The sequence below is a fragment of the Malus domestica genome, chromosome 07 (genome assembly GCF_042453785.1).
Source record: "Malus domestica chromosome 07, GDT2T_hap1".
Taxonomy (NCBI): Eukaryota; Viridiplantae; Streptophyta; class Magnoliopsida; order Rosales; family Rosaceae; genus Malus; species Malus domestica.
The window spans coordinates 7,086,685-7,222,670 of NC_091667.1; the positions used below are offsets into that span (position 1 = coordinate 7,086,685).

General features: G+C 37.3%; 12 protein-coding genes and 1 pseudogene across 17 annotated transcripts; 6 read left to right on the top strand and 7 right to left on the bottom strand.

Moving 5' to 3' along the window:
* Nucleotides 1-15,426: 15,426 nt before the first annotated feature.
* On the bottom strand, nucleotides 15,427-27,963 carry LOC103438880 (uncharacterized). The gene is made up of 5 exons (XM_029105412.2): nucleotides 27,835-27,963; nucleotides 26,567-26,717; nucleotides 16,290-17,352; nucleotides 15,748-15,914; nucleotides 15,427-15,642 (listed from the first exon to the last, which is right to left on the bottom strand). Exons 2-5 carry the CDS (start codon nucleotides 26,698-26,700, stop codon nucleotides 15,534-15,536), a joined length of 1,473 nt encoding a protein of 490 aa, XP_028961245.1. The 5' UTR covers nucleotides 26,701-26,717; nucleotides 27,835-27,963; the 3' UTR covers nucleotides 15,427-15,533.
* Nucleotides 27,964-31,694: 3,731 nt separating this feature from the next.
* Nucleotides 31,695-36,886, bottom strand: LOC114825825 (uncharacterized). Its single transcript, XM_070825595.1, is given in 15 exon segments — nucleotides 31,695-32,105; nucleotides 32,184-32,271; nucleotides 32,369-32,549; nucleotides 33,060-33,228; nucleotides 33,989-34,118; nucleotides 34,120-34,175; nucleotides 34,309-34,518; nucleotides 34,649-34,927; nucleotides 34,929-35,098; nucleotides 35,101-35,158; nucleotides 35,246-35,262; nucleotides 35,265-35,449; nucleotides 35,760-36,073; nucleotides 36,186-36,281; nucleotides 36,743-36,886. Coding segments are annotated over 15 exon segments (2,508 nt in total).
* A 5,054-nt stretch (nucleotides 36,887-41,940) lies between these two features.
* On the top strand, nucleotides 41,941-42,501 carry LOC114825826 (uncharacterized). Its single transcript, XM_029104839.2, has 2 exons — nucleotides 41,941-42,143; nucleotides 42,303-42,501. Exons 1-2 carry the CDS (start codon nucleotides 41,941-41,943, stop codon nucleotides 42,499-42,501), a joined length of 402 nt encoding a protein of 133 aa, XP_028960672.2.
* A 4,474-nt stretch (nucleotides 42,502-46,975) lies between these two features.
* LOC103438882 (SWR1 complex subunit 2) lies at nucleotides 46,976-49,993 on the top strand. 4 transcript variants are annotated; one of them, XR_011582636.1, is made up of 12 exons: nucleotides 46,976-47,382; nucleotides 47,472-47,541; nucleotides 47,657-47,728; nucleotides 47,823-47,869; nucleotides 47,948-48,197; nucleotides 48,329-48,404; nucleotides 48,533-48,652; nucleotides 48,788-48,856; nucleotides 48,947-48,989; nucleotides 49,105-49,170; nucleotides 49,315-49,734; nucleotides 49,827-49,993. XR_011582636.1 is itself a non-coding variant. In XM_070824552.1 (11 exons), exons 1-11 carry the CDS (start codon nucleotides 47,312-47,314, stop codon nucleotides 49,502-49,504), a joined length of 1,074 nt encoding a protein of 357 aa, XP_070680653.1. In that variant the 5' UTR covers nucleotides 46,976-47,311; the 3' UTR covers nucleotides 49,505-49,993. The 4 variants fall into 4 exon arrangements, 2 of the variants coding, with proteins under 2 accessions (XP_070680653.1, XP_070680652.1); XR_011582635.1 differs by having other exon boundaries at nucleotides 48,533-48,630; XM_070824552.1 differs by having other exon boundaries at nucleotides 49,315-49,993.
* Nucleotides 49,994-50,154: 161 nt separating this feature from the next.
* Nucleotides 50,155-52,885, bottom strand: LOC103410068 (uncharacterized). Of its 2 annotated transcripts, XR_003774735.2 has the most exons (3): nucleotides 52,418-52,873; nucleotides 50,285-50,364; nucleotides 50,155-50,186 (listed from the first exon to the last, which is right to left on the bottom strand). XR_003774735.2 is itself a non-coding variant. In XM_029105417.2 (2 exons), the coding sequence occupies exons 1-2, from the start codon at nucleotides 52,772-52,774 to the stop codon at nucleotides 50,335-50,337; spliced, it is 387 nt and encodes a 128-aa protein (XP_028961250.2). In that variant the 5' UTR covers nucleotides 52,775-52,885; the 3' UTR covers nucleotides 50,155-50,334. The 2 variants fall into 2 exon arrangements, 1 of the variants encoding a protein (XP_028961250.2); XM_029105417.2 differs by having other exon boundaries at nucleotides 50,155-50,364; nucleotides 52,418-52,885.
* A 2,419-nt stretch (nucleotides 52,886-55,304) lies between these two features.
* On the bottom strand, nucleotides 55,305-70,602 carry LOC103438881 (exocyst complex component SEC5A-like). Its single transcript, XM_029105418.2, has 21 exons — nucleotides 69,957-70,602; nucleotides 69,708-69,865; nucleotides 69,532-69,620; nucleotides 69,204-69,398; nucleotides 68,740-68,867; nucleotides 68,485-68,643; nucleotides 68,020-68,124; nucleotides 66,235-66,309; nucleotides 64,204-64,341; nucleotides 63,926-64,111; nucleotides 59,891-60,034; nucleotides 59,250-59,376; nucleotides 58,962-59,172; nucleotides 58,697-58,812; nucleotides 58,394-58,619; nucleotides 57,559-57,652; nucleotides 57,085-57,162; nucleotides 56,926-56,982; nucleotides 56,478-56,627; nucleotides 55,944-56,156; nucleotides 55,305-55,677 (listed from the first exon to the last, which is right to left on the bottom strand). Exons 1-21 carry the CDS (start codon nucleotides 70,392-70,394, stop codon nucleotides 55,462-55,464), a joined length of 3,303 nt encoding a protein of 1,100 aa, XP_028961251.2. The 5' UTR covers nucleotides 70,395-70,602; the 3' UTR covers nucleotides 55,305-55,461.
* A 463-nt stretch (nucleotides 70,603-71,065) lies between these two features.
* LOC103420592 (SEC12-like protein 1) lies at nucleotides 71,066-75,230 on the bottom strand. Its single transcript, XM_008358652.4, has 10 exons — nucleotides 74,961-75,230; nucleotides 74,708-74,808; nucleotides 73,627-73,759; nucleotides 73,429-73,520; nucleotides 72,931-73,030; nucleotides 72,738-72,810; nucleotides 72,530-72,650; nucleotides 71,963-72,082; nucleotides 71,645-71,715; nucleotides 71,066-71,562 (listed from the first exon to the last, which is right to left on the bottom strand). Exons 1-10 carry the CDS (start codon nucleotides 75,144-75,146, stop codon nucleotides 71,366-71,368), a joined length of 1,194 nt encoding a protein of 397 aa, XP_008356874.3. The 5' UTR covers nucleotides 75,147-75,230; the 3' UTR covers nucleotides 71,066-71,365.
* A 244-nt stretch (nucleotides 75,231-75,474) lies between these two features.
* LOC103420591 (probable U3 small nucleolar RNA-associated protein 7) lies at nucleotides 75,475-81,669 on the top strand. 2 transcript variants are annotated; one of them, XM_008358650.4, is made up of 9 exons: nucleotides 75,475-75,625; nucleotides 76,060-76,154; nucleotides 76,477-76,545; nucleotides 76,628-76,717; nucleotides 76,992-77,124; nucleotides 77,973-78,091; nucleotides 78,758-78,825; nucleotides 79,642-79,690; nucleotides 80,412-81,669. In XM_008358650.4, exons 2-9 carry the CDS (start codon nucleotides 76,101-76,103, stop codon nucleotides 81,447-81,449), a joined length of 1,620 nt encoding a protein of 539 aa, XP_008356872.3. In that variant the 5' UTR covers nucleotides 75,475-75,625; nucleotides 76,060-76,100; the 3' UTR covers nucleotides 81,450-81,669. The 2 variants fall into 2 exon arrangements, with proteins under 2 accessions (XP_008356872.3, XP_008356873.3); XM_008358651.4 differs by having other exon boundaries at nucleotides 75,489-75,625; nucleotides 76,054-76,154.
* Nucleotides 81,670-83,059: 1,390 nt separating this feature from the next.
* LOC103438872 (probable phytol kinase 1, chloroplastic) lies at nucleotides 83,060-86,867 on the top strand. The gene is made up of 5 exons (XM_008377415.4): nucleotides 83,060-83,554; nucleotides 85,398-85,465; nucleotides 85,600-85,731; nucleotides 85,834-85,949; nucleotides 86,244-86,867. The coding sequence occupies exons 1-5, from the start codon at nucleotides 83,153-83,155 to the stop codon at nucleotides 86,543-86,545; spliced, it is 1,020 nt and encodes a 339-aa protein (XP_008375637.2). The 5' UTR covers nucleotides 83,060-83,152; the 3' UTR covers nucleotides 86,546-86,867.
* Nucleotides 84,580-84,698, bottom strand: LOC114826197 (5S ribosomal RNA; annotated as a pseudogene).
* A 33,277-nt stretch (nucleotides 86,868-120,144) lies between the features above and the next one.
* On the top strand, nucleotides 120,145-125,299 carry LOC103437397 (glucosamine inositolphosphorylceramide transferase 1). Its single transcript, XM_029105420.2, has 4 exons — nucleotides 120,145-120,736; nucleotides 121,093-121,215; nucleotides 122,836-123,003; nucleotides 123,233-125,299. The coding sequence occupies exons 1-4, from the start codon at nucleotides 120,386-120,388 to the stop codon at nucleotides 124,913-124,915; spliced, it is 2,325 nt and encodes a 774-aa protein (XP_028961253.2). The 5' UTR covers nucleotides 120,145-120,385; the 3' UTR covers nucleotides 124,916-125,299.
* Nucleotides 125,300-126,037: 738 nt separating this feature from the next.
* LOC114825978 (pentatricopeptide repeat-containing protein At1g08070, chloroplastic-like) lies at nucleotides 126,038-128,209 on the top strand. The gene has a single exon (XM_029105421.2). The coding sequence runs from the start codon at nucleotides 126,130-126,132 to the stop codon at nucleotides 127,951-127,953; it is 1,824 nt and encodes a 607-aa protein (XP_028961254.2). The 5' UTR covers nucleotides 126,038-126,129; the 3' UTR covers nucleotides 127,954-128,209.
* Nucleotides 128,210-132,876: 4,667 nt separating this feature from the next.
* On the bottom strand, nucleotides 132,877-135,212 carry LOC103410049 (transcription factor bHLH91-like). The gene is made up of 3 exons (XM_008348822.4): nucleotides 134,097-135,212; nucleotides 133,441-133,869; nucleotides 132,877-133,239 (listed from the first exon to the last, which is right to left on the bottom strand). Exons 1-3 carry the CDS (start codon nucleotides 135,099-135,101, stop codon nucleotides 133,135-133,137), a joined length of 1,539 nt encoding a protein of 512 aa, XP_008347044.3. The 5' UTR covers nucleotides 135,102-135,212; the 3' UTR covers nucleotides 132,877-133,134.
* Between the last annotated feature and the right edge of the window lie 774 nt (nucleotides 135,213-135,986).

The following is a 135,986-nucleotide window of genomic DNA, read 5'->3' on the forward strand; positions in this document are numbered from 1 at the left end:
AAATAATAGGTTATGTTCCCAACTCTGTCTGTAACACATCATCCATATCATCTCTTCGAATCTGCACTTCACTCCCCATCTCCCCTTGAAGTGGAGAGTCGGAAGAGGGCTTCACAAAATACGAAACTTCCTCATGGAAGGTGACATCCATGGTAATATAAGTTTTTTGAGTCGGGGGATGATAACACTTATAGCCTTTTTTATTGTTAGCATACCCAATAAAGACACACCGGAGAGCACATGCATCAAGTTTACTCTGCTGATGAGAGTAGACATGCACATACGCAATACACCCAAACACTTTCGGAGGAAGCTTTGAGACAGAAACAAGAGAAACATGTTTTTGTAGCACATCAAACGGTGTCTGAAAATCAAGAACCCGACTTGGAACACGATTGATCAAATACACAGCAGCCAAAACAGCATGACCCCACAAATGATTAGGAACACATTTATCTAACATCAAGGAGCGAGCAACCTCCATTATTTGACGATTCTTCCTTTCGGACACACCATTTTGTTGGGGTGTAAACGGAGTAGTCGTCTGGTGAATAATACCATGATCACGGAAAAAACATGCCAAAGTGTGATTCACATATTCTCCTCCGTTATCAGACCTTAAGACCTTAACTGTGGTATGAAACTGAGTAGATACCATTGTACAAAATTCTTGAAGAAGTAACGGAACATCACTCTTATTTTTCATCAAGAACACCCAAGTTACCTGAGTACAATCATCAATAAAAGTAACAAACCAACGGAATCCATTAGAAGTAACTTTTGCAGGACCCCACACATCAGAATGTATCAAATCAAATGGTAAAGTAGCTTTAGAATCACTTACAGGAAATGAAGCACGATGACTCTTAGCCATGACACATGTTTCACACTTGAACTCTGAATCACTACAAGTGCGAAACAAAGAAGGAAATAGATGCTTCATATAACTGAATGATGGATGTCCTAATCGTCGATGCCACAACCAAATATGATGTCTGTTATCCACTTTAGCACTTAAAACTTGATGATTATTTGAACCGGAAACAACAGTATCCTCCATAGTCAAGATGTACAAACCCCCTATCCTTTTACCATAACCAATTATCTTCTGAGTTTGAATATCTTGAAAATAACAATACATAGGATAGAAGTGAGCAGAACAATATAAAGTATCAAGAAGTTTTCCTACCGACAAAAGATTGCACTTAACATCAGGAACAAGTAAAGCACGGACCAGTGATAAGGTTGGAGTCAAAGAGATAGTGCCTTCACCCTTCACAGGGGAAAGTGCTCCATTTGCACTAGTAATATACGGATCACGAACATAATCACATAACTCATCAAACACTCTAGGGTCACTCGTCACATGATCAGTGGCCCCAGTATCAATTATCCATTTATTTGTTCCACCAAGATGCATAACAACACTATGATTATATTGAGCCATTGAACAAAATCACGAACAATAAAGGCACAAAAGATACGCAGCGGAATGAAAACAATTTACCAGAGTACTGTAGCAATCACTGTTCACGCGCTGTAGAAGACCACTGTTCACGGTACTGTAGCACAGCACTTTTTTTTTTTTTTTTTTTTCACACAGAGGAAATCACGAAAAATGTGGGCACAAAATTTAAAGCACACAGGTCACCAAGAGCGAACTGCTCTGATGTCATATTGAACTAAACATGATAAATACCAATATTAAACTAAACATGGTAAATACCAAAAATATATGATAATATTTGAGAATTTCTTATATATTCATTAATCTCCAAAGTGGAGTATATATATGAGTTACAATTGGTATTACATATGTACTTCACTAATATGGGACAATAAACTACTATTTATATTTTAACTAATGTATAACTCGCAACATTTATTGCTAGCTCATTGTGAGACTAAGCTCACCTCCTTTCCTTAGTGTAGTTAATATCAATTGTTAAAAAAAAATTGTAATTAATTTGCAGAGATAAAGAAATAAGGAACACGAGTGCTTGGTAGGTTTGTTAGCCAAGTCATTTTTGTTATCGAAACATACTGTCCAGTCAACTGCTCCACTGCAGACGTCATGGGTTATGTCACAAACTTGCTTGGCCAGTTTCAGCAGCGTTAAAGACAAATGTCAACAAATTAAATATTATTTTTAATATATGATTATTTTAACACTACATAAAAATTTGGAATAAGATTACTTTAAGCTTATTGTTACCCTCTTTTTGGCTAACATTTCACCGATTAATTTATAAAATATTTTCATTAAAAAATATACAATAACCAACGGATAAGTCCCATTATAGCATGTTAAAGAAGGCATGAGTTGAGAGTATACCTTAGAGATTTTTAATTTATTTCCCTTTCTGTTTAACATTTTTCGTTGTCATTACGAATTACTTTAGTACTGTGGCAAAAGCTAAAATAAAAACTTTCTAGGGTGTGCAGAAAATATGGGCTTGTATGAAAGTGTGTTTAAAATAATTGAAAGTGTTTTTAAATAACTAAAAACACTTATGATCATGTTTGGTAGAAAAATTAGACGTGATTATGAGTTTCAAAAAAGCATTTGAAGTGTTTTCTAGGATAAATAACTATTGATGAGGTGAAAATCATAGGCCAGATTTTTTTATGTGTGTGTCAACTTTGCACATGTAAATAAATATAAATAAATATAAATAAAAATGAAATGGTTACCAACCAAACAACTAAAGATATATATAATTTTATAATAAAACGAGAGGTCTTTTAAATTACTTTTTTTTAATTGTCTTTTAAATTACTTTGAAAAACATTGATAACTTCCAAACGTAAAAGTATAAATATTGGGAAGTAGATTGAAGTGAGACATGATTTAACTGTAATTTTGTGCTAATATATTGTTTTATGCAACTTTCTAGGTAGGCAATTCCAAATCCCAGGAAATTCTTTTCCTTATTTGCCAGAATAACACGATGATGTAGTATAAAGTGTACTATACTGCCTCAATTCCCAAGAAGCAAGATTCCTTCTTAACCTTTCAATTATAAAAACACCTGTCTTATTCTACTTACTTACCCTATGAATATTGAAAAAGAAGAAACACTAGAAGTACAAAATGGTTGGTCTTAAGTTACGAGGAGCCCTTTTCTTTCACTTTTCCACGAGTTTCTTTTCCAACTTGTCATTTCTGTTTGATTTTCTTTTCCTTTGGTCTCCCTTTTGCCCGAGATTTTGATTCCTTTCGGCATAAGAGAAAGCAATACGTATTGCAGACGATGGATATTGGATACTCTCTCTGTTTAGGGAAACTGAAACTAAATAAAGCAGAGTTCTTGGTGTGATGGCTTTAACAACACGTTTTTTGGACGGTAGACTCATCTCTCTTTTCCTCTTCCTTAAAGCTTTAATATTCTCAAGTTCTCAAGCTACTTTAGGACTTAAGAATGAAGCACCAAGACAATATCCCACACTTTCTTTGCTAAAAATAAATAACAAGACAACTGAAATGAATTGGTAAGGAATATTGTATATCTTCAGAAAAAAATATGAAGTAAATATGAATAACTACCGATTGATTTTTTAAAACATTTCAATTAATAACTTAATGTCTTAAAAAATGGATATTTGTTAGGTCGCCAGTTTTAATTTTCTAAGTAGCCCTTTAAATTCCGCAATACTATTTGATAAATTGTTTATTTTCTAGGTCATCCTTTAAATTCAATCATGCAAAAAATCAACCTAATAAAAATTCATTTAACCATGTAATTATTGTTTCATAATTTAAGTATTTAATTGAAATCATAATCTTTCTATACCCAATGACAGTTTGATGACTGAGTGATATCAGATTTCGTTGATTTTGATTGAGGGACCTAAAAAATAGACCGTTTATATCATCATTCAACTATGTAGCTGCAATCTTAGTTATGTTCAATACAAGTTTTGATGTCAACAATTCTTATTAGTATGCATGTGAAAGCGATAAAAGAACTTTCCACCATTGAAAATTGGTGTGTGAGTTCCGGGATAAGAAGGATAAAAGGAGAATGTCCAAAAGTGAAAGTTGCTAGCATTCCTCTCGATATTTTGTTGAAATTATAGAATATCACATCATGATTAATGCAAAACAACAAAGAGATAGAGGATAAATTTTGAAAACACAAAGCCTAACAGAAAAATGATAGAAGAACAACGCTCAATTCTTCATTACCATGAAATTATAATTTCAAATTGTCTGATCGCAACTTCTCAACCCTCCTTGATATACTACGTTGCCACAACTCATTCATCAATGCTCTTACAATTTCCTATGCCACTAAAGCACATTTAACAACAATTAACAAGTCCCCACACAACACCTAATTAAAATTAAATCATAGTAAAGCATGAATATGCCATAACTTGACTTAATGGTTCAGCACCAAAACTCGAAGAGACTAAATTAATTCACCCTCTTTATGCACTGCATCAATGATCAATTTAGATCCTTGTAACATATAGAAGACTTCAGGTCTCTCCAGTCATTGTAAATTTGTTTTTCATTGGTAATTATCCCTTAGAATGAGTGGCCATCTCTTGCAAAATATTGAATATTTCGTAAATTTTGTTGTCATGATTATTCCATTAGATTAAGAGTTTAGAATGAAAACATGTACATTTTTTTTTTGTCAAAATTTTAATTAGTCTAGTATAAAGCACACTGCTTTGATATACTTAACTATTTGCAAAACTGCAACATCTAGTTTCCTCTTAAACAGAATTTCTTTTATTTTTTTGGTAATTGAAGCCTTAAGAATATTAATACTGATGACTGCTGAACTTGTGGAATGAGGATCCTCTCGGGATCTTTAAATTGTGTTCGTTTATCGTATATCATGAGGTTAGAAATTATTTTAAATATTTTTATTTAAAATTAAACATGAATAATAGATGATGAAAACTGAACGCACGATATACGATGAACGGACACAATTTGATGATATTCAGAATCCTCACAAAGAGGACCCTCATTCGAACTTGTGTATGCCTGCTCAATTCCCGATGGTGATCTCCTCCTATTTTTGTCTTTGACAGTGACACCGCCAAACTTACGTACTAGTGATTGGACAGTCTTTATTTCTTAACAGTTTGAGGAACTAGCTAGCTAGGCATCTTTCAGACGAGGAAAAAAGGAACCAGACATTGTAAAGTTTATGCTCATCTTTCTAATTAACCAACAACCCTTCTTACCGTCGTTAAAGTAGGATTATATATTTGCCCTCTAATTTGTTCTGTCAAAATTAAGAAACTGCGAAAGAAAGAGTAGCTTATAATCTAAGCTCTCCTCTTGCGATCATATGATTCCTTTCTTGTCAATTTTATAATATGGTCTACGTACCCTACCATTTATGACAACTTTAGAACACGTAAAACTCAAGCCAGCCCCTAATTTTAGGATTAAAATAATAGGCATGAGATCGATCTAGATATTGTGCATATGGCCCCTGTTGTCAATATGTGCAGAGACTGATGTGTCCCGGCCGGACCAGAGGTCTTTCTGCATGTTATTGCATGCATAATTTAGGTAATTAACTAGTTCCCCTGATATTATTGGCACATGGGGTATCTTTCTTAATGAATAAATGTATTGCTCGCAAGTTATATTAACCAGTAATTAAGCTTCATTATCAATAATCCATAGCTTCTTTCAGAGATTGAATTTCTCTACCTTCGATTGTATTGAGAAAAACTACTTAATATATAAATCCCTTGCACTAATTATTGTTTTTTTGTTTAATTAGAATCATCATTCTTTTTCATTATTTTTGTTTTTGTTTTTCAAATTCCTGATAGCCAAATTTGGTAGCATAGTCGATATTTGTATGAATATCGCTTCAATTCACATATAATACACAGACATAATAATCTATATGTTATAGATATAGTGAATATTTGTAATGTTATTCATGTTCCAGACAAACAAAAAAAGATATTGACTTGTGCACTGCTTACAATGATAAGACAGTTAATACTGGCCTTTTCTGAAACCCGAAGGGTTTTTCAACTTTTATTATATATGTAGATAAGATACATGATGAGATACAATGTTAGGTTTGAGGGTTCCCCAAAATAGAATCCAATGAAAAAACTATGAGCATTGATAGTCAACGAAAACCAAAAACTACTTGCAGCAATTTAAAAAAAAAAAAAAAAAAAAAAAAACTACTTGCGGCAATTTAAAAAAAAAATAAATAAATTGCATATGGTGCTTTACTGGCAGAAAGTAATAATATTTATACAATTTGGTGAAAGTTCAATCCCTATTGATTTTTATTTTCGTTAACATTTAATACCTTAATTCATTAACGAAATCGTTTGTTTAAAGATATTAAAATCGATGTTCCGAAGCACCATAATTTTTTTAGTTAAGAAGATGAAAACTAAGAAAGATCATGTATGATCATATGTCCCGTTTCTTGTCGAGAAAAATTTGTATATTATATGTATATTTCTACAGTTGTCAAAACAGACAAGACACGAACGAACATACATTGAATACTAGCTAGTATGGTTTATGACATCCCATAATATGGATCATTCTTGGGATTGTTAAACAGTACAAATCTCTCATTGTCCCAAAGAAAAAGAGAGTGGATTAAGAAGGACCTAAATTTCTTTCTCTTTCTTGTTTCACATACACACACACGATCTCACAGAAAACTTAAGAAGGACAAGATTAATCTAGTTAATCAGAGTTGATGGATCCCAAAGCTGTGTCAATCACTCAACTTGAAATGTCAAACGCTGGACAGATCAATGATCTTAACCAACAGCCATCAAATTACGCCACAAATAAACCCACCTAAAGCTACCTTAATCCTAACTTATCCTCTTCCTTCCAAATAACATGAACAAAGCAATATTCACACCAACCCCTCATCTACCATCTCTCTCTCTCTCTCTCTCTCTCTTCTCGTTCATCATGCCTGTCAATCCCTCATCTACCATCCCTCTCTCTCTCTCCTCGTTCATCATGCCTGTCAATATATATATATATATATAAAGTGAAATAATTTTTTCTTCATCCACACACTTACATTGAATTATTCAATCTAACTAACTATAAAAAATAAATAGCAATGCGCAAGATGAAAAAGAGAGTAAAAAATCACATTTGTGTATTAACCTCTATTTTCATTACTCATAATAAAAAATAAAGAGAAGAAAATTCAATCCAAATGAATAAGAAAAGTCAAATTATATCAATGAAGAACCTAAATAATAAGAATTCAAAGAATACCAATTAGCTAGCTAGTTGTGGAGGAAAGGTAATTCATATGATTGATTGAACATAATTAAACAAAAGATGTACATCCAGAATTTACCAATTGGTTAGTTGTGAAGGAATTGAAGTAATTCACACTCACAGATGATGAAGGAATACAAATATAAATCCAAATCCAACTGTTTGAAAAACTCATCCAAGTACCCCTCCTATATATAACCTGGAAATTCAATCTTGCCCAGCAGGCTTGAATCTATCCATGAACTTGTAATACAAATTATACGGACGTGATTGTCACGTTTTGGACCGTACATATCCCACATATATAAAACCCAGAAACCAAAAATCGTGAAAAATAAATAAGAAAAAAGGTGTAATAATAGTAGTCCGTTGAATTGAATTGGCACCGATCCATGAAGCAGCTTTGATTTATGTACATGGGCAGCTCCTTTTGGCACGAGAACTGATCATAAAGCTCGATCTGAACATATCTTCAACCTCTTCGCGGTTCGTGGTCTCGAAGAACTGCAGTTTCCTCTTGCATGAAGAACCCACCCTTCTGGCCGGCTTTCTCGGCGCAGGCGGACATGTAAGAATCGTGGGGATTTTGTTCTCTTTGGATGTTGGTGTGCGGCACTCGGAGACAACGCTGTCGTCGATATGAGATGGCGATGGTTGCGGTCGTGGATGCGGGGCTGAAATTTTGATGGTGGGGAGTCTTGGATTTGGGAGGTCTTGGCAGAAGTCCAGACCAGTGGCCATGGTGGTTTTTGTAGTGGAGAAACGGAGGAGGTGGGAGATGGTGTGACAAATATTTATAAAGAGGTGTTTTTGTTGGGAGCGATATGTATGTTTTGTGGGGCTATTATATATTTATGGATTGGGGAGATGGGAGGAGGGAGGGATAAAGAGGTCTCATCACAACGTGTTAAAGAGTGGGAAGGCGTGCGTTAGAAGGTAATACAGCTGAGAGAGACAAAGAAAGAAAGGTCATTGATGCTTCTTTATTCTATCTTTTAGCTACAAACCTTGTCTTTGGAAAATGACCCTCCCTCTTCTATCTCCTACCTCCTATATCAAATTTACCCTCATTTTTAACCTCCACCACTATGTTACCAATACATATTACCAATCTCTCTCTCTCTCCCAATTAATAAATTCACACATAAAACTCTTTGAGTTTGAGACCTTGAATGAGCTGGAAAAAAAACTGTTTTTTAGTGTTGTCTGATACTGTGAACCGTTTAATGAATTATATTAGGAAGTAAAATAGTTATATGGGTCGAATAAGCTATTACCAAATTCCTCTCTCTTTCTCTAGCTTTGGGAAGGATTTCCGACCACTTTTTTTTCGCATGCATTCTTGTTGGTTGATTGTATATGGATTGGATAAATCAAAGAAAAATTAAGGAACATAAGTAAATAGGGGTATGTAAAAGGAGGACAAGGGTTGCGAAAATCATTTTCTTATTACCAATCTTTCTCAAGTAATTAACTTTACATTTACAAAATTATAAAATCTTAACTTTAAAAACATACTCACCCTTGGAGTGTCAAGGAGAGAATGTGTCTCAACAAAACAAAAATTGAATTTTCATAAAACTTTCCGAGCATGCGACCTTGTGTGAGCGGGAAATTGATACTGGGTTTAATGTTGTATGATATTGTGAAAAAAGTTTCATGAAATTTTATTAGGAAGTATCTATATATCTATATCATCAAAAGAAAATAATTGTGTATTTACGCATAACATTTTTGTTTAATTTTGGGCCTAGTTTCTATTTTTGAGTGGTTGAGCTGTGAGGGTTATTATATGGAATGTTCTTTTAGGTCATCGAAATGAATGAATAACCAACAAGTAGCTAGGCAGCTTAGAGATTTAATTAGCTGATCTTGATCAGCATCTGGTGTCATGTCAATATCGATCCTTAATTTCCTTTTGGGGTTAGATATTTGGCATTAAAGTTACATTCATTATTATCGTTTTCCATCTATAAATTGTCAAACTTATGGTATTGTGTTAATATTTTAAAGAGTATTTTAAGTTACATAAGTGAGCCAGTCATGTTATTAATTAATTTGTTTCTTAAACGATAATGGCCAATTAGATATGTTTACTGAAAAAGAAGTATTGATGGAAAATATTAATTCAAAAGTAACCGAAGACATCTCATTCGTGACATTCTTTTAGAAGATTATGTTGTTTAACTGTGAATAGAATGCTACCGTTTCGATTCGAAAAAGAAGAAATGGAGAGAAAGCAACTGAGGTAAAAGATTTTGCTACCCAAGAAATATCAAACATATAGTTAGAAATTTAGTCGATAGATAGCTGTACAATAGAAGCATCGAGTTTCTGGGGCCAAAGCCCTTTGCATAGTTGCATGAATGATGAATCAGATCTTATTCTTCTTGCTTCTTTTTTTTCTTTTTTTTTTTTTTTTTTGGGCTTTTTTTAACTTTTGTTTTGGATCGACATGTTAACGTAAATCCTACGTTAGGGGCAAAAGGTAGTAATCAAAAGCTTTAGGTTATAACGATGCGCCCTGGAAGATGGTGTATCCCACTCTCTGCCACAGCTGGGGCTTTGACATGATACTCATGTTTTCTTTTTCTTTCTTTTTGGCAACCGGCACGATATTCATGCTCAGCGCATGCAGACCGTTTAACGGATCCACAATTTCTTTTATTTCATAAATAAAATACTTATGATTTTGATGAACTTTGTAAAATTTACAGGTATATTTTTCTCGTTTTTTATTATTGCATAGTTCGTGTTAATATATATTTAGACATTTAAGGGTAGAGAGCTTCTTGGTCTATGATCAAGAGTTACTTATATGGTACTGTATCATGTTACTGTAATGTCTTGTGCCAATAGTATAACTATACGTGCAAGTTTCTCTATGTATGACGTGTATTAGCATGGTACACTACATTGATGATATACGCGTGCTATGTAAGTGGATCTCTTATGGACAGACCAAATTTGTTTCAAAAGAAAAATAAACTTAAATAAGGATAGCCAAACCAACTTGGTCCAACTTTTTTCACTGCATATAATTTTAGGGTTTTGACATTTTAGAAGTATACATTTCAGAATTTTTTACATTTTAGACCATTCCTCGTACACAAAAATCATATGCATCTAGTTCAAATTATGTTAATTGCATCTTTGGAATCTAACAATTTAGGATCTATTTGGGATTGTTTCCAAGAAAATGTTTTCTAACAATTAAAAGTGCTAATAATTGTGCTTGCCAGGTTACTTCACCCATTAGTGTTTTCAAGAGAAGCTCCTGCTATGTGTTTTTTTTCAAGAATCAGTTAAGTTTTTAAGTGTAATTCGACGTGCTTATGGTGCCACTTCTAGCAGAAATGTTATGAGCAGAAATATTCTTTTAGAAGCAATTACAAACGAAACCAGTAACTTAGTTTAATTTGTTTTTGTTAACAAACATTAGCCGACCCCTTAGAAAATTGTAGTTCCACCCCTATGATTAGAACCTAAAATTTTGTCCGACCCATATAAATTTACACTACTTTGTATACTAATTTTTTACAAATAAAATTCAAATGCTATGGTAGTATCTATGTAAACTTTGGAAGTGCATGGATTCAAATTTATAAAGAATAAAATACTTGTGTTAATTCCTCATATAGGGGAACCTACTTGTCTCCACACTTATAATTAACGTATCTTTACTGTGAAAACATTGTAATCAGAACTGTTCATTATCTTTATTATCATTAAAGATCTAATGTGCAAAAGATCATTTGGTATGGAGATATTTTAGTCATTCACATGCATTAAAACAAATGGACAGTTCATTATGAGAATGATGCTTGTTACCCAAACCATTGATTGGTTTGACATGTGGCTAAAGAATCTCCAAAATGGAATAATTTTTTACAGATATGATATTTGGATGATGATAAAGAGAATGAACAATTTTGATTATGATGTTTGTACAATAGTGAACAATTTTGATTATGATGTTTGTACGATAAAAATATATTAATTATAAACAGGAAGACATGGGTATCACTATTCACCTCATTAAATATGTGAGTATAATGTCACGTCGTGTATAAAAAAAACCATAGCACTTTCACCCACCAACTGGTATATACTCTTGGAGCATTTTATCCTTTACGGTAGATGATACCTACCAATATAATTAATTAGCCTAGCCTTAATAGGTGATCTTTTCTTTTGGACGTTTGCACAATAATTGATTGAAATGTTTTTAGATTTATATGTTTTGGCCTCATCGATTGTGTTCAGTCCCACCATGTGCGCGTAGAGATGTATATATATATATATATATTAGCCAAGTCTAATAAAACAGAGCAATCGTATAAGACGATCGATCGAAACGGTGCGTCCAGCAGAGCAGCAGCAGCATAGGATTCCATGCAAAGAGCCTTGAATACGCTTATCTACCAGCCACCAAACATGCATGATCTCTCTCTCTCTCTCTCTCTCTCATACTATTAAAATCTAAAAAAAAAAAGTACAAAATATAAAGTATGGATTAGGATTACCAAATACCTCTCTCATACTATTAAAATCTAAAAAAAAAAAGTACAAAATATAAAGTATGGATTAGGATTACCAAATACCAACCCGTCGTGATATTGAATTTTTCCACGTGAAGTGTCCCCTTCCTAGCTTGGTTTTCACCGTCAATCGATATACGAAAGTGATATATATTGACATAGGAGAAGAATAATGTTTGGCTACTCAAAGACAAGTAGTCTTATTTTAAAAAATTTCGTGTTTTATTTACATAATTTTGTGTTTATAATATGAACCATTTATATTATGAATCACTTTATAAAGGTCATTCTATCAAAAATAAATTAAAACTAAGGTCGTTAAGTCAATCAACTATAGCAAATAAATAGATGGTTCGTAATGCTTTTACCATTTTCGCCCATTTGTTCGTAGACAATTTGATGTCTAAACGATCTTAATTTCAACTGATTTTTTGCTGACATGATCTTGATAAAGTGATTCATAATATGAACGGTTCATATCATAAACACGAACGTCCATGAATTAGAAACGAACAATTTTGAGTATGAGCTTCTACTCATTCTTTGAGTAGCCAAGTATTATTCATATGAGAAATGCTAAGGAGACAATCTCAAAGTGAGACTCTTTATAGACTTTCTGCTGACTACCTCACAATTTAACGTTAATTCTCGTGCCAATATTATAAATAATTGTACTAAAAGTACAAGGTGACAAAGAATCCATAGAAAATCCTACTTTCGAGAGTCTCTTTTAACATGAGAAACTTCTCATGAACATGCAAATAATATTCCCTTCACTACGTACCATACATTTTCCTAAATTTTCATGATTTATATAACATGGTTCCAATTTTGCCGAATGTCCCCGAAGGTAATATTATATTATTTGTATGATATGATATGGTGCATGCATGTATCTTAATAGTTTAGATTCAAATCAGTTCAGAGCTACCTACAAATGAAACATGCACTACGTCTTAAGCACTGTCATAATTTGAGATCCAATTCATGAGATTCGAATCTTTAGAATTGTCTTGTTTGGTGTTTTTACCATTAGTCATTGTGTACGTTAACACTAATTCAACTTTTTTGGACTTTTGATGGTTATTATTATAATTGGTAGCCAAAGAAAAAAAGGGTGTTGTCAAGTTAAAATTGTTGTTTTGAGAGCATTGGTAATATATAATTAATGAGATTGTGTGTCTACAATTATTTAGATTAGCCATATTCAATCTTTAAATTTGTTAGAATATTTCAAGTTCAGATCTTATGAACGATGAATTTGAACAATAATAATAATGAGATTGTATGTAGGCATGTGAGTTTGGTTGGGTATCGTTCTCAAGGCAAAAAATACGTACAGGTGTGGCTTCAATGTTACGTAGTACTTAATGATAGTGCTTTAGGCATTAGATTTGATTTCCACAATTATTAGGTCTTTTATTTTTAATCTTAGTCAATTATTTTCTATATCACTTAATATTGAAGAAAAATCGAAAAATACATGTAATGCCTACAATTATATAAATCGAATCCAAAGAAGTGTTCACATGGCTTACTTTATATATGCTAGCTAGAAAAGTAATACATATTTGATCCTCTAAAATTGGTTGTCCTAATGGCCATACATATAAAGTATAAACGTATGCATATATTTACAGCACAATGGCTGTGTAGAGAGGTTAATCATGATTTTATCCTATGCAAAGTTTTATCATATGAGGTAATTAAACTAAGACAACAACATTCCGAATCTTGCCTCGTTCTTTTTTTTTTAAAAGAGACCAGTTGGTGGTCTTCATCAATAGTCCATTCTTCTAGGGGTTGGAAGACTCAGAGAGACATTTCAGCATTTTGGTTACCGTCGTGTAATTTACAAGTGTCAAGAATGGCATGTGAAACATGACCTGGACTTCTCATTAACTACTGGGTCACTCCATGGCGGTCCCAATCTTACGTCGTTTAGTTTTTCTTTTCTATATTATATTATTTAAATATTCAGTACGTATGACTTTTTACGTACACACATACATATATATAAGGGATGTGATATCCACACACTCTATTTTACTTCTCACATACCTTTTTAATTTTCAGCCGTCGGATCAAATGAATTAAAGAAGATCAACATACATAAATTATCAATGGGTGTATGAGAAGTAAAATGGGGTGTGTGGATAACACACCCCATATATAATAATAAGAAACCCATATGTTGCAATTTGCATGATACATCTCCATTTAGCAGACAAAATATAGTCACGAGAAAGCTCTGGAGCAAAGGTTCTTTCTTCAATCTAATTCTGTTTAGCCTTATTTAATTAATCAACTTTGTTAAGGAAAACTAAGTCAATTAGCAAAGGGGGAGGGAGGGACTAGTTTATTGTCTGCTTTGACTCGAATACAAAAGTCAGGTAACTTGTACCACATAAATTCACTGAGATTAATTCATTTGCATAAATTCACTGAGATTAATTCATTTGTTCATGTAAGTAAAAGTATCCATATTGTACGTAAAAAAGTTAATTTGAGTTAATAAATGGATACAGGAACCAATGGTGTAACATTAAGGGATTTTTTTTTCAAATTTTTTAAAGACGCATACTTAACTAAAACTATAGCGATATAAACTCTGCAGTTTGATAACCATTTTATTTTCAATTTTTGTTCACTTTCTTCGAAAACTGAAAAATAAAATAAAATTTATGGAACAATAGATTTTGTTAGATTAGATGTTAAATTAGCCGCTAGATTTTGTTAGATTAGATATTAAATTAGCCGCCGACAGGATTGAACTCACACAGTCATGCAAAAGCTCAACTCATTTCCACCACTATAGTAAATGGTCACTTGCTTCGAAAACTGAAAATTGGATACTACTTTTTGTGTGTGTGTATAAAATCGCATAATTGCATGAAGATTTAAATCAGAGGCTTGCTTTCACCTGCAATCTCTTCATGAAGAAGCACATGTACTTTTGTTTACCTATGCCAAACACTAACCACTACTTTAAACCAACAGTTTTGCTCATCCACTTCACCCAAACACATCAAAAGGAGTTTGTTTCGGTTTTCCAGGCCATTACGATCTCGTAGCCATACTTTTATAGTGCTGACCATAAAATGCTTGAACAAGGTCCAACTGCTGCTAAACTAAAACATCCATCCATAAACTCGGCAAATGGTGGTAGATGAAGGAAGTTTGGGTTCTACTATCAAACCAACTGACAATATGGAGAGTAACCCCAACCCATGCAAGGTTTAATCCATTTGCGATGTGAGACTTTGTCCTTCACATTCTCACTAAAAACACCTGATTCTGGAAGGATGGCGAATCGGATCACAAATAATTACAAGAGAATGTGAATCCCTAAAATGTCACCAGAACAACCCTCTATCACAAGAGTGCAACTGTGCGAAAGACCATCCCGCAATTTTACGAATGTAAGCATGCAGAGTACTCGCAATGATAGCACAACCCATCAACCTAATAATCTTAACTCAGCAATGTCTCTCTAAAACAACATGGATGCCGCCGTTTGATGAGTAATGTACAAGAGATAATTAGAAATTTAGATTGTCGAGGAAAAGATGAAGCAACACATGAACCATGTCAAGTATGGAACAAGATAAAGCGATAATCTAGAGAAAGACCACACAATTAAGTAAGGATGAAATAACAAATGACTGGCATGTACATAACTCGTTGCTCACTCAGCACTAGCAAAATTTGAAACTATACTCTTAAGTTCATTCAGACCAGAATTTCACAAAGGCGTCTAAAAAAGCTTTAAATACATCCCAAAGTGGGTTACCTTCTGGTCTTTTGGACTTTTTAGATGCACCTTCCCATGATTCACTGCCCAAAGAAACAATTGACAAGAAAAATTAATCATCCTGAACAATCTTGTCAAATTTCCTAGTTTTGTGAAGTAACTGAACTGGGTTTACAACATATACTTACAGATTAATTCTGTCTAAAGTTGGTTTGCTTCCCTTAGTCAAACTGCTGCTGGTCTGGACATCAACTTCATCTTCAACCACAAGCACCTCTTTGGTTTTCAACAGCTCGCTGCTACCACTGGTACCGTTGATATTCTTTGCATGTAAACTATCTGGAGCTTTATCAGCCTGTTAATATGCACCAACAATTTAACGTTTATTGGTCAATGAATCTGAAATTTCCACTCCAACAAGTTTTGAACAATAATAGGTATACCATTCTTCATATCATTGTTAAGGAAAACAGAGTTCTTCACTCAACATGGTATGGACAATCAAGTTTTTGCTATCGCTATTAATCTAAGAGACAATGGTACAACAGTAATAACATCATGGTTAGAACTAGATAATACGTATCACAATATGGATACTGAACACATCTAATCCACAATTGTGAAAATTCAAAAACATGACAATATTGACAGTTCAGTTGTGAAGTTTGGTTGGTAATTATGACAAAAATGATGAAAATCTACACAAGAAGACATTCCAATTTAAAACTACCTTAGATCCCTCAGTCAGCTGGCTTTGTTCAAAGATCTCAGAGGTTGGAACATCTTTATGAGGTGATTTGACACTAAGGTCTGTGCTTCCTTTTTCATGCACAATACCTTCATTAAAGGTTGAGGAATTTGAGCTTTCAAGTGATGGATCTATGGCATGTCCTAGTGCTTCATCCACCGGGTTGGATTTGCTTTCAACCAATGGACTTGAAAGATTTATTGCTACATTATCATCCATGTTCTTCATGGAACTTAATCTATCCACTGGCGAACTATCAACACAAGCTGACTCCATCGCTCTAGTTCCTTTGTCCTCAGTAGACTTAGTCAAATCTGTTACTACTTGTAAACTTCTATCCAAGCTCTCAGGTTTCCTAGTTACTGGCTTTAATGGGAATGTCTCCACTATTACATCTGCTGCCACCTTAGGCCTAGATGTTGCCAGAACTTCTTCACCATTCTTCTTTGCTTCCATAGGTTCAACTGGTTGCGGCTCTGTACATGTTTGTACCTGCCTTTCTTTCACTTTCATATCTACCTCGCTGCCATTGATTTGTCCACTTCCAAAACTCTGATATTCAGGCTCAGTACAATGCTCATTAGAAACTATAGATTCAACAGCAACATGCTTCTCTATTTCCACTGGTCCATTTACTTCTAAATCTGTACTTTTCAGTTCATTAAATTCTCTGTCATTCACTTCTACTTGAGTACCGTTGATGATTCGCCCATTCTCAAACATCTGACGTTCAGGTCTAACTAAATGCCCATCAGAAGCGAAAACCAGTTCTTCAATTGCACCCTGATTTTGATTGGTGATGAACTGTGATTCATTTGATGACATTGACAAAGAATTTTGTGGTTCTGCAGCAATGGTTCCCAATGGATTGAGTTCCCAGAACTGATCAACAGTCTGCTCCTCTACAGTAAACTTAGCAGGACCAAGCACTCTATTCTCCTGGATTATATCTCGGACAATTTCTCGTACTGTGTAGAAAGATCCACCAACTTCTTTGTGGGTCAGATTAAGTGATGGGAAACTCCCATTGTTTAGTTTCTGGTACCTGTAAGCAAGACCATTAGACAGGCTGCACATTCTTTTCAGAAATCAGAAATTCAAAAATATTAAGATGGATGTGGAAGTCAGTGTTAAATGAGCAAGGGTCGCTGTATCTCCATCGGCACCCGGATGCAGTGTTAAATGAGCAAGGGGGCCATAGAAACTTCTTTTCGAACGACTCCACTCAAAGTTGTTTGGGAGCATATGCTCCTATCAACTTTACCCGGGACACACAAAAGAAGTACTTTGATCCTATTAGACGGGGGAGGGTGAAGAAGCTAGGACAGAAGGGTAGAGTTCAAGAGAGCAAAATGCGTTTAGGAACGTGGAATATAGGAACCTTAACGGGAAAATCTATGGAAGTAGTGGAAGTTATGGTGAGGAGAAGGATAAATATTATGTGCCTACAAGAAACTAAGTGGGTTGGTAGTAAGGCAAAGGATCTAGAAAACTCAGGGTTTAAACTTTGGTATTCGGGCACAAATAGAACGAGAAACGGTGTTGGCATCATCGTGGACAAGACCTTGGTACAAGATGTTGTAGATGTCAAGAGGGTAGGAGATAGAATCATGGCAATCAAGATTGTAATAGGACAAGAACTTATCAATGTGATTAGTGCGTACGCACCTCAAGTAGGGTTGGATACGAGTTCGAAGGAGAAATTTTGGGAAGATCTTGGAGACTTGGTGCAAGGAATTGCTCAGACGGAGAAGTTATTTATAGGAGGAGATTTAAATGGACACGTGGGCAGGGAGACAGGCAACTATGGAGGTTTTCATGGTGGCCATGGTTTTGGAGAGAGAAACGAGGATGGGGAAGCTATCTTGGATTTTGCAATGGCATATGATCTCTTCTTAGCCAACACCTTCTTTAAGAAGAGAGAAGAACATGTGATCACCTACAAGAGTGGGTCGTCAAAAACACAAATAGATTTTCTTCTAATGAGGAAAGGGGATCGTATAACTTGTAAGGATTGCAAAGTTATACCAGGAGAGAGCGTGGCTAATCAACATCGCTTGTTGGTGATGGATGTACATATCAAAAGAGTAAGACAAAAGAACAAGACTTGGAAGTGCCCAAGGACTAGATGGTGGAATCTAAAAGAAGAAAAACAAGTCATTTTCAAAGAGAAGGTAATCACCCAATGTGTGTGGGATAGAGAGGGGGAAGCTAGCCAAATGTGGGATTCCATGGCTAGTTGTATCCGAAAAGTAGCAAAAGAGGTATTAGGAGAGTCCAAGGGCTTTGCCCCACACCAAAAGGAATCTTGGTGGTGGAATGAGGAGGTACAAACAAAGGTGAAGGCTAAGAAGGAATGTTGTAAAGCCTTATACAAGGAGAGGACCGATGAAAATGGTGAAAGGTATAGAAAAGCGAAGCAAGAGGCGAAGAAAGCTGTCAGAGAAGCTAAGTTAGCGGCTTACGACGATATGTATAAACGACTAGATACCAAAGAAGGAGAGTTGGATATCTATAAATTATCTAGAGCAAGGGAAAAGAAGACAAGGGACCTAAACCAAGTGAGGTGCATCAAGGATGAGGATGGAAAGGTTCTTGCTACAGAGAACGCGGTTAAAGACAGATGGAGAGGTTATTTTCATAATCTTTTCAATGAAGGACATGAAATGAGTGCTTCTTTAGGGGAGTTGAGTAACTCAGAAGAGTGTAGAAACTACTCTTTTTATCGTCGAATCCGGAAGGAAGAAGTGGTTGTAGCTTTGAAGAAGATGAAGCATAAAAAAGCAATAGGCCCAGACGATATACCAATCGAAGTGTGGAAACTTTTGGGAGAGACAGGTATAACATGGCTCACTGACCTTTTCAATAGGATTTTGAAAACGAAGAAGATGCCAAATGAGTGGCGAACGAGCACTTTGGTGCCTATCTACAAGAATAAGGGCGACGTACAAAATTGCATGAACTATAGGGGTATTAAGCTAATGAGTCATACAATGAAGCTCTGGGAGAGAGTCATTGAGCATAGATTGAGGCAAGAGACACGGGTTTCGGACAACCAATTCGGGTTCATGCCAGGGCGCTCAACCATGGAGGCAATCTATCTCTTACGAAGATTGATGGAAAGGTATAGAGATGGGAAAAAGGATTTACACATGGTCTTTATAGATTTGGAAAAAGCGTATGATAGGGTCCCAAGAGACATTCTTTGGAGGATTTTAGAGAAGAAAGGAGTACGAGTAGCATATATCCAAGCTATAAAGGATATGTATGAAGGAGCAAAGACTGCCGTAAGAACTCATGAAGGACAAACCGAAAGCTTTCCCATAACTGTAGGATTACATCAAGGCTCATCCTTAAGTCCTTACCTTTTTGCGTTGGTAATGGATGAGTTAACAAGACATATTCAAGATGATATTCCTTGGTGTATGCTTTTCGCAGACGATATAGTGTTGATAGATGAAACTCAGGAAGGGGTAAATGCAAAGCTTAACCTTTGGAGAGAAGTGTTGGAATCTAAAGGTCTTCGCCTAAGCCGATCAAAGACAGAATATATGGAGTGCAAGTTCAGTGCAAATGGAGGCCAAAACGAGTTAGGGGTGAGGATCGGAGATCAAGAAATACCAAAGAGCGACCGTTTTCGTTACCTAGGATCTATCTTGCAAAAGAACGGAGAATTAGATGGAGATCTCAACCATAGAATACAAGCTGGATGGATGAAGTGGAAGAGTGCATCCGGCGTGTTATGTGACTGCCGTATGCCACTGAAGCTCAAGGGAAAATTTTATAGGACGGCAATAAGGCCGGCGATGCTGTATGGCACAGAATGTTGGGCGGTGAAACATCAACACGTACACAAAATGGGTGTAGCGGAGATGAGGATGCTTCGTTGGATGTATGGGCACACAAGAAAGGATAAGATTAGGAATGAGGATATCCGGGGTAAAGTAGGAGTAGCCGAAATTGAAGGAAAGATGAGAGAAAATCGGTTATGGTGGTTTGGACATGTGCAAAGAAGGCCTACTGACGCTCCGATTAGAAGATGCGACGATGGGACAGAGGTTCAGGGCCGAAGGGGTAGAGGAAGACCTAGGAAAACTTTGGAAGAGACTCTAAGAAAAGACTTAGAGTACTTGGATCTAACGAAGGACATGACACAGGATCGAGCACAATGGCGTTCTAAGATTCATATAGCCGATCCCACTCAGTGACTTGGATTTTCCAAGTCTCCAACCGAGAAGTTTTCCTCACTCGGAAAATTAAGGGAACACTACCCCAACCTACATGCTCCACTCAGAAAGCTTCAACATACAAGCTTCAACAAAAGAAAATTCAAAGAACTTAGCGAAGAAGGCTTTGGTGTATTTAACACAATACGTTGAAATGAAGGAAAGCTTATTTATTGATATCCCCGATAAGCTACAAATATGTACATATACAAGAGTCAAAATAAACACACAAGAGGGAGCCTTCACAAAGGTTGCTTAGGAGAAGTCTTAGCAGTCGGTAGAGCCCCAGAAAGAGAAGGCACCGGAGGGGGATCATTTGGAGCCTCAGTACTGGACAGAACCCTAGAAGGAGGAGGCATCAGAGGTTGATCATTTGGAGCTTCATTACGCGGTACAGCCCCAGAAGACGAAGGCAATAAATGCCTTTGGAACAAACCTACAAATCTCTGATGATCAAGTAAAACCTGACCATCAGTTTCCTTCATCTGGTCAAGCTTCCTCTTCATGTTTGTAGCATAGTCATGTGCGAGCCGGTGCAACTGTTTATTCTCATGCTTGAGCCCTCTAATCTCCTGTTTGAGACTCATCACTTCAGCCGCCAATGATTCAACTTGGCGGGTTCGAGCAAATAGGCGTTGGGCCATATTAGACACAGAACCTGCACACTGAACACTGAGAGCCAGCGAATCCTTAACAGCTAACTCATCAGACCGTTTGGAAAGTAGTCTGTTATCTTTGGGAGTGAGAAGGTTCCTGGCCACCACCGCAGCGGTCATATCATTCTTCATCACGGAATCCCCAACGGTAAGAGGACCAGTAGGGGAGACGAAGGATGGGCGCCATATGTTGTCTGGAGAAGGCGGGGCTGCCTCTTCAACAAGGTTCAAGTCAAAACGACGGTCGGAGGGGCCAGACATTTTCAAAGGTGTTGAAGAGAGAAGAGGTCGGACAAATCAAGATCTTAGAAGTGCAAGAATGAAGCTTCTACTGGTGGAGATTCAAGTGTGCTTTGGAACTTAATGCCAGCCCTTATAAAAATCTGCACTCGACGGAGCTTCAGAAATCGAAGAGGCGCCTGCTCAGAAATCGAAGAGGCGTTTGCTTTCTCAAAAGCTGGGCTGCTTAGAGATCACGAGGGTTGATCTCAGAAATCTAAGAGGCGTTTGCTTTCTCAAAAGTTGGGCTGCTCAAAGACCACGAAGGCTGGTCTCAGAAATTGAAGAGGCGCTCGCTTTCTCAAAAGCTGGGCTCCCCAGAGACCACGAGGGCCGATCTCAGAAATCGAAGAGGCACCTACTTTTCCAGCCTTGTCAGCACCTGTCACACGCACACTCAGCTTTGCGGAAATTATGGGCATTCTGTCGAAGACTTCTGGGGAAGTAGAAAACACATGAATCTTACTGTTCAATCACCCACTTCCCACACGCAACAATAGCTCATGGGTACCACAGAAAACTTTGCCAAAGTTCTCTGCCAAAGTTGAGCACGTGAAGCTTGCAGCTCCCACTACATCGCTCTGACCAAGAAGGGTAAAAGAATAGCAAAGAAACAGCACTAACAAAGTTTAGACCCATAAATTTTGAAGGTCTAGCTACCATATTATTACCCACAAGGGTAAAGGAACAGTACCACTGCTGGATAATTGGACAGTCCCTGTGTGTCAACCTCTGTGCTTCGTGGCAAGGTAGACTAGCAAACATGCCCAACCTTTACTCACATTCGAGAAAACACTCCCAATAAGATTGCTTGCTCCAAAATCGAAGAGGCACCGTCCTCCGAATCTCGAGAGCCAGACTCCCAACATGACTACTTTCTTAAAAATCGAAGAGAGGGTAAAGGAACAGTACCATTGCTGGATAATTGGAAAGTCCTTGTGTGTCAACCTCTGTGCTTCGTGGCAAGGTAGACTAGCAAACATGCCCAACCTTTACTCACATTCGAGAAAACACTCCCAACAAGATTGCTTGCTCCAAAATCGAAGAGGCACCGCCCTCCGAATCTCGAGAGCCAGACTCCCAACATGATTACTTTCTCAAAAATCGAAGAGACACTGCTCCCCGAATCTTAGAGAGCCAGACCCCCAGCGTGACTGCTTTCTCAAAAATCGATGAGGCATCGTTCTTCGAATCAATCGAAGAGGCGCTCGCTTTCTCAAAAGCTGGGCTGCTCAGAGACCACGAGGGCCGATCTCAGAAATCGAAGAGGCACCTACTTTTCTAGCCTTGTCAGCACCTGTCACACGCACACTCAGCTTTGCAGAAATTATGGGCATTCTGTCGAAGACTTCTGGTGAAGTAGAAAGCACATGAATCTTACTGTTCAATCACCCACTTCCCACACGCAACAATAGCTCATGGGTACCACAGATAACTTTGCCAAAGTTCTCTGCCAAAGTTGAGCACGTGAAGCTTGCAGCTCCCACTACATCGCTCTGACCAAGAAAGGTAAAAGAATAGCAAAGAAACAACACTAACAAAGTTTAGACACATAAATTTTGAAGGTCTAGCTACCATATTATTACCCACAAGGGTAAAGGAACAGTACCACTGCTGGATAATTGGAAACTCCCTGTGTGTCAACCTCTGTGCTTCGTGGCAAGGTAGACTAGCAAACATGCCCAACCTTTACTCACATTCGAGAAAACACTCCCAACAAGATTGCTTGCTCCAAAATCGAAGAGGCACCGTCCTCCGAATCTCGAGAGCCAGACTCCCAACATGACTACTTTCTCAAAATCGAAGAGAGGGTAAAGGAACAGTACCATTGCTGGATAATTGGAAAGTCCCTGTGTATCAACCTTTGTGCTTCGTGGCAAGGTAGACTAGCAAACATGCCCAACCTTTACTCACATTCGAGACAACACTCCCAACAAGATTGCTTGCTCCAAAATCGAAGAGGCACCGCCCTCCGAATCTCGAGAGCCAGACTCCCAACATGATTACTTCCTCAAAAATCGAAGAGACACTGCTCTCCGAATCTCGAGAGCCAGACCCCCAGCATGATTGCTTTCTCAAAAATCGAAGAGGCATCGTTCTCCGAATCTCGAGAGCCAGATACCACAGACCACTTTTTCAAAGTGCTCTGACAGAGTTAAAACATGTGAAACTGACAGCTCCCACTACCGTGCTATGACCAAGCAGGGTAAAGGAATAGCATTACTACTTGTTAGGGAGACTCCTATATATGTCAACCTCCATCCCCAACGGACAGGCAGACCTGCAAAAATGCTCAACCCTTCATCATATCTGAGAGGGCACTCCCAACGAAGCCTTTCGAAATATTCAGCTTTCTTTCCCCCCGATAATACCTCTGCAAACAAGCTATACTAGAGCAAGAATATCTCATATCATCAGGGTTAAAAGCAAGAGTATCCCATATCATGCTTTTTCCCTGTCTTTTCCTTTGGCCTTGTTTTTACCTGCAAGACAAGGAGAAAGAGAGCAATCAGTCAGCACTTGGAATCAAGCTTCCAGCCAAGAACTGACTGCCTGGAACCCCTTACCTGATTACTTACCTGGCATTGCTCTCGAGTACTCATCTTCAACATCTTATGTTTCCAGGGAAGATTCCGCATCTGCTTGAGGAACAGATAGGGCAAGTGCGAAGGATACAAGGAAGCATGTGGAGACAAGTGTAACAGCACACGTGCCGATACATCCATTACTCTGTCAAAAGCAAAAGTATCCCATATCAGCAGGGTGGAACGTACTCTAGATTTGATGGACTTGTTTTGACCCTCAAATTCTTCAGTCGGCCTTATACTCTGGAGGAAACCAGAAAACCCTCCAGCTCAGTTCAAGAATAAGCCTGTGGAAAGTTACTTCTTCAAAAGCAAAAGTATCTCATATCATCTCTTCTCATTTTTCTTCTCTTTATCCTTCATGCTGCTGCAAGATGGGGAGAAGGTGAACAATCAGTCGGAGCTCTGATTGCTTACCTTGTCTGTCACCTCTTTTAACAGACCCCCTAGCTCGGCGACTTGGGGGACTCCTACTACATGGTTTGTATCGCGCTTGACCAAGCCTGAAACTACAAGTAAGCTTCAAGTGAAATTGATACATTACCTTGTGCATCTCCACCAGTTAAAGATACCACCCCTGGATGGAGGAAGAGTACTTCCAGAGAAGATGCCACATCTACCTATGAGACAGATAAGGCAAGTCAAGACGACTCCACACTCCGATACTTAGAAGTTTCGTGATTACGAGATCATTCTCCCACAATATTTCTTAATGTCATTTGTACTAAATCATTCACTTGTACTCACTAAAGGAGAGCTTGAACCTATGTACTTGTGTAAACCCTTCACAATTAATGAGAACTCTTCTATTCCGTGGACGTAGCCAATATGGGTGAACCACGTACATCTTGTGTTTGCTTTCCTATCTCTATCCATTTATATACTTATCCACACTAATGACCGGAGCAATCTAGCGAAGATCACAAAAAGCGACCGTTTTCGCTACCTAGGATCTATCTTGTAAGAGAACGGAGAATTAGATGGAGATCTCAACCATAGAATACGAGCTGGATGGATGAAGTGTTAGAATGCATCCGGCGTGTTGTGTGACCGTCGTAGGCCACTGAAGCTCAAGGGAAAATTTTATAGGACGGCAATAAGGCCAGCGATGTTGTATGGCACAGAATGTTGGGCGGTGAAGCATCAACACGTACACAAAATGGGTGTAGCGGAGATGAGGATGCTTCGTGGGATGTGTGGGCACACGAGAAAGGATAAGATTGGGAATGAGGATATCCGAGGTAAAGTAGGAGTAGCCGAAATTGTAGGAAAGATGAGAGAAAATCGGCTCCGATGATTTGGACATGTGCAAAGAAGGCCGAATGACGCTCCGGTTCGAAGATGTGACTACGGGACAGAGGTTCAGGGCCGAAGGGGTAGAGGAAGACCTAGGAAAACTTTGGAAGAGACTCTAAGAAAAGACTTAGAGTACTTGGATCTAACGGAGGACATGACACAAAACCGAGCGCAATGGCGTTCTAGGATTCATATAGCCGACCCCACTTAGTGGGAAAAGGCTTTGTTGTTGTTGTTGTGGATGTGGAAGTCAGTGGCAAGAAAATACACAATAACACTACAATATACCGATCAAAATACTCCCATCAACTTCTAACAGGAACAGTTCTCCTACTGCATATACCAATCAAAAGTTGGTCCTACTAAACACTACACAACCATATGTTTTATTAGTTTCCTTACTATTATTTTCTTCGGTTAAATGGACTGTAAAGAACACAAACATAAAATTTTCTTAAAAGAGTGCTTCGCCCATGAGCGGTAGGTCTCGGGTTCGAGACTTGGGAGCAGCCTCTCCATAAATGGGGGTAAGGCTAGCCGACATTCACCTCTCCCAGACCCTGCGTAAAGCGGGAGCCTTGTGCACTGGGTACGACCTTTTTAGTGCTTCAACAAAATAAATTTTCTAAATCATTCTGGTGAACAAATATATATATATATATATATATATATCAAAGCATCATACGTCAATCAATTTGGCAGGCACTAAATCGCAAGAAAGCATTAAATTTCAAAAGTTGGTCAAAATCTCAAAGTGAATATAATGGCTATATATATTGTATATCCACTTCTGTATTCACAATAGTTACATAAACTCAACAGATAAATGACTAAAATCATAGCTTAAATAAGATTTTGACAAGCTTATCCGGAAGCTAGAAACAGGGATCCAGAAACTGTCCATACCTTAAAACTTAAAAGCATACAGATGTACTAGGATCCTACTCAACTACAATATCAAGAGTACAAGGAAACAATCATGATGGACGAGAAGTAATGCTGGATCAACAAATTTCAAAATAAGATATTTCATACAAGCATATAGAATTCATTTATATAAAATTATCCTGAGTAAAGGGTAGGAGAAGATTAGTGCCCGTAATCCTAGTAGATTTCATCAGAACTATATTGGTTACAGGATTAGTGACTTCTCTTTTCTTTTTCACATAAGTTACGATGGTAGAAAATTTGAAACAAAGAAACTATGATGTGATTACTTCTTTATAAAGGATTCAACCATTGCCTTCCTCTCTTCCTTTGAACGCCGAATTCTGGACCTCCTTCCTTCAGATTCATTGTTTTTAGCAAGGGCAAATGTCTGCCCAACCCAACTACCCTTTACAGAATGCATTACACTGAAATTCAAACCTGCACATGTGCAATCTTTGTGAGATAAAGAAAAGTTGCATGTAAAAAATCCTCATGAGAAAACAGACACAAACAATCTAAGACTTGACGTTGAAAAAATTGATATGCAAAAATCATATTTATCTTTTTGGATATTTGGATGATGTCTAAGTAATTAGTATTAGCGAGTAATAACTGAAACAAAAGAAAATGTGAAAAGAAAAGAAACAATGTGATATAAAACAAAACAGATCAAGTAATAAGGAAAGGCCAGTGAAGCCAATTCTGAACATTAACACAGAAACCGTCATGAGTCACATTAGTGAAGAATGGAAGCTCAACTGAGTCATGAGATGAAAGAAAAAAATACATAAAAATTTATACCACCTTTATCTTATTTGATACAGCTTATAGGGAGAAAAAGAGAAAAAGCGATGGCAAAATTTCATTTGCACATGAACCAAAAAAAAAAAAGTGAGCACAATGACACCAGAAACTGACCCAACACTCCTGGGAATCATGATTCGTTTGCAATTTTCAAATGGTATGAAAATATTGGTATTCAAAACAAGATCTTAACTACAGAAGTGTAAGTTCATCTCCTCAAGGGTTATAAACTCTGTTTATCATAATTTTGAATTATCTTTCTGGGTTTCAAAAATTGAATATTTACAAATTTCTGTCATTTCATCTGAAATTCAGCAAAATAGACAGTCACCAAAGCGAAAATTAAAAAGAATCCAAACGAATCTTTTCTTCGATCAACCGAAAGATTATACGGTCAGCTTTGAGTAACTAAGTGAAGAAATTGAGTGGAAAAACATACACTATAACGGGTGTTGTGGGTGTTTGTATATATGTGTACAAAAGAGTCACGATTTGAGGAGGAAAAATCAACAGACAGTGACAGAAACAAAATCCAAGAGCAACCCACATGGGAAAACTTCTATATCAACAAAACCCAACAAATCAAAACATGGATTTTACGCAACTCAAGAATTTGCGGCTGCCATGCCACTAATTATGCATAAATTCCAACAAATAGATTACAAAAAAGAAAAAAAATCTGGAAATTACAGTCACAGTAAAGCATAAATAATGGGGAGAATGAAGAGCAGAGAGAGAGAAAGAGAATCACCTGAAGCGATGGGGAAGGATTAGGTTTTGGGGTTTTTCCAAAACCCTACTACTACTTACAGAGTGAGAGATGACAGAGAGCGAGAGAGATAAAAGAAGAAGCCAAAAGTCAAAATATATACACACACATATATTTTTCTTATGTAATCTTATATATAAAGCCAATGAAAAAGGTAAATAGTGATTTTAGTGTCACAAAACTACAATAAAAATATTTAGACAAAAATATTCTCAAAACAAAAAAACTTCAAAGACATCCCAAAATAATGCATCAAATATTTCTCAAAAAATAATAATAATAATAATGCATCAAATAAAGTAGGGGCATTTTCATCATTTTAACAATATTTTTTTAATAATTAATTTTTTTTGTGGTTTGTTTGTTTGTTTTTTTTTTTTTTAATAAGTACCGCACAATAGGTTAGCAATAATGTGATTCAACTTCTCTATTTTTAAGCATGTTCAAAACATTTTAAGAGGCGTGTAAAGCCAGTTATAAAAAAAGGTATTTCGCACGCTGATAACAATGTGATTAAATTACATTAAATTAGTTGCCAAATGATTTTTTTTTAAACAAACGATATTATCTACACTAAGGGGAATGTGGTAGGCTTAGCCTCACAATTGTTTATTAAATATTATTTTCTCTATTTTTAAACACGTTCAAAACATCTTAAGAGGCGTGTAATGCCAATTATAAAAAAAAAATTTCACACGCGGATAATAATGTGATTAAATTAGTTGTCAAATGATCGTTTTAGCCCTCTGGCCCTCCAAGAAATTAATATTTTAATGAATAGTGCAAGGCCATATTTCTTACCATCTCCAATCGAGGGCCAAAGGTCATAAGGTCAAACATAGCCCTGTCACAAAAAAAATCATCTCCAACCAAGGGCCAAACATAATTTATTTTTTAAATTTAAAAACTATAACAACTTAAATTTAAAAATTACAGCTTAAATTTAAAAACTACAAATAAAAAATTTTTAATATTTTTTTTTAATTTGGCCGAAAAGAAAAATTCAAATCCAACGATAACTGACGTCAGCTGGCCGTTGGATTTGAATTTTATTGGGCTATAAATAGGGTGGATATTGGGCTATAATTCACACACCTTTGAATTCAATCTCTTTCAATTCAAGTTTGCAATGAATTCCAACTTTGGATCCTCTTCGGATTTCAACTAGGGGTCCTCATCCAATTCCAAATTGGAAGAAAAATAGGCGCAGATGAGACGAGAAGATGAGGAGTTTGATGAAGAAGATGAAGCATGGCGCAACACACAATATGTGGCAGCTATGGCTGTGTCCGTGGTGTGTCAGCCAACTAAGGAACAACCTCAATGGGGTGGCTTTGTTGCTAGTCACTTTTACAAACCACGAAACAGAGCGATGGCGCATGCCAATCTGATGAACAACTACTTCAACCCTAACTTGGTTTACACAGAAGAGGATTTCAAACGTCGTTTCCGGATGAGGCGTCATGTGTTCAAGCGTTTACTTCATGATGTCCAGCAAATCAATCCATACTTTCAACAGAAGCTGGACAAAGCAGGCCACCCTGGTTTCTCACCTCATCAAAAGGTTACTATTGCACTTTGAATGATGGCCTATGCCTCCTAGTTGATGCGATGGATGATCTATACGGTATGTCTGAGTTTAATTACATGCCTTGATACTCTTGCTGAATTCTGTGACACAATTGTTCATTTTTACAAAGAGAAGTACCTCCGTGAGCCAAATCAAGAAGATCTGGATTAGCTCATTCGCAAAGCTGAAGATCGTGGCTTTCCAGGCATGATAGGGTCATTAGACTGCATGCATTGGAATTGGAAGAACTGTCCCACCGGATGGCAATGTGGCTTTAGCGGAAGGTCGAGAAAGCCAACTATTATGTTAGATGCGGTTGCCTTATCTGACACATGGATCTGGCATGCTTTCTTTGGAGTCCTTGGATCCCAAAATGACATTACAGTTCTTGGGCGTTCACATCTCTTCAATAACCTGACGGAAGGTAAATCATCTCAACTTGACTACTACATCAACGGTCGTCAATATAATATGAGGTATTACTTGGCAGATATCATCTACCCAAAGTGGGCGACACTTGTCCAAGCAATTCCAAACCCTGCAAATGAAGCCAAAAAGTGTTTTACCTTACACCAAGAGGCATACCGGAAAGATGTTGAGAGAGCTCTCGATATTCTACAAGCACGGTGGAAAATTATCAAGGAACCGACAAGAGGGTGGAGTCAAGAAAATTTGGACTCTATCATTGCATCATATTACACAACATGATTGTGTAGGATGAGCAAGATGGGTATATTGATGGATAGTCGATTACAACCAAGAGGATCCAAATAGTCATGAAGGGCTCGTGCAAAAATAAATGATGGGCCTAATTTGCCTTTCAATCCAAGAACTGACAATATCTTTTTAAATGAGTACATGAGGCGTTATAGGATGATACGCTCATGTGCCACAAACAAGTACCCACAACTAGATCTTGTTGCACATTTTTGGGCCAAAAGAAGATTGGAGTAGGCGTTCAAGTTTTATGTTGTTGAATGTTTTTAAAATTGTTGTTTAAGTTTCATGTTGTTAAATGTTTTTTTTTATGTTGTATAATTTTTATGTTGTTTAATGTTATTTAATGTTGTTTAATATTGTTTAATGTTGTTTGATGTTACTTAATGTTATTTAATGTTGTTTAATATAGGAAGCTATAGGAAAAAAAAACATAGAATTTAAAAAAAAAAATTTGTAAAAAATATTTCAAAAATTTTTTAAAAAAATTCAAAAATAACGACTAACTGACGTTAGCTAGTTACCTTTGCATTCAAATTATAGCCCAGCCGGTTGGCCCTTTGGCCCTTTTTGGTCTAGTGGGGCCCACGAGCCCTTTGGCCGGTTGGAGATGGCCTCAGGCTTTGAGAGGCCGGGCGGCGCAGGTGTGTAATTATTTAAGTTGGAACTTGGAAGGGGTGGTAATTGGAAAATTCATAAATACTCAATCCGGGTCACATCAGACTGTCTTTCTATAAAGGGCAATTGGAACCTATGATTGTAAATTTGATTTAGGTTAATTGAGACGCAACAAAACGTAAAAGGTAAAGTGAAATTTTGTGTAAAATACAATGAGTATACTTAAAATTAAGCGTTAGAAGAACATAAAAGTATATTAATGGAGTGCCTACAAAACCTTAGTTGCAGTTTATCAACCCCCATTGGGATGAGAGATCTCCTTTCAACCGATGGATGAATACATGAAAAATGACGATCATCTATATCATCAATAATGTCACTGAGACAATATATTGATTGTAAAAGAGTTTCTCTAGAACCAAAGGACTTTTCAATGCAAACATGATACGATTATTACACTTGTAACCAAGATAACATGCATATACATAGCACTCTCCTAATTGAACAATAAAATCGATGGTTGATTCAATGTCTAAAAATTCAAAACAAGAAACTGCCAACAACTGCTTCATTCTGATCAAAACTTCCTATCAACATTACCAAAAGAATACATGATGTTGTCAACTGTGAAAAAGAATTTCAACGAATGTCGTGTGTACTGCTAAGAAACTTAATATCCTTGTGCGACTTGAAATGCGAAGGTTAACGCCTCACATACTAAGTGACCTGCGATCGCTGAAAAAGCTACCATCTTCCATCCACCTTGAGTATCTATATTCCGTCAGAGGAAAAATACCTACAAAATTCATCTTTACAGACCACGCTGTCGATGTTAGAAAGAACAAAGCTCGTCCTCAATCTTTGAGAGTTTTTTTTCCCACTCCACAGTTGAGAAATAGCTGTATCGCAATTCAAGTGTGACGAAAACTAGACAATTTCAACTAAAACTATAACCTTTATATCCTCCAAGTGTCTTTTGTTTGTATCCATGCCTCATTCTTTCGAGTAATTTTTCTTTTATTTTCCTTTTCTTGTCCATCTTTAGCCTATATCTCTCTTCCATCTCCTCTTCATAAATTCATTCCCAATGCACTTCCCCGGTGAGTGGCCACAGCCACATCTCCCTTGGATGATCACCGTCATCTGCAGCTTCTGCTAAATCCTCATCCATACTCTTTAGCAATGTACTATCAAAATACTTGGCCCACATAAATCCTTTCCGTAGCTCAACTGGGTGCTGCTCTTCCAGTGAACCAGACACTGGATCTATTAAAACCATCTTTCGTCCACTATGATAAGCCCAGACATTAACAAAGACTTCTAATACCCGATAGTAACAATGCTTTCTCTGTTGACATTGTTAAAAATGTAAGTGATGAATGTTAAACTCCAAATGAGACCAGAAAACGTGATCCAAATAACGTACCTCAAGTTCTGAGGAACCCAACAGACACATATTTATATTGCCAGAATTGGTGTGCAATGCATCCAAAGAATCAACAAATATCATGTAGCTCAAATACAAAATTTCAGTTATAATAACCATCCACAAGTTCATTTTCTATCAGAAGCTGTAACAGAATAAAACAGAAATCGTAGTGATTAGATTACCTAGAAAACATGATAAACTCAAGGAATGAGCGAGTTGGCATCACCCAACTATGCAAGGCAGATCAGTGACCACCATCTTATGGCACGGGAAGGAGAGCTTCTGTATTAGATGGCAAGGTATACATCCAGTGAAATGCATCTTCAAAAACATTTCTGCATTCGAGTGGACAAAAATTATACTCTTATCTTGATGTATTAATGAACTCATAACTATAAGACAAACACAGACCCAATGGCATTTGTATTACGGATATAAGAAACCTTAAGTGCCTTATAAATCTGTGTGAAGATCTATATGAATCCACGTTTTGCGGATGTAGCCATGTAAGTGTGTGGTTGTGTTCAGTATACCAAAATTTTATTGCATATAGTAACGCAACTGGAATCGTTCTTCTGTGGATTTGGTTCTAAGTGTACCATTGGCATTGGATGACAACAAGGAACCTCATGTTCTCATAATACCAGCCATAACAATATCCATTGTTTAAAAGGACAAATTCTTCTATTGGACAGCCCTATGCACCCACTGTCCCACCCATTGTGAGAGACTGGCTGCATACGACTGCCTCACCAAAAAAATCCTCTTTATGTGGAGCATGGCATCACATATTAGATTTCCAAACCTTTGACAACAATCACAGCTATAACTTAATAACCAAATTTTCAACTAATATTTCGTACAAGTATCAACAATGTCCCTTATTCAAGATGTCACATACGGACCAAAATGTGAGTGCATCTTCATTTCCTGTCACCCCACCATTAATGTTCAAGCATCCCCAAAAGTATATTACTTTACCTTTTGTGTTGTCTTGTATTGCTTCTTCCAAAACTCCTTCAGCTTTCTTGGACAAAGTCACCTGCTTGAAAAACAATGATGAATATGATGGCAAACTAAAGAACAGTACATGCCTGCATGCATTTATGAAGTGTTTGATTGATTGAACTAGGACTGGATTGGGTTATTTAACACCAATCTCAGTCTAGACCAAACATGGGGTTAATTAACAACTGCATAAGCGGGACCTCTCTGCGGGGCTTATTTTGGGCCATTTAAAATGAAGGCCTAAATATAACCAACCAAACCCGAGCCAAACCAATCCAAGCCAATCCAATCCAAGCCAATCCCTACAATTAGTCCAAGCCAAGCCAAGCCAATGCTATGTATCAAAACGTGCTCTAAAGACTATATTTATATACACACACGTGTACGAAAATACATACATCAATCATTATATACAAGTTTAAATACTTGTAGCATATATGTTTCCATGTAACTATACTTTTGTTCTATTTTCTATGACACCAAAACCATTCCAAGGAATCCAGAGTTTTGTGTATCTATATAGGTTATGTATGTCTATAGGCAATTACAAACGTCATCCTTACAAAATATTAGACAAGTTACGAAGCTATTTATAATCCTGATTATTCTTTGTTTCTTCAGAATCTTGTGTTCATCTGTTTGCTTGGATAACAAGTCTGGCAATTAGATGACTAAATAGTTTTACACTTTTGTTGATTTTTTTACAGTTTAGACCACTGGCCACATTGCATTGTGGAACTTAATGACATTAGACAAATGCTTCTGAATAATTTCCAACCAAAAATAAGAAATACCTTCCTACCAGTTGCACGCCAAGTTTGAAACCCAATCCAAGGTCGCTGATGAACTCTGTCAACCTTGTTTGCAATAGCAAACATTCCACCAATCTCACCAAGAATGTTGCGATAGTAAGTTTCATTCAACGGGAAACCGGTCAACAGAATCGACATCATTTGATGTTAACCTCCGTGCTCCTTTTGACTATCACATACATTGTAGGATAAGTTAAAAAACATAAGAAAGAACTGGAGATTTTGAAAAGAAAAAAAAAACAAAAAACAAAATTTCTAGCTTTTAATGAAATGAAAGCATACAGTAAAGGCAAGAAACTCACGAGGCTCAATCCACGGTACAGAGTGCCGTGGTGCAAGAATGGCCAGGTTCTAAACCCACTGTATATCTCATAAATGCATATTGTCTAGCCTATCCTCTCAAATTCACCCTCATCCCTATCATTTGCCTCAAATCTAAGCTTTTCAGCTTTTCGGGCCTTACGATATATGTCATCCCAAAAACCAGGATCTTTCTCCATTCTTTCTGATAGCTACAAGCAAGAAGAATGTCCTGTTTCAGCTGTCTTTTGAGAACTACCTCACTAAGATAAAAAGGGGGGAAAGAAGAGGCAGGACTGAACTAGAGACACACAAGTTCTGTAATTTCAGGAAATGACATACCTCCTCCATTTCTAACGTCTCATATACTTCAGAGCTTTCAAATTCCTTCAAGATATCCCAATCTAATTGAGTTGGAATATCTAATGATGAATCCCAAGTTATATTATCAGAGATTTTTGGTGAGTAACCAAAACCCAACAAGTCTTCTTCTAGGGCATTAACGATACAAGTGTTATTCCAGGATGACTGCTCGTCAATGTTCAGAATATTTCCTCTTCTATAATCTATTTCATTCCCAAACAAATTTCATTCCCATGTACCCTGTTGAAGCTGAGAGATTGGCCCCTAGCAGCAGAGCATCTGATGGAAAATTTAACACATTCTCCATAAGCCTTGCATAACCAGTGATACATTCTGATGCCAACAAGTTCATAACAAGCAGTCTTCCAGAAGAAGCAACCGTTCAAGCAAATTTTGAAAGTTTCTCATTTGAAATCATAAGCGAGAAGCGTTCATTAAAGCATCAGGATTATGCTTTCGGAACAATATCATGTGAACTCCATCAACCACCTGTAATATCACAAATGTAAAAGACAATAAAAGACAACTTGACATGATAAGAAAATTACTAAAAACAAAGAATTTGAATGAACTCACATATTCCTTCAAGATACAAAATCAGGCACAATAACTGGGATCCCAAAGGTCATGGCACGAATAAGCAATGGCGGAAAAACATCTTGTGTAGAACCGTAAAGAACAATGTCAGCCATTAATAACACACTGTTGACATCACCATTCAAGCCATAATGTCGCACAGATCCTTGAAGAAGTCCCAGATGTGAAGCAGCTTCCTAAACAACAGATCAATGGATCAAAATGGATCATACATAGTCTTATGAATAAATGCCAGTGAATGAGTAAAACAAGTCAAAAGAATAACCAGATATCACAACGAAATACAAAAATGACGTCAGTTTCAGTCATTGTTGTCATTCTGTCAACAATCAGATTCATATCACAATTTTTTTTTTCAGTTGCCACTGGCCACAAAAATCACTTTTTGGAAAAATTAAGGCATTTGAATACATTTAGATAAGATGCAAGAAGCTCAAATATGTCATAAGTACTGGGACAACATCATAATTGATTAAGGATAATAAACTAGAAAGCATTAGCATATCCATCAGAGGAATTACCACATAAGAAAACAAATTTGAACAACCTTCCTGCATCATCCCTCCTTGAATATTTTATTAGCAGTGGTCCTATAGAATGCATCGCCACATCATAGTCCCATGAAAGCTCATCGTAGAAAAAAGAACTTCCAACAACTACAACCAGCATATCACCTTCACTAAACTCATTGCTCTTCATCAACTGATTCTTGGAGTAGATTTTTCTGTAACTTTCCATAACCCAAACTTCTATTGGTGATCCAGGAATGACAAAGAAGTTTCCAGTGTCAAGTACACTATACAACATCTGACACATGATGGAAAGAAAAAATAAGACAATTTAAGAAACCACATAATGATTATTTTGCAAGATAACTAGAAATACGGTGTAACCAAATATTTCAAGAACAAAAGAAGGCAAGATCTATCGGCATACTAAAATCTGGAAACACGATAATGTTAACTCTGCTAAAAGCACTTTTCCAATGAGAAATAAGATGTTTCAGGTGTATTTTCTTGAATTATCCATATCAGTGGTACTGAACAAAAAGGCTCATGCATAAGGCTGCATGAATCTAAATCTCACTAATCATAGCAAGTCCAACTGAATCTAAATCTCACTAATCTAAATCTCACTAAGTAAAAGTACTAGTGAGTACGCTTTTACCTTTCATATGCTTAACTAGGGTAAGCTGCTGTTATAAAAGGAAAAAGAATGAGAAAAGAGACGGCGGAAAATTCTATACGAGAAAATTTATATTGTCTCCGAAAAAAAAAAACTAAAAGATAGACAAAAAGTGAATATTAGTTAGTGGAGTAAACCATAGCTTAAGTTTATAAAAATAAATAAACAATAGGTGACTTAATTTTACTGCCCAAGGTGTACAAGGTGGCCCAGCCACAAAGTAAAAAATCAAAACAGATGAACGCAAAGGCCTATGCAGTTAACAAAACACGCACATGTTGATGAACGAACCCAGTTGGCTGCAACAGCCACCATGAAAGCAGGCCAACTACCTTCAAAGTCACCAAAACCACCACCAGAATCACAAATAAGTTGAAAATTTAAACCACGTAGAGAAAAGCATATCATCAAGCCACCACAACCAACAACATACATTCCTCTCAAGTCCCTAACCTTTATAATAAACAGTACTTCAAATCTGATCCAAGATTCGCCTCCGAAGACTACCAGAACGAAGCTTTGATTCTGAAAATTCCACCACCAACAAAACGATTGTGGTGGAAGGAGGCAGTACAATGACCCAAATTGAGATTGTTAAGGCATGATCCTCTTCGACCTTTGAAACAATATGGACCTGAGAATAGACAACTAGGGCAAGAGGCCAATAAATCAGCCCAATAAAACTAAAGGAAGCAATTTCGAGGGCTATAAGTGATCGCTTAATGGTCTAGCTCTAGGTCGAAAATCTTATCATAAAGTACTTTCCGACCATTTGAGCCAAGTCGATAAACTAAATGCGGTGTATTCAATTGAGACCTAGAAATAGGCCTACTTGGAACTCTAAGTAATGTGTTGACGATTTGCAAGAGCAGAAGCCTATGAAGTGATAAAGGTTGTTAGACCAAGCTCGGGTATAGGTTTCCTTAAACCCCAAGCCCGAGCAAGAGGCTCAATACGTATTGGCCCAGGAAAACTGTTACACCCACCCCTAATTTAAATTGTATTTTCACTAAGTTTGAGATTATCTTGCTTTTAAAATTGTTTTGGTCTTAAATGGTGTGCCCAAGGGGCCCACCCTTGAAATTTTGTCCCCGGTCCCCTCTCCTTAGATGCCACGTGGCATTCTTCTCACTCTCTCTGCTCTCATTCTCCCCGAGTTCCCTCTCAGTTTCATTTCTATCTCTCTCCCTCTCGGTGCTATTCTCTTCGACAAGAGCACACACACACACACCCATACATATATACACACAGCCATCACGAGGACTTCACCATCATCTTCATCCTCTAAGCTTCATCTTTTTCTCCCTCACTTTCTCTCTTTCTTCTTCTCCTTCACTGTGCCACACCTATAACCCATATCCTAAAATCATCATCAAATCACAATTTCGAAATCACCATCATCTTTATCTCGTCACTACAAACTCAACCATAGTCTTGTCATCTTAGAAGTCGAACCATGAAGCCCCGTACACGAGCTCCGACGCAGACCGCTGCTTTCGAGGTAATTTCAGGCTAAAACATGGCAAGTTGGCTGGTGTCAAGGTATCCATCTCTTCATCTCACTGAGTACTACAACTTTCCTTTTTGTTTCACCAAATTTCGTTGAGTATTGAAGAAGTTATACTCATTTGAATCTAACCCAGTTTCTGGCGACCTCCGAGGGTTTCGAGGCATTTTCCGGTCAAACCATAGTGAGTTAAATGTGGTGTGAGGTACCATTCTTTTCGTCTCTTCGAGAACTATGATTTTTGTTTTTAAATCACTCGATTTCATTGGGTATTGACAAAGTTATGGCCGTTTAAAGTTGGTGTAGCTTTCCGGCCAAAATCCGGCCTTCTCCTTCCTTTGAATCCAGCAACCAAGAAATCCCAAGGCCTTTGGGCCTTTCCTGCCAAGCCCAACCCAAAACCCATTTCAGTTTTTATTATTTATTTTATTTATTGTTTTAATGTAAAAGGCCCTTGGGCCATTTTAAATCAGGGCCTTCGGCCCGTCCTTTTTAAAACCTCAACCCATTTATTTTAAAGCTTAACCCATTTTCCCTTAAACCCATTTCTTTTTAAAAACCCAAAGGGCCTTAGGCCTGTGCATCCTAAGCCAACCCTTTAAACCCCATTACCCTTAACCCTAACCTGTTGAAACCCTTTATAGGGAATATTCCGTCAGGGAATATTCTAGGAATATTCTATTGACATTTATGTGCTTAGGAGCAATATTTGTGACGTTCATTTTCCCAAATTCAATTGTTATAATAGAGTTTTATTAATTGGACCATTTATGTGCTTAGGAGCAATATTTGTGACGTTTCCGTGGTTGCTAGTTTGCGTGGCTCTTCGGCGGCTAAGTATCTGTGAATGGACCCCTCCTAAAAATGCATGTTTTGATAGTAGAAATGCATACATGAAAAGCATGATTTAATGATTATGTTCTATGAAACGCTTTGAGATAACATGCTTACTGAGGCTAGTTTGAATTATTACTATTTTTCCTATAACCCGTGTTCTTATAGAATATCCGGGATGACGATATGATATTTAGAACATGTTTCGAACACCTCTTTATAGTATAAATGATAGATGACTTTATACTATGAAGTTGCTTTTCAAAATATATATGTTCAATGGTTTTGTACTTACCTAGTGGTCCTTTCCGCTACAGGACATATGGATAGATTCCGGTTCGTCCCAGGCAACGGTTTGGTGTTGGCATAGGGCCTGAAGTGTGTTTCCTCTGGCTATTTAGCACAGGGACGGGGAACCGGCATGGGGCCTGAAGTGTATTTTCCTCTGACTGTCTGCTCAGGGACGGGGAGCCGGCATGGGGCCTAGGGGTTATTGGACATTCAATAGTGATTATTATATATACAAGTTATGATTTGAGACATTGCACGGCATGCTAGGTTTTGGAAAACCTATGTTTATCATGATATATATGTGTTTTCATAAAACCTAGGGGTTAGTATGTGGATAACTGTTTTATTATATCTATATCAACTTGGTCACTCATGTTTGTTTTGCGCCCCCTTCAGGACTTAGAATCGAGGCAAACAATCCTGACGTCCAGGCACTTCCGCATCGACATCTTCGAATCATCTCGGTGTAGGATCCATTACTTTATTCATTCAATTTTTATATTATTTATTTTAGTGTTCTAGTTAGTTGAATGCTTTGAACACGTTCCTTAAATGCACATTCTTTATTCTTTTATATTTATAAGTATTAGTTATCCCTTGTTTTCAGCATTTGCACTCAATAAATGGCTTTCGTCACCCTCAAGTGTCGGTCAGCGCGTGTTTATCCTGGTATTTAGGGAATATCGGGATCGAGTTGTGTCAAAAACATCAATCAACTCTAAACAAATGTCACTTCATCTCCACATGTCGAACGAATAACGAAGCGTTAATAGAGATGATGATCTCGATTCTGCACACCTTTCCGTACATAAGTGAAAAGTTGATTTTGAAATGGACGTCATTTACATGAACCAAATTTGATATCCAAAATGAAGGAGAGATTATTGAGTGTTGTAGGATAAGTTGTGGGCAAGAACGAAAGAGGGAAAGGGAAGGAGATGAGAGGGTGAGTAAAAAATTAGGGCTCTGATTTTGGGTAAACTATAGAAAATTAGAAGAACAAAAAGAAAAGCAAGTAGAAAAGAAGACAATATTTGCAATATATTGAAAAACAAGTTGAAATCGCCACTGGTTCGATTGCCACTAGTTAGACCTACCAATCGGGTTGGAATCGAGTCTAATCTAGAGACTAGCATCTGGGTCGTTGGACCAATTATGGGTTCGGTTAGCTAGAGTAGGTTTGGCGCATGGGCGTAGATTTAAGTTGGTCATCTAGGACTACAAGTTAACCTGAGAAGAAAGATCGTTGGACCAGAGGTTGTGAGAAGAGAAAGACAACAATCGTAGTCGATCAAGCATGTAATGCTGCTGAAAGAATGAAGCTTATTCTCTCATTCAGAGACTCGTAAGGAGTTTGAGCACATAAATTCAGGTAAGTTTATAAATGTTTGTGTTTTGGTTGTACTATCCACTTTGAACACATAATTCTTCCTCGTTGCAATTATAGGCTTTGTAGCTAATTGTTTTTGCAACTCATTCTTAGTCGAGTACCCAACCAGTCACATTTAATTTTTTCTAGTAGTAAATAACGGATTACGAGACTTTCTTAAAACTAAAAACTAGAGGTTTAGGGTTCGAAACTCGATGTTGGTTTGAAAGCCAGACTTATGGCCAAGAGAGGCTGAAATACCTCTGTGAGTTTTTTCATCCCCCAAAAAGGGTGGATCACGACTTACTACCAGTTGTCATTTTTTTTTTAAAAGAAGGAAGCCATATTTTAAGGTAATTTAAAGATTGTGCTTAAAGGGTATATTAATATTTTTATATCAAATTTTGGTTATAATTATCATAAAATTAAAATAGTGGCTTTAATTGGATCCAAAACTGATTACTTTTTTAAATTTCCCGAGTTGTGGAGGGTAATTAGGGTGTTTTAGAACTTTTGTATAAATTTTTGGTTAAATTTGTAAGAATAGCAAAAGGTTGTTGTAAATAGTGGGATTGTATGCCCATATGCGAATAGTAATGAATAAGGCATAATTTGTTGTGCTATGTCACGGGAAGTTGTTTTCATTCATTGTAAACCTTCTATAAATAGTTCACCACATAGGTGATCGAGACACTACAAGAGAAAAACAACTAATAATAATATTCCTCACTTCCTCTGCAATCATTTTGTGTTGGTATAATATTTTGCAATTGCTTCGCTCCTGTCCCTAACAAATGTTATCTCTCTAACTTTTGCTTATTTATAACACGTTATCAGCAAGACTCTCTAACAATTTCTCATTTCCCTTCACCGAAAGAAAAAAAAAAGTTTCCTCTAAGGATTTTACTGTTCTTCTTCTTCCTCTGCCTCAACTGCTGGATATACCCTAGCAAAGAACTGTTTACACCATGCCTGCTTTTAGTTCTTAACATAACAATTACTTATATCTTTGATTTCTTGTTTGGTGTAGCTCTTGACTACTAACCCAGTGTTTATTTATGCAATCCAAGATGGTGCGGTATCATCGCCTATCTTGAATTGCATGTCTAATTTTACTGCAAATTTTAGGTGGAGCAGTATAATTGCTCACCCTACCCTGCTTATTTAAATTTGCCTGCTATTTAATTTTATTACAATTTTTGGTGGTGTGAAATAATCACCCACCCTACTCTGTATATTTAATTTTTCTGATGCTTGAGTGCTGCGGAATAATCGCTCATCCTATGTTATTTCAATGAGAATGGTGCGGTACAATTACCTTTCTCATTTATCATGTAAATCTCGAGCCTGAAGTTTCGAGAGCTTATCATTTTAGCCTGAAGATCAAAATGAAAAATTTGTAAGGACCAGAAGTTCTAACAATATATTCCTTCAGAATACATATTATTGCAAGTTCTTACACGCCTCATTTTTCTTTCAGAAATGAAAATGGCGAACTTGGCAAAGCTTGATTTTTTTGCCCTGGATATTACTGGAAAGAACTACCTTACCTGGGTAATGGATACCAAAATTCATCTGGAGGCAGGAAATCTTAGGGAAACCATTAATGAGGATAACAGTGCATCCTCTCAAGATTGGGTGAAGGCCATGATCTTTATTCATCGCCACCTGGATGAGGGATTGAAGAGCGAGTACCTCACAATTGAAGATCCATTAACCCTCTGGAAGGCACTAAAAAATAGATATAATCACTAGAAAATAGCGATTCTTCCAAGAGCTCGTTATGAGTGGGCTCACCTAAGAATCCAAGATTTCAAGACGGTGGCTAAATACAATTCTGCAATGTTCAGAATTAGTTCCCAGTTGAAGCTATGTGGAGAAACAATAACTGAGGAAGATATGCTGGAAAAGACTTTCAGCACATTTCATGCATCCAACGTGCTCCTGCAGCAGCAGTATAGAGAAAGAGGCTTTACTGAGTACAACCAGCTGATATCTGTACTTCTTGTAGCCGAGCAAAACAATGAGCTTCTGATGAAGAATCATTAGTCCCGACATACTAGATCAGCACCATTTCTAGAAGTGAATGCTACTTCCCTTGAAGGAAATACCACATCCTCCTTTGTAATTATTACAAATGAGGAAATGGCCACAAGCGAGGCCGGTGGAATGGGAAATGCAAGAACCATGGCGTTCAATTTCACAACCAGGTTCCAATTTATAATCCATACCTGAGCTTTAAGAATGCAAATCACCAGAAAGGCAAAGCTCATATGAACATTCCTAGAAATCCTGAATGAGTTTGCCATAGGTGTAGTGACAATGGGCACCGGATGCGTACCTGTCGTACCCCAAAACATCTGGTGGATTTGTATCAAGCCTTCCTCAAGGAGAAGGGTGTCGAGACCAATTTCCTCGACCAGGCTCAACCAATGGAAATATCTGATCCAGTGTCCAATTTATCAGGACAGTTGAACACAACCCACTTGGATGTTTCAGACTTTATTATTGAAAGAGGGAATGAAGTTTATGGGTCCGATTGGATCATTTATGTTTAATGTACTCTTGTTATTTGTACTTGTGGTTTAATGCTTGTATTTTCAATTCAATAAAAGTAGTATTCCGGTATGAATAAACTGCTTTTTAAGAACATGGATAAAAATTATGGTTATTCTCAAAACAAGAGCAATGGCGAGGACTTTTGTCTTGTAGACAGCGCAACCACGCATTCAATACTTCGAGATCGAAAGTATTTCTCGAACTTGGTACTTGCAAAAGTAAAGGTAACAACAATATCAGAACAATCAGATGTAATTAATGGCTCAGGAAAAGCCCAGATTATGTTACCAAATGGAACAATATTGTCCATACAAAATGCGTTGTACGCCACTAGGTCTACTCGAAATTTGTTGAGCTTTAAAGACATACGTCTAAATGGATACCACATTGAAATGAAAAGTGCAGAAAATGTGGAATATTTATGCATTACCTCCAATGATACCCAGAAGCGTATATTGGAGAAGTTACGTAGTTTATCGAGTGTATTGTATTATACATACATAAAGACAATTGAGGCATATACTATCATGAACCAGAAGTTCATTGATTCAAAAGTTTACATGCTTTGGCATGACCGTTTGGGTCATCCAGGATCTACCATGATGCGTAGAATCATTACCAACTATAATGGACATCCATTATTGAGCAGACACATTGATGTCTCAAATGATAACCCTTGCAAGGCTTGTTCCTAAGAGAAGTTGGTAATTAGACCATCACAACAAAAGGTTGATGCTAAATCCCCATCATTTTTGCAAAGAATTCAAGGGGACATATGTGGGCCTATTCAACCACCTTGTGGACCATTTCGATATTTTATGGTTTTGGTTGATGCATTTACCCGATGGTCACATGTTTGCCTATTGTCTACTCGAAATGTAGCTTTTGCGAGGCTTCTTGCTCAAATAATTAAGTTGCGAGCACAATTCCCAGATCACCCTCATTAAGTCAATCCGACTTGATAACGCTGGTGAATTTACGTCTCAAACCTTTGATGTTTACTGCATGACACTGGGCATTGATGTTGAACATCATGTTCCTCATGTCCATACTCAAAATGGTTTAGCGAAGGCATTTATCAAGCGACTTTAATTAATAGCTCGCACTCTACTCATGAAAACAAAATTGCCAGACTCTGCATAAGGACATGTCATCTTACATGCTGCATCATTAGTTCGACTAAGACTCATAACCAACCACCAATACTCATCAATACAACTCGTGTTTGGGCATCAGCCAAACATTTCACACTTACGAGTTTTTGGTTGTGTGGTTTATATGCTTATTGCACTGCCACAACGCACTAAAATGGGACCTCAGCGCAGATTGGGAATTTATGTGGGTTTTAATTCACCATCTATCATTAGATATTTAGAACCCTTGACGGGTGATATATTTACAGCTCGTTTTGCAGATTGTCATTTTGATGAGACAGTATTCCCGTCGTTAAGGGGTAGATAAGGCCGTTCCAGAAGAACGGAAAAAGCTAAAATAGATTGTTCCCATCTTATCTCATTTTGATATACGAATCACTCAATGTGAAAATGAAGTGAAAAGGATCGTTCATCTTCAAGATATTGCTAATCAAATGCCAGGTGCATTTAATGATGCTTCGAAAGTGACAAAGTCACATATACCAGCTGCAAATGCACCTACACGAATTGATGTCCTTGTTGGACAAAATAAAGTGGCAGCGAATGATTCATCTAGTGTACGCCTGAAGCGTGGTAAACCCCCAGGTTCAAAAGATTTAGCTTCTCGAAAGAAAAAGATGAGGGCACAGTTAAACCCAAATGAAATCATTTAGGAAAAGAAAATGAATTATAAATTCACAATTCATGATTCTGTACTTCCAGCAAAAGAAAATGTCTTTGATGAGACACATGTCCCTGAAGAGACAGAAGTACATGAAAGCAAAGAAATATTAATAAATTATGCATGTACTAATGAATTGTGGAATCGAAATGAAATAATCATCGACGACATGTTTGCATTTGCAATAGCCACTGAAATTATATTAAGCGATAACATTGAGCCCCGCTCTGTTGATGAATGCAAACAGAGACATGATTGGCCTAAGTGGAAAGATGCAATCCAGGCAGAATTAAATTCCTTGGAAAGGCGTAGTGTTTTTGGACCAATATTCCAAACCCCGCCTGGTGTGAACCCCGTAGGTTACAAATGGGTATTCATAAGGAAACGCAAAAAACAAGATTGCAAGATATAAAGCACAACTCGTTGCACAAGGTTTTTCACAAAGGCCTGGAATTTATTATGAAGAGACATACGCTCCTGTAATGGACGCAATTACATTCTGTTACTTAATAAGTTTAGTGGTTTCAGAAAACTTGACATGCGACTTATGGATGTCATCACCGCGTATCTATATGGAGAATTATATACTGACATATATATGACAGTCCCAGAAGGAGCAACTTAACAAACCACGAGGTATGTTCTCAATCAAATTAAAGCGATTACTATATGGGCTAAAACAATGTGGACGAATGTGGTATAATCATCTTAGTGAGTATTTGATTAAAGAATGATATATTAACAATGTCATATGTCATTGTGTGTTCATTAAGAAATCAAATACTGGATTTGCTATAGTGGTAGTATATGTCGATGATATGAACCTAGTTGGAACTCCTGAAGAGCTCAATAAAACTACTGAATATTTGAAAAGCGAATTTGAAATGAAAGACCTGGGGAAAACAAAATATTGTCTCGGCCTGCTAATCAAGCATTGTGCTAATGAAATTTTGGTCCATCAATCAGCTTACATTGAAAACATACTGTAACAATTTGGCATGGACAAGGCTTATCCACTTAGCACCTCAATGGTCGTTCGTTCTTTGGACGTTAAGAAAGATCCATTCCATCCAAAAGAAGATGGTGAACTGGTCCTTAATCCAAAAGTACCATATTTGAGGGCAATAGGTGCTTTATTGTATTTAGCACAATGTACTAGATCAGATATAGCTTTTTCAGTTAACTTGTTAGCCAGGTATAACTCTGCTCCAACAATTCGTCATTGGAAGGGAGTCAAAGATGTTCTACGATACCTTCGTGGGACAACAGACATGGGTCTCTTCTACTCAGACAAGTCCACAAATGACCAGATCCTTGTTGGATATGCAGATGCTGGTTTCCTCTCTGATCCGCACAAAGCCCACTCACAAACTAGATATGTGTTCACTAATAGAGATACTGTAATTTCATGGCGCTCAACAAAGCAAACATTAGTTGGTACATCTTCCAATCACTCGGAAATAATTGCTTTGCATGAAGCAAGTCGTGAAAGTTCTTGGTGAAGATCAATGATCCATCACATTCGGAATTCATGTGGTCTATCTTCAAAGACAAATACTTCAACTGTCATCCATGAAGATAATGCAGCATGTATTGCCCAAATGAAGGAATGATTCATCAAGGGTGATAAGACTAAACACATATTTCCAAGGTTTTTCAGTGCACATAAGCTTTAGAAGGCTAAAGTTATTGAAAACAGACAAATCCGTTCCAATGAAAATCTGGCAAACTTGTTCACCAAATCTCTACCAAAGTGCACATTTCAAAAGTTAGTGCAGCGAATCGGATTACGTCTATTTACCAATCTGAAGAATGCGAAATCAAAGGGAGATACAATTCAGGGGGAGCATCTATGACACATGCATGTTGTACTATTTTTCCTTCGATTAGGATTTTTTCCTAATGGGTTTTTTCTATCAAGGTTTTAACGAGGCAACGTAAGCATGCTTAACACCATATCAACAACCCGGGTAAAGTTGTACTCTTTTTCTTTCGCTATGGTTTTTTCCCATTGGGTTTTTCCAAGCAAGGTTTTAACGAGGCAACTGGTGTTGATATGTGGGTATCCAAGGGCAAGTGTTGTAAATAGTGGGATTGTATGCCCACATGTGAATAGTAATGAATAAGGCATAATTTGTTGTGTTATGTCACGAGAAGTTATTTTCATTCATTGTAAATCTTCTATAAATAGATCACCACATAGGTGATCAAGACAGTACGAGAGAAAAACAACTAATAATAATAATATTCTTCACTTCATCTACAATCATTTTATGTTGATATAATATTTTACAATTAATTCGGTCCTGTCCCTTTTAACTTTTGTCTATTTATAACAAAGGTAGGCTAAAACTGGTTAGTTATCAAAATTTCCCTTACTCAAAACTTTGGCGGGGGATAGCTAGGGCACATCACAGTCCGTCTAGCTGATTCAAAATCGAATCGATTTTTGCAGTTTCGTCCTCGAAATCTCTCTTGATTTGCCATGGAAGTCCCCAAGGATGAGCCGCTGGCTGTTTTTCTGGATCGGACCTCACGCGCCACGAGAGGGAAGAGGTAATTAAATTAACCGATTCATTCGAGAAGTATCGAGATTTTGGACTCAATTTTTGAGAATTTATTTATTTATTTTTATGAATTTTCAGGATGACTAAGTTACTGGATGAGGAAATCGAAGAGGATGAGATGTTCTGGAATCAGGAGGCTCTCAAAGAGGTGAAAAAATAAATAATAAATTTATATTTGGACTAATTTTATATATTTTTCAGTGAGTTTTTTTTTTATTTGTAGTTTATGTTATGAATGAAAATTAAACTAAAAATTGTGGTAGGATGAAGATGATGGAAACTATGAAGCAGAGCCTGAGGTTGCTGACGAATTTGATAGCGATTTTGATGAAGATGTGAGGTTTTTTTTTTTTTTTTGGGGTTGTTTACTTTAAAATGTTAGTATTTTACTTGTTGGATCTTTTTTAGAGTTGCTTAATTTGTTTGTAGGAGCCAGACCCTGACGAAGGAGCGGAAAACAACGACGCAGATGAGAGGTGAGTTGAGTTTTTGCTTGAACAAATGACATTTAGATTTCTTTTACTCAGAATTGATGGTGTTTGGTGATTTTACAGAGTGAGGACGAAGAAGCGGCTGATATATCCGGGAAAGCAATCGAGCAAGAAGAAGAAGAAGAAGAAGAAAGTGATATCGGAATTAGAATCCAAGGATGGAAATGAGAAGTCTTCTCATCCCGAACAACATCAGGATGCTCCTGAGGAAGCAGAAGTAGAGAGAACTGTGAGAAAATCTACTAGAACTTCAGTGGTTGTCCGTCAAGCTGAGAGGGATGCAATACGTGCGGCCTTGCAAGCAACCATGAAGGTCAGTTTTCAATAGGTCTTGAATGAACTTCAAATTTAGATTGAAAATCTAGTGTCTATTGTTTATGAGATCGATGTGTTGATGAATTCATCATTCCGTTTGTAATGGATATCAATTTTGGTTTTCATCAGCCAATTAAGAGAAAAAAGGAAGGCGAGGAGAAGAGGATGACTCAAGAAGAGATGCTCTTAGAAGCAGCTCAAACAGGTTTGGATTTCATGTCTCAGCATTAGTAATTACTAATTAGTATGTGACGTGAATTGCATGGTACTTGTTAATGTTTGTTTGGAAGTGAGGCTGTAACTAAGCTTGAATTGTTGCCTGTAAATCTGCAGAAATTATGAACTTGAGAAATTTGGAGCGTGTTCTAGCGAGGGAGGAAGAAGTTAAGAAAAGAGCCATTGTACATAAGGCTGTCTATACTGGTCCACAAGTACGTTATTTTTCAAAAGATGGTAAGGTTTCAGCATTACTTTTTTCTAATCAAACTTGTTTGTTCGGAAAACAAGAGTCACCATTTGCGTATGCAGATTTTGTTATCGTGGCAATATCAGTTTCCTCAATAGAAATCTAAATTACGTTTCCTTTAGGCTGCTCATATCTGGAATTTAGCAAAGGATTGTCATTTCAGTCAGAAATCTCTACCTCACCTGTTCCCTGTAAGTAGTAGTTTTATGAATGTAACGTTCAGGGTTTCTTAAAGTTACGTATCATAACTGTGGTTTTGATGCTTCTATTTTTATTTCCAGACCCTGAGAAAGCTGTCTGTGCTGTTACTGGTTTACCTGCCAAGTAAGTGTATAGGTTTCTGAGTAGTTGTTTAGACAAGCGGCTAAGAATGCCTATAGAGAATGTGAGCGATGTTTAAGGTGCCTATCTGACCATCCCGTTTCATTTGATGCTTTAGGTACCGTGATCCAAAGACAGGGCTACCTTATGCAACAAAAGAAGCTTTTAACATCATTCGGCAACGGTATGGTCAAAATTCATTGTTTTACATTAGTAGGCATTCACTTTCAATGAGCATATATTTCGATCCTGTGGTTTTAATATCCCCTTGTTTAGTTATATTTGTACTTGTAGATTCCCTGATATGTTTTTGGTTGTAAATTTTCAGTTTTCTACAGGAAAGTGGTAGGGTCAGGAAAGAGATGGACATGGGTGACTTGTACGGTTCACTTTCTGGTAAGGGGTTTTCTGCAAGGGGGAAGAGATCAGTGGCGTCAAATAACATCGATGCGTCGTACTCTCGATATTTTGCACGTTTCCGCAGAATTCCAGCTCTTGAAAGCGAATCATCTGATTAGGTTCCATGGTAATCCGAAGAGTATATGTTGAATCTGATAGTATTCTCATAGGAAGCCCTTGCTCAATGTCTCATGGTACTCTCGGAAGGATTTGTTTACCCTGTGCAATTTATAAAGGTAAGAAATGTTATACATTTTTGCGCGGAGGCCTAATTGGCATGGTACCAGAGAACAAAATAGGATATAAATTGCACAAGGAAAGACGATAAAAGCTCTGGGGGAGAAGTTGCGTAAGTATTTCAATTGTGTGCAGTTGTAAATTGAAATAAATCAATATGCTTATCTAAGATTGAGATATATGATTGAATTTCTCTGTAATTAGTTTGGCAGTAGGGTTGTATGGTGCAAAACTTGATCGTACTCGCGGGATGGCTATGTCCAACTACTGTTTTAGAATGAAGAGCCGGCGGGTTGTAACAGATGTAAGCAGTGTATCATATGATATATTTTGCGTTGCATTTTATGTCACGTTGGTCATTGAAAGCTCCATTTTGTTGTTAATACTGAGCGTGATAGCGAGTTGATTATGCGAACCCATGCGTGTGCTTCTGCAAGCTGCAAACAATGTCATTACGACGATAAGAACCAACCAAAGTGTCAAAAAAAGAAAAGAATGGTCCATAGCACCCCCAATTCATGCTCCAAGGAAGGATTCAAAGTCAGCTCAATATATCAAATGCCTCTGCAGTGCAGCAAAAACACACACAGAATTGTCTAAATTAAAACTCCGATACACTTCTCTGCGTTGCAAATGACACATTGAATGGAAATCTAGCAGACCTGACGATTTTAAGCGTCGTTCCCCAGTAATACGTTTGATCAAACACATGTTACTGCTTTTTCTCTTCAGCTTTCTTCGGCTGAAAGAAACAACCAACGGAACCATGAGGAAAATAATATAGTTTAACAAAATAAATCCTTCTAGGCAGGAAGGTGAAAGATCATTTAAGATAAAAAACAGAGAGGTCTATAATCCTTCTATATAAAAGCAAAGGCCAAATTGGATTATTCATCCCGTGGTCATAGGAAACCTGCATGATGACCCCCGTGGTGAAAAAACTAGGAATTAAACTCTTGTGGTCAAGAATGTTAGTAAATTTAGTCCAAAAGTAAGATTTCTGTTAAATGACTGTTAAAAGTATATTTAAAACTGTATTTTCAGTTCCAATTGACATTTAAAATAAATAATTTTTTTATAACAATTAACAAAAAAAATAATGCTTAATTTTTTAAATAAAAAAAAAGCCCCAATTCAATGTCAATTGGAACTGAAAATACAGTTTTACCCCAACTTTTAACATCCTTTAACAGAAATCTTACTTTTGGACTAAATTTGCTAACATTTTAGATCACAGGGGTTTAATTCCTAGTTTTTTCACCACGGGGGTCATCATGCAAGTGTCCTATGACCACAGGGGATGAACAATCCAATTTAGCCAAAAGCAAAAGGTAGGATGCACATGCAAAAGCTACGGAATTGTCTTTCAAAAACCTGCAAAGGCACACACAAACATGTAGAAAGTGCAAGAAACATAAATTTTAAGTCCCCTTGGCACTACAAGGAAATGCCGCCCAAGCATCCGATGGCCTTCAAGATGAATATTGAATAATCCAAAAAATGTTGACCAATTTTGACAGACAAATAAGGATTTGGACGTGAACAGGTGATGCAACAACTATGATTTTAGATAACAAATCCCAACATCCCGGTTTCCAAATTCTTGCTTCATCTTGATGCATTTTCTATATTCAGGTAATCGTGGACACTAATGGTATTTAATGCATAAGAAACAAATAACACACCAATCATAAACTATGAAAACTGTGATCAAAATTGATGGTAAAGCAGATCAAACAGCAAGGAAAGGCCAGTGAAGCCAATCCTAAACTTTTAACACAACCAAAATGAAGGCATATATAAACATCGGCAACTGTGTGGGTAAAGACAGTGGTAAAGAGATACCATCATGATTCATCACCATCACCACGGTCCATGGCTCATGTCACGAGTCATGAGTCTTGCTTCCCATTTCAGAACAAAACGACCCTGACTGTACTATCATTATCGAAATCCACAAGCATCAGTCACAAACCGAAGCTTGAACAAGTCATGAGATGAAAGAAAAAATATGTAAAAACTTACCACCTTTATCTTATTGAATATGGCTTACAGGGAGAAAAAGGGTGAAAAAGGGATAAGTTGATCGCTAAATCTCTTTTGTACATGAACATAAAAAAAAACGCAGCACAATGACACCAAAAGCTGACCCTACACTTCCGCAAAACATGAATTGTTTGCAAGTTTTAAAACAAATCTTAAAGAAAATGCTATATAAGTGTAAATATCAGTGTAGTTTGTTTATCATAATTTTGAATTATCTTTCTGGGGTTTAGGGTTTAGGGTTTAAAATTGAATATTTTCAAGTTTTAGATACAATTTTCTTTCATTTCATCTGAAATTCAGCAAAAGAGACGGTCACCCAAAGCGAAAACGGGGAAATTAAAAGAAGCCCAACGAATCTTTCGTCGATCAACCGAATGGTTATCAATGCAGCTGGGGGTCAGTTTTGAGTAACTAAGTGAAGAAATTGAATGTGAAAGACATACACTGTAACATGTGATGTGTGCGCGCGCATACATGCGTGTAAAAGGGTCGGATTTTGAAAAGGAAATATAGACAGACGCACAGGGTCATTGTGCACTGCACCGAGCAAGAATGGCAATCAACAATGGTGACTACATTTACAGCAATCAAAACAATAGCATAATTACAAGTTCCAAGCGATGCACGTTACATGTTCGACGAAATGTATGCCACAGACAGAGAGAGGATTCAATCACTAACAAAAAAAAAAGCCCTTGGCCCTCAGCCTTTAGCTCTTAGATAGAGAAGCAAAATGTAAATTCTATTACCTTGGTGCCGGGGGCCGGTTGGTGGAGCTCGCCGCTGGGGATAATAACGGGCCAGGACTCGCCGGCGTCGTGGAACATCTGCTCGGTCTCGAGGCTCTGACCCTTTTCGAGAATCATGTTGCGGATGTCCTGGGCGGGAGTGGCGGTGGCGTCGTAGACCTGCTCGACGCCGTTGACGAAGGTGACGGTGATCTTGGGGGGCTGGTCGTCGGTGCGGCGCTTGACTTGGACGGCGCAGGAGGGGTTGGACTCCTTGGCCTTGCGGGCGTTACACTGCGCCAGGAACTCCAGACAGGATGCCGTTCGAGGGTCCAAGGCATTGAACTCGATCCTCACTCTCGATAGGAACTTCAACATGATATCTAACTGACTCTCAGTTTGTTTGTTTTGATTGTTTTGAGTTTTGGTTACTCGAGCGAGGGCTCAACAAAACAATTGTTTGAGAATTGCTATACAAGAGTATATTCCACACCATGGTCTTAAATGCCGATCGCCGATATTATTGGTTTCCGCGTTATTGATATTTTAATAGTTATCTAATTAGTTTTTGTCAAAATATCGCGATATTATCGATAATATCGCGATATTAACAATAATATTGCGAAATTTTGGATTTGTGCACATCAGAGAAGAACGCCAGAGCTTCTACAGCTCCGGCCGACTGTAAAAGAGCATCCTAGACTCCGATCTAGGTATCAAAATGAAATAGAAGACGAGAGGAATGTTTTTATAACTTCCGTTTGCTGTGAAACGGTCGGAGGTGTTCGGAAAGTTCGTCGACACCCGCAGCCTCGCCGGAGATGGGTGTGCCTATTCCCGAGCCGATTTCGTCCCAAAAACCTTGCAAAAACACGAGATAAAACTTAAATTTCACATCTAAGCTTCAATCTAGAACAGAAAGAGGTAAACCCGAAGCTTACCTAACCGGAGAAATTCAAGAAACTTGCTAGAGGGTTCCTGCGTTCGCCGAGTTGCAGAGACGAGAAGGAGAGGGAGAAAGACGAGGGTTCCTGCGTTCGCCTGATCTGACGAATGATCAATCTCGAGTGGTACGATGAGGAGGAGATAGAGGAGGGGGAAGAAGAAGAAGAAGGGGAAGGCGACGTCGTAAAGACGGAGTCGTCGTCTTCGACTAGCTTCTCCGATTTGACGAAATCGCTTCTAGGGCTTCCCAGTTAATTGGTGTCGAGTCCATTTTTTGGAATTTTCCGGGAAAATTTTGGACTGTTTGGTTGGAAGGAAAATGACTAGAGAGAGAGGGAGGTGGAGGCTCGGAGGGGAAAATATTATGTGAAACGAAGGGAAGACACGAGGTCTTTCGTAAATTAGAGGGCAGAGAGGTGCGAGTAATGTTAGTGTCACTGTGTGGCTGATTTAGGTTTTTTACTGACTTGTACGTGGACGTCTTGGGGTGTGCAAAATATCTGATCTGATCTGATTTGATCTACGCACATTTGACGTTTACGAATCTAGAAAATATATATAACAAAATGTAATTTTCTTATTGTTATTTTGTTTTTATTTTTTTTATATAAAGAATGAGTACATTATAAATAAGTTGTGATTACATATGTGTTTGTGATTACATATTCAGCCTGTAATATTTATATGGTCATTAAGATGTCTGCAAGGCTTGCAAGCTAATATTTATTATCTAGGATAAATTTCTATATTTAAAAAAACACCAAGGGGATTCGAACCCCTCCCATTTTACTCCTTCAACATAGTGAAAATTTTGAACCTCATAGGAATTCTATGTGGTACTAAGTCACTCATGTATCTTACCATGCAATGTATAAAGTGTAAAATATTGTACTAATTCATTATATATAAATGATTATGGTGTGTTTAAACTTCTTTCATTAATTACTACATATTTTCTACACTCACAATGTTTGCTAGCTCGCTATATAATCAACTTAAATCAGTTAAATCCATCATGCAATGCATTTCCTTCCAATTTTTTGTGATAAACTAATAGATAATTGACTAAATAAACATCCTGCAAAGTTTCAATAAAAATTTTCAAGTTTTTCTTACAATTTCCGTGGTTTCCATATTATTTTTATCGATATCGATAATATCCCGATATTTCCATCGATATTTCTGTATTTTTGAACTACCGATATTTCCGATATCATCGATATTTTATACCCTGTTCCACACTAATGTTAACTTGTTGGGAAGCACTTTTAAAATAATAGAAATCTCTTTTAAAGAAAATGTTTTAGGTTACCAATGCTTGGTGGTTCAATAGGTGGAGTTTGTTCCTCTTAAGCAAGGTCTCGAGTTCGAGCCTTGTGAATAGAGAAGCCAGCATTGGGAAAGCTTGCCCCCGAATGAGGTCCAATTTGGCTCGAGGGATTAATCCTCACCTACGTGCGATGAATACCCTGGATTCATCCAGAAAATGTTTTAGGTTCTAAAAGCACCCTAAATGCTTTCTGCAATAAACACCAATTATATGCTTTTTTCACAAAGCATTTTAACTGTTCTTTTAGGATTCACTTGCATTTTTACTAAGAATTGATTCCAAAAACATTTTTTTTTTTCCAAAAGCAAATCATATTAAAAACATTTCCAGACAAGCTCAAGGGTTGTATTTAAAGAGTTGAAACTGAAACTAATTTGGCTCGTGTACGGAGTTTCCGTACATACATGTTGAGTTGTTCTCTTTTCCAAAATTCAACTCTCTACAAGTTTGCCATTTGTGTCTAAAAATGCTTTTAAAATAGCGAAAAACACTTTTTTTTGCATCTGAAGGTGCTTTAATATGATTATTTCTAATTTGTAAATTGTGTAAGCTATACAATAAATTCTTGATTTATATTAAGTAACCAAAACCGCTTCACTGTAAAAAAAAAAAAAAAAAAGCACATGAAATTGCTTTTCGAAAGAATATGCACTTCTCATAGAAGCTCACAGAGGGCTTAAGCAATAAAAAGAATATGGGTTTCAGCTGATTAATTACAGCACAACACTAGCACATAAAAGGTAAAAACTTAATAGAGTAAAAAACCCTTGGGTCATTTACAAATTCAAATTCATCGACGCCTATTCCGAGTGTAGCTTGGGGATCCTGTGTTGCCTCTGTAGTTCCTGCTGGGAGAATCTAGTGATCCCCTAAACGAAGCATAAGCACGTTTGGCTGATTCGGGTACTGAGTCTAACGGAATTGACTCTACAAAACATGCCGTGTTGATGTGAGTCCTCTCAAGCTCTGCTTGAAGTAATTCAGAGCTATACTGCTGAGCAAGTGCCTGAGGCATTCAACAAATTACTTGTGAGTTATTTGCATGTACGAAAAGAACCAGAAGCATAGAACTTCACTAAAAGGATAAAATGAGAACCAATTGATGCGGTAAAAGATTTCTTTCATCCTATTTACAATTCAATATACTATTCTGGTCGACTATGAATATGCGTATGCACACAATAACTGTCACGATACCCAACTAGTCAACTTGGGGATTTGTATTTTAAACAATGTACAAGAAGAAATCACAAGAGAACTGAGGTTTCTTACAATGAGGTCATCTGGTGACACACTCATCCCATCCTGTCTATCATCAGCAGCCTCTTCACTTCCACGTGTTGCTCGTCGATTATGCCCTGGATTCTCCGCATTTTCTGATACACTCTCAGTGGCTTTATCGAGAAGTACCCCTTGTAAGGACTTCAAAGACTCCCTTGCATCCGCAGTGAAATATGGATTTAATATAGTCTCAAAGTATTCAAGCTGCATAATATACACAGACGGCAAATGTCTTAGAACCACATTTTACCCTACATGATTAATGATGGTAATGACTTGTTCACTCCCAACAAGATCACATGAAACGAATACTCTGTAATTTTCTATTTTGCATATGCATAACGTGTTGGATACATTAAGATCTTAGCAAAATCAGGTGCATTTAGACATAACGTTTTTATCTCAGAACATTCATCGAGCACCCATGGAATATGGTGCAACTACCATTTATTATTGCTCATCACCAAAGCTATATGCAAATTCAAAACCATCAAACTTCATAGATCTACTGCAAAAATCTGTTACCTCTAGCATTAGCTGACAGAAACCATTTGCATCAAGTGACCTAAGCTCTTTTGTTTTATTTTCATGGAACAGACTGATAAAAGTGTCAATTAGACCTTCCACAAGAATGCCAAGTGTCTTGTCCAATAAGGGCTTAGCACCAGAGAATACCTGGAAAGAGGAAATTGATTTCTTTTAAGTGTATTGAGAAGATGAATCAAAAGTTAGAGCTAGGAATATGAAACTGCTTATATGCATTACCACTTGAAAAATAAAAATAGAAAGAAAAAATATGATATTTACACGATCACCTAAGCTGCTTAGCAAACAATGTATCACTTCATACTATGGCATAAAGAAGAAAGTCATCATGAAATAAAAACTAGAAAACAGAAGTTAAAAACTGCAATACTAAAATCCTTCTACAAGACATTAAAATTTAATATAACACATGGCTTTCCCTAAGTACCTCTGCATGCACAGCTACCAAAGTGTGCAGTAACTCCACAGCAGCATCACGCACACCCTGCAAGACACCACCATTGTATTAACTCTTCCAGTTCATTCATTGAAAAGAAATTGTTAAATATAAAGACAGCTACAAATGCTAAATTCTTTAGTTTCTTACTTTTACAGCAGGTGCTGCTCCCCATTGAACACCAGAATCCAATAAATAGTTCCAGGCAGCAGTTCTGATCAAATTTGCCTGAGAGGAAAAGTGAACTGCTGTTATGTTTCACATATGGACTACAGAAAACTGCATCATAACTCCAATCCATGTACGCTTGAATTTTGTGAACATTGCAAACACACCCCTTCCCCATAATCATGGGGAGAGGAGATGCCCTTTGACACAAAAGAAATGAATTGCCTTATGATAAACTAAAAAGAGATTCTTTCAGAATGTTCCTGCCAGTGCACTTAAATGGTTGTATGAGGACATCAACTAAGGTGGACCTATAACTTAAATACACTTTCTGAGCCAAGAAGGCTGTAAGTGTAGAAAATGGCCACACAGAAACACAAACTGACAAGAGAAAGCAAGATAATACAACAGAACTACAAAAGATCTATGTGCATGTGTTGGGGTGTTCATCTATACCTTAGCAAAAGTATATTGCTCAAGGACCTTCTCTTCAAGGCCAGAAAAGGACACCACTAGGTCTTGTATGTCACCATCCTCTTCTCCTCTTTCCCTTTAAAAAATATATAAACATAGAAGGTACAAGGTAATTAGGCATCAGCAGATAAGTACATAAAAGTTTTAAACCATCAATAAGTGAGCACGAGTCAACCATCAGTCGGCTGAGGCATATCACCGATTGGTCTAATGTTTTGTTTTTGTTTGGGTTTTTTATAACCTGGAGCATCCAAATCTTTGACCCGGCTAACTCCCAAGGAGGCATTTAAACCCTCCAATTCAAACGGGCCAGGAAAACCCATTGGTCTATCTACTTAACGGTAAATTCAACACCATGTGCGTTATTGCATTCTTATCACAGGTGGAGCAAAATTTCATATGAACTAGTAGATTTCAACAAACAAGTTTTTAATTTTTATACATGTTATACAACTATTATTGGGGAAAGAGGAATTGAAAACCTCGGGTGGATGAGTAAATGCAGCTAACCATTTGAGCTAGAAGCCCCTTGCTTCAAAAATGAATCTATAAACAAAAGATTTATATCCTAAAGCCTGCTCATATACAAATCCAGTCAGTCTTTATCCTACAAAATAGTTACTGAACTGGACTAGGCCATTTGAATGTGAAAGATACAAGATAGTAGCCAATATTATTTCTGGTTCTTGGGTTCCCACTTCAGCGGGTTATATAAAGCATTTCACACATCAAGTATTCCAATTGCTCCAAATAAAGAGGGCAAGAAACATGATAATATCTCTACAGTTCAATGAAGGGAAATGTAGTGGCCGCATACCTAGACTGTAGCCAGATGTGCTTGTAATTGTTGTACAACTCATAAGAAAGTTCTTCTCTGCAATAGCCAACATTACTCAAGACTATTAACAACTGTTGATGTGGACTAACGCTTCCTGGGATATCAGACTTTTCTTCTAGGGTATGAGAATATCCATTTTGTACATGTGAACTTCCTTTGCTTGATTTGTTTATGGCAAGCTCACTTCCACTACGCTCTAGATGACCTGATTAATGGAAATGTCATAACTGAACATTAAATACTTAGCAACATGAAGTTGAGTTAGCTACTCATCCATCATACCTGCAAAATCAAGCATACAGTTCAAAAATGCAAGTCTGACAGATTCTTGTGTTTCTTGGAGTTGCATGAACATATCCTCTGACTTCGTAGCCTCAGTTCTTAAAGATTGAATCATCCTGAAACAAATAATACTGTTAATGATGAATATATAAATAATGATTGAATGTTCTGAATTTCTTCAGAGAAACGGGTAATGAACACTTAAAAGATCTTGAGCCTGTCTATCACTTGAAAACTCTTGTTTAAGTCAGGTTTAGAGACTTACAACTTGATTTGATCCATTGCTGAGGTCATAACATTACAGAATGCTAGAGGCAAGAAAGAGATTGTATAGGGAGATTTATTCCTTTCAAGAACCGATACTGGAACCCATGTCTCGTCTTTTGAAATCTCTGCAGTTGATGCCCGCATCCATGAGCAGAGCCTTAGGATGTAAATCTTAGTAATTTCCGACTGAAGTGCTCGAGTTGCAGTTACTGTTACAAAAATAAGTCCAACCTTCAGAACACTTTAAGAAATCAGCACATTGCAGGTTAAGAGAACGCAAAGATACCAGCAATAGAAGGAGCTGATTCTTTTGCTTGGAAAGCTTCACATGCTCTAGATATTTCTGTTATGGCATCCCTCATATACGGTTGCAGAATGTTTGATTCTTCAAGATCGCGAAATGTATTGCAAACCTGCATCAAGAGAATAAATTTATAACCACCTACCAAACCTTGGGTTTAAACTGAAGATACGCAAATACCTACAGTTTAACGCCGTTTGGCATGAGCTGATATTAAATTTTGATTTGAAGCATATAAATACAGCAGATGCAACTAAAATACAGTTTAACATTTCTATTCGAGCAGCAATTTGAGAGGCTCCCTATCTCCCATAAGAGTCACAAGACAAACAAAAAAGAAATATAACTTTAATTAGAAGTTGAAAATTCACATTTTCCTTTAAACTATCCAGGTAGCCTTATCTCTAAATTAAGTATCAAAGACTGCAGAACAGAGTTGATCACAGCAACTTGTCATTCTGCGATTACAACAGAAAATACTCAGTTTTACTAAAAATTACAAACTAATTTGGTAGATTATGTACTCAAACATATCCACAGTCATCCATGTACTTAAGCTTAATGAACTAAGGCTTCCATTTACGTAATGCTAAATGGTAACAAGCAGGTTCAGCCAGCATACTCACCTTGACTTCATACGCAGATATGGTATTCCGTATCATTCCAGCAACTTCATCAAGGGAATGAGTGGAATACTTCCCATCTCCAACTTTATCCTCAGCTTTATTTGCAGGAGTGTTAGCATTTGATTCAGTAGAAACTTGGGACGACTGAAAGATTGAGATTCACAAGAATAAAAGTGAAATCATCTCTCATAAACAAAAAAATAAGATAATTTCTTAAATATAGCAACACAAATATAAATATAAATAAGGTTCATCTTAATTGAATATGCATGTCACTGCTTCAATCACTAGTGAACAGGTCATAGGCTTAAAGTTCTCTGTGCATATTCTCACATATTAGCAGCCAGCATAAATATGTATCAGCTTAATATGATGACACTCATATTATGGTGCTTGAACAAACATGATGGTGTTTGAGGTAAAGAAATCAACCTCTGGCATTGGAAATAATTAAGCCAAAAGGAGGGAAATATGCAGAGGCTAAGGAACTCAGGTTTTGCATTTGAGATAATAGTAAAAAGAAACCCACAGCTCATCTATCTTCATGCAGTTTTTTTTTTTTTTTTTTGAAAAGAAACGAAAGAATTTTATAAAATGATAGAATTACAAAAGAGAAAAAGTAAACCACGTGGAAAAGATATCCACCTGGAGCTAGAAGAAAACTAGCAAGGACCCCTAAAGAAAACTAATTGAACAGAGGAAAAGCTGACCAAATCAATTAACGCCTGCTAACAAATCCCTAAAAATAGAAGAGAAATTGTAATCTCTTAACTCCACTGAAACCGAAGCCCAAAGGGCTGCCCAGTGTTTTACTCTATCCCAAAGCTCCTCAACCCCCACTCCCTTGTAATCCTCAAAGACTCTTTTATTATGCTCGAACCAAATGTTCCAGAAGAGGGCCATCAACAGAGATCCCCACAAAGTTTTGGCTTTCCTCCCTTTCCCTAGGCCTTCGAACTTAGTTCTTAGGAGCTCAAAACAGCCCTTTGGGGTGACCCATCTTGCTCCAGCTTCCTTGAGCAATTTCCACCAAAGTTGAAGGCTATACGGACAATGGAGGAAAACATGGTTGGCGCTTTCCTCCCCGGATTTGCACAAAGTGCACCAATGGGGAAAGAAGCATGCAAAAGGCATTCGTCTTTGGACTTGATCACAAATATTAACCTTCCCGAGCGTCACTAGCCACACAAGGATTTTGACTTTTGGAGGCACTTTTGCTTTCCATATCTGAGAGAAAGGGGGAAATTGTTGCACATCTTCATTGTTGCAAAGGAAAGAGTTATAGGATTTGCAAGTGAACTGGCCAGAACCTTCTAAATTCCATCTTCTCCTATCTTCTCTAGAATGGCACAGCCGTACGGACTCCACCTTCTGCAGTAAACCAGCCACCTCTTCAATCTCCAACTCTCTTAGGTTTCTCCTAAACTCTAAATTCCAACTGACCGGCTGTAAAGAATAAACTACCAAATTGGAAATACTTCGGTTTTTTGTCCTTGATCTAGGGAATTGCTCCTTCAACGGTCCGCCCTCCAACCAACCGTCCTCCCAAAATCTCAGCCTCTCCCCGTTACCAACCTCGAAGTTGCATGAGTGAAGAAAGGAAGGGTAACCAGCCGAGATGTCTGACCAGGGACACCTGCTCGAGCCTCGACTCGGACAATTAGCGTCCCAACCATTTGCCACCAGACCGAACTTGCTCTTTATCACCCTATGCCTAAGAGAGTTTGATTTGAGTGGGAATCTCCACAGCCACTTGGCTAATAAGGCGGCATTTCGATTTCTCAAATTTCCCAGACCAAGGCCACCTTCCTCCTTGCTTTTACACACTTTCTCCCACTTGACCAAGTTAAACTTCTTTCCTTCCTCAACCCCTTCCCAAAGGAACCCTTTCATTAGCTTTTCCAATCTCCCAATGACCCCACGTGGGGCTTTGAACAGGGACATGTGGTATATGGGCAAGAATCCCAGGACAACTTGGATCAATGTTAATCTTCTGCCTCTAGATAAAAAAGCTTTCTTCCAACCCTGAAGTCTCAATTCCACCTTCTCTACCACCGGGTCCCAGAACTTAATAGATTTTGGCTTGCCTCCGAGGGGAAGACCCAGGTATCTCATTGGCCAACTGCCCACCTCACAGCCCCAAGAACTTGCTAGCCTTGTAATTTTCTCACCATCAGAATTAATTCCCACCAAGGAACACTTTGCTTTGTTAATCTTCAAACCTGAAACCTTGCCAAAAATTTGCAGCAAATGTAATAAATTGTTCCAAGCCTCCTCATGCCCTGCCAAGAAAAAGATGGTGTCATCCACAAATTGAAGATGAGAGATCTCCACGTTATCTTGCCCAACACACAGCCCTTTGATCAAATGATTATCTTGAGCCTTCTCAATCAATCTGCTTAGCACGTCTACAACTAGGGTGAACAGGAACGGAGACAGAGGATCACCTTGTCTCAGTCCTCTTGAAGCTTTGAATTTTCCCCTAGGTCTCCCATTGATCAAAACTGAGAAATTAGCCGTGCATATGCAACCAAGCACCCATTTTCTCCATCTATACCCGAATCCCTTTCTCAGTAATACTTCTTCCAAGAATCTCCAATCGACGTGGTCATAAGCTTTTTCGAAATTGATCTTAAGAACCAAACCCTCCTCCTTCTTCTGCCTCACCTCTTCGACCACCTCGTTTGCTACGAGGACAGCGTCCAGAATGTCTATCTTTAACAAAAGCTCCTTGAGATGGGGAAATTGTACTGCCCATGACATTCTTTAGTCTTGTAGCAAGGACTTTCGCCACTACCTTGTAAAGACTGGTAACTAAGTTTATAGGCCTATAGTCCCTCAAGTTCACAGAATCTGCCTTTTTCGGGATTAGGCAGATATAAGTTTCATTTGTTACTGCGTTTATAATCCCATTTTCGAAGAACTCTTCCAACACCTTCAAGATATCCGCCTTCAAAATATCCCAACAACTTTGGAACATTTGCAAAGAGAAGCCATCCGGGCCAGGGGACTTATCATTCCAGCAATCGAAAACGGCTTTTTTTACTTCAACTTCCTCGAACGGCCATTCAAGCCAAGCTGCCTCGGTGGCACTAATTGGACACCAATTAATACCATCCAGCCCCCAGCACTCCTCTTCGTTGCTACTGTACAGAGACTTGAAAAAATGAATGATTTCGTTTTCAATCTCCTCTACCCCTTTTACCATTCTACCATCTTCCGCTTCCAATCTCTCTATATAATTTCTCTTCCTTCTCCCACTTGCTACCTTATGGAAAAATCTAGTGTTGCCATCCCCATCTTTGGCCCACTCCATTTGGAAGCTTACATTCTTTTTCCGAGTTATAAATGTTAAAAGGTAATTTTAAGGTTTGTATAATTGGATGCCCATACTCCATGGTATAATTCTACCATTGCATTCTTCACTTGAATTCAAAAGTCTGATGTTAAATGAATGAATATATTACACCAATGGGAAATGGATACATAAAAACAAAAACACAAAAACTAATTTAAGAACTTATATAAAAAGAGAAGGTAAAATAATAAATGAGTGATGAAGTGGGTGATAAACATTTGCTGGGGAATTTCGTAACTTTACCAAATTACGCTGGCTGTTTATTGATAAACTCATCTTAAATTGATGGTTTTCTATATAAATTAAGTCGGGCCAAAGCTTCCAGCCTAACTCCTACAGTTGACATTATATAGTAGTATCGATGTGTGATAAAAGTGAAACTGTGGTATAATAACAGACCCAATTGCCATACTATATTATCAGTTCTACGAAACTGTTTCTCTTATCAGACTGAAAACAGAAAGTGCACTATGTGCATGTATATATATGTATATTCATGTGTGCACTATGTGCATGTATATACATGTATTTCTCAAACTGTTAAATAAAATGACCCCAAAAATTATTAAAGGTATATAAGATAAAACGCATGAGCATCATTAGAAGATAATTTTTATCAACAATTAAGAGTACATCTTACATAAATGGCAAAGCTTAGAATAAAGTGTTAACCATACCTTTGCGAATTTCCCACTGAAAACAGAAAGTGCCACTTTCCAGAAAGATGGTATGTGATGGATAAGTACAGCAGTTAATCTGCGAATATACCTCCCTCTAAGTGCATCAACTTCTTCACCTGTCAAGTCCACTGGCAGAGAATCTACTGGAAGGTGGTTGTCCCCAAGAGAATAGTTGACATATGACTGACAGTAGTTAAAAGAACAAAGTGTTAAGCACTGACCCACTCTTTAGCTGTTAATCAGTGTAAGATGATCCTTCTAAGGGTCACACTTACAGATTGATTTATATCTTCTTGAATCTGTCTCCATCTTGCATCAGACAGAGCCCTTTCACGTAACTCATTATGTAAAGTCTCCATCCTAGCTTCATGATCCAATGTGCATTTCTCAAGCAAACCTCGAATTCTGTTATTCTGAAAAAAGAAACAAACTAAAAGAATTCAGTATGTTCACAATGGGCCCCTCTCTAGTTTTTAATGCATAGTCACATTCAGGTGCAATATCCCAAGAACCCTCTCTAGTTTTTAATGCATAGTCACATACAGGTGCAATATCAGGGTTTTTCCCAAGAAGGAAATTAAAAAACATGTCCTCTGTTTTTATTCCGAAAGCTTTTTGTGTGGTGGTGTGAAGGGGGGGAGAGACTGTTAACCATTAGCTGTTAGTTGCGTCTGAAAAACGAACTAGGGTTGAACCTCTCTTTTAATAAAAATGAGATTCTAATAACAAGGAGAAGAGAGACATACATACGAGGACAAGATATCCACAAATTAAAAGGAGGAAAACATAAATATCAACCATCAACACATAAGACCAATGAGAAATATATATTAAATAAATATGGACCACCCCATTACAACGCCAGAACGTAAATCTGGACCCTTGGTCAGGTTGATTATTGCCATTATCGTCCAGATTCAGAGTCTAGCAAGAAAACAGTAATCCATTCAAGTGGACCCTTTAAATGCATATAAGCAAACTGCAGAAGTGGAATCCCCATATTTTTGCAGGAAATAAAAATAGCTTGTAGGCCCACTCCACATCATAGTTCAGGATACAAATCTAACTTTTAACTGTGATCAAGTAAATAAACAAGGCTCAGCTTTAAGTCCTTACCCTAACTGTGATCAAATAAATAAACAAAGCTTAGCTTTAAATCCTTACCTTTTGCATTGGTAATAAATGAGCCAACGGGACATATTCAAGACGATATCCCTTGGATCTATCTTGCAAAAGAACAAAGAATTGGATGGAGATCTCAACTATATAATACAAGCTAGATGGACGAAGTGGAAGAGTGCATCGGGTGTGTTGTGCAAACATCGCATGCCATTAAAGCTCAATGGGAAATTTTATAGGACGGCAACAAGGCCAACAATGTTTTATGGCACGTAATGTTGAGCGTTCAAGCATCACCACGTGCAAAAATTAAGTGTAGCAAAGATGAGAATGCTTCGTTGATGTGTGGGCACACAAGAAAGGGTAAGATTAAGAACGAGGATATTTGAGGTAAAGTAGGAGTGACCGCAATTGAAGATAAGATGAGAGAAAATTGGTTAAGGTAGTTTGGACATGTGAACCAAAGACCTACATATGCTCCAGTTAAAAAATGTGATTATTAGATAAAGGGTTAGGGCAAAAGGGGTAGATGAAGACCTAGGAAAACTTGGAAAGAAACTTTGTGAAAAGATATGAAGTACTTGGAGCTAACGGAAGACTTGGGACAAAACCAAGCACAGTGGCGCTCTAGTATTCATACAGCCGACCCCACTTAGTGGGGCAAAGCTTTGTTGTTGTTTTTGGTGTTAAGAGTAAACACAGGAATTTCATTATTATAATCAAATGATGGTTCCGTTTTGATTGACTTTTGCAAAGATAATCCTTGAATCGAAAAGTAAAAAATAGACGTTCAAATCATTCAAAGATATGGAGACAATACATATTTCCTACTCTACCATTGCCGCTTACATGTGGGCCCTTCCCATCACTAGAGAGCCCAATATGTGCTTAATATAGGTTGGGAATTACAATTGCAAAGATTCAAATCCAGACTTCCTGCTTAGATACCATGCTAAATTTGGTTGGTTTATCATTATTTCCAAAAGCTTAAGCTATTAGAATGTGGCACAACAATCATTTTATACTCTCTCTACGAAACTGGCTTCAACAACTATGCAACTGCAATTTCGAATTTTAATGGTAATAAACATGATGATTAAAATCACCTTCAGCATTGCTTAGTTTACAATTAAGGAATTAAAAAGAAACAATAAATAAATCCCAAGTATGGTTACAAATTAACTAACCTGTATATTTAAATAGTGCCATACAGGATCTGACTCAGGTTCCAGCTCCAATAACAGCCTCACTGTGTTTTCAACCTACATTAAATATAAAAAGTCTTAGTAAAAAATTATTCAAACAAAAAACAATAGTGTTAATAGATATGATGAGTCTTACGCAACAGCTCTATTTAATGCATGTGAATCATCTTGTCTAGCAAATCACCGTCACCTCTCAAAAAGTTATAGATGAAAGAAGAAAAGAAAATATAATGGGTGGTTAACAAAGTCTTCTGTTTACCACTTTTTCGAAAATTTTAAGTTGGTATGATGTAGGCCAGAATCATTTTATATTTTACATCATTCTTGCTGATATGGGGGGATTTGAGTCATACAATGGAGCTTTGGGTGAGAGTAATTGAGCATAGACGGAGGTAGTCTCAGACAATCAATTCAGGTTCATGCCAGGTCGCTCAACTAAAGAGGCTTCTTTGAAAGATTCTAGATAAGAAAGGAGTACGAGTAGCATATGTCCAAGTAATAAAGGATACGTACGATAGAGCAAGGATTGCAGTAAGAATTCATGAAGGACAAACTGAGCTTTATGTCCTAACCTTGTTGCATTGATAATGAATGAGTTAACAGGACATATTCAAGATGATATCCCTTGGTGTATGCTTTTCACAGATGATATAGTGTAGATAAATGTAACGCAAGAGGGAGAAGTGTTGGAACCTAAAGGTCTTCACCTAAGCAGGTTAAAGACAGAGTATATGGAGTGCAAGTTCAGTGGAAATGAGGTCCAAATGAGATAAGGTTGAGGATTGGAGATCACGAAGTACCAAAGAGTGAGCGTTTTCGTTTCTTAGATCTATCTTGCAAAAAAAGGGAGAATTAGATGGGGATCTCAACCATAGAATATAAAGTTGGATGGATGAAGTAGAAGAGTGCTTCAGGTGTGTTGTGTGATCGTCGTATGCCACTAAAGATCAAGGGGAAATTATATAGGATGTCAATAAGGCCAGCGATGCTTTATGGCATAGAATGTTGGGCGGTCAAGCATTTAACAGATGCAAAAAAATAATGTAGCGAAGATACGAATGCTTCATTGGATTTGTGGGTACACAAGAAAGGATAAGATTAAGAATGAAGATATCCGAGGTCAAGTAAGAGTGGCCGCAATTGAAGATGAGATGAGAGAGAATTGATTAAGGTGGTTTGGACATGTGAAACGAAGACCTACAAATGCTCTGGTTATAAAATATGATTATGAGATGGAGGCTCATGGCAAAAGAGGTAAAGGAAGACCTAGGAAGACTTGGAAAGAGACTTTAAGAAAAGACATGGAGTACTTGGAGCTCACGGAAGACTTGAAGCAAAACTGAGCGCAATGGCATTTTAGGATCGTCAGCCTAACGTATAAATTCAATCACTGCTCAACAACTCAAGCCCTAACATATAAATTCAAGCTCAGCATACAAGAACATGAGGATCGTCAGCCTCGTTGACTAGAAATAACTTAAGCTTTTCATCAGTTTTACAACTTTCCAATAATCTTAATGTATTTGGAATCTCTGAGGTTTTAATCTGAAAACTAACCAAATAGAAATAGGTCCTGCACCCTAAAATATACTAGATAATGACCAAAAACGTGGAAGAAGGATTGAGTTATAAAGGAAAACTCTATCCCTGTTAGTGAAGAACCTGTGCTTTGGAATTCAAGACTACACTACTAAGGACAGAACAGCTCATGCTACTTTCATTATTGATAAGAGTAAAACATTAATGAGATTTATATATACAGCTTACATTTGTTAAATCTATTTGTGGATCTTCCATAGACTTGTAAAGCATCCCTTTAAACTCATGCATCACTTTCTCAACCTCTTCAAGTACCCGTTTCAGTATTCCCACCTGCGATAGCAAAGGTATATCTATTTAGTAGGAATAGAGCACTCTAACTCAAATGAATGAACAGATTATAGAAACCTAAAAGCATGACTAAGCAGTATTTAATCTAAATAAATTAGATGGTGGAATGAAATCAGCTGTCAGTAGAGTCCTGTGACAACTATTATCAGTATCTTGTTAAATATTTACATAAGAATTCAAAACTAAATACAAGACTAGCATATATGCGTCTTTCTTTCCAAACATATCTACAATGATTTTCAACAAATACATTAGTTGATGCATGCGACTTAAGAGCTTTTAAAATTGTCTAATTTTACCCACAAAAAATAAAGTAAAAAATTAATACAGATTGTTTCATACATGAGAAGGCAGAGCAATCGATTTGGCCTTCTTGTATTCCCTAACTGCCAAGTCATATTCTCCCTTGCTTATGCTACCACGAATTGTACTGGGCAAGTTGAAGAGCGTTCGGAACCTCTGTAGCATTCCTTGTACGGACCTGATCTTCTCAGCTTGAGCCTATAATCATTCAAAAACTAGATGAAGCTTATATCATCCAAGTTGCATAACCACACATAAACCTCCAAAAGTAAAAAAAAATTACATACTACCAACCTGTCTCTCAAATAGAGGCTGGAATGCACGATTAGCCAACGAACTGACTCCTTGCATACAGTTAAACAAATGAGATGTGCCTGAACCTTCAGGATCTTCTTCAATCCGCTTTAACTTTGACTCAATATCTGTTAAATAATCAATATCTTCTACATCAGAAATCAAGAAACATCCCACGTATAACTAGTGTCTATGCTTCCTATGAGCTTTCACATTTTTATACAATAGGAAGAAATAAATAAAGGCATAGGACAGTTGTGTCTCAATCCAATAGCACTAAGCTCACAAGCAAATCTTAAACATAAAAGTAAACCAACTGCCTTGTTTTGATGTGCTTTCCAGTATGTCTAGATATTACATATGGCACAGCTTCTTGTAATTTCCAAATTTAACTGTAAAACACATCTAAAATTAAGCATCTCCATAAACACCAGATCCAAAAGTGATATGAGACAATTTTTTACCATCAATTGTCGTTTTGCAAGAGACGAAGCAGTCAAAATTGTCTTTGACCAATTGTTTTCTCTGCTGAGTTCGTCCTTTAAGATCACTTTTTAGAGCAAGAGCACCAGCCTCCAAATCTGCTGCACAAGTATCTTGGTGTATCCGTGAGATAAAGAGCTTGGCATCAAATTTCTCAGAGAAATACAACAACTTCTCTGTAAATAATTCAATTAATGTATTAGTGTTTGTTAAGCAAAACGGCAAGGTGGTAGTAGAAACTTGAAAGTCGACTAGATACAAAGAGTAAGAAGATAATGCAGCATAGAAAGAACGAAGATGCTACATTACCACGAAGGTTGTTATCCAGTTTGTCACCCTTGGACGGAGAATGGTCGGACGACTCAGTAATCAGTCTTAAGGTTTTGTTGTCTATGATCCTGTAAGAACAACACAAATGCAAATGCAGGTGACGAGTGAGACCCTCACACTAATAAATTCGGAAAATAGTGGAATAAAGTGCTAACCCCAAGCCTAGGGGATCAATGCATTCCATGCCCCGGGGGAAAGACTGTAAATTGTTAAGCCCCTTTCGCGCCAAGCCCGCTGTCGAAACTTTGCGCTCAACCTTTTGGGCCACTGGTGCTGATCTTGTCTCTCGCATTTCACGAACCCTACGAGCAAGCTGCCAACACAACCCCCAAATCATTTCCCAAAATTGAAAACTCAAGGCATTCAATTACCCAATTCTCTTCAAATGTGTATCATCTGTATACCTCAGCCTCGTCGACGTGCTTCCAGCAACCCGGCTCTCCGCCATCCCAAGCGGCATCATCATCTCCTCGAGAACCACGTCTGGCGGCAGCAGCAGAAGCAGCCTTGCCTCCTCGGAACCGCGCGCGCTGCTGATCTTTGGCGGTGGAGTCCTCATCGCCGCTGGATATGCTGAGCATGTCGACATCGGATTCGTCGTCCTCCTCAACCGCCCGCCGCCTGTTGCCGGTGTTGCCGGCTCTGGTAGCGTGGTTGGGGGCAGGAGAAGCTGCGGGTTTACGCGGCGGTTGTTGGTGGGGATGCTGGACGTAGTTGGCGACGGGGGCAGAGCGGGAGTTGCTGGAGGTGGGTTTTTTGTAGTTGACGTCGCGCTGGGATTGTTCCTTCAGAGCCATCTGGAGGAGCTCGTCCTCGTCCAGGTCGTCGCCGTCGCTCGACATTGCTGCGGATTCTGCCGCTACCTCGACACAATTTCGCAATTTCAGACTTCAGATTCTGAATTTCTGAAAAATCCAGAAAAATTGTGAATGCGGAAAGATCTGAAGTTTCCCACCACAAAATTTAGACCCAATCACATCACACAGCTATATGTTTACAGCGCTTTCCATTCTGTTCAAATTGCCAAAGAGTCTTCTGGACTGAAACAATTAGCCTATATGCTCACTAGCCAGTGCTTTTCGCACGCTTTTTTTCAACTTTTTCATATTTTATTAATTTTTGTTTATTGATTTTACTCAAATAATTTGATTTGACGGTTAAAAATTAAAAATTATGTAAGAAGAATAAAAATAAATGTAGATAGCATCAGCCATGTTCATTTCATAATTAACCCATAACAAAGCACGTTCACTGGTTGATAAATTTGATTCGATGATCGAAAATTTAAAATAGTATATAAGAAATAAAAATAAATGTGTAAATAGCACCACCTATGCTCATTTCATAGGTTTTTTTGTTTCTTTTTATTTTTAAAAGACTATCTCAAGGAATGTTTGTGTAATTAACCCATAACGAAGCACTTCCATGTGTTAACAAATTTGATCCGATGGTATAATGAAGCACTTCTACGTGTTAACAAATTGGTTTCCTACTCTGTTAAAAAGAACTGAAGTTAAGTCAAAAGCCCTTTTTTGTTTTTCAAATTACCAAAAAACAATTAGTCGAACAAATTTTAAAATTTGAGAGACTAAAAATGTAGCAAATCATATGGTGTTTAAACAATCTCCACATCTTAGACCATCCATCTTCTCAAATATTACTACTTCTCATCTGTTACTGTCAATTCAAATGTGCATTTTGAAAAGCTAGGCGCTTCTCTTCTCCGTTTCTGCGGGCCTCAAATAACTGGCATAGTTTGTGTCCAGTCGCCGATGCTACTTCCTGTGGCTTGTACAGAATGGATGATAAGTCATCACATATCCACCGGACCCCAAATATTTCTATCATCAGAAGACGGAGACTCTCTTAAAAATGCTCCAAATTGCGGTCTTGCTGGTTGATTTCTTCCAAGAGGGAAGTTCCAAAATGAATCAGAGTTCTCAAAGAAGATGTAAAATGCGACAGCGGATGCTAAAAACAGCCCTAACAGCACCAGATAGATCTGCCACTCTGCATTTTTTGAAACAGAGGGTAAACAAAATTGTCAACCACATGCACACGTGGGCACACACAGAGAGAGGGAGAGATATACCTTTCCAATCTGCTGGAACAGTTAACTTAGTCACCACAGCTCCCCATTGATTAGAAGTACTGAGCACAACCCTGAAACCAAGGAATATGTTAGTCTAAAAGAACCAAAGGGGGAGCAAATTGCACATAATTATTTTTTTCAGGTGACAGATACAATATCTAAATATACCACAAAGACTCGTCTCGAAGTTGAATTGCATTACATGTAACAAGCAAGGGTTAGTACTCATTCAAATGCAAAGTATCAAGAATCAACACAAATGTTGTTCAGCGAAGACCAACAGAATCAGGACGTGTAGAACTCGTTGGAAAGCCTTACCTTTCAGTTGGACAGAACTCCAAAGTTTCAATGCCTGTTCCCAGATGTAGCCTCTTACTCCAGTGGCAAATTTCCATTTTCTTAACTTCCACCACACATATATCTCCATCTTTGCTTCCCCTTCAATTTTAAGATTAAACAAGTTCATATTAGCCAAAGTGATATCATAAACTATGTTACATGCATGTGGCATTCTCAAATTTTCCAAGTCATCAGAACACTCTCCCTTAATGTTTTGCTACTCATCGTAGAATCGAAGAAAGAACATAATGAATAATTAATTCATATACTTTGGTTTTGAATAAATAAGTAGCAGATTGAAAATATGGTGTCCTCCCTCTTACACGTGTGTGCTCGCACAGTGAATGAATACATGTGTAACCATACCAATATGAGTGTAATGTGTATCAAGTTATAATTGTCAACAAATCATCAATAAAGTATCCACCTACCAGCAATCTTTAACTTTCAAGTCGATGCACCAGCAGAGAAATTTGTTGTCTAACAAATTGTCAAATAAAGCCTAGTACTATAAACAAAGGATCAAATGCAAAGTTAAGTGCTTACAGTGCAAGATATTTCCCGTCTTTGCTGACAGACATAACAGAAGCAGACTTTTTAAGTAGCCGCTTATGCCCAATTTTACTCCATGTAGTTATGTCCCAAACTGCTGTGAAAGCTTTATCGCCTGTTTGATTCATACAAGTACATTTAGATGTCAAGAAACAATAATATAGCAGTATAGATTATTTGCTTCACAGTTCAGAGAGTAAACCTTTTTGCACAGTGCAAAACAGAAAGGGTTTTGTCCCATCTTTAGAAAACCGACATAGTTCAATCTTTTCATCCTGCACGAATAAAACCCTGAACATTAGGCCAAGATCCGACCAAAGGAAGAAAAAACAAATATTATGCCAAAATAAAATAAAACCCGCAATATATTAAAAAATTAAAGAAATCATCCATACAGAGTTGCGAGTCAAAGTAGTCAAAGGAACACCATCTTCCAGTTTCCATATTCTTGCTGAGCCATCGGTATATGTTGAAGCTAAGAATTCGGTGTCTAGGCTAGAATATATTATGAAAAATATCGGAATATTCAAAATCTAGAATAGGACATGTATGGAAATCGTCTTACAAATAAAATTAAGTCAATAAACAAAAGAAAATAAATCCCTTAGCGCCTATTATTTTTTCATTAAATTACAAACTCGTAATTGTTATACTAGATTCAATCAAGACTGAGATGGTTCAACAATGAGAGTTCAGATATTCTTTGATTAGTGAAATAAGTACTGCAAGAAAGGTTACGGTCTTCTCCAACGTAACTACATTGACATTGTTTAAAATACTCGACTCTTTTACAGTCATATCCCAATGCAACGAGATGAAAAAAAATCTGAGTTTATAATTATTTTTTGTTTATAGGTGGTGTCCGGCATAAGCAAAACAAGCTTGTTTCTCACCTGAAATCCATATCACGCAGAGAGTTATGCGCTTTTGGTTCATCTAAGATTATTCGCAGGCTTGGCCACTCCAAAATTCTCAAATGCCCATCCTATAGTTGATTAGGACATAAATAAACACATGTTTGGAAAAAAATAAAAAATAACTAAAATAGCAGCACAACAAGTCAAATTATAACAATAGGATTTACTGCTTACCACACCGCCAGTAGCCAATTTAGATCCATCAACACTAAAAGCTAGACACTTCTGTGGACCGATTCCTTCCAGAGGAGGTAGTTCTTTTGCCAATAGCTTTGCAGTTGATTCCTGGCCATATAACTCAAACAATCTGCAATCACCACAAAATCCTCATTCAATGGCTAGATGCATGGGAGGTATTGACACTGTACCAAGTTAAGGAAACAATACTAGTAGTGGTCACATTTGACTACAAAACTTCAGCTTACCCCGTTAATCCTTTTAAAGCGCTAGTAGTTTACTTTTAGGGATTTTTAGCCTTTTACACACTCATGTTTAATCATGGCCGTTGATTTCGTTTGATTTATCCAATTCGATGACCATGTGAAAATCACTTCCATCTTTTATCTCAACATTCAAGCAGTGAATGATATGATAAACTTTAGGTTCCATTATTAACAAAATTTCAAATTCTTTGGTAAAAAACACTTCCAGGTGCTTTCAAACCCTTAAGCGCGTTGAACTTTTGCTGCACAACAACGTTGGAAGTGTTTTTGGTTAACTAAAAGCGCATTGAGCTTAAAAGCACTTCCATATAGGTCCTAATTACCACCACTAGCTAATCACTTAACTGTTTCACATAATTAAAGCGATGGATTTCTGACTAGAAACTTATATCTATAGACTCGCCCCTTATTTGATACAAGTTTTAGCTATGAGAAATGCCTGGAAAGAGTAGATAAGGCACATGGATAAGAAGGATACTAAATTTGAACGGACCCCACAAGCTTTTATATTTTGAATATCTTAACAACTCACCAAACCTAAATATTCTAAGAATACTATTTCAGTATCAAATTTGAAGATTAATTACAGTTAAGAGCAAGATTTAATCATATCATCATTTAATTATCAGAACACTATAAAACAAAAACAACAGACAAATTCGAAAATTCGAAAAATAAGTCAACTTGGGGAAAAAAAAGAAAAAAAAAGAAACCCAGAACCGACAACGGTAGGATTGATATAAAGCAACAAAAAAGTCGGTAAATTTGGAAACATAAAATATAAAATATAAGTAGAAGAGAGAGAAGCTCACTTGCAGACACCATTGGAGGTAGAGCAGACGATGTCGTCGCCGCTTGGGTGCACCGCAATCGAAACTACATCACCCTCCACTTCTTCAAGCACATATGTGGTCTACAAACAATCAAACCACCAAAAGAGTCAACCCCACCCAACAGAACAGTCAAACCCAACCTTCATTCGAGCTCTGAGCTCTCTTATGTTAACCCCTCAAACAAAACAAAAAGTACCCAATTCACAGAGACTTTAGAGAGAGAAAGAGAGACCAGGGGAGAGGAGGAGTGAGAAGTGGTCTTGGGGTCGAAGGAGAAGATCTCGAGAACTGACGAAGAAGAAAAAGGAGAGCCCTTAGGCCTGGACCTCCCGAACACCACCCAACTGGCGTTTTCGGGCCGCCGGATCCACGACCCGCACGTGACCGGACCCCGCTGATCGGACCCACCACCCGCCATTCAATGCTATTTCTGAGATAGAGAGAGACAGAGAAACAAAGAAGAAGGAGGAATTCAGGAAATCGTTTTATTACTATGTTGTTGTCGTTTTATAGAAGGAATGAAAAGGTCGAAATCGAAAAGGATCACGTTGTTGTCGTTGTGGGTCCTACGTACGAACGTACACCAACGGCGGTGATGCTGATGACAAAGTTGTTGGTGGAAGCGGAACAACGTCAACGCCCTTGTCCAAGTATCGGAAATGGATATTCGCTCAAAATTCTACGCCTTTTATCCTTACACATTTCTGGGCTTGGGCCCAATTAAGGCCCATTGATAGTTTGAGAACGGCCCATTATCCAAAACCCCTGCCCTAGACCGATACTAAAACCCTACCGTTCTCTTCTGGTTCTCCGTTGGGAAATTCCAGACCGCTGTTGCCCAAATCCTTCTTCCCTCTCCCTCTTGAGCAGCAACAACTTAATCGCAGAGTCATAGAGGTATTGCTTTTGTTCATCTAACGTTGTATCAGAGAATGCATACCAACTGTCGGATGATGATATGTCCAATCAACATTTCCAATCTTGGTGTTTTGTTTTTTGCTTGCTCGTTATGTTCTAGTGTCTTGTTGCGTAGTTCTTTGTCTTATGTTTCTGTTTAATTTCTTACGTTTGTGATGGGGGTAAGGTTTCTATTCCTTCGATGCTCGAAAAATCCCGGAATTTGATTATCTCAAACTCCGTTGTTTTTCTCTTGCTTTTAGTGTTCATTTATAACAAATTCACCATTTGAATTGGGTTGGTTTGTGGGTGTGGCGCGTGAAAGATGTGGGTTTTGAAGCTAAAAGATTTATGTGGACCAGTTTATCTTTTTTTTCTTTGGAAAAATAAAATTTGAATGTCGTCGTTGAATTGTATTGCTCATCAAGTTTCAGGGCATTTTGCGTTTGAAAGATACGAAACTGCTGTAAGCTAGATGGGTGTGAAACAAGACGGTGGCACTATTGACATTGTGCCTGCAATGGAACAGGTACGCGAGAAAATCAACTGATTATATTTTATTACGGAAATCAACTGGTTATATTTTTTGTAGCGGTCCCACAAGATCTGCTTGCGGTCATGTTCTACTCAATCTCGTGGAAAATATGTTTGTTAGATGTTTTATTAGGTGGAGATTTTCGAGTTTTGATATTTTGCTATTTTAGTTATGATAGCTCTGGATTAAGCTCTCACCTTTTGTACATTGCACTATTAACTCACCAACGTGAGAGCCGAACTTTAGGCTCTTATGTGCACATAATTTTCTTAAAAAGGGAATGAGAAAATAAAATGGGCAGTACCTTAATTTGCAGGAGAAGATTTCTGATGAGTTAGATAAGAGAGTGAAGAAGTTTCTTAGAGGAGCAGAAGCAAATTTGGAGGTATGGACTAGAAACTTTGAGTTTTCATGAAACTTATACATGTTTATTTGTCACTGCATCTTGGATTTTTTTGTATTTTCAGGGCTTGAAAGATAAGAAATTGAAGGGTCAACTTGCTGTTAGAGAAGAATTGTATGGAAAATCTGCACACGCTGCTGCCAAGGCTGAGAAGGTGATTTGTTTTCCTTAATGTGATATGTTGGTCTGTTCAAACTTTAACGGAAGGGAAAAGAATCTTACATAGAGTCATGCTTAAGCAGTAGACTGGATTTTGTACTCTCTTTTCCAGTTGTGTACTGTTGTATTACATTTTTCTCTGATTTACTGGATTTAGTTTATACAAGCGATCTTCTACATGAAATCTTGCTTCTCCTGTTCTTTTAGTCCATGTAATATTGATAACAATTGATTTGAATGTTTGTTTTGTTTTTTATCAAAATTATCAGTGGCTTCTACCAAGTGAGGGAGGCTATTTGGAGGCCGAAGGCATAGAGAAGACATGGAGGATCAAACAAGAATCAATTGCTCGTGAAGTAGATATCTTAAGCTCAAGAAGTCAATTTGATATTGTCTTACCAGGTTGAAACCCAAGCCTTATTATTGATCTCTAATGATGTTTTAGTCGGTCGGAGTTTTTCGTTAAAACTTTGTTGTTTTCCTTATTGAAGTTTAAATTTTGCATGGATTGCATCTGGTGTGTCTTTCTCCTATCAGTTACGAAAATTTTGGTTCAGCTGGTCTAAACAAAACTAGTCCTTCTGAATTTTTCATTGAAACTTTATTCTTCACCTTGTTGAAGTTGAGAGGTGTCATGTACTATATCTTCTTGTGTGTCTTTCTCATATCAGTTATGCAAATTCTGGTTTAGCTGGCCTAAAGCAAAATTAGGTTTGGAATGACCTGAACTTGGACTCAGATAGTTCCTTGCTTTTTTATGCATTAGCTCTTATCATGCAGATGACTCCATTTCATGTTATTGTTGATGTCTAATTCACTTCATTGTACACCAATTTATTTAGTAATACGAACCACCTGAACAACTGTTATTTTTGGTAAGACGAATTCTTTCTTACAATCCATAGGCTTGAGCTTAAATTAAGTACTGATTTGTCTGGATAACTATGCCTAAATTGTTCATTTTGAACTGCCTAATTAGGAGCCAGTCCAGGATACTCAAAAACTCACTTGACTATTACATGGCTGCTTAAAAAACTACTAGGGACATAATTTTCATCTACCAATTCCAATAGTGAACGGAATATAAAATGCAAACAAATTCAAATAAAAGATAAGCAACCAAAATCCAAAGCTGACTACAACCCAAGCCAAGGTGGTTACCCGCTTGATCTTGGGAATGCCTTGTAAATGCTCCCGCATCACTGAAATTACTCTAATATGTGTAACTGAACCGTAACTCTTGACTGCAGATCTCGGTCCATACACGCTGGATTTCACCTCAAGTGGTCGATATATGGCGGTCGGTGGACGCAAGGGCCATCTGGCTATTCTAGACATGAAAAATATGAGCCTGATCAGAGAGATTCAGGTAACTTGGGCAGTATGAGTTCAAGATAAAATAGCCAAACTATAGTTTTGACACTCAGTACAGATACTCTCAGCCTGATGTTGTGACCTTGTGTTAACACTTGAACACAAAATTGTCCGTCTCTTGCTGTATTGATTTAGATGTGTTCCCATGTCCTAGTCTTCATATGTGAAGTTTGAATGTATTAGTGGTGAATTTAATGGCCTAGATAGGATGCTGAACTTTTTAACAAGCATTTTAAGTTTTTATTGTTTGTTGAAACTAGTTACCTTCTGTAGTTTGTATAAAAGTTGTGGGGAGAAAGAATGGAATTCATTATGCAAGTATATTTTAAACAATTAATCTTTGCACCTTATCAAGTTGTGTGATTGTTAAGGTTTGAGTCAAATTAGTGGTTCAATTTCATTGGAGTTTTCTATTGTCTAAATGTGAAAGTTGTGTTTTGAGTCAAATCATCGGTTATATGTCATTGGAGTTTTCTACTGTCTAAATGTGAAAGTAGTATGAAAGTTGTGTGATTGTTACATTTTGAGTCAAACTATCGATTAGTGTGAAACATATTTTTCTCTGTGTTTAAGAATATGCTGGAGTGTTGGGAGCTTCTTTTATTTGTAACTCAGGGTTTGACAGGAACATTAGACTGATTACCCAATTGTTTTTGTTCAGGTTAGAGAAACAGTGCGTGATGTGGCATTCTTGCACAACGAATTGTTCTTTGCTGCTGCCCAGAAAAAGTATAAAACTGTTTTCTGTACTTAATGTTATTTATGTTGGTAATAGTTCAACATTTACAGGGTAGATTATGAAATGGCTGTTATAAATGGAAATTTTCTTCTGTTACACATGATTGTATTGCTAAACATCAATATCCCCTTCTTATATGTGTATTTATTTATTTTTGTATAGAAAAACGGTGACTATATTTTTAGAACCTGCTTGTCTACTTTTCAACTGACATGTTGGTTCAGTGAGTTATACATTTGTTTTGCAACCACATTTTTCTATTCTTGGTGGTTGCGTGATGATGAATTTTACTCCCGTTTTACATACACTGAGTTGGCCCTTTTCCTCGTTGTGGGATTCAAATTAAGTTGTTTTGGCCAATGATCTCCACAAAGCGGCATTCTTCCTGCTAATTAGCAGTGCTTAAAATATTTTACTCTGAACTTATTGCTACTACAATACTATGATACAGGTGCAATGCTTGGTTTATGTTGCTCAAAACTATTTTGTCATCGCAGTTATCCTTCTGCTTCTATTTCCGAACAAAGTTCTGTAGGGCTCATCCTACTGACTTATTCAACCATTATAACACTCATGTTTCTTAACAACCCATTACACTCTACTGTGGTTTTTTGGGTCATGTACAGCTTATTTTGTCTGGCAACATGAATGTTTACAAGAGTTAGATTTATAAGCAACACGCATTTTGTATTCAGTATCTGGAGTCTGTACTAGTTTATGTTGTTCTTAAGTTTTCCTAAATGTTGTGCTACATAAGATTGATGTTTCTCTTATTTAGTATGGCTAACCATTTTAATTAACGACAGGTATCCATATATTTATAATCGCGATGGTACTGAGCTTCACTGCTTAAAGGTTAGTATAAGTATTTAACAGATTGTCTCAACACACTGCTCACAGTCCTGCAAGCATTTTAAAGCCTTTCCACAACTATTAGTAACACATAATTAATTACTCTAAATATTGCAAGTGCAATTTTCATTTCGCATGTCTCTGTTTGAGTTCTCATTACAGTGTACGTATTATGAACCGGCTAATCAATTATTTCTTGACTTATGTTTCTGACGAGTCTGTATTGATGGAATAGAGTTTTAAAGCTCTCCAGATAGGTCTGTGATGGTCTGTGAGAGTTGAAGCATTTTAAGATTGCTACATTCTTTCTTTTCTCAAACCATAATCTGTGATTCCTTGTCTTTTCATAAATAGATGCGTATTCTATCCTCAGTTCACAACTAAAAGAAATTTTCTGAACTGTGATGTGCTGCTGTAAACAGCACTGTTATTCTGTGAATATAGTGGTTAAGGTAAATTTTTAGGAAGATCAGGTTAACCATGTCAAGTAATAGGAAATGAAGCCTCCATAAATAGGCCAGAGTCTTTAAAGTCAGTTGCCTATTTGCCTTGATTTTTTTGTGTAATTGTGCTCTGGACTTTCAGTTCTAGGAATCAGTGCTCCTCATGGGTGTAATATTCTGACAGATCAAAAGGTTTCTTGTGATCGTGTTGTCTCCCTTAATAGTTAATTGAATGATTTCAGATGCATCGTTATGGAACTAAAGTTATACTTATCATACAGGAACATGGGGCAGTTTTAAGGCTTCAATTTCTGAAAAACCACTTCCTCTTGGCATCAGTAAACAAATTTGGGCATCTACGTTATCAGGACGTAACAATGGGCAGGATGATAGGTAGTTACAGGACAGGCTTAGGCCGTACTGATGTGATGCAGGTGAACCCCTACAACGGGGTTGTTGCTTTGGGTCATTCGGGTGGTAAGGTTTCCATGTGGAAACCTACAAGCTCTGCTCCCCTCCTCCAGAGGCTGTGTCACAAGGGGCCCATCTCAGCGATGGCATTTCATCCTAATGGCCATCTCATGGCCACAGCTGGGAAGGAGAAGAAAATCATGCTTTGGGATTTGAGGAAACTTCAGGATGAGCCAATTCAAACTTTACCGGGCCATGCATCGACTTTGGATTTCAGTCAGAAAGGTCTGCTTGCTCGTGGGTGTAATTCATATGTGCAGATCCTGGGAGATTTTTCTGGGTCTCAGAACTACGAGAATTATATGGGCCATAGAATGATTAAAGGTTACCAAATAGGAAGGGTGATGTTTCGACCTTATGAAGATGTTCTGGGCATAGGGCACTCCATGGGGTGGTCTAGTATTCTGATTCCTGGTTCTGGGGAACCCAACTTTGATACCTGGGTGGCAAATCCATTTGAAACATCTAAACAGAGAAGAGAGAAGGAAGTGCACTCTCTACTCGATAAGCTCCCACCTGAAACAATCATGTTGAATCCCACAGAGCTTGGCACCGTAAAGACTCAGAGGAGGAAAGAGAAGCGAACAAAGCAGGAGAAAGAGGCAGAGATGGAAGCTGCTGTGGAAGCTGTCAAGGTCATTGAACCGAAGAAGAAAACAAAAGGGAGGAATAAGCCGAGTAAGAGGGCCAAGAAGAAGCAAGAGATGATTGTGAGTGCCAAGAGGCCTTTCTTGGAACAACAAAAGAAAGAGGAAGAACAAGTGGCTAGGAAGAAGCAGAAAGTAAGTGAGCAAGTAGAACAACCAACGGCTTTGCAACGGTTTGTTCGCAAGAAAGCAGCTACATGATCGTGCTAATCCAGGTATCGTTTTATGTTGTATTTTATTTATTTCAATGTTACTCATTACTGATTTTTCATTTTTGTATTAGCGGTAGAATGTATTGCAAAATTTTGTCTTCATTTTATATATCGGAATCTTCTACTTTTCTGTAAGAAGATAAACATTCGAAATTCTGTATCCCAAAGGGAATGTTTGATTTTATTACATGTGTTATTATTGTTCTAAACTACACGGAGCAGAGGAAATGATTTGGACCCGAGACATGAGAAATGTTTACTGGTTATTCGGATTGGAAGGTTTTTCTACCATGCACTGTGGAGCATGGTATGCGTCGAACTTTTAAACCATTAGATTCTTTGGACGTTTAGAACAAATACAGAAACAAAAATCCTCCACCCTCCGAAACTCTATACCATACACCGGAGCATGGTAGAATTTTTGCGGATTGAATTAGGGAGTCTAGTTTTACACTGACACTGCCTTGCATTGCACCTGCTTGATCTTTTTAGCCTCTATTCTTTTGGTGGGTTTATGCGGGGCTATTTTTTAATCATGTATGCTTCTCAAAATTGAACCCAATCAGAAATCGCTTAATCCTTAGATTCATATGGTTCATTCCAAAATTTAAAGTGTTTGTGGTACTGATTGCTGTGCATCGTCGGAGAATGATAAGGAGAACCAGAAAAAAGAACGAATAAAAAGATTACTATCGATCCACTAGTTAAAAAAAGCCCAAACGACCAAATCCCGTCTACAGACTTTTCACTCCGAGAACTAATAAAATCACGTTTACAGACTTATCAGTTCGAGAAGGACTTACATAATAATACGAGTATAACAATACGATGACATTATGTGCCAATGAAATAAAAACATACGTATGTTTTCCTTCACGTATCTTCATTCGTTAGCATTAGACACCTCGTGATGATGACCTTGTGCCATATAAATTGTCGTCCATCATGGGAGCATTTTTGCTCACCATTCTAAACTTTGGTGTATTCTAATTATACACCTAATCATCTGCAACGTGTCATTTCACTTGATCTTGGTTAACTTTTTTTTCAAAATTAAAAAAGTAAAATTTAATGTGAAAATTAACTAGAGTTAAGTGTAAAGAAACATAGCAAATGATTAGGTGTATAGTAAGCATGCATCATAGTTATGGTGGTGAGCAAAAATGCATACCTTTTCATCTTATTGAACCATCAATTTTCTAAGAGGAAATTGTAGTAATGGTCCATCAACTTTAACCTAATTGGAGCAATGATCTCTCAATTAAATATACATGACTAGTGGTCTTTTAACTCATCAAAACGTACAGCTATCATTTTCTTCAACTCCGTTAGAACTTTCGTCAAAATAAGTCATGTGACACGCACATGAGACTAAATCAAGGGGCAAATATGAAAAAATTATAGCAATGGTCCTCAACTTTAACCCAATCGAAAAAATGATATCTTAACTTTACCTCAATTATAGCAATCGTCCTCAACTTTAACCCAATTGTAGCAATGATCATTCCAACATAAGTCATTTTGATGGAATTCTGATGGAGTTGATAAAAATGACTATAACTACACATTTTGATGATTTAAGAGACCAATTTGCTTCAATTGGGCTAAATTTGAGTTAATGATTTTCTAAAATTGGCTGGTTCGTCATTTAAAAATATAGGCCTACGCCGTAAAGACAGTTGAGCTTAATTAATGCAACACTCCACACTGAATTCTCACTTCTCTCTCTTTAAGTTCTCAACAATTAGTCAGCCAGTCTCACTATCCAGATTCCAAATCGACCGATCCAGTTTAATGACGAATGTCTTATCCTTCACTCCAACAACTCCTCTTCTCCGCCACCTCTCCGTTTTCTCTATCCTGCGCCGTCGCCACAACCCCACCACCCTCAAGTCCCCACCACATACCCTCTCACAGTCACCTCTCCGCTGTGCGCCGCACCCTCCCCCACGCCCCTCCCGCTCCGCGTCCGCTCTACCCGCCCCCGCCGATGGCCTCATGCAGGACGCCGGAGCCACCGCCGTCGTACTCGCCGGCGCCTACGGCCTCGTCCTCTGCTTCGATAATCTCACGCAGCGAAATCTTCTCCGACAGGTGATTTTGCTCCCTTCCATGAATTTTCTTCATGTATTGTTTACCATTATCTTTTCCATTTCATTTAAAATATTTTTTATTTTAGTCTGAGAGAGACTTGTTCAGCAGCCCGTCCTGATAGTCAACACATGTTTAAGTTGTGATTTTTTAATCACGACTTGAATACGTGTCCAATTATGATTGGTCATCAGCAACAGGGGCTGCTGATTCTTTCCGCAGCCAAGTTAAATTCTATTATTTTCGAATAATGTTATTCATATTATATTTTTATACTACTTTAAATGGCATGTGAACAGTCATACCATTTGAAAATTTGGCAAATCCTAAAGAAATGATGGAGAAATACTCCACGTATGTTATAATCATCATTTAATTAATTAGTTTTTTTTAATTATTAATTTATTAAATAATAAACTAAATTTAAAAATCTGATTAATTCATAACTGTTCACATCAAATATCATTTAAGTGATATAAAAATATGATATAAAACATGGTATGAATAACATTTTTTTTTATTTTTGCTAGTGTTGGTCATGCACACAGGTTCAAAAGTCTGAAAAGTAGTTACTTTTGGTGACACACACTCTCTCTCTCCTTGTTTTTACTGGCAGCAACGTGATACAGAGTTTGTTTTTAGCAAGTAAATAGTAGCATGGTTGTCTTGCCTGTCAGAAAATGAATAACCCGTTGTATTCAATGTGTTCACTGTTAAGCCACGTCAATATTTTATATTATTATTATTTTTTGTCTTATTATCTTTATAAAAAAATCAATATAAAATGTTAATGTGGCTTAACCGTAATCGCACAAAATAAAAGGAGATGAGAGTGTATGGGAAATGGGAGGGCAGAGAAGCCTTGAATAATTTGGAGGCAGATTGTCTGTCTTCCTGTTTGGGTGCCCTTCCCATCCCCTCCTATTTTGTACGGTCACGGTTAAGTCACAACAATATTTTATATTAATTTTCTTTTATAGAGATCAACACAACAAAGTCTTTTCCCACCAAGTGGGGTCGGCTGTGGGAGGATGCAATACGGGGACTTTCTAGGCGGTCACCCATCCTAGTACTACTCTCATCCAAACTCATTTAATTTCGGAGTTTGGATGGGATCCGGTGCATGTGAGCTAGTATGATCGCATCCCAAGGATTCGACATAAGATAGGAGTGCCGGCTGTCGACTACCTGACACACAATTTTTTTTTTATAGAGATAATAAGACAAAAAGTAATAAGAATATAAAATATTGATGTGGCTTAACCGTGATTGCACAAATAAGAGAGGATGGGAAGGGCACCCAAACAGTAGGGCAGACAATTTGCCTCCGAATAACTTTTCCTTTTGAGGGAATTAGAAGCCTAGAAGGGGATTAGACGTAAAGAAAACTTACCCGTTCTAATGCTTTCATTTTGGACGGGATTGAAATTAATGTTTCTTTAACGAGTATTCCATCTTCTACCTTTGAGTGGGGAACAACTTTTCCATTTCCTCCTGAACATACCTTGAATATAGTGGGTTCCATTCATTCCAATACCAAACGAGGACAATGAGAAACGTTAATTCTAAGATATGGAGGAACTTCGGTATTGTTCATAAGGGGCATAAGTATAACCCAATGTTTATACAGGAAGAGTGAACCAAACTATAAGCTAGACAATGGAGAAAATAAAGGAATTAATCAATTAATGGAGTTAACTAAACAAAGAAGTAAATTTTGATGAAACGAGAGCTGGAGACAATGGAGGGATCCTGTCTCTCTAGCATTACTCTTTAAATTGTACACCTAAATCAATAGTAGCATGCAATGTTGTTTACAGTTCTTCTTTGTTTACTTTGAATGCAGAATTTAAGCAGAAAATTGGTGCATATATTATCTGGGATATTCTTCATGCTTTCCTGGCCAATTTTCAGGTATCCTTTTGCTCTTTTGACACAAAATCTCTTGCACTGTTTCTTGTTTATTAATTTATATTGCCAGCGGGCAGCGAGAGTTCTACAAGGTTCCCTGACTACTTGAGCTGATCATCGCTTTAATCCTAGAATAGCACCTCAACCGATGCTCGTTACTTTGCCTCTGTGGTTCCCCTTGTCAATTGCTTGAGGCTTCTTCTTCACGGCTTCTCCTTGGTCACCAATGAAGGACTCGTCAAATCTGTCACGAGAGAAGGAAATCCAAAGTAATTTTTTGTTTCTAAATATCAAACCTTATTCTATGCAGCTGATCATGTCTATTTTCATAAAGGCAGAGTGATATTTGACTTGTGTTTTCACATCTGCAGGGAGTTGCTTCGAGGTCCTTTGTATTACGTTCTCATATTGATCTTATGTGCTCTTGTGTTTTGGCGCGAGTCTCCCGTTGGACTGATCTCCTTGGCAATGATGTGCGGCGGGGATGGTAACTCCTCAACTTTCTCCAACATATTCACCCGTCTCTTAATCATTCTTCCATACAACCATTGTGTCCGTCTCTCAAGAAGACCTTACATGCAACTGGTTTACTACCACTCTCTCTATCTATATCTGCAACCCTCATAGTGAACCCGTTGCTGGAAAGTTTTGGTCTTGTCATGTGATGAGAGAGAGAGACGAGTGGTTGTATACAACTCATGGTGCGGAAGAAAAACCCGTTAATTTTCCTCCCTCCATTAGTGCAATTATAACCATTTCAGTTTCTCTGTTTATTTTATAGGTGTTGCTGATATCATGGGGAGAAAGTTTGGGTCGATAAAGATCCCTTATAATCCAAAAAAGAGTTGGGCTGGTAGCATATCGATGTTTCTTTTTGGGTTCTTGATTTCCATGGGGATGCTCTATTATTACTCCTTTCTGGGATATTTCGAACTGAATTGGATCCAGACAGCTGAAAAGGTAGCGTTCGTTGCTTTGGTGGCAACACTTGTGGAGTCCCTCCCAATTACAGAGGTATTAGATGACAACGTATCTGTTCCATTGGCAAGCATGGCGGCTGCATATTTGAGTTTCTCTTTGTAGCTTTGTTTCTTCTACTCCAATTCATCTCCCAAATTCCATATCGTCTGGTTCGATGATTCATTCCTTACTATCAGGGTGCCAGGGCGACCGTCCGGGACCTCAAAAAATCGGGGGCACCCAAATTATTAGGGTAGTGTATTCATATATGTTTCTGTAAGCGTGTAAATTAAAAAAAAAAATTGGTTAATTCATCAAGTAGGTTAGCTGTTTTGTTCGAACTATTCTCTGTGCCTTTTTCTTTCTATTTGTACTTATTTTTGTTTGATTGTTAATTTCTTTTCCATCTTATAATTTGGTTAATTCAACAAGAGGGTTAACTAGATGTGCTGGTGCGTTGTTTTCTAGTAATTATGAGGTCCCGGGTTCGAATCAATGTTACGCCTTTTTCTTTCTATTTTTTACTAATTTTTGTTTGATTGTTCATTTCTTTTACCTTTGATTATAATTACTAAAATTTGGTTAATTCATCAAGAAGGTTAACTAGAGGCACATATTTTTTATATCCATTCAAATTCAAATTTAATTTTCAACAAAATAATGTATGTATGTCTTTACCAATTTAATTTAGCAAGCACATAGATTATTCAAAAAATGAGATCATTCACGCAGCTGCAAAAATTGGAACTTTCACTTCTACCAAATCTACAAGGCTTTTGCTTAGAAAATTTAATTGTTAAAGTCCCATGCTTTAGACACTAGACGTCAACTATTGCTCGATTGACTAGTATTTTTACCATATAACAATCTTCTTTTCTTTATGACCACTTTTACAATGTAACTTTGTTTTTCTATATACGACGAACTTATTATCCGACAAAGAAAAATACTTGTTCAAATTATTAAAAATTCAAATACCTAAGAAAAAAAATCACATGAAAAACATAATATTTTTTGTGTGTATTGTTGGTTTGTGGGCCCCATTTTTATTTTTGCCCAGGGCCTCCAAAATGTTTAGACGGGCCCTGCTTACTATGGAGATTATGGGAGCAGCTGTCATCCAGCTGTGCAGGGACTGCGACTGCATACATATTCCAAGCCACATTCCTTGAGCTCTATGGACACATAAGCAAAAGACATACAGCAAAGCACAAAACCAACCAGCTTTGACTTGGGTAAGTGTCTTTGTTAACAATTTTCAGTGGATACTGTGTGTTCAAGATCCGATCAATTTTGATTGGTGTTGGTATTTTGGCGGATTGGGCAGCTGATCCTATTTAGTGGGAAAAATTTTTATTGTTGTTATTAGATTGGATCCTGAATTCCAAAACCGAGAAGTTTGGATCAGATGGCGAATTTTCTTCTGATTCTTGCACCTCTAATATCGTTTGTATTAATTTTGTCAAAAAAAATATCATTTGTATTAAAGAAAAAATCATGGAAAATCTTCTCGCATCTTATTTTGTTATTCTCAAGAACATACATAAATATAGATCGAGTAGCGAGTAGGTTTTGAATAAAACAAAAAAATTAGTAAGCATTCGACCCACATTGCTTGACATTACAAAGTTCAGTTGGGCTTGTTGCCTAAGCCTGGGGTTGCTTTGCTTAGCCCAAAGTTCAAAAAACATGATTTATCTTTAATATTTTTTTTTTGAACAAACGATATTATCTACACTAAGGGGACGGATAAGCTTAGCCTTACAATGGGCTAGCAATAATTTGGTTCAAATTCGCATTTGGCGAAAATCGAACCTAAAACCTCTCATTTACAAGTGAAGAGGAATACTAGACCGTAGTGCTAAGTGACATTTCTAACATTATTAGTAAACAGAAATGTTCTCCTCATGTGGTCCATGGCCTTGATAGATAAAGTTTTCATCTTTGACCCACCGTGTCCTGTCAAACACTCTCTCATCTCCGTAATCCAGCTTAAAGTAATTATATCACATGTAATAAAAACAAAAAAGCTCTCTTGATTACCAAGTGATAAAGAAATACATGATCATTCATTCTTAAATTTGATATCAATGGTAGTGAATAAATGGTGGGCTTTAGGGCTGGTTTGATATTGTTGTACTTTGGAAAAAAAAATTGTTTCTGCTGTGTTGTGAGAATAAGCTCATTTTTGCTACTTCACGTTTTTAGCTTTTTTTAACCCAAAACTGTGAAAATAAGCTGTTTTTAAGTATTTACCAAACACTTTTTTGAGCTCACCTTTTTTTTATACCCACTTTTTATAAAAGCACATCAGTACCAAACCAGTACTTAATGTTTTATTCTCAATTCTTGATATTAAATCCAATAGTAGGCGACTAAGAGAACTACATTGTATTAGCAAAACTACTTCCTCGTACAATACTAAGTACTGGTTTGGGATTTACTTAATTTTTCAAAAAGCAGCTGTGAAAAAAAATCTGGGCTGCAAAATGAGTTAGGTAAATGAAAATAATCTGCTTTTGTTCTAAATTATGGGCCAAAATAATCAGAAAAGCCGAAGCAGCTTCTCAAAACTGGCTTTTTTTTTTTTCACAACATGCGGATGAGCGGTAACCATTTAATGAAGGTTACTAAATGGCAATAGTATCCTCACATATTTAACAAAATGTGTTCGACCCCTCCCCAATTCCTCTCCACGAAACACCGCCCCCAGTCACCCACTGACCACTCCCCAACCTCCACAGCCAGTCCTCCCTTCCCCTTCACCCGTTCACATTTAACAAAATGTTTATATGAATTTTTCTGGTTCACATTTGCGTTTTGATTTAGTATCTGAAAATGATTTGTTTTGTTTGTAACCTTTTAAATGCAAGCATGAAAAAAACAAGTAGACTTTGAATACCATTTTGGTTTGGTATTCAAATTATTTAGTATTTTGAACCGTAAACCGGCATGAAACAAATCGAAACCGTCGTGAATCGAACCGTACTATTTTAGTAATAGTTTTAAACGGAACCACACCGAACCGAACCTTTGATATTTTCTGGTTCCGGTTCTGATTTGAGGGTGGAACCGGGCGGAATCGAATGGTGCCCACCCCTACTTGTGTGGTTGCCACTAAGGGTTCGTTGCTACCATCATATCTTGTGATAGATCTACATTGGTGGGGTTTTGTTTGTTCGTGTTTGAGGTAGCCATATAAGGGTGTATTCTACTTTGTTTTTTTGTGCAAATTCACTCTATATCAATTTTTTGGTCACTGAAGTAATCTACTCAATTGGCACCCTTGTATTTATTTGTATTGAGCAATGAAATGATATTCTATCGTTTCATGTAAAAAAGAATTATGTCGAGATATGTTAGCATTTTTTTTATCACGAGATATGTTAGCATTAGTCATTAAGTAAATTATTAAAAACACAGTTAGTTCAGCACTCGTTAATTAATCAATGAATACAGTTGTATAAGCAGATATTAGCAATCAAACCTTTTAACCGCACTTGTTTTAGTGATATTTTATTGTTTTTGTTTAATCATTAAAAAAGGTTCCAAGTTTAAATCACCTTCCCCCTCCTTTGAAACAAATTTCTTTAAGAGCATCTCTAACAATACTAGCTAAATTTTTATTATTATAGCTAGTCAAATGATCCAAATACTAATTTGTCTAGCTGCCACTTCCAACAATAGCCCACAAAAAATGCAACTTTATAGTTCTTAATGTTTAGCAAAAATTTAATTTTCTCCCTGTGACATCTTACATCGCCCAGGGGAGTGATCCTTAAATGTATATTTCCATCCCTACCTAGCACGAGGCATTTTGAGAGCTCACTGGCTTCAGGTTCCATAGGAACTCCGAAGTTAAGCGAGAAGGAGGCCAGAGCACTCCCAGGATGGGTAACCCACTGGGAAGTTGCTCGTGAGTTCCCAAAAACAAAACCGTGAGGGAATGATAAGCCCAAAACGGACAATATTGTTCTACGGTGGTGGAGCGGGCTCGAGATGTGATGGACCCGGGCCGAGATGTGACAATTGGTATCAGAGCCTATCCCTAGCCGCGTGTGTGCCGACGAGGACGTCGGGCCCCTAAGGGGGGGTGGATTGTGACATCCCACATCGACCAGGGGAGTGATCCTTAAATGTATATTTTCATCCCTACCTAGCACGAGGCCTTTTGGGAGCTCACTGACTTTGGGTTCCGTAGGAACTCCAAAGTTAAGCGAGAAGGAGGCCAGAGCACTACCAGGATGGGTGACCCACTGGGAAGTTGCTCGTGAGTTCCCAAAAACAAAACCGTGAGGGAATGGTAAGCCCAAAGTGGACAATATCGTGCTACGATGGTGGAGTGGGCCCGGGATGTGATGGACCCGGGCCGAGATGTGACACTCCCTTTGTGTAGCTAAATATAGTTAGTTGTTATTCACAAAGTTAAGATAACTAGTCATTTTTTACGAAGATACGATAGCGATTTTATTCATAGATCAGGGAAACATATAATAAAAAAAGGAGGGCATCCTGAATTGAATCTAGAGACTCCTCGAACCAACAACTAGAGACCTTGAATTGTAAGGCCAACTTGACCTATATATGCGCCACCAAATTGACGGTTTTTATTAATGTAGTCATTTAACTAGCCCTTTAGGGCTTAATTTTTCTCCATTTTTTATTAAAGTAGCCAAACAACCTTAACTAGGTTTTTGAAGATGCTCTAATGCAATAATTTTATATATATTTATTTGAGATTTCAAATTTAAATCTCTCACATGCTAGAAAAAAAGCTCTTTATACAATAATATATGTTGAAGATTTGCAAATAATTTATCCAAATAAAATAAGAGTGGCCAATACTGACCGGGATCAACTAATCATCTTATCAAGATCACACCTTTATAGATTGTCAAATAAAGGTCCACATAAAGGAAATTAAATATATAAAAATCATTGAAAAATAATGAATACGCCCTGGAATATTTGGTACTTGGTTTCGTTTTTAAGCATAAAAAGGGAAGAAAGTTGAATTTCGTGTTGGAATGTGATGAAATAATAAAATGTGAGATAACATGTGCAAGAAACCACCTTATGTATAAGTATAGCATGTTGAACAAAGAAAGATTTGCATCTATCAACCCAGATCATTTCCTTTCATTTCGAAGGAATAATGACCCCTTTCCTCTCATGTGAAAAATGAGAATTTGAAAATCTCTACTTGTAAATACTTTTAGGGTGCGTTGGTTTGTCATCACTAGGCTTTATGGAGTGCAGTGGACTGGACTTGACTAAGAGTTAATGTAGTCCTATGTTTATTACCCGCATAAATTAGCTTTAATTAGATTACAAGGGATCCCCCGGAAAGCAAAGGACCCGTAGGAACTAGCTTTAGGGGATTTGAAATTTAAAATTTTGGATCTAAAGAAATTCTCGAGCTGGAGGACGTGATTCATGGTCGTCGTGGTGACTGATTGGCGATATCCAGTTTGTCGGGGAGGAGAGTTAACTTGTTGTTGAGTCCTAGGACACTTGTCAACATAGAAATGCAGGCAGAGGGACTTGTCCCAATTGTTTGTCATAGTTTTTTTTCCCAATTGTTTGTTCTTGTTTGTCAAAGGTCTCGACACTGGAACCTTCAAGATGTAGCACAATTCTTCTTCTTCTTCTTCCACGCCACAAATAATGTTGGTTAAAGAAGCACGCCACATCTTAAAATTATTCCATATAATTCATAAACCCAATTTATATACAAATATTCATAAACCTAGTACAATAATGTTTGCGCTTAAAGCATTCCTCATAGTACAAAAATTCATGTTTGCGCTGGAAGCATACCTCCTAGTGCAAAAATTCATAAACCCGATTTGGGTTTGTGCCTCTGCTCCTTCCTAGTTGTATCATATTCAGAAAATAAGACAGCAATCGACATGGCTAGGCTTTATTAGGTGTGATCCTCCTCACCAACCGTACTTTTTTCGAGGGATATTATTCATAATGCAACTATAGTGATACTGATGTTGTTGAGATTCCGAAATGTGGATTTCATCTTCCATTAGTCAACAATATATTTTTTTAATCAACATGTTTATAGTTTCATTGGTTAATTCTACAAAGGTAAGAGTGATTTCGAGAGTTAAAAAAATAAATAAACTTGGAATATACATGCTAGAAGTGATTTGGGGTGTAAGTTAGAATTTTTTTTTTTTTTTAACTTTACGAGGTCAAAATTGTCATTACATATTAGGACATAAATAAATTAAAATTATATTTCAATGTAGGTTGTATTCAACATTACATGAGATGGTAATAAAAATAAAAAAATAAAAATAAAAATAAAACCTTTTTCGTATTACAATTATAAAAGAATGGACCTCTTACTAATGGAACTTTTGGTCCTTAATTATCTTAGCTAATTACATCATGAACTAAAGTCTAAAAGGTAATTAATTACGAATGAACTTTCACTTTGAAAATTTCGCCTTGAGAGACGACAGTCAAAGCTGAAGCCCATGAATCAATAGAGATTTCTAGAGACTATCTCTATGAAGAGATTTTCTTACATATTCGGAATATAAGTTCATACAACATGTATCAACTTTTGGTCCTCTTACTAATGAAACTTTTGATCCTTAATTATCTTAGTTAATTACATCATCAACTAAAGTCTAAAAGGTAATTAATTACGAATGAAATTTCGCTTTGAAATTTTCACCTTGCGAGACGGCAGTCAAAGCTGTTCAGCCCATGAATCAATACAGTTTTTGAGAGACCATCTTTATAGAGAGATTTTCCTGCGTAATCGGAACATAAGTTGATACAATATGTATCAAATTTTTTGGTGTTTATATACTAGTATTATGAAGCTTAGTGTACCGATTGACTTGTGTTGTTGCACTAAAAAACCTCTCATCTCTATACATGTATATATAAGAGACTTTGAATGCAGTTCCTAATCACCAATGTTCTTTAATTGAAACCTTTTTCGTTTCAATTATTTTGATCAAGGTGTGTGAAGTTCCTTGTCGCAAAGTGGACTGTCCCTTTATATATTGTATTCACATTATATAGCAGTGTTCTAAAAATCGGCTAGGTGCTGGACGGCGGAGCCCCGACTCGATTTAGGCCAAAGTGTTTAATTAAGGCGGGGAGGATTTAGGAAGCTGCCTAGGTGCTCTAGGCGGCACTAGGCGACAGTATAAGTGGCTGCAAATCCCAAACTTGTTGCAACTCTCACAACAAATCTGAAACTTTCGATGTTGTACGTAGCAGCAAAGCCTCGACGATCTTCTGCAGCTTGCCGTCCATGAACAAATGAGAGAGAGAGAGAGAGAGAGAGAGAGAGAGAGAGAGAGAGAGAGAGAGAGAGAGAGAGAGAGATAGGGAGGGTATTTAACATTTAATCTGAAGTGCCGCGAGTTGCAGATTCACTGATTCAGTTTGAGGTTCTGGAAGGTCTCTGAAAGGGCTAAGGAAGAAGAAGAAATGAAAAGGTATAGTAGAAAGGGTTTTTTCAAATTTCAAGGGGTCAAAATGTGTGATGATCTGGGGACTCTACATTTGGGAATGTGAAAGAGGTGGAGTGGCACATGGTTTTGAATTATGAAACCACCCACTACATGGGCTTTTTGTCTTTTAAAAAGTTTGACATATCTATATGTTATATGAATTATTTGGATAATGTTTTTTTTTTCCTTAGACCACCAAATTATGTAGATAAAATAAATAATATATGAAAAAATTAACTAAGTTCACCTAGCCCATCTAGGCATTTGCCTAAGCCCGCTTAGCAGTATAGGCGCTAGGCTCGAGCTCGCCGGCCGACTAATGTGTAACATCTTTTAGAACCATGTTATATAGTAAAGAAGAAGCTACTCGACCGAGCTTAGCTGAGTTGAGTTACTGATCGAGTAGGCCCCAAAACAAACAATTATTAGACAGCATTAGAGAAGGGCACATCAACTTTGGCTGTCATTTGTCGACATTCAATATTTATATATTCCGGAAGATATCCGTGCATCAAACTAAAGAGGTACTTTGCATGGTTTTTATCCAATAAAATATACTCATATGAACACGTTTTCTGCATCTTAATCAAGATTATACCAATAACTGTCTACATCCTATGCGTTTGATTTTGTAGTATGACAACATTGCATTGGTATAAACTGGGGATATGATTCATATTTTTATTTATAAAAATTATATAGAAGGATAGGAGAAATAAATCTACAATCTAAGGTGTGCAAAGGGGCATAAAGCATTTTACTGATATTTAAGAATTACAATCTTTAAGTAAAGCATCATGAATTACGCATAACACATGAATCACATGAAACTCATGAGCAAAATTATGATTTTTTGTCTTGATAGTGAATGAAATTGTTTAAATTTCATCATCAAGAAGATTACACGAATCTAATTCACGTGTAAAGTTTTTGTCTAGATATATACTATATATGAATAGTATTGCAACTTTTATATATTCATGTATTGTTGAGTTTTTCATTTTATTATTCAAACTCACAATACTCGCAACACGTACTGATATAAATTTCTAACTCCGTCTTTAACTCTTTTTTTACCAAAGTACTATATTTGTGATTAAACCAGCACCAGAAAATTTCCCACCTATTGCATTGGATATGAGAAGACAATTAATAGAAGGTTCATAAAGACATGCAAGAGAATTCCCAAGTGTGAAATGATGACTTGATGTCATCAATCTTGATCAGTTTCAGATCGCTGTCATACTTCTGTTTCCCATGTCCATATCGGAACCTTCCAAGGAAGAGAAATTTCGCATGCACTTGAGCAAGTTCCGAAAACAAAATGCGGATTGGAGGGACTCGGGGAATCTTTGGGGTCATTTCTGCATGCTGATGAAGTTTTATTTGTGTTAATCCATGCAACTTGTTTTTATAATAAATTTGGAATAAAGTCATAATTCATAAGTACATACATTGGATATATATTATAAGAAAGCTTGGATGGTGGCAAAGGAATTTTTTGTTTTTTTATACAATCATATTTTATTTTAAGAAAAGATAATATTCTACTATTAGGAAATGGTGTTTGGATTAGGTCATACAATAGGTCAGTTACTAATTAGTATCGAATCCAAAACAATTATAATACATCACCATCTTTGTAAGTCGAATCTAAAGCATCTCCGTTACATATTAAGAGAAATATCAGAATGTAGGAACTTTTTGTTTCTAGAATGAAATAGAATCCAATTCAAACATAAGTAATTCTGAAGTCAAAAAATTGGGAAGTGGTCAGAAAGTGGAGGGAATGGATTCTTCTAAGTTACGATTGAACCTTCAACGCCCACAATTCTGAAATAATATTGACATATATTTGAAAGAAAAAAAAAACTAAAAAGGGGAGCTGCAACTTCATTGATGAGCACAGCAAACTCATTTCCTGACCAAAAACTAAATAATTTAGATAAAATACACCACAATTAATTATTTGAAGGAGAGTTTGAGGGCATAAAACAATAGAATCAACTTATTTATATATGATTTTTTTAATGTAATATGAACTTATGCTCCTTTTTGTCATATAAACTTAAATTTTAAGCGATTTGTCATATCAAGTTTTAAAAACTCTTAATTTATCATCTCATCTAACTACTTTAAGTTTTTCATTCAAAGTAAGCCATGTGCAAGAAACATAACTTATTTCAAGGTTATATTGGATATTTCAACTCCGCATTCCAATTCCCTTCAAGATTATTTTGGACATTTCAAAATTATTTTGACATTTCAACTCCTTTTTTTTTTTTAATAAACATGATTGCTGCATTGAATTCTCAAAGCTTATAGTAAGTTAAATTCCATGTTACAAACCCGAATGTACTTTTTAAGTAATTCACCATAAGTTTATGAAACGAATGTGACATGTTTTTTTCATACCAAAAGATAAGTAGAAAACTTGTAAAAAGGAAATCAAAAGTTGAAATCCAATTTATTGCCCACTGTAGTTAAAAGAATAATAAATAAATAAATTTGTGAAACATGAGGTCCATAGTCCAAAATAACCTTCTTTGGGATGAAAAACTTAACGGAATTAAGGTGAAATGACAAATTAATCATTTCACAAAAATGAGATGACAAATTAATGATTTCAGAAAAATCATATGATATATTACTTAAAATTTTAGTTTGTTGATGCACAAAATCAGTGAAGACTTTGGTACAACAGAAAGTGTTTAGTTTGCAAGGAAGAAAATATCAGTAATATCGGAAATATCGGTATTCCGAAAACACGGAAATATAGATGGAAATATCGGTAAAATATCGATATCGATAAAAATTACATGGAAACCACGGAAATTGTAAGAAAAACTTGGAAATTTTTATTGAAACTTTGTAGGATGTTTATTTAGTCAATTATCTATTAGTTTATCACAAAAAATTGGAAGGAAATGCATTGCATGATGGATTTAACATTATCAAGTTGATTATATAGCGATCTGACAAATATTGTGAGTGTAGAAAATATGTAGTAATTAATGAAAGAAGTCTAAACACACCATAATCATTTATATATAATGAATTAGTACAATATTTTACACTTTAGTACCACATAGAGTTCCTATGAGGTTCAAATTTTTCACTATCTTCATCATCTCTATGTGTAGAATGAGTGTATTGTGAAGAGTAGTTATCAAATGATAAATCCCCAAAATAGTTTTGCATGTAATTGTTAATATGCCACCCATATGGATCCGAGATTGGTTGAGGTTGTCCATAAGAAAAATCATTTGAAGATTGAGGCTGGGATTGTTTCCATGAGTCGCTCGATTCCATCCCAACCGGAATAGGATATGAAGGGTAGGGAAATGGTTGGTTATGAGTATAACCATAGTTACTACTTCCCAATCCAATAGAGTCTGAAGTTCTAGATAACGAGTCATCTTCTTGACTTGACAAAATCCTCTTGCCTCTTTCTCTGCGAGCATAGTCATTCCCTATGGCACCAATTCCTGGTCCTGCCCGCCTACTGCCATGGTCATCATCCTGTGTTGCATGCGTGAAGTTTGCCTCACCAGTGAAGGGGCTCATATATCCGGGAGGTGGTGGTCCATAATAGTTTCCATATCCACCACCACTACCTCCAGCTCCACTACCTCCAGCTCCACTATGTCCTTCATCATTCCCACCTCCGGTGGTAGGTGAGTCTCCTGATCTTGTACTAGAGCTATCATTAGTATCAGCACGATGTTGTGGTTGTGTAGGATTGGAAGAATGTGGAATTCCAGTGTTTCTTGGTCTTGGGTGCAAAAGTTCTTCGAAAGAGTCAGAGCTGCTAGATCCCACCTCCTCCTCTAATACCTTTTCTACATTTATCCCTTCATTACGTGCTTCTTCAGCAACTCTGGGAGCTGGGTTGCCTTCATCATCATCTAAATGAAGAGGTCTAATCCATTGAAAAAGTTGGTTACCCTCCGTATCATCATCTTCACCAACAATATCAAACACATCTAGTAGGTCACCACGGTCGACATGATCGATTTCTGCTTCCTTATCTCGAATTTGAAGCTTCATGTTGTAGTAGCAATAAACTAATTTTTCCAAGCTACTATGAGCCAACTTATTTCTTTGCTTTGTGTGTATGAGTGCAAATGTGCTCCAATTTCTTTCACAAGCAGATGAGGAAGCTGTTTGTGATAATACTTTTATTGCTAACTTTCTCACAGTTGGTGCATCGGTCCCATACATGATCCACCATTCAGCTACAATGAAAAATAATGTTGATAAGCCTAATAACTCCAACAAATTCTATTATAAACTTATAGTGAAATATGTTTATACTCACTAGGAGACATATTTGTTCGAGCAGCAACTGATGTTGGTTCTCCAAATGTTCTTCTTGCATCTTTAAACCATGTTAGCTGAATACAATAAATTGTGTTAGTTTAATCCAACAAAGTAATTATTATAATTTAAGTAATTGTGTACCTCATTTCCAAATTGGCCAACTGCTGGTGATGCAGGGTCTAATTTAGAGTATACATTATGTACAGCACGTATAAGGTCACCATCATCTCCAACACCGGGTCTGTATTGGTATCGGGGATTCAAATAATATGCTGTTCAAAGAAACACATACTCTAATAAGAGAAATAATACTTATGCAACTAAAGAAATGAATTGCAAATTATAACATAATTTATACCTGCTGCATGCAAATCGTGGTATAATGTTTTATACCATCGGTCTTCAATTATTTTTATGACCCACCTTGCACCATGTTTTCTTTCCAATTCATCCTTCACTACACGCATCAACTCATATACTGCCCCCATAGTAGGATACACTTCTGTGTCAATGATCCGTAAAACTTTGTAAAGAGGTTCAAACACTTGACACACATGTTCTGTTTGAGTCCAAAAAGCATGATCAAGCACTATACTTTCCACCATACGACCTGTATTTGAGCGGCTGAAATTGTGGTTGGCCCAATCGTCACTAGTGAATAGTTGCTTCAACCCTGTTTTCTTCTTGAGTAGGCTGTTTAATGCAATATAGTTGGTGGCGAATCGAGTGGTAGCTGGACGAATAATTTCTCCTCTGCAAAATTCACGCATCTTTGCCAACAACCAACCGTGATTGTAAATATAATTTGTGATCGTTCTAGCTCTTTTGACCACAGTAGCAACATTCTCTCTCTTCCCCATTGCCTCAAACATGAGATCAATACAATGTGCTGCACATGATGTCCAAAACACATTATGATGCTTCATTAACTTTTTTCCAGCTTTGACAAATGCAGAACCGTTGTCGGTCACGACTTGGACAACATTATGCTCTCCCACCTCCATGATTACATCCCTCAATAATTTATAAATATACTTGTAATTCTTTATATGGTCTGAAGCATCAACAGACTTCAAAAAAATTGTCTTTCCCTTGGAGTATACCATGAAGTTGATGATAGATAATCTGGTCGGGCCGGTCCATCCGTCACACATGATTGTGCAACCATTAGTTTCCCACTTTGACCTCAACTTGTTAACATACTCGCCAATGTCTTTATACTCCATATCCAAATATTTGTTTCTTATCTCATAGGGAGTGGGAGGTTGTACTCCAACACCGGCCTGTTGACATCCCACTACCATATTTTTGAAATGATGTGATGATGTCTTCGCAGCAGGGACATTTTCATAGATAAAGAACTTGCTAATTAGACGCCCCATTCCCTCCTTCACATTACCTCCCTTGAAATAACTCCAAACACTCTTTTGACGTGCGTTGGATGACTTATATAAACTTGGGGCTATTGGTGGTGTTGGTTGTGATTCTCTAAGACTGCCTCCCCGTCTCATTTGTGCACCACCACTTGTCCCGGAACCTTGTCCCCTATTAGGAATTTTATGAAGGTGTTCTCTTTCCCATGCTGACTGTTTGGAGGCACGTAATGCTTGTTTCAAACTGCGTCGTTCGTCAGGTCCTATGTCATCATCACATTCGTCCTCATCGTCATCATCATCACTGTCAACCGCTTGGCCATAGACTTCTCCCCGTAGCCCAGCTCGAATATTTTCCATTCCCTGTGTTATCTTTTCCTTCTGCTGTTTTTTATTTTTTAATAATGTGCTGATGAATGCCTTCACTTCTGGGGGGGACATTATCGCATCGTTGGACATTTTTTGATGGATCTAATCCACTAAGATGATACTTCAGTCGTGTCACTCCGCCACTCTTCATTACCCGACCACAATATTTGCAAATTGTGCCATGTTTGTTTCCGTCTATTGGGTCTCCATGTTCCTAAGCTGGATCACGTTTACTGGACATCTTAAACGTACCTATATTTATTTTTCATGAAAATTAGACAATTATTTTTTGATAAAAATAAGAGAACCTAAATAATAAAGTTATTCTACAGAAGAATTAAATACAAAGTAAAGAAAATGATTGTAAAAATTTAAGTAATTATACAAATAATATGGAATAATAAAACCTAATATTAATGAATAATAATCCAATTTGATAATAATTCAATTTAATGAATAATAATCCAATTTGATAAAAAAAAATCCTAATATAAAACATGGTGATGAATAATAATCCAATTTAATGAATAATAATCCAATTTGATAATAATCCAATTTAATGAATAATCCACCAATTTGATAAAAAAATAATCCTAATATAAAACATGGTGATGAATAATAATCCAATTTGATAATAATAATCCAATTTGATAATAATCCAATTTAATGAATAATCCACCAATTTGATAAAAAAAATAATCCTAATATAAAACATGGTGATGAATAATAATCCAATTTAATGAATAATAATCCAATTTGATAATAATCCAATTTAATGAATAATCCACCAATTTGATAAAAAAATAATCCTAATATAAAACATGGTGATGAATAATAATCCAATTTGATAATAATCCAATTTAATGAATAATCCACCAATTTGATAAAAAAATAATCCTAATATAAAACATGGTGATTAATAATAATCCAATTTAATGAATAATAATCCAATTTGATAATAATCCAATTTAATGAATAATCCACCAATTTGATAAAAAAATAATCCTAATATAAAACATGGTGATTAATAATAATCCAATTTAATGAATAATAATCTAATTTGATAATAATCCAATTTAATGAATAATCCACCAATTTGATAAAAAAAATTCCTAATATAAAAGAATAATAATCCAATTTGATAATAAAAAAACATAATATTAATGAATAATAATCCAATTTGATAATAAAAAAATCTAATATTAAAGAATAATAATCCAATTTGATAATAAAAAAAAACCTAATATTAATGAATAATAATCCAATTTGATAATGAAAATGGTAAGGGAAATAAAATAATAAATAATATTAAACATATTAAAATTATCCTAGGGAATAATTATACAACATTACTTAATTACTTAAAAAAATTAACATTAACATTACTTAATTACTTACAAAAATTAACATGCAAGTATTAATTACTTAAAAAGATTAACATACGAGTCCATACAAATTTATTTGTTGTTGTATAAATTACAATAATATAAATTTAAGTTTGTAAACTTACCTTAAATATGGAAGCCTTTGTGTTCAAGCTTTGGAATGGATCTGGAATGACTTTGAAAATGGTAAGGAAAATAAAATAATAAATAACATTAAACATATTAAAATTATCCTAGGGAATAATTATACAACATTACTTAATTACTTAAAAAAATTAACATGTAATTGTTAACATTACTTAATTACTTACAAAAATTAACATGCAAGTATTAATTACTTAAAAAAATTAACATACGAGTCCACACAAATTTATTTGTTGTTGTATAAATTACAATAATATAAATTTAAGTTTGTAAACTTACCTTAAATATGGAAGCCTTTGTGTTCAAGCTTTGGAAAGGATCTGGAATGGTTTTGAAAATGGTATGGGAAGAAGAAGAAACGAAAATTCTGTGAATGCCTCTGATACTCCACTGGGTGAAAGAATGTAAGTATATAACAGACATTGACACTGTTTTGCATGTGAAAGACTCTTACTGACTGTCACACGATTTCATTATGAAAGCAGTATTATTTGTTGTCCATGTTCTGAAATTGCAAAAAGTTATTTGGATCATTGGATCAGAGAGCTAGAGATAGGTTTTGAATTATTTGGTTTTGAATAATTTGGAGCATTGGATGCTTTTTTTTTCTTACACGCCACCATACAGACAGTCAAAAAGAGTGAAGAACTCACACTCCACCACACACACACTTCGAGACCCCCCACACCACACCACACACGCACACCACACACGTACACCACACACGGAGCTCAGTCTCTCTCTCGATCATTCATTTCCCACTACCATATTCTCGAATCCTCTCAATCTCTCTCTTCTCTCTTCTCTCTCTCTGAGGTCTGAGCCTTCGTTCTCACTGAGAACTTCTCAGTCTTCTCCCTCCCTTCCCCCTTCTCCAGTTCTTCCACACACACACAAAGACATCATCTCTCGAATCTCGATCCATCTCTGGATCCTCCTCGTCCATGTCTCCCTCTGCTCCTCCCATCTCACCCGCCCTAAACCCAGCCGTCGACACCACTTAATAACCGCCTTCTAAACCACCTTGATCCATGGAGATCGACCGAAAATCATCGTAGTCCCAGCCGTCGACACCACTGAGGAGCACGACGTTGTCTCAGCCGTCTTGGATTCGTGAGGAAGACGATGTTCCCAGGCTCCTACTTCTCTTCTTCTCGGCTTTTACTTTAAATTTTTGTACAGATTTCAATTTTTCTGCATGTTGCACCTTTGTTGTACTGAAATCGACTTTAGGGATTTAGGAATTAGGGTTTCTATTTTTGTACAGATTGCGATTTTTCTGCATGTTGCTTGATTTTTGTACTGAAATCGATTTTAGGGATTTAGGAATTAGGGATTCAGTTCATTTGCTTTGAATTCGAATTTGGGGATTTAGGGATTTGGTTAATTTGCTCTGGCGTTCTTCTCGGCTTGTAAATTACAATTTTTGTACAGATTGCGATTTTTCTGCATGTTGATTTTTGTACTGAAATCGATTTTAGGGATTCCTGTATTGTAGATTCAGTTCATTTGCTTTGAATTAGAATTTGGAGATTTAGGGGTTCGGATTATTTGCTCCGGCTTTGTTCTCCGATGAGTCCATACAAAATATCGCGATAGTTTCGAAAATATCACGATATTATCGATATTATCGATAATATCGCGATATTCTGCCGAAAACAAGTTGGATAGTTAATAAAATATCGGGGTCCCAAAAAAACGATAATATCGACGATATTTCGCCGATATTATCGATATTTTCTTCACTGTTAGTTTGTAACCTTCGCTAGATTTCTCCAGTCACTAGTGTGGATAAGTATGTAAATGATAGAGACAGGGAAGCAAACACAAGATGTATGTGGTTCACCCAGATTGGCTACGTCCACAGAGTAGAAGAGTTCTCATTAATTGTGAAGGGTTTACACAAGTACATAGGTTCAAGCTCTCCTGAGTACTAGTGAATGATTTAGTACAAATGACATTCGAAAATATTGTGGGAGAATGATCTCCTTTTATAGAAGATAGTTTCTAGCTTTGTTCTGACATTGACACATGTCGTGTTGTGATTGGCTTCTGATGTTGACACGTGTCACGTTGTGATTGGCTTCTGATGACGACACGTGTCGCACTGTGATTGGCCTCCTGGTTGGAGGGAAACTCTTCTGGGTCCTTGACGGGGTGCTCAGTAATTTCGGGATTGGTCAAGTATGGTACAAACAGTGCTCCCCTAAGTTCCCAAGTGAGGGAAGCTCCTCGGTTGGGGACTTGCAAGATCCAAGCCGCTGAGTAATCACAAAACTTCTAAGTACCGAAGTATGGTATCGTCTTCACTTGCCTTATTTGTCTCATAGGTAGATGTGGTTTCTCTAGAAGTACTATTCCTCCATCCAGGGGTGGTATCTTTAACTGGTGGAGATGTACAAGGTAATGTATCAATTTTGCTTGAAGCTTACTTGTAGTTTCAGGCTTAGTCAAGCGCGATACAAACCATGTAGTAGGAGTCCCCCAAGTCACTGAGCTAGGAGATTTTCCGAATGAGATAACAGACAAGGTAAGCAATCAGACTTCCAAGCAAGCAACCTAGATCGGAGGTTCGACTTCAGCTTCCAGTTGATTGTTCTCTTTCTCCTTGTGTTGTAAACAGCAACAAGGATAAGGAGAAGCAAATGGAGAAGAGATGATATGATATACTTTTGCTTTTGAAGAAGTAACTTTCCACATGCTTATTCTTGAACTGGGCTGGATGGTTTTCTGGTTTCCTCCAGAGTATAAGATCGACTCAAGAATTTGAGGGTCAAAACAAGTCCATCAAATCTAGAGTACGTTCGACCTTGATGATATGGGATACTTTTGTTGTTGACAAAGTAGTGGATGTATCGGCACGTGTTCTCTTACGCTTGTCTCCACATGCTTCCTTGTATCCTTCTCACTTGCCCTGTCTGTTCCTCAGGCAGATGTGGTATCTTCTCTAGAAGCATAAGATGTTGAAGATGAGTACTCAAGAGCAATGCTAAATAAGTAATCAAGTAAGGGGTTCCAGGCAGTCAGTTCCTGACTGGAAGTTTGATTCCAAGTGCTGACTGATTACTTTCTTTCTCCTTGTCTTGCAGGTAAGAATAAGGGCAAAGGAAAAGACAGGGAAAAAGCATGATATGAGATACTATTGCTTTTAACCCTGATGATATGAGATACTCTTGCTCTGGTGTGGCTTATTTGCAGAGGTATTATCGGGAGGAAAAGAAGTTGAGTATTTCGAGAGACTTTGCTGAGAGTGCCCTCTCGGATGTGAAGAAAAGTTGAGCATTTTTTTTATTTGCAGGTCTGCCTGGATGTGGAGGATGGAGGTCGACATATATAGGAGTCTCCCTAATAACAAGTAGTAGGGTTATTCCTTTACCCTTCTTGGTCATAGCAATGTAGTGGGAGCTGCAAGCTTCACATGTTTTAACTTTGTTAGAGCACTTTGAAAAAGTGGTCTGTGGTATCTGGGAAGCTGATGTTGCGTGTGAAGATTGCAGACAAGCTTTATCCAAGGAAATATAGCTCTCGAAGTTCGGAGAGCGGTGCCTCTTCGGTTTTCGAACAAGTAATCTTGTCGAGGATCTGGCTCTCGAGATTCAGAGAACGGTGCCTCTTTGATTTTTGAGAAAGCAATCCTGTTGGGAGTCAGACTCTTGAGATTTGGAAAGCAGTGTCTCTTCGAGTTTTTAGAAAGTAATCCTATTGGGAGTTTGGCTCTCGAGATTCGGAGAACGGTGCCTCTTCGATTTTTGATAAAGCAATCTTGTTAGGAGTCTGACTCTTGAGATTTGGAGAGCAGTGTCTCTTCGATTTTTGATAAAGTAATCCTGTTGGGAGTCTGGCTCTTGAGATTCGGATGGCGGTGCCTCTTCGATTTTTTAGCACATAATCCTATTATGAGTCTGGCTCTCGAGATTCGGAGAGCGGTGCCTCTTCAATTTTTGAGCAAACAATCTTGTTAGGAGTGTTTTCTCGAATGTGAGTAAAGGTTGGACATTTTTGCTAGTCTGCCTTACCACAGAGCATGGAGGTTGACACGCATTAGGACTTTCTAGTTATCAAGCAGTGGTGTTGTTCCTTTACCCTTGTGGGTAATAGTAGGGTAGCTGGACCTTCAAAATTTATGTGTCTAAACTTTGTCAGAGGTCTTTGGCAAAGTTATCTGTGGTACCCGAGGATCTGATGTTGCGTGTGGAAAGTGGTGCCTCTTCGGAATCTAGAGAGTGGTGCCTCTTCGATTTTTGAACCAACAACCATGTTGCCCTTTCTTTTATAAGGGCACCAATTGTGTGCAAGAAATACATTCAGAGAGTTATTAATGTAGGAATTTTCCCCTTACTTCAGAGATTTATTACATCTCATTTCTTCTTCATCATTTATGAGAATGTTTGGTCCATTCGACCATCGTTTTGACTTGAACTTTGGTGAAGAGGCAGCCATACCTTCTCAAGACAACATATGGCGCCCAACCGTCTTATCCCTTACTGGTCCTCTTACCATTGGGGACTCTGTGACGAAGAATGATATGACCGCTGCAGTGGTGGCCAGGAACCTTTTCACTCTCAAAGATAACAGACTATTTTCCAAACGGTTTGATGAGTTTGCTGTTAAGGATTCTCTGGCTCTCAGTGTTCAGTGTGCAGGTTCTGTGTCTAATATGGCCCAACGCCTATTTGCTCGAACCCGCCAAGTTGAATCATTGGCGGCTGAAGTGATAAGTCTCAAATAGGAGATCACAGGTCTTAAGCATGAGAATAAACAGTTGCACCAGCTCACACATGACTATGCTACAAACATTAAAAGGAAGCTCGACCAGCTGCAGGAATCTGATGGTCAGATTTGACTTGATCATCAGAGGTTTGTGGGTTTGTTCCAAAGGCATTTATTGCCTTCGTCTTTTGGGGTTGTACCGTGTAATGAAGTTCCAAATGATCAACCTTCGGTGCCTCCTCCTTATGGGGTTTTGCCTAGTACTGAGGCTCCGAATAATCACCCTCTGATGCCTCATCTTTCTGGGGCTCTGCCGATTGCTGAGACTTCTCCTGAGCAACCTTTGTGAAGGCTCCCTCTTATTTGTTTATTTTGATTCTTGTATATGTACATATTTATAACTTATCGGAGATATCAATAAACAAGCTTTGCTTCATTTCAACGTATTGTGTTAAATACACCAAGGCTTTCTTCACTAAGTTCTTTGAATTTTTCCTTTTGTTGAAGCTCGTATGTTGAAGCTTTGTGAGTGAAAAAAAAAATATATATATATATATATATATATATATATATTTTTTTTAAAGCTTTGTTGGTGAAGCTTTTAGGTGAAGCTTTGTTGGGTACCATTAATTGATTTTGCTTCACACTATCTTGATCAAGATAGTGTGATGCTTTTGTAGGTGAAGCTTTTGTGTTGAAGCTTTGTAGGTGAAGCTTTTGTGTTGAAGCTTTTGTGGGTGAAGCTTTTATGGTGGGTGAAGCTTTTGTTGGTGAAGCTTTTATGGGTGGAGCTTTTGTAGGTGAAGCTATTATGGGTGAAGCTTTTATAGGTGAAGCTTTGGAGTTGAAGCTTTGTAGGTGAAGCTTTGGAGTTGAAGCTTTTGTTGGGTACCATGAATTGATTTTGCTTCACACTATCTTGATCAATATAGTGTGAAGCTTTTGAGAATTTGTAGTTATCCTCCATTGATGAAGCTTTTGTGGTGAAGCTTTGTTGGGTACCACGAATTGATTTTGCTTCACACTATCTTGATCAAGATAGTGTGAAGCTTTTGAGAATTTGTAGTTGTCTTTTTTTTTTGGAAAACTAGAAATTTGTTAAATTTCTTTTTTATTTTTTTATTTTTTTTGGGAAACCAGAAATTTGTTAATGTGGGAGAGATAACATATACAAATTTTGCTTCCACACTGTTGAGCAAGATATTGTGATGCAAGCCATACATTGTAGTAGTCGAAGGTTTGGACGAACCATATAAATTGAATTTGCTTCGAACAGTCTTAATCAAGAGTGTGTGAAGCTTTATACGAGTTGTAGTTGCCCTTCATTGATGAAGTTTTTGTTGGCACCATAAATTGGTTTTGCTTCACACTGTCTTGATCAAGAGTGTGTAAAGATTTTGAGAATTGTGGTTGCCCTCCTTTGATGAAGCTCTTGTTGGCACCATAAATTGGTTTTGCTTCACACTGTCTTGATCAAGAGTGTGTGAAGCTTTTGAGAATTGTGGTTGCCCTCCATTGATGAAGCTCTTGTTGGCACTATAAATTGGTTTTGCTTCACACTGTCTTGATCAAAAGTGTGTGAAGCTTTTGAGAATTGTGGTTGAACTCCTTTAATGAAGCTCTTGTTGGCACCATAAATTGGTTTTGCTTCACACTGTCTTGATTAAGAGTGTGTGAAGCTTTCTATGAGTTGTAGTGTTTGCATTGTTACAGAGGGCAAATGTCTGAAGCATATGCAAGAGGGCTGAATAGCTTGATCTTCGTATGCCATGCACTGAATTTGTTGTTGGCTTGCAATAAGACTTTGTTGGTGACTATAACTCTTGTTGGCATAAGTGCTCCCCTAGTTGAGTTGTTAAGCTTGAAGGTTTTTGATTATTTGTGAATGCTAGGAGTTCACATGTACAAGTTGTACCACTCTTTTTCTGGTAGGTGGAATGAATGGTGAGTTGCTTTCATCACTTGGTTGGTGGTACGAATGTGAGTTCCTTAATCACCTTTCATCATATTTCATCACCTAGTTGGTGGCACGAGGATGAGTTCTTTCTTCACTTGGTTGGTGGCATGAATGACAAGTTGCCAAATGATATTAGAGTACGAGTTGTACATTTCATCACCTGGTTGGTGGCATGAAGGAGAGTACGGGTTGTACATTTCATCACCTAATGGCATGAAGATAAATTCCTTCATCACCTGGTTGGTGGCATGAGTGGCAAGTTGCCAAATGATATTAGAGTACATGTTGTACATTTCATCACCTGGTTGGTGGCATGAAGGAAAGTACGAGTTGTACATTTCATCACCTGGTTGGTGGAATGAAGATGAGTTCCTTCTTCACATTTCATCACTTGGTTGGTGAGAATAAAGGTAAGGTGTCAAGGTACATTGTAGCAAGTGTCGAATGACACAAAGTATGTTGAACCCTTTTGAAACACAGTTGGCTTATGTATGGATGTGTTGAAATGTATGATGTTTATGTATGAATGTGTTGGAATGTATGATGTTTATGTATAAATGTGTTGGAATGTGTGATGTTTATGTTGATTGATATGAGTGATGTTTATGAATGTTTTGCTATGCATGAAGGGATCCATGCTTTTGATATGTGAACCATGTTGGTTGTAACACTTAGTATCACATATTTTATGTCAAAGTACGCATGTTAAAGCTCCGAGTTGGAGTATAAGGATAGGTCAGCGTAGACCAATTGTTCCAGTGCTAGGAATGCAAAAGACTCAGAAGAAGTTGTCTGAATTCCCTTTTCTTTAAATATTTTCCGAATGGCTTGTGTGACAAAAGATCTCAAGCGGTTGAGAGTCAAAATATTTGTAATGTGTATGCTTTCTTATTATAGCATTTCCTTCAGTACCTAGTCCTCCACTTTGAAAGAGTGAGGCTTGGCCCCATAGTCATAATAGTCGACGGTACGTTCACCCCTGGTTGTCTTGATACAAACTTTTATCCCTCTTGTTGTAATGGGCTTGCTGAGAGTAAAAATCCTTCCTCTTATCAAGAGACAGATACGTTTGGTGACTTAGCGAGTAGCTAAATGAGGCAGGAGATGATGCAATGGGTTTCTGAATGTCCAAGATCTCCTCACTTGGTATAACTTGACTTTAATTTCCCACTTGTTGATAGGGGTTAACCATATAGGGGTTCCCTTGGTATGTCTTTGCTTCGGTGGAGGCGTGGTTGTAAGCATGTGCCATCACCTCAAAGTAAGTCTTCCAAGTGTTGACATTGATCATGTACTTGAAGAAACAATCATGTAGGTCTGCCGTGAAGGCCTTGAGGGCGGTCTTTTCATCTGCCTCAGCGCAGCAAGAATACTCATGGCTGAAGTGACCTACATACTCTCGTAGTGACTCGTCCGGCTTCTGGCGAATAATGTACAAGTCATCTGTAGAATGCAAGTGATCGGTCTGGAAGATGTGTTGAGAGACAAACAGTTTCCTCAGTTCCTCAAATGAGTATACTGTCTCAGGTGGAAGACGGCAATACCAGTTTAGAGCTCCGCCAGAGAGGGTGGAGGGGAAGAGAAGATATCGCTCTTCGTCGGTGTGCATCCGATATGCCATGGTGGACTCAAAGAGGTTAAGGTGTTCAATTGGGTCATCCTTTCCAGTATAGAGTTGTAAACCAAGCTTTTGTTTTGTCTTTGCTTGAATGGGGGTGTTGAGGATCCTCCTTGTGAGAGGACCAGACCTGGGTTGGTTCCAGTCAAGTATCTCGGCCTGACGTTCGGCCTTCAACTTGTTTACTTCCTCAAAGAGTTGTAGGACAAAGAGGTCATGAGTGGAGTCATGTACCACTGGAATTTTCTTTCATAAGTCTCCATCACCTCTTGGAAGTAGGAAAGTTTGAGTAAGGGCGTGTGGTTTTTCCTTGGACTCGTCGTACTGACTTCTGGGGCGAGTCTATCAAAATACCTCAGAGTCCCTTGTACCTTCATGTTCCTCTGGGACCTATCGTTTCTTCCTTAGATTGGCAGCTGGCCTGGGTCGTGGGATGGGACTAAGTCTTTCAGAAACCTTTGGGTCATTGATCTTCGAGTATATGTGGAGAGGATTCTCTCGACGTTGCTTTAGGAAGCCTCGGCAGTCACGATAAACTGCTTTCGATCCTTCCAACCCTTCTGTAAAGAGGTATCTTCCTCCACTTCTCCTGTTTCGGGTCGAAGCATCTGGGTTGAGAGAAGTCTCATGTTGATCAATGTTTTGATGATTAGCTCGCTCATCATCAGGAATACCTATGTCGAAGAAGGTGACCCTCCGTGTTGGGGGGCACCCAGATGATGGTTGATGTCCACAGGGGCAACGAGCCTGCGTGTTTGAGTACACCTAGTTTTGTGAAACGTCTCAAAGACCTTCTCATACTGCTCTTGGAAGATCTCATTCTTCATCGCTATCTTGTTATTCTGAGCCTCCAGCTCATCATCTTTAGCCTGAAGAGCAAACTTCTTTTATTCCTTCTTTCGTTGCTTCGCACCAGGTGCCAGAGGGGTGTCATTCTGTGTGTTGTGGTTTCCTTCGCTCCCCATGTTGGAAAGGGATGCTTGGTCAAAATAGAGTGTACGAATGGTGGAAACCAGCTTAACAAAGCTGAAGAGAATGGGAATAAGTGTCGTTCCCACAGACGGCGCCAAATGTTGATGCACAAAATCAGTGAGGACTTTGGTACAACAGAAAGTGTTTAGTTTATGACATTCGCTAGATTTCTCCAGTCACTAGTGTGGATAAGTATGTAAATGATAAAGACAGGGAAGCAAACACAAGATGTACGTGGTTCACCCAGATTGGCTACATCCACAGAGTAGAGGAGTTCTCATTAATTGTGAAGGGTTTACACAAGTACATAGGTTCAAACTCTTCTTTAGTGAGTACTAGTGAATGATTTAGTACAAATGACATTCAAAAATATTGTGGGAGAATAATCTCCTTTTATAGAAGAGAGTTTCTAGCTTTATTCTGACATTGACACGTGTCGTGTTGTGATTGGCTTCTGATGTTGACACGTGTCGCGCTGTAATTGGCTTCTGATGTCGACATGTGTCGCACTGTGATTGGCCTCTTGGTTGGAGGGAAACTCTTCTAGGTCCTTGACGGTATAACGTTGACCGGTGCTCAGTAGTTTCGGGATTGGTCAAGTATAGTACAAGCATAGTTCATATGAAAAATTTTTAAAATATATGTATAAGTTTATATGACATTTCAAAAAAATTTCCTTATATATAAAATAAACATGAAGACTTGACTATTCAAGGATTCAGGTGGACTTTTTCTTAAAATACGTCTTGCTCTATTTATAGAATTTTGTACTTATGATTGAAACCGTTCGTGTTATAAATCAATCTATAAATATCATCTTTATAAAAAAACCAATTAAAACTAAGATCATTTAATCATATAGATGTATGAAAATTAAACACATACATACATATTTGGTATAAGCATTAAACTTAGACCATTTACTCATAGAAATGTATAAAAAATATACAGATGAATTTGGTAAAAACATTATGAAACATCTTATTTATTTTCTACAATGATCGATTAAACGATCTTAGTTTTAATTGATTTTTTACAGAGATGATTTGTACAAAGTGATTTATAATATAAATTGTTCTGATTATAAGCATGAAGTTCATGAATAGGTTGTTAAGTGTTTTGAGGAGGAACTCCTCCTCAATCTTAAGGAGTCAAGCGATTGAGGGGGAGTTACTCTTCAATTTACTTTGTGACCGATTTACGAAACTTCGGTCTTATAATCAGAACGTTAATATTAAAATTACTCTAGAAAGGATCATCTTTGCAAAAAAAATCAATAAAATATGAGATCTTAGTCATCAAATTATAGAAAAACAAAAAGACGATTTGGTAAAAGTATTATGAACTGTATATCTATTTGCTACCATCGGTTGAATAAACGACTTTAGTTTTAATTAATTTTTTGTTGAGATGATCTTTAAGAATGATTTATAATATAAACTGTTTCAATTATAAACGCAAAGTTATATATGTGAATCAAACATAAAGTAAATTAAAAAGGAGATCATCCTAAATTTTAAGGAGCCAAGCTGCTCTCTTTCAGCAGCTCCCCAAAACAGTATATATAGTTTTTGGATAGGACAATTTTTAAACACACAAGATAATGTCAACAGTTAAGGGTGAAGGATTAAGTCAAGTCAATTACATATTTATTAAGGGAAATCCTAATTCATAAGCAACAAACAACATGCTACAACAAGAGTGATGCAAAGGAAAAACGCCAATACACACACGATGACGGTTATTGTTAGCACAACTCAATCATTTTTCTTTGTGCAATTGCAAAATTACGTAGGTAAATCATGCCCTAGGCTATGAATATTTTATTCACTTTTATCATAGCTAGTATAAAAAAGTCATATTTTTCCGTTCGACGTTAACATCATGTTCCGATCGAGTCTATCGAATTTCAAAGTGAGTTTCAGATTCCATTGCCTGTTATAGAGTGATTTCTTTCAAAACGTTTAGTCCATGCAAGATGCAAATTGCAAATAGGTCGAGCATTACCTCTTGTGCCGATTTCTATCAAATGCATGGGTTATCTAGCTTGCTACTGTTGGCAATATGATTGGTTGGCTACATTCTCAAAATATGAATCATCCCATTTTCTATCCCATGAATTGGTGGGCCAACTAGTCAGCTATGAGCATCTGACCACACACACTTTTCTTCTTTTTGTCTTTTAGGGCAGTGGGGACTGGGGAGAGAGGATAAGGACTACATTTCTTTTCGAAAAGAAAAGTCAAGTGCTGATTACCAAAAACAAAAAAAAAAGTCAAGTGCTTACTTGGAAAGAATATGCTTATTAGACCATCACATTTCTGATACAAAGTGGGCCTTAAATTATGTAAGTTGATTGAAAAGTCAAGTGCTGATTACCCAAAAAAAAAAAAAAAAAAAAAAGTCAAGTGCTTACTTGGAAAGAATATGCTTGTTAGACCATCACATTTCTGATACAAACTGGGTCTTAAATTATGTAAGTTGATTGCTACCAAATAAATTTTATGGAAAACTAATGAAAATGACTTGAAAATTTTGAGTTTTAATGATAATGATGAAATAAAGAGTAAAATGAATAGTATTATGATTGACATTTTAGTGTAAAAATGTGGTTTTTCGTTAAAGTAAACAATACCGGAAACTTTTCGCTAAAATTCTAAGAGGCCGTTTTTAAATTAATTAATTAATTATTTATTTTTTAAATTGAAAACTAATATAACTACTTTCAGTTTTCACCACAGATGTTTAAATATTAACAGACTTCACCATAAAAGTTTATATCTTAATTTTTTTACTACAAGAATTATCTTTCTACTATTCTATCACACTACGAAAACTATTAATTCAGCTAAGCCTAAAACGGTGCTTGCAGCACTATTAATAAATTTAAGCATAAAACGGTGCTTGCAGCTTGCCATTATCCGATATGCGTAACGTCTTGCATGTTTTTTAATGCTTTCACCTTCTACGTACATAGCATTATCAACCTTCCAAACGACAAAAGTACTACAGTTCGACAGAAACAAAAATAAAACGATAAAGCACTAGACCCACCGGGCCAAATTTTGTTTCTATATAAAAACTTGTTCAAAACGACCACCTTTTAATAAATGTTTATAGGATATGACTGTTTATGCACAAATGAATGGTGTAACGTTCTTTCTTAGGTCAGACGACACATTTGGGATCCCCATTTACCTTTAACTGTTGTCCTTAAATGGTAAAATAAATCCAAGTAAGGAAACAGCAACAACATTTTTTTTTAGCAATGACAAATTTTTTTGGGTGTTATGGAGTACCTATCACTCGAGTATTATAACAGTTAAGATCTTTAAATTTATATTTTAAAACAAATTTTTAACATTTAAAGTACCTGTCACTCCGGGTACTCCAAAGTACCCAAGAAAGTCCTAGCTATGACTTGGCCGTGACATCTTCAACCACGTTCACACACGACATTCTCGTGACTAGTTTTCTAAAAAGCCTGGCCTATGGCCACCTAGGTGCCGTATAGTCGCTAGACGGTTGGCCGTGGTCACAATTAACCTCTGGATGCTATAAGAAAGGGTGCTTCGCCTAAACCTACCCACGCACCTGCCTAGACCGCCTAGGCCGCGACTCTCAAATGAGAAAATAATAACTTCTATTTTGCATTTTATTTTTTTTCAATAAAATTGTAAGAGACTTAGTGGATACCTGGATGGACACTCATTACATGTTTGTAAGAGACTTAGTGGATACTCTAGTACTTTATAACTCTATGCCATTTTATTTACAATATTTACAACTTATGTATCGCAATAAAATTATGTGTTTTTTTTAAGTATAATTAGACATTTATTTAAATGTTGTGTAATAAACTTAATTTAAAATAAATAAATAAAAAGCCTAGGCCCCTGCTTGCCGCCAACTAATGTCTAGAGTTTTTTAGAACTTTGCTCGTGACACATATTAACCAAAAGAAAACGTACTCATAATTATATATATTTGATTTGTGGAACCCAAATCCTCTTCGGATCATTTGAAACTGAGCCTGAGGATCAAATGATTTGGGTCATTGAAATTTGATCCAACAGCTACAAATATTATAACTTTTAGAGGGACCCCCTGTTTGTAACCGTTGGCTTAAATTTTAACGGCCTGGATCATTTGATCCTTAGGCTCAGTTTCAAATTATCCGGAGAGGATTTGGTTCTGATTTATGCTACATGCTCAATCTACAGCTTTAAGGACATTTTTAATGTCATTTGAATAAAAAAAAGTCAACATTAAAGAAGACTCTAAAATCTTAATACAAGCAATTAAGGAGATTCAAATTCATGACCACTTAATCCCTCATCAAGGATATATAATATATGTTGGGCCATACCCTAATTATATGATTAATCACATTTACAAGGAAGAATATGGCAGTTGATGTGTTTGCTATAATCTATCATATTGACTGTCAATCGTGTATTTGGTCTTCTAAAAAAATATATATGATGAAGGGCATTCGGATGGGATTTGGATCCTCTCCTGAACAGGGGGTCCGAATCCTCCTAATCCAATAACACAAGCCGTTGGATTTTGATCCAACGGCTACAAACAGGGAACATCTCTAAAAGTTATAATAATTGTAACCGTTTAATCAAAATCCAACCGCCTGCGTTATTAAGTCAGGAGGATTCGGACCCCCTGCTCGGGGGAGGATCCAAATCCATTGGGATGACTCTAAAAAATCTATTTTATTCTCTATTTTTTTTTGTGCAAAGCCGCCATGGATCTATTAAAAGGAAAAAGAATTATATGTAACATAGCGATGAGACAATTGTGTTTACACCACTAATTATTTCTTAATTACAACAGATATTCCACAAATATCCTTTTATTCTCTAATCTTCTTGCGCAAGGCTGCCATCGATCTATTAAAAGGAAAAACTTATTTGTAACATAGTTATGTGCACAATTGTGTTTACAAGTTAACACTAAGTTTTTTTTTTTTAATTACAACTTATATTGTACAACAATTTACACTAAGAGCATAGAAGAGGGTTCGAACCCGAGACATAGTAGGTTAAAATTAAAATCATAACCGCCAAGACAATCCCTAATACCTCTCACCGAATGACAATAGTAACTGGGGTTTCCCACGACTGAACATTGAAGCTGCAATTTAATTAAAAATGGCAAGAGACCGTAAAGAGTTGGCTTCCTATAATTTTCTTTTCAATGTATATAAATCAAGCAATAAGCAAAATATAATTAGGTAATAATTTTACTATAAATAAGCTAAAACTTCTCGCTTATAAGTTGAGAGAAACACAACTAAATCATAAAAATTAACGTAAACTAATCCTAAAACTTATTAATATAATTATAAAAAGAAAATGATAGATTTGAAATTGTGAGTATGAGATCTTGTTTTTTATTCCACCTTCAAGAAAGAAGAAAAACCTTTTGCATTCCTATCTCCAAAGCATCGATAGCCAAATTTGACATGAGTTTAGTTTTCTGACCCAAAAGAAACAAATTCCCACAAAAACAAAAAAAATACAAATACAGATTGAAAACAACCACCCAACGGCTTTGGAATAATAAATTCCACCATTGGTTCGGTGCATTAAATCGAACTTTTTTCCTTTGTTTTTAGTTTGCTTTGCAGCAAAGAGAATGAAATTTTCAAAGTTGATGGATGGAATGGAAGGGTGAACTTGTTTCGGTATAAGCAAAGTGCGCCAACAAATTTGAAACTGCCCTCCTGCAGCTATTTACGTATATTTAAATAAAGGATATGAGTTCAACTTGTAGTTTGCAACATGATTTCTTTTATTTCATTTTTTTTATAATCATTAGCAATATGTGGAATTGAATTCAAAATATCGTTAAAAATTTAATTGTTCATTCCAAACTTTTTATTTAAAAAGAAAAATACAAGTCAGGAGTACACAATTAATATTTTGACGTGACAATATTAGTTTCCAAAATTGAATGTTGTAGGCCATATAGAGTAATGACTCCACATCATTCTTTTTTTTGGATAATACTTTGCACCTCCGATTGGGGATGCATACATATCCGTTGTAAGTAATGTATTGTCATTGTCTAAATTTTATAATTGAGATTGTTCAATTTTTTAATATTCATTTGAAGATTACCTATGAAAAAAATTATTTGAATCGAATATCACTTATGCATCCAAATGTATGAATCAAATTGACGGTGTGAACATCAAATAACATATTTATGATCAAACGTCAATTTGCTTGATATATATAGATGACAAAACGATCTCCAACTAAAATGAAATTTTAAAGATGATTTTAAAATTAAGATTATGACATTGCATGATTTCAATTACAAAATTAATACGGTCAAAATACATTATTCGTCCCACGAAAGAATGAAAGCATTATTCTCCCATTTGTTTTTCCTATTCTACTTTCTTTATCAAACTTTTGCTTTGCCAACTTCGTGCGCGAGGAGGATTGACAAAGTCAAGGTCAAGAAGCACTTGTTTGTATGTTGTAATGCCTCCGCCGAACAAGCCCTCCCCACAATATTTACTAGTTTCTTAGCCAGGAATCACTTGTTACAAGGTAGTCAACATTTGTTGTTATTTGTTTTAGGGGTTTCCCATTCAACACCTCCCCAATATACTCAAGCCCCAAGCAGGACCTGAGCTTTGATGAAAACGTAGAAAAATCAAGTTGCATTATGTTATATATCGGAACAACTTATGTAGATCAACAACTATATTTTTTTTTAATAATTGAAGAATAATAAAAAATTGAACAAATTTTGTAATTAACCACGGTTTTGGACGTTGCATTATGTTATATATCGGAACAACTTATGTAGATTGACAACTATATTTTATTTTTTTTAGTAATTGAAAAGTAATAAAAAATTGAACAAGTTTTGTAATTAACCACGGTTTTTTTTTGGGGGAGGGGGGGGGGTAGGTTTCTAAAATAGAAAAAAAAATTGAAACCCAGAGTACATACACATACTCGCATATGCCCAAAACACTTTTTTTTTAATTTTAAAAATGGAAGGAGTGAGAGAGAGGTTTAATTTTTATTTTTAGAGATATGTTAGAATTACATGTAGGCTACACTTAAAAAAAAATTAGTTCTATGAAATTACATTACTACCCATGTTTTTTTTTTAAATTTTTATTATCTATGTTTAGTTTTGATTAGAGAGAGTTAGAATGGTGATTTATAGAATTTTGGTTGACAACAAGGATTTTTTAAAAATTTTAATTTTAATTTTAATTTTTTTATAAAAGACGATATATATTTCAAACGAGCCAGAAATAGGCTAAACAAGGGATGGAGATATTCTCCTCAATTAAATCACAAATAAAAGAGAGAAGTTCATCATCCCAAGTACAATCACCTCCAAAATGAAGGGCAAAGGGAGCTAGCCTATGTGTTACGAAATTGGCTTGGTAGGGATGTAGGACATAGTAGCTTCAGCGATCGAGTGTAGCAGGTACTTAGCATCCTTTATGATTGCTCCAATGGGGGACACATTCATAGAAAACCCATGTAAAGCTGACATGATCTAAAGCGAATCACTCTCTAAAGAAATAAATGTAAACCCCTCGCAACCGCCATCATAAAGCCATTCTCTAACTGCTAAAGCCTAAACTTGAATAGGATTGAACACATCATTACATCTCCTACTCGCATTAGCTATGCAAACTCCGTTCGAATCCCTGATAACAATCCCCACGCTTCTAAGGTTCAGCTCCTTGTTCCAGGCACCATCAACATTCACCTTGGGTCACCCTGGAGGAGGTCGTGGCCATTTCGGGACAATTGGGTTGCAGCAAGACTCAACAATTTTTACATTAACTCTTATAAGATCTTGCCACCAATTTTATGGAAGAAGCTGTGGACGGCTTGTGTCCCCGAGAAAGTAAAGATTTGTGTGTGGCGGGCATGTTTGGATTCTTTGCCTACAAGGTTAAACCTTGCAAGCGAAGGGTGCCAATCGAAGATGGTTGTGTTATGTGTGGTTGCCAGGTGGAATCCGTTGAGCATGTTTTGTGTGATTGCCATGTTGCTAGAGCGGTATGGTTTCGCGGTTTAGGTTTAAGGGTGGAAAATGGGCATGGTGTGAGTTTTTTGAATTGGTTAGCCAATCTGCATTTACAGGGACCTACAGTGGGATTTGAGCTTGGTCTAATGTTGGTTTGGTCAATATGGCAACACCGGAATGATGTTCTTTGGAATGGCAAGTACTCAAACCCGGATGCGATCGTACTACGAACCGATGGTTGGTTGTAGGAATTCCACAGGTGCCATAAGACGGACATAAGGAAGGGGAGACGTGAGTTGCAGAAGTGGAAAAGACCAGTGGAGGGTTGGATAAAGTGCAATTTCAATGGAGCATAGAATCACTGTCAACACCGAGGAGGGTATGAAATTGTTTTGCGTAATTACTTGGGGGAGTTTTTAGGTGCTACAGTAGGTCCCATTCATTATTCCATGTTTGCCTTGCATGCGGAATTCTTAGCACCTAGGCACGCTGTATAGTTTGTTAAAGGGTTATATTCGGTCAATGTCCAAGTTCAACTTGAAGGAGATGCGAGCTTGGTATTGGTTACCATTAAGGGCCAAGGCGAGAATAGGTCTAATTTTGGACCCATTATTAATGATTTGCGATGTTTTTGTTTGGATTGGTCGAAGTCGATGGTTAGTCATGTGCAACGAGAAGGAAATTCAGTGGCTCATTGGCTTGCTCAGCTATGGCTTACTTGTACTCAGGAGATTGTGTCGTTCGAGGAACCTCCGAATTTAATTCAGGATATTCTGTTTGAGGAAGGATTGTAAGTTTGATTGTTCATTTGAGGATAGGTCTTTTGTTGTGCGGGACACTCTTTTCCTTCGACCGGGTTGAAATCCCATTAAGGCCCATTTTGCACACTATCCTTAGTTTGTACGAATTCTGTTTTGCTTAATAAATATCGTACTTTTGTTCAAAAAAGATATATTTTAACATGATGTTAATTATTGTTTTATCTTTACTATATTCGGTTTTTTGGTTAATTTAGGAGTTATTTATACTTTTTAAAATTAAAAACTCATTCTTCAAAAAATAAAAAAATAAAAACTCATTTTACAATATTTAAAAATTAAAGGACACGGAAGTTGATGATTAATTTATTACTTAAGCGTTGATAAATGTACTTATTTATATTAATGACACATTATTTAATTTTTAAAATTTATCTTTAAATTTAATCTTTTTATCATTACCGTGAAGTTTATTAACTTTTCTCCCCTTCGCTAAAGCTGTAAATTTTCAAAAACAAAGAATTGGAAAAAAAATCTAGTTTTTTTTTTTAAGGAGTAAAGTGGGATTTAATAGTATTTTAATTTGATGGGCGACAATGCATATCACTTATATCCAGTAAAACGCTTTCCCTATAAAATCACCAACTCAAATAACATCGCTCGCTCCGTCACCTTTTTCATTTTTCTCAAACCTAAAACCGCTAAATTTCAAACATCACATACTAATCACACAATTAATCAAACCCAAATGCTCGCGGCCGTTGTTACGGCGTTCTTCCTGCGGCTTTGACACCCAATCCATCGTCTGCGTCCGGTGGGGTTCTGGGAAAAAAATGGGTTCAAGTCCGGCCTCCGGCAGCGGCGACGGCGGTAGCGGTGGTGCTGTGGGTGGTGGTTGTGCGAATGGTGCGAGTAATAGCGGCGGCAGCTGCTGCAACATGAGCGTGAAGTGCAGGTGCCGGTGGAGGTGCCTGATGTCGTCGGGGTTGGTGTTCTTCTTGGGGTGCTTTGTGTTGTTCGGATCAGTCGCCACGGTTTACGTCTGGTTCGCCTTCACGCCTTTTTATGCTCGGACGGCGTTGGCCTCTCCCTCCATGCTTGGGTGTCAGGAGGACAATGAAGGTTCATGGTCTGTTGGTGTTTTCTTCGGTGACTCTCCTTTTTCCCTCAAGCCCATTGAAGCTGTAAGATTTCTTTGTTCTTTTCTTTTCACTGTATGGGGTGTGTATTATTTTGAGTATTTTTTTTTCTTAATTTTAGTTTGGTTTTTGGTGGGTTTGGCTTGTATTTTCAATTTAGTCTTCTTTTGGTTTGACTTGTTTGGGATGAATTGGCCTTGCTGGAAGTGTGGTTTTTTTTTTATTATTTTTTTCCCTGTGTATTAAATTAATTTAGCTCTTGGAGGAAAAGTTCTTAAGGAAAACTCTTTTATTTAATTTAATTTTGTTAGTTTGGATTTTTTTTTTCTTTCAATTTTTTGTTAAATTATGGATTTTTGGAGATTTCGAATTTTGAAACTGGGTTGCAATTTGGTGTATAGATGAATGTATGGAGGGACAATACTGCAGCTTGGCCTGTGGCGAACCCGGTTGTGACTTGTTCTTCAGTTTCTGATGCTGGTTTCCCAAGTAATTTTGTTGCCGATCCTTTCCTTTATGTCCAGGTATTTGCTCTGCCCTTCAAATATTTTAGGTTTTTACAGTTCTGATGTATGATTGATTGCATGTCAATTGTGTTCGGTACTGATTTGCATAATTCGAAGGCCAATTTACCGGACTATATAGTCCGGAACTTGAAATATCACGAGTTTGTATATTTTAAACATTGAGTGAATTGTTACAGCAGTGTATTTAAGTCATTTTTCTCACAAAACTTTGAGGACTAAATGATTTCATGTGTAGAGCACAAACGGATATGGTAGGGTATAGATTATAACCAATTTTCCTTGGGTCGAAGGTTTAGGGCTGGAATCGGGATTTGGTACACTTGAGTTGTAAGGTTTCAACAATATGTTTTCTGCTCTTGTTTGTGGCAACAGTGATAACAAGTTTAAGTGAGTATAAGCGAGATGATGATATTGTGTTGTAGTCTGTTGACATTAGTGATATTTTTTGTCATCTCTGTGCTCAATCTGTTGGTGTGAAGTAGACAGGTCATTTGTTGGAGAGTTGTATTGGACATTAAGTGCATTATGGATACATGATGGCATTATGGATACATGATAGGTGTGGTCGTTCATTGGTTATTTAATTTCAACCTTTCATTCATACACCATTTGACGTTGTGCTATGGTTATGTTTGGTTGATACGTCTTTCTCAAGCAAAACATGATTTTGATTAGGGCCCAGATGGTAGTGAGAGCGTCCCTCTTTGTTGCTAACATGGTATTCCTTTTCTTCTCTGTATGGTTCTTGTGGCAAAAAAAATAACTTGGTAATATAAGATGCATTCAAGTAACTTTATAATATAAGACCCTGTTTGTTTTCTGATAGTTCTTTGCATGGGATCACCACTTACTAAAATTGTCATGGCATTCTGTGTTGGGTTTTTCAGCCCATGATGAGTTGTCCTTAAGTCTATTAGAAATTATAATCTTAGAGGATACAATTTTTTACCGAATTGAAATTGTTTTCTCAATTGGAGTTGTTTTCCCAATTTAAATTGTTTACCCAATTGAAGTTGTTTTCCCAATTTGAGTTGTTTTCCCAATTGAAGTTGTTTACCCAATTAGAAAGTGCTAAAGTGAGGAATTATTGTAGTTATTTTGTGTATTCTTATTTCTTTTAGATCTTTTCACTTGGACCAGGATGTGATTGTCTGTCACCATGACGGACAGAAATCTTTTTTTTTTTTTTTTTTTTTTTGAAGACAGGCTCTCCTTCCTTCCCTCGTCATCCTGTGGGGGAAAAATTATTTCCTGAACAAAAATCAAAAGTTATTCGACGAGTTTTTAACAATTTAATGTTTTTTCCTTTTGGGCAAGAACTGGTTTTATGCTGACCAAGTTGTTTACAATGTGGTAAACAAAAGAAAATCCGGAATGTTGTCTCTGTTGTTTTTTAATTGAGCTGTACTATGATTTTTCCAGCTCAGTAGACCTTTTGGAGACTGTTAGTGGTGTTTGCATGTGTGTGTGTGTAGTGTGCATGTGTTTTGAATGTGTGTTTACTTGGATATGCATATTCTGATATGTCGGAATTGCACGTTTTAAGGTCTTAACTGTTGTCACTTTTCTTAGAATTACTTGGATCGTGCTACTCAATATCTCTGCTTTTTGTTTCAGGGAGATATTTTTTACTTGTTCTATGAAACCAAAAATTCAATCACTTTGCAAGGAGATATTGGAGTCTCAAAAAGTATTGATAAGGGAGCAACATGGCAGCAATTGGGCATTGCCTTGGACGAAGAGTGGCATCTCTCTTACCCGTATGTCTTCAACTACCTTGGCCAAGTAAGAACACACTTCTTTTTACGTGCACACCGGCCCATTTGATCCTGTCACCAGTGTGAATGAAAGTAAAGAACTGTAACAGATTATTTCTACACAGTTGTTTGATGCATTTTTGGTCAAGTTGCAGCTTAACGGGATACATTGATTGCATAAAAAAGCACCTATCACCTAATTTTCTAGGGTAAATTCGATATCTGTTGTATAACTTATTTTTTATTGTTTCTTACAGATATATATGATGCCTGAGGGTGGTATGAAAGGGGATGTTCGTCTATACCGAGCACTCAATTTTCCTTTGCAATGGACTCTGGAGAGAGTGATCATGAAAAAGCCTCTTGTTGATTCTTTCATAATCGATTATAATGGAGCGTATTGGTTGTTTGGTTCAGATCACACTGGATTTGGCACCACAAAGAATGGACAGTTGGAAATCTGGTATAGCAGCTCCCCTCTTGGTCCTTGGAAACCACACAAGAAGAACCCTATATATAATAGGGACAAGAGCTTTGGGGCTCGAAATGGAGGCAGACCATTTTTCTACAAAGGAAATCTTTATCGTGTTGGTCAAGACTGTGGTGAAACATATGGGAGAAGAGTGCGTACCTTTAAGGTGGAAGTTCTTACCAAAGATGATTACAAAGAAGTTGAAGTTCCCTTGGGCTTGATAGAGCCAAGTAAGGGCCGTAATGCTTGGAACGGTGCTCGCTATCATCATCTAGACGTGCAGCAAATAAATACTGGTGAGTGGGTTGGAGTGATGGATGGAGACCGGGTACCATCTGGGGATTCAGTTCGGAGGTTTATTCTTGGCACTGCTTCAGTTGCCGTTGTTGCTGTACTCATTATATTGATGGGTGTACTACTTGGAGCTGTGAAGTGCATGATTCCTCTCAATTGGTGCACTCACTACTCAGGTAAGCGGAGTGATGCGTTCTTGGCCTGGGAAAGGTCACATTTGTTTTCTTCCAAAGTGAGACGGTTTTGCAGCCACTTGAACAGAGGAGTTTCATTCCTCAGAGGTAGGATTAAACCTAATACCTGTGCTGGAAGACTGGTTCTTGCTATAATTTTGGCATTTGGAGTTGCAGCTATGTGCACAGGGGTTAAATATATCTATGGTGGTAGCGGTGCAGAAGAAGCTTATCCATGGAAAGGTCATTACTCGCAGTTCACCTTATTAACAATGACCTATGACGCTCGTCTCTGGAATTTGAAAATGTATGTTAAACATTATTCCAGATGTTCCTCAGTGCGAGAAATTGTTGTGGTGTGGAACAAAGGAATACCACCTGAAGTTAGCGACTTTGACTCCACAGTGCCGGTTAGGATCAGAGTAGAGAAACAAAACTCACTGAATAATCGGTTCAAGTTGGATTCTTTGATAAAGACCCGAGCAGTTCTTGAGCTTGATGACGACATTATGATGACTTGCAATGATGTTGAGAGGGGATTCAGGATATGGCGCCAACACCCAGATCGTATTGTGGGGTTCTACCCCCGACTAATTGACGGAAGCCGATTGAAGTATCGAGGTGAGAAATATGCCCGGACCCATAAAGGATATAACATGATTCTCACGGGGGCAGCTTTCCTTGATAGTCAAGTAGCTTTCGAGAGGTATTGGGGAAAAGAAGCTAGCCAAGCGAGGGAATTGGTGGACAAGTATTTCAACTGCGAGGACGTACTGATGAATTACTTGTATGCAAATGCTAGCAAATCCAAGAATGTGGAGTATGTGAGGCCAGCGTGGGCAATAGATACATCAAAGTTATCTGGTGCTGCAATAAGCCGAAATACAAAAGTTCACTACCATATAAGGAGCAACTGCCTCCTGAAATTTTCTGAGATGTATGGAAGTTTGGCCGGGCGCAAGTGGGAGTTTGATGAGCGGAAGGATGGTTGGGATGTATAGCCAGGGAGGTATAGTACCTAGTCGCTTACAACTCCTGAATTTGTTAATCCTTCTCTCTTCGTTTAGTAAACTTTTAGTAATCCATACTCCTTCCCCACCCCCCTCCTGTGAATTTCTTGTCGGGGAATTAGTTTATCAATAGATTTGAATTTTGATCAAGATGTGCATTGTTTTTGTGTTTTCTGATGTCTTGCTGGAGATTGATCTAGTATGTGTGTTTATCGTCTTGGTTTTGGACGTTCCATGGCCTCTGCAGCGGGGAAATTTTGCGTTGTATCATTACTCCGTTACATGTATGTTGAACTATTTTGGGAAATGATGTTTTGCCATATACTTTGAATGCTATATTGCCGGAATGAATCATGAAAAAGGTGTTAACTGTTATGTGTTTAGTCAGATAAGTAGTGTGTGTGTACAAATTTGGGTGGAGGATACGTAGCATCTGAGGAAATTGTATAATGGTGCTTGATGGTTTTATATGGTTGATAACTGTAATTGTGTAGGTTGTGTATGATGGGAGAGAATCTTAATTAGTGTGACGGTATTTCAAGTCAATCACGCATCGTTATACGTTTCAATTTTGTGATATGACATTTGTGATTGACTTGAAATACTGTCATATTGTCATTCCCGTTGCATGAACATATCCTCGATTATGCTGACCTTTGTGGTTTTGCCCTCAAAAGGGCATTCATGTCATTTTAAAAATGGCATTCATCCACCAGTAATATAGTTAAAGAAATATAAATGAAACTGTCCGACCAATGGTCCAATACAAGGAATGAAACTGGATGTTTAGTCGGTATGTATGGCGATGTATAAGATATGTATACATTAGTTGTTGGTCCAAAGACTCTTCCATGGACAATTTAAATGGGAGGTCAAATATTTATTTGAGTGGAAACGTACTTAGTACTATTACCATCTGACAGTCATAGTTGCTTATTAAATATCACTAAAACTTATTTTGATTGTCAAATAGTGATAGCAATAAGTATTTGTAAGTATAGTAGTCAAATACATAAATTTATACGTTGTTTTACATCTTCTGAAAATGTAAATCTGATGCAAATAGGATGCAATATTGACTTTTATACCTCAAATTTACATTCGTAAGTTGTATTGTAGTTAAAAAAACTTATCTTAAAGCATCTCCAAGGGCTACTCCAATAGATGCAAAACCTCATATGCCGCGCCCCATATGAGTGTATGACATGAACTCCCAAGAATTATGGGTCCATGTTTATGGGAGACTCAAATCATGCAAATCAATAAGCACAACACAACTCAAACAGTTGCATTCATTTCTCATCAAAACAAGGCCTCTCCCTCTCAAATACCCGAACCTCATTTCTTCTCCTCCATCTCCTCCTCACAAACACAAACACAAATACTCACATTCCACTCACATCCTCTCTTTCTTAAACCACCTGGAAAAGCCAGACCTCTGCCTCTCCCTCTACAATGCCATCATCCAAGGCCTCCCTTCAAATCCCACCACCAAAACAGCCTCCCTTTTCCAACTGTTTGAATTGCTTGGACACATGCTTGCCAATGGCATCCTTCCTGACCACTACACCGTCCCCTCTGTTCTCAAAGTGTGTGCGCAGTCGCGTGCGCTGAGAGAGGGGCAGCAGATTCACGCCTACGCTATCAAAACCGGGCTTGTTTTGTCCAATGTGTACGTCAATAACACTCTTATGAGGGTTTATGCTGTTTGTGGGGTTATTAAATGGGTCCGGATGGTGTTTGATGAAAGTCCTCAGAGGGACTTGGTTTCGTGGACTACGCTTATTCAGGGTTATGTTAAAATGGGGTTTCCGAGAGAAGGCGTTGAAGCGTTTTTTAGGATGTGTGATGCTGAGATGAGGGCGGATGAGATGACGTTGGTCATTGTTCTCTCTGCTTGCTCGAAGTTGGGAGACTTGAGCTTGGGTAGGAAGATCAGTGGATACATTTACGATAATGGGGTATGCCGAGATGTTTTTATAGGCAATGCGTTGGTCGATATGTACTTGAAGTGTGGGGATGCCGACTTTGCACGTAAAGTCTTTAATGAGATGCCTGTGAGAAATGTGGTTTCCTGGAATTCGATGATAGCGGGTTTAGCACATCAAGGGAAATTTAAGGAGGCGTTGGACGCGTTCCGGGAAATGCAAAGAATGGGTGTTGAGCCAGATGATGTTACTTTAGTTGGCGTTTTGAATTCGTGTGCGAATCTTGGAGTGCTCGAGATGGGGGAGTGGGTACATGCTTATGTTGATAGAAATCAGATTGAGGCAGATGGGTTTATAGGAAATGCGCTTGTGGATATGTATGCTAAGTGTGGAAGTATAGACCGAGCCCTTAGAGTTTTTCAAGGTATGAATCGCAGGGACGTATATTCATACACAGCCATGATTGTTGGATTAGCTATGCATGGGGAGGTGGCGATGGCATTGGATATATTTGCTGAAATGCCTAGAGTGGGCATTGAACCGGATGAGGTAACATTTATAGGAGTCCTTGCAGCATGTAGTCATGGAGGACTTGTGGCAGAGGGTCAAAAGTATTTTAGGGAGATGTCAAGTGTGTACAAGCTCAGACCTCAGGCAGAGCATTATGGCTGCATGGTTGACCTGTTAGGCCGTGCCGGGTTAATAAACGAGGCAGAGGAGTTTGTTGAAAACATGCCAATTGAGCCTGATGCCTTTGTTTGGGGAGCCCTATTGGGAGCCTGCAGGATCCATGGGAAAGTAGAGCTTGCTGAAAGTGTGATGAAGAAACTACTGAAGGTAGAGCCCGAGAGAGATGGTGCATATGTGCTCATGTCAAACATATATTCCTCTGCAAATAGATGGAGGGATGCAGTGAAGTTGAGACGGGCGATGAAGGGAAAGAACGTGAAGAAAACTCCCGGGTGTAGTTCAATCGAACTTGATGGTATTGTTCATGAATTCAGAAAGGGTGACAAATCACATAAAAGAAGCAAAGAAATATACAAATTGCTAGAAGAGATTATGAGCCACATAAAGAACCATGAGCTTTTGGCACACTGAACTCCATTCTTTCGATGATTGAGGCACATCAACATAAACCGTCAACTAAACTGAGAAGGAAGAGCATTGACAGTTTGGCACATTGCGGCTGGCATGATCGATCAACTTGATCCCAGGAGCTAATGCATCTTCTGCGAGGTAAGAATTAAGCAAGAAGATCAAATTTAATAATTTTGTCAACCTACCGAGTAATTGTTGTAAAGATTCATCTTGTAAACTATCAACTATACTTCATAATCCACACCAAATTTATTTAGTACCGGTGTCACTTGTACCGTGCTTCATTTTTCGTAAATCAGTCCATTTGTGCTGTACTAGGATCTAGGTTTTCCTCAGGCAGAAGTTGCATTTTTTCGTCTCGGATGCACATAATCGTATAGCTAACCTGTGTGTCGATTTATCCCGTTTTAACGCTCTTCTCAGCAGCTAGGTATTCCAAAATTTTGCAGCAGGGGGTGGTTAAAACGTCAAACACATAAGACCATCTCCAACCGAACCCTCCAAGAAATTAATATTTTAATGAACAATACATGATCATATTTTTTACCATCTCCAACCGAGGGGCCAGAGGATCATAGGCCAAACATAGCCCTGTGACAAAAAACCATCTCTAACTGAGGACCAAAGGGCTATAGTATGGAATGTGAAGAATTTAATTAAAATGAGGCAAAATAATATGGAATAGTAAAAAATATGTAAAAATGGTGTAGGAAAAAATTAGAAATTAAAAAAATAAATAAACGTTCAAAAAAAAAAGAAAAAAGAAAAAGTGAGGTGGGCAAATGGAAAATAACAAAAAAAAAAAAAAAAAAAAAAGTGGGCTAGCTGGTTGGCCCTTTAGCCATTTTTTGTCCAGTGGGGCCCATGAGCCATTTGGCCTAACCCTTAGTTAGAGACAGTTTTCAGGCTATTTTCGACCTTTTGACCCTCTGGACTTTTCGGTTGGAGATAACTTAATAATACCATCCATCTAGTGCTTAAGATTTTGCTTCCAAGTCCTTGTGGTATCCATAGCTAAAGAAAACTTGAACTTAGTTGAAGCTATACCTGGAATATCTAAGTTTAATGAACTTATGGTAATGGGATTAATTTGAATATACAAATCTTATAGGGAAATGATGAATACACACCCTTTTTAGCATCACCTGCGTGCTTAATCTGTCTGTTGATTATGTTTGATTTATTCAATTTATAACTAAAAATACAAAGAAGAGTGTGAGAAGTTAAAAACAATGTGAAATCACCTCTCATTTTATATATCTTAGCGAAAACTTGTAGCTTCCTTGTAACAAGATACGGCAAAATAATGCATGAAACAGTCGTACGACACAAACGTAGTTGAAATGTTAAGGACCCGTTTGAGAGAGACTAGGATTCTCTCCATTCCTCTTTTTGCATTCCCTCCTCTCACATTCTCTTATTTTGTCTTTCACTTGTTATAAAAAATTAATGTAAGATATTGACGTGGCTTAACCATAACCGTTCAAATAGGAAGAAAAAAAAAAGAGGAAAGAGAATCTTACTCCTTTTGAGAGTGGGGAAAAACACACAAGATGTTCTTCTCCCAGTAAGTGGTTGTGGCCCCCAGTCCCAGAGTTGATCCGAAACGAACGTTAGATAGAGTTGGATGACGTGCATGCTTATCCTAGTTGCCAAACAGAAGACAGTGGAAGAAGGGAGAGGGCAATTATAGATAGAACCATGGTCCGAAATGCCGATATTATCGGCGATATATCGCCGATATTATCGGTTTTCAGGGGTACCGATTTTTTTTGCACTATCCAAATGGTTTTCGGGATAATATCGCGATATTATCGAAATTAACGTTAATATTGAAACAGGCTTCCCGGAGAAGAACGCCGGAGCTGTAGAAGCTCCGGCCGACTGTAAAACAGGACCCTAGACTCCGATCTAGGTATGAAAATGAAATAGAAGACGAGATGAACGTTTTTATAACTTCCGTTTGCCGTGAAACGGTCGGAGGTGTTCGGAAAGTGGCTCGACACTCACGGCCTCGCCGGATCTGGGTGTCCTTGGGGTCATCTGCGTTCCTCTGCGCGTCGCCGTGCTTCCCAGAGACGGAGGAGAGGGAGGGAAAGTTCAGGAGGGTGGTGGAGATGCTGCGCTAGCATCGGGGTGGACAAATTTGGGTGTGCCTGGGTGTGGGTGCAATCGGGGAAATGGAGTGAGAGAACGGGAGTGAGAGAACGAGATAGAGTTGAGAACTAAACTGAGAGAGAGTGAGGGGTCTAAGAGAGAGAGAGAGCCTTTCTCCTTTTTCTAAAAGGCTGTTTTGGTTTCTACAAAACAATAAAAAAAATGGAAAGGACATCAAGGGCTGTTTTGGGCTCGGGGTTGATGCAAAGAGTCGTTGGCTCGGCTCTGGTCTCGAGGCAGAGGGATGCAGAGCATCCCATGTGAATTCATATCTATTTTTTTTTCTTTTGTTTTTCTGTTAGTTCAGTTCTTTTTAGTTTTTTTTTGTGTTCTTTTCCTGTTTTTATTTAGTTTAGTATATTTATTTGAGTTTAGGTTCTTTTTATTTACAGTTTATTTTTTTTCTTTATTTATTTTTCACACCTTGAGGACAATGTGTGATTTAAGTTTGAGGGTGGGAAATAAGAAATTTTAGGTTTTTAATTTTTGTGTCAAGTTAAAAATTTTCGTTTTTAAGTTAATATCCATAGTTTATTTTAAGCGTTAGAACAAATGGACAAGGTGAAGGTTAATTCCATATTAGAGTCTTTTCTATTTATCGTCAATTAGACATTAATTCACGAATTATACTTTGAAAATTTGCATTATATATAAATGATTATAGTGTGTTTATACTTCTTTCATTAATTACTACATGTTTTCTACACTCACAATGTTTGCCAGCTCGCTATATAATCAACTTAAATCAGTTAAATCCATCATGCAATGCATTTTCTTCCAATTTTTTGTGATAAACTAATAGATAATTGACTAAATAAACATCCTACAAAGTTTCAATAAAAATTTCCAAGTTTTTCTTACAATTTCCGTGGTTTCCATGTAATTTTTATCTATATCGATATTTTACCGATGTTTCCATCGATATTTCCGTGTTTTCGGAATACCGATATTTCCGATATTACCGATATTTAATACCTTGGATAGAACCACACAACTAATCTGCCCCCTACAAAGTGTACAGTTTAATGCCGGTAGAATTGGCTTACTTTGGAATTGGATTCCATCCGGATCCACGGGATTCTTAGGGATCCTCATATATCATACGATTAGAAATCATTTAATTTTTTTTATTTAAAATTAAACACAAATAATATCTGATAAAAATTGTTCGCACGATATACGATGAACAACTAGAATATGAGGATCTTTATGATTCCCACAAAGTGGATCGAGAGAGGATCGTTTTCCTAATTCGGACTTTGTAATTAATTTAATTTGTCCGACAGTTTTGCCAATTGCCATAAGCTTTGTAAACTATAATTATTTATTAACTATTCTCTGTTGGCTGCCCATTTATTATTGGGAGTTTTAACGAAAAGCCCGCGGTACTGTTTACTTTAACGAAAAACCACATTTTTACACTAAAAAGTCAAACCTGATACTATTCACTTTACCCTTTATTTTGTCCTTATCATTAAAACTCAAAGTTTTTAAGCCATTTTCATTAGTTTTCCTTTTATTATTTCCCTTCCGTTAACCATTAACAAACTTCCATGGATTAAAATAAGGGAACTTTAACGAAAAACACCCGGTACTGTTCACTTTAACGAAAAACCACATTTTTACACTAAAAAGTCAATCCTGGTACTATTCACTTTACCCTTTATTTTGTCCTTATCATTAAAACTCAAAGTTTTCAAGCCCTTTTCATTAGTTTTCCTTTAAAATAAAGGAAAACCAATGAAAAAGATTTGAAAATTTTGAGTTTTAACGAAAATGATAAAAATGTGTTGTAAGTGAATAGTACTAGGATTGATTTTTTAAAGTACAAATGTGATTTTTTGTTAAAGTAAACAGTACCGAGAGTTTTTTTTATTAAAGTTCCCTTAAAATAATAATCTAGTAAATCATGCTTGAAGCATCTGCTATAACGTATTCGATTCTTAGAGAGGCATCTACTACCTACAGTTGCATATCAACACAAAACACGAAAATCTTAAAATTCGTTAGCTAATTATTTTGTTCTCAGTTTTTAAGTTTATTTTTAAAATTTAAACTGAAATATATGTAACATCCCACATCGTCCAGGGGAGTGGATTCTCTAAGCCTTATATGTATATTCTCATCTCTATCTAGCACGATATCTTTTGGGAGCTCACTGGTTTCAGATTCCATAGGAACTTCGAAGTTAAGCGAGTTCACGCGAGAGCAATCCTATGATGGGTGACCCGACCCACTAGGAAGTTCTCGTATGAGTTCCCAGAAACAAAATCGTGAGGGCGTGGTCAGGGCCCAAAGCAGACTACGGTGGAGTCCAGCCCGGAATGTGATGGGGGCTCGGGTCGACATGTGACATATATATATTATTATATACCATATGTGAGGTTTTCGTACTAACAATTAACGAGGGTTGACAAAACTTTTATTTTTGGACATAAATTCCAACAGACTTTACCATAAAGATTTGAATCCTAATTTATTTTATCCCATGAGCTATCTTCTAACTATCCTATATGGCATCGACGGGTAGTAATGTATAGTGTAACAATTTGTATCTTGGGTTAACTTCAATCGGGTTACTACTCTCAACTTTATCCACTACAGCTACAGCATGTTAGTACTATTTGAATTTTAACATTTAATGCCCGCACGTTGGGAGATTTTGACAATCTAGTTCTACCATTGCGATGGTGTTTAAAAATTCGATAAGTTATGACATGCTACGTGTGGAGTCCGCTATTTTTTTTCACAAAGAACAACAAAATATTAGTAGAAAGCTTGATAATTTATCAATGACAATGACAGATTCTTAGACGAACTCGAAGATAAAGAAAGAACACATGCATGTTTGTCTACATGCATTCGACACCACAAATTTGTAGAATTTTTATGAATTGTAATAAGTAAAGAGGGTTAAGTAAAGCACCACTGAACCATGAAAATATACTCTTTTAATACTATTTTTAAAAGACTTAATTGATATTAATCCAATCCAAGCATGCAGGTTAATCTCATGCCTCCTTCCTAATAACTGCTGGTGGGTGGAACCGCTGCTGCATATTGTATATCCAGAACCTCAATGAGCTTCCCAGCTATTGCACTTGCATACAAACAAGACCCTTCATACATCTGCATAATTAAAACCAAACCCTAATTAATTAAAAACCAAAGTTAAACCAAGTGAAACTAATCGTGTGAAATTGTGTTGTTTCTTTCGGTGTGTCCAGAACCTCAATGAACTTCTTAGATTATGTTTGACATGTCTGTCCTACATACGTTCTTGATTGTTATTAACGAAGTTTTATTTGATCTCACGAAAGACAAACACACCTTGGTATTGAACAAGAAGCTGTAGGAATTGCCAATGTGGCCACCAGCAACATGGTGAAGATCAAGCTGCAGCTCATCAAGAATCCTGGACACAAACAGCAACAGGTTGATCTTCTTCCTCTGCACCAGTTTGATAGTAACTTCATCGTCGATAATGCGGACATCGACTTCGGTGTCTTTGGATTTCCTTTGAAGCCATGAGCTCCTCAGAGAGCCATTGCTATAGGATTGGTCATGATGCTCTCCAAGAGGCTTCACATTACAGTTCTCATCGTCTCCGGCGGAACCTCCATCTTGTTCAGTCTTGCGCCTCTTGCCTCTCTCTCTCCCACGCCTTTTCTTCTCCACCAGCAACTTCAGCTCGTCCACTGACCTCAGAAGCTCGTTTATATAATCAATGGCATCTCCCAGAATTGATGCTCTATCATTCTTTCCTCCAATTAATTGTACCCAGAAAAATAAATTAAGCAAAACAAAAAACCGAGGAAATAGTGTTTCAATTAAAACTGCAAAACAACTGATGCATTTTATTTTATGAAATAAATCAACACGGGATTTTCTAGTATGCTATTCTATGCCCGGGGATTTTTGGTCGCTACATATATCGTTGATCAAGGATACACTGGAAGTGAAATTTGTGAATTTTATATGCGTACCTTTGTTGGGTTTGGAACCAAAGTCTTCAAGATATCGTACTTGCCATTCAATTGCTGTCTCCTTTGGCGCTCAGTGGCAAAGTGTTTGGTGCCCTTGACATCTCTTCCTCTCTCATTAGAAGCCATTTCTCTCGAGAACTCCAAAACTCCGCTATCAAACTGCCTCCCAAGGCTTCCATCTGCATCTGGGTCATACAGAACCCCTCCTCCGCTCCCCTCTCTCTCATCGCCGCCGCTACTGAACAGCGACCCGTTTCCTGAGCCAGGCAAGGTGTACCCATGCGGCAGAGACTGAAACAACTCCCTGAATAATGGCGGCTGTGGAGGGAGGTTCAAATGGAAAATCGGGTCATAGAGAACGGAAGAAGCCGTCCCTTGTGGGGTGTCAACCGCGCTGGGGAGGTCTCCGAGGGACCCCAAAGAGCTCGGAAAATTCGAGGTTTTTGGGATGGGGTTTGTGAAGGTGATGGATGGATTTTGGAGAAGAGAGGAAGGGGAGCATCTGGGTAAGCTGAAAAGGTTGAGAAGGTCAGGTGGTTGTGGGTATGGAGTAGAAGTAGCAGTAGTATTATCCGGGAATTGTTGCTGCATCTGATCATGGACTCCATGAATATTGTTGTCCCAATTTGTTGGGTGCTCAAAAGACACCAAATGGGAATTGTTGATGTTGTTGTAATGGTCACTGGTGTTGTTGTATGGGTTATCGATATTGAACCCAAGTTCGTTTTGGAGCTCGATGTCCATGTAGGAATGATGATTTTGGTGATGGTGATGATGATAAGAAAGCTCTTCTATGGAGAGTCTGATGTTTTCTTCGACACCAAACCCGCTGTTGGTGGTGGTGTTATTGTGGTGGTGGGTGTCTGAACAAGGCATGAGAACTTGCGGTTGTTGTGGAGGCGGCGGCAGCGGTGGGGAAAGCGGGTTGAGGTCGAGCAAGCTCTCTGCCGCAGATTCAGGGATGGAGTTTGGGTCAAAGTTGCAGCCTACTGTGTCTTGATACATTTTTGGTTTTGGACAAAAACCGTCTCCTTCTTTTGCCCTTTAGGATCCGTTATTTCTTCACAAGTCACAACATCAAGAACTGGTGGAGATAGAAAGAGAATTTGTGTGTGAGAGAGAGAGAGAGTTGTTTCTTTTTCTTTTTTCGTGTTCCGGTTACAATTAAATTTTTTTCCACCAGCGGGGAGTTTGTTACTGAGATCCCACCGGTGGGTCCACTCACAATCTCCATATTTATAAAAGATTGTTGTTGTTCAAGCACTTATTTTTACTTTCCATGCATCTTTTGTTAATTTTTATTTTTTAATCTTCTTCAATTCATTAAATTCCAATTAAGAAGGATGTGTGGAAGGTAAAAAAAAAAAGTGTGGATATCACCACCCAAAAATTCTTGATTGCTCGTGTGATTTAGCCCTTTTCGCCCTCTCATTCTTTTTCATTTGCTTTTTTATCCTTATCGGTTATCAAGTTAAGAACTTGGGATATACATTGTGGTAGCTATAGGGTGGGTGACTGCTTGTAATATTCTCATTGTAAGAAGAAAAGCTTTAAGCTTAAACAATGGAGGTTTCACACTAAGAGAGAGAGAGAGAGAGAGAGAGAGAGAGAGAGAGAGAATTCTTCTTCTGTTATATATTGTTTTCTTTCACACTGAATCATTACAAACTATTGCTATATATACACTTCACTTTCCTTACAGACTAAGCTAGCTCATAACAAACTTAACAGACATATCAGCTTAATCTATTTACACCTGGTAGCACATCAGCCATTGGATTGATCCTGTGTTTTTATACCTTTACATCCCCCCTCAATCTCATGCTTATGAGAACCAAGCATGAGATTGGAACAATGATCTTGAAACAAAGATATAGACAAGCCTTTAGT

Coding starts and splice junctions, on each gene's coding strand:
- LOC103438872 (XM_008377415.4), top strand. CDS start 83,153: ATGCAACACTCCACACTGAATTCTCACTTCTCTCTCTTTAAGTTCTCA. Junction 83,555..85,397: donor AGCGAAATCTTCTCCGACAG/GTGATTTTGCTC, acceptor CTTTGAATGCAG/AATTTAAGCAGAAAATTGGT. Junction 85,732..85,833: donor ACGAGAGAAGGAAATCCAAA/GTAATTTTTTGT, acceptor TCACATCTGCAG/GGAGTTGCTTCGAGGTCCTT.
- LOC114825978 (XM_029105421.2), top strand. CDS start 126,130: ATGAACTCCCAAGAATTATGGGTCCATGTTTATGGGAGACTCAAATCA.
- LOC103410049 (XM_008348822.4), bottom strand. CDS start 135,101: ATGTATCAAGACACAGTAGGCTGCAACTTTGACCCAAACTCCATCCCT. Junction 133,870..134,096: donor TGGTTCCAAACCCAACAAAG/GTACGCATATAA, acceptor ATTGGAGGAAAG/AATGATAGAGCATCAATTCT. Junction 133,240..133,440: donor GCTTCTTGTTCAATACCAAG/GTGTGTTTGTCT, acceptor TTAATTATGCAG/ATGTATGAAGGGTCTTGTTT.
- LOC103438882 (XM_070824551.1), top strand. CDS start 47,312: ATGGAAGTCCCCAAGGATGAGCCGCTGGCTGTTTTTCTGGATCGGACC. Junction 48,857..48,946: donor CTCTACCTCACCTGTTCCCT/GTAAGTAGTAGT, acceptor TTTTATTTCCAG/ACCCTGAGAAAGCTGTCTGT. Junction 48,990..49,104: donor GTTACTGGTTTACCTGCCAA/GTAAGTGTATAG, acceptor TTGATGCTTTAG/GTACCGTGATCCAAAGACAG.
- LOC103438881 (XM_029105418.2), bottom strand. CDS start 70,394: ATGTCGAGCGACGGCGACGACCTGGACGAGGACGAGCTCCTCCAGATG. Junction 69,866..69,956: donor AGCACGTCGACGAGGCTGAG/GTATACAGATGA, acceptor TTGTGTTGGCAG/CTTGCTCGTAGGGTTCGTGA. Junction 68,125..68,484: donor CGATTGCTCTGCCTTCTCAT/GTATGAAACAAT, acceptor TTGCTATCGCAG/GTGGGAATACTGAAACGGGT.
- LOC114825826 (XM_029104839.2), top strand. CDS start 41,941: ATGGCGAACTTGGCAAAGCTTGATTTTTTTGCCCTGGATATTACTGGA. Junction 42,144..42,302: donor GATGAGGGATTGAAGAGCGA/GTACCTCACAAT, acceptor TGCAATGTTCAG/AATTAGTTCCCAGTTGAAGC.
- LOC103420592 (XM_008358652.4), bottom strand. CDS start 75,146: ATGGCGGGTGGTGGGTCCGATCAGCGGGGTCCGGTCACGTGCGGGTCG. Junction 73,521..73,626: donor AATTGGCTACTGGCGGTGTG/GTAAGCAGTAAA, acceptor AATCAACTATAG/GATGGGCATTTGAGAATTTT. Junction 72,083..72,529: donor GACGGGAAATATCTTGCACT/GTAAGCACTTAA, acceptor TTAAAATTGAAG/GGGAAGCAAAGATGGAGATA.
- LOC103438880 (XM_029105412.2), bottom strand. CDS start 26,700: ATGCATTCTGTAAAGGGTAGTTGGGTTGGGCAGACATTTGCCCTTGCT. Junction 17,353..26,566: donor GTTGAATCCTTTATAAAGAA/GTAATCACATCA, acceptor TCTTGCTTACAG/GTACCAGAAACTAAACAATG. Junction 15,915..16,289: donor AGCTGACTGAGGGATCTAAG/GTAGTTTTAAAT, acceptor GCATATTAACAG/GCTGATAAAGCTCCAGATAG.
- LOC103437397 (XM_029105420.2), top strand. CDS start 120,386: ATGGGTTCAAGTCCGGCCTCCGGCAGCGGCGACGGCGGTAGCGGTGGT. Junction 121,216..122,835: donor ATCCTTTCCTTTATGTCCAG/GTATTTGCTCTG, acceptor TTTTTGTTTCAG/GGAGATATTTTTTACTTGTT. Junction 123,004..123,232: donor TCTTCAACTACCTTGGCCAA/GTAAGAACACAC, acceptor TGTTTCTTACAG/ATATATATGATGCCTGAGGG.
- LOC103410068 (XM_029105417.2), bottom strand. CDS start 52,774: ATGTTGAAGTTCCTATCGAGAGTGAGGATCGAGTTCAATGCCTTGGAC. Junction 50,365..52,417: donor AACCGGCCCCCGGCACCAAG/GTAATAGAATTT, acceptor TGTTTCTTTCAG/CCGAAGAAAGCTGAAGAGAA.
- LOC103420591 (XM_008358650.4), top strand. CDS start 76,101: ATGGGTGTGAAACAAGACGGTGGCACTATTGACATTGTGCCTGCAATG. Junction 76,718..76,991: donor CTGCTGCCAAGGCTGAGAAG/GTGATTTGTTTT, acceptor CAAAATTATCAG/TGGCTTCTACCAAGTGAGGG. Junction 79,691..80,411: donor CTGAGCTTCACTGCTTAAAG/GTTAGTATAAGT, acceptor CTTATCATACAG/GAACATGGGGCAGTTTTAAG.